The sequence below is a fragment of the Miniopterus natalensis genome, chromosome 7 (assembly GCF_054644295.1).
Source record: "Miniopterus natalensis isolate mMinNat1 chromosome 7, mMinNat1.hap1, whole genome shotgun sequence".
NCBI classification, from domain to species: Eukaryota; Metazoa; Chordata; class Mammalia; order Chiroptera; family Miniopteridae; genus Miniopterus; species Miniopterus natalensis.
Window position 1 is genome coordinate 11,473,551 of NC_142087.1, and position 142,649 is coordinate 11,616,199.

General features: G+C 48.7%; 2 protein-coding genes across 7 annotated transcripts; both read left to right on the forward strand.

Annotated features, from left to right (window-relative positions):
- The first annotated feature begins 33,617 nt into the window (after positions 1–33,617).
- On the forward strand, positions 33,618–109,249 carry DLGAP4 (DLG associated protein 4). 6 transcript variants are annotated; one of them, XM_016219342.2, is made up of 11 exons: positions 33,618–34,616; positions 37,368–37,609; positions 39,994–40,108; positions 42,857–42,907; positions 45,686–45,926; positions 86,424–86,785; positions 89,070–89,149; positions 90,053–90,465; positions 105,485–105,576; positions 106,527–106,682; positions 107,460–109,249. In XM_016219342.2, the coding sequence occupies exons 1-11, from the start codon at positions 33,618–33,620 to the stop codon at positions 107,676–107,678; spliced, it is 2,970 nt and encodes a 989-aa protein (XP_016074828.1). In that variant the 3' UTR covers positions 107,679–109,249. The 6 variants fall into 6 exon arrangements, with proteins under 6 accessions (XP_016074828.1, XP_016074827.1, XP_016074829.1 ...); XM_016219341.2 differs by lacking the exon at positions 89,070–89,149 and adding an exon at positions 89,404–89,492; XM_016219343.2 differs by lacking the exons at positions 42,857–42,907; positions 89,070–89,149 and adding an exon at positions 89,404–89,492.
- An 11,747-nt stretch (positions 109,250–120,996) lies between these two features.
- On the forward strand, positions 120,997–129,795 carry LOC107542106 (prolactin-releasing peptide receptor-like). The gene is made up of 2 exons (XM_087818554.1): positions 120,997–122,076; positions 129,763–129,795. The coding sequence occupies exons 1-2, from the start codon at positions 120,997–120,999 to the stop codon at positions 129,793–129,795; spliced, it is 1,113 nt and encodes a 370-aa protein (XP_087674680.1).
- The last annotated feature ends 12,854 nt before the right edge of the window (positions 129,796–142,649 follow it).

Sequence of the window (142,649 nt, forward strand, 5' to 3'; positions counted from 1 at the left end):
CTTGGCCTGGAGAGTGGGTTTCCCAATCTAGTACCCCCAGAAAGCCTCCCTGAGGTACCTCAATCACTGGGGGAGAAACAAGAAAGCAGGTCTTTGAAATGAAAAACTGCCAATGGAAACAGAAATGGAAGTAGCCCACTCTGGGCCTTACAGATAGCAGAGCAGGTAACTTGATGGGAAACAGAGGCTTTCAGTGCCATCCCAGCATGGAAGGAGGGGGTTTTGACACTGACCTTGGCGTTGGGCTGTTGGGTGCTCACATGGAGCTGCCAGGTCCCTGGTGTCTCTGAGGGCAGGGGTGTTGTCCATGGTGCTGAAGAGAGGGCTTGGCCTCATCCCAGCCTCCAGGGATGCTATCCATGGTTCTGTTTTCAGAGTTCTCATGAATCATTTCCAGGACCCTGGGTTTTGGAGGACCAGCTGGGAGGTCAGAGGGTATGGCCCTGGCATTGAGCAAATCCAAGCAATATCCAAGATAGGATTTGGGCCCATGTTATTTTCTACCAGCCACCCTTTTAAGAACCGGTTATGCATTATGCTGTTTATTTCTTAGCATCTACCTACAGGCAGGGTACTCACATCCTATTTTAGATGTGAACAAAATGAAGCTTCGCAAATTTAAGTGATCTGGGCACTCTGTTCTCTCTAGCCTCAGCTCCCTCAGTCATAACAGGAAGGTTGTTGATAACATTATACAAACTAATGGGTGAGGTTGGGATTTGTAAACATATGCTCTTAGAATCTCCTGGGGTTTCCCAGAGGTGGGAGACTTGAGCCAGATCTGAAGGGGGGTGCGGCTCAGGGGTTGTAGGGAAAAGAAGGGACTGTTTCTTTACTGAGCACCTGCTATGAGTGCACTTGGCATATCTGGTCAGTCTCCCCCAACGAGTAGAGTGGGAGGAGTAACTGGCCCCATGTTACAGATGTGGAAGGAGAGAGGAGAGACTTCCCAAGGTTACTTAGCTAGAAAGTGATGGAGTTGAGAAAAGCCTTAAGGACTAGAAACTATAGACTTAAACATCAGGCTGGAAAGGATCCTGGGTGTCATATGGTCCAGCCCAGAGATGGGGTGTGACGTGCTGGGGGCATAGAGTTGGCAGCAGGACACAGACTGAATTTGGCTGTCTTTAGCTGTCTTTCTCCCAGGACTGTGGCACCACCGCTCTCCCCTCACCACTGTCCTAGGCTCCAGAGAGGTGAGAATTAGTGTTCTGTCACACACAGGGACTTGGTGTTAAAGTGTCCCAAAATTCAAGTGCTGGATCTGCCATCTGGGAGCTGCATGGCCTCAGATAAATCACTTGCCCTCTCTGGGCCTATTCTGATGTCTAGCAGAAAGGCACTGTCATCGCTGCCATGCAGGGCAGCTTCGACCATCAGAAGAGACTGTGAGTGGGAAAGAGCTGGCAGGTTAGTTATTATTAGAAATAAGACTCAGAGAAGGGAGGGAAGAACCCCAAGGTAGCACAGCAAGTATCAGAAGATACGCACAGAGAAGGGCCTAGAAATGCCACCCTGAGCCATTTCCCAGCGGGACTGGCCATCAGACTGGGGCAGCACCTGGCAGCCCAGCTGACAGACACTCTTTCAGGCAGGCAGACACCAGCTCCAGAGCCAAGTGTCCCTGTGGGGATCAGTGTCCAGGCCAGCTCTGGCTGTTCCTCCACCAGCTACCCTAATAGCTCTAAGCTTAATATGACCCACAGGACTGCTGTCACACCCAATTAGGCTGTCCTGGGCCACCCTCTCTCCAGGGCCCTGTTGTGACCATCCTGAGGCCTGGACGTGATCGTGGCTACTCCCCTTGGCAGCTGTTTGGCTTTGGGGAGGAGGTGGCCACCTGCTCTTATGATCACCTATGGCCTTAGAGAGCTGACTCCCTAGCCCAACCCAGGAGGCCTTAGCTCTTGGGCTCAGAGACTTGGCTGCACCCTCCCCACACCCTATCCTGGCTTCAAGGCCTGGCAGTAAGGCCAAGTGAAGAAGGAAAGGAGTGGAAAATGGCAGGTGATGGAGAAGAATGGGGGAAAGGAAGGCAGGGAACCTAGCACCACCAGCCACCCTCCTCCGCTGAGGCTGCTGTCAGCCACAGCACCCACCCCTCCCACGTGCACTTTTCAATACAAGCCCACCTTATGCACTCTCCTGTGGAGTTCTCAGCAGCCTGTGGGGCCAGGAGGACACAGGATCATCTCCGTGTTACAGGCCCCAAGAGACAAGTGGCACTGGGTCTGAGGTGAGGGCTTAGTCTGGGGCCAGGGTCATTCTGGGGCTGGAATCAGTGCAGTGCTTTTCACGGCGAGGAGACACAGTCAACGCAGAGCACTGGTCAACAGAGCAAACATGTCTAAAGGGAGAGAAGGAAGGGAGGGAGGGAGGGAGGGAGAAGGGAAATGCTGAAAGGTCTTCCAGATAGAGGGAACTTTCACAAACCCAAGCTCAGGGGTGTCATTTGAACAATTTTCTTCCAAGAGTTATAAAATAAGAAATTAACTTCCTTGGCATTTTGTTTTTTTCACTGATCATATTTTTGACATCTGTCCAAGCACAGCGTAGCCATCGCTCGTTCATTTCTCCTGCTGAGCTGCCGTATCCCACTGTATCTTGACGCCACATTTTGTCCGTCCTTCTGCTGGTGGACATTTTTGCTTTTCCATTTCTTTTTCGTAAGCAGTGTTGCCATGAACGTCCTCACGGACGAGCGTTAGTGTTTCTCTGGGAGCAGGGTTTTCTGTTTTAATAAATGCTGCCGGATTGCCTTCCAAGGCAGTTACACCACTTTGCACGCCTGTTAGCCATGTATCCAAGTTCCCATTTCCTCAGCGCCTCGCCATCAGTTGATTCATCCCTCTTTAATTCTGCCTATCTGCTGAGCGAAAACATCTCATTTTCATTAGCATCACCTGACTGTTAGAGAGGCTGAGCTTTATTATATATCTAGTGGTCATCTGAAGTCCCTCTTCTGCAAAATGCCCATTCACATACTTTGCCCAGTTTTTTATGGGCCCCTTATATTTTTCTTATTAATTTGTTAAAGGTGTTTATGCACGTGGAGAGCAGTCCTCTTATGTTTGCTTTCTCCCGGCCTGTTGCTTGCCTTTTGACTTTGTGCCCTTTTCATGCGGAAGTTTAAATTGCGGGCGTAGCGTAGCATCATTTCCACGTTGTTTGCTTTCGCTTTGCAACTTGTTTAAGGCCTTCCCCACCCAGGTCATAAAAATACACTGTATTGCCTCATAATAATTTCAAAGTCTTGTTTTCCTTTTATGTTTCACATTTAGGTCTTTAATCCATCTGGAATTTCATCTTTGCATGTGGTTTGAAGTAGGGAACTAATTTAATTTTGTATGGATGGCCTGTTGTCCCAGCAGCATTAATGGAAGACTATCCTTTTCGCTCTGATCTGAAACACCGTCTCTGTTTTATGTGTAAGAGCCCATGTATTTATGGATCAGTTTCTGGAAACTCTGTTCTGTCTCATTGATCTCTTTGTCTATTCCAGTTCTACACTAATTACTGTATCTCATTGTTTTTCAACAGAAACATATTGGCATTAAGGGTAGGACAGTTCTGCCCTGGCCTGGCCCGTCGGCTCATTATAGATTCTTTAGTATCCCTGATCCAATGCTTGTACTCAGTGCCAGTAGAGCAATGCCCCCCCCCCCCAAGTCGTTGTTACAACCGGAAAGGCCCCATCATTTCTGAAGTCGCTCTAGGAGGGCAGTCCTGCCTGCTGTTGGGAACTACCACAAACAGCTGTCTAATGTGACTTAATATCTGATAGAGCAAGCCCTTCCCCTGCTGCTCAAGTTTCCTTTTCATGATCTCTTTCCATTCTGCTTTGTTGCCAGGAATGGAATCCATAGCCTGATGCTTTGTCAGGCACCTCTGGAGCTGGGACTCCCACCAACCAGGGCAGCCCATTCCTTTGGGGGGAGAGGAGCTCTGATTGTTAGAAATTACTGTCTTAAACTGAGCTGAAGTTGGTCCCCTGTGATGCACTTCCTCCCCAGGGACCCAGAACACAAGTCCCTCCTCCTTGACCCATCCTTCATTGACCTCAGAGAGCACACATTTCCCTTCCTCCTCAAATCTTTTCTCCAGACTCCCAAACTCAGTAACTTCAGTTTCCTCCAGTGTTCCTCAAGAACTTGGCTTCAGTGGCAGGCAGCATGGTGTGTTGGAGTTTGAGTGGGACACACTGGGTTAAAATTCCTGCTCTCCTAGTTGTTAGCTGTGTGACTCTAGGAAACATTCATTAAATGGAGATAACAGTCCCTCCACCTCACAGGGTCAAGGAAAGATGTAAATGATTAGAAGCATGACAAGTCCTGGATATGGTGGGATTGCTCAAGAAGTAATATCTGTTGACACTGTCCCTATGATTATTACTTCTCTGTGACTCTCGTGGTAGTCACTGTCCCACGCCAACCCATCTGGAGAGCTGAGAGAAGCACCGGGTGGGCTCTGGCCAAGGCAAAGACCACCATTGCCTCCTTTGTCTAAGAAACTGAGATGGCAGCATTTGCTGCTGGGTGACTGTGGGGCTGACAGAGAGGAGCCAAGGCTGAATTTATTGATCTGTTGGGAGGGTGCAGCAACCGTCAGCTAGGATGGGGAGACTGTGGGAAGAGCAGGTTTGAGGGGTCAGGAGTACAGGTTTGGCCATGCCAGATTCAAGATGCCTGTTCAACGTCCAAGTGGAGATGTTGAGTGGACAGTTGGATACATGAATCCAAATTTCAGAGGAGGGATCCAGGCTATGGATGGAAATGTGGGAGCCATCGGAGCTTCCCAGATCTTTTTCTTTGCACTTGCAAAGATGATGGTGTATTTTGTGTGCTTTTCTCATAAATAGAACCCTACTCTAGTTGATCTGAAGCCTGCCTTTTTCACATAGCCTGCCTTTTTCACATTTCCTATGGAGGTTTTTTCCCCAGGTCAAGACATAGAGATGGACCTCATTCTTTTTGTGGCTGCATAATATTCCACAGCGTGGATGGATGGATGGATGGATGGGAAATTATGTCCCCAGTTTGTGACTGTTGGACACTGGTAGTTTCTTGTCATCCCTCTCACTCATTGCACTGTGAGCAACATTGCAGAGGTCTCCTTGGGGTGGGGGAGGGGAAAGTAAGAAAGCACAGTAGTTAGAAAGGCAGGTTTGGGAGTCAGAGGCTCAAGTCTCAGCTCTAGCTCTGTCTCACCATGTGTCTGGGCAAGTTACTTCCATTCTCTAAGCCTCTGCTTTCCCATCCACAACACAGGCCCACCTCTCCCATATAGAAGTGGTGGAGGTTATAGGAGATAATGAATGCCAAGTCACGGGCTTAGCTGAGACTGTCACAGGCCAAGCACTCGCTTTTTGTGAACTCCAGTAATGATCACACACAGCTCTGGGTCTCAGCTGGGAAGATTTCCCCGTTCATGTCCTTCTTCCCTTCCTTCCTCACTTCTGTATTCCCTTTTGTAAGTAAGAAAAAGAAACACAAGATTAGGAGAAGAGAAAATAAAGACAGAAATGAGATCGTTCAAGTTACACTTTGCTAAAGGTAGGCTATAAATTTGCCTCAGAGCTCCTTAGACAAGAAAAGGGGGGAAATACAAGAGGTAGCATGACCCACCATGACCTTGAAAGGAAAGAATGCAATTAATTGTTCAGTTGTGTGCAGAGTGACCATGTCTTCAGTGCCGTTTATATACTAAGTACAGGATTGGTGGGGGCTGCTACAACTCTAGTTGCCAAAGGATTTGAGGTTCAGGAGGGCTGTGACTGTGGGACCCTAGAGGCCAGGATACCAAGGAGTGGGGGGCAGGGGGGTGCTGAGCTCTTGGCCTTCCAGTCTGGCGGGGGAGACAGCCAGGACCACACCCACCCTTCTGCACAGCAGAGTGGGCTCCAGGTTGAAATGAGGACTCAGAATGTGCAAACTGGACCACGTGGCAGTGAATTTCAGCTGGGGGAAGGCTTCATGGAGGAGGTGGTATTTGCCTTGAGCCTTGAAGGCCAAGTAAGACTTGACCACTGGAAATAAAGTTTTAAGTCATGAGATCCCTACCAGGGAAGGAGCATCTGTTCAAGGCCTCTCACAGATAAAGGGAACTTAGAGATTTGAGTTAAACTGCCCTCCCCATGGTGGGAAAACTAGGCCCAGAGAAGGCAGGGATTAACTTGAAGTCACATAGAGAGGTAGGGACATAACAGGCCTCAAATCCAAGTTTCCTGCCTCCCTGACCAAGGCTAGTTCACCGCCACACAACACCCCCACACAACACCCCCACTCGCCATGGCTCCTGCTCTGGGTTCTGACTTGCCTCCTGCAGGGTCATTACCCACCCACTATCTGCCATGTGGTACCCGTGTATTTAACTCCCACATTGTGCCTTACGGAGGCCCAAAATAGCAGCCCTGGGAAGCAGGGGTCATGCCTCCTCTGCCCTTCCCTCTGGCTCAACTGAACATCCTTGGTCACAGCTCCTTCCCCAAGACAGAGCAGAGTCCTGGACCCTGGGCCTCTGTGTCTCTGCAAGAGAGCTGGCTTGTCCCTAAGTAAGACTCAGATATAAAAGGTGAAGTGCCCACCTGAGGAGTCTTAGATGCACACCGAGCCCCAACTTTGATCCCAGTCTAAATCCTCACCCTGGCCTCAGACTGATTCTGACCTTGATCCAAGACTGAATCATGACCCTTTCTCTAGGCTAATCCCTGACCCTGGCCCCAGACTGAGCTCTGATCTGGGCCAAGATGGTTGGCAGTAGGGGACATGGATAGTTGGGGTCAGCCCTTCCCCCATTACTGCTAGAAACTCAGCTGAGGACCCCCCCCCCCCAAATTAAAGATCAGTGGTTCCTGACTCAGATTGTGCCCTGAGGATTCTGCTCAAACAGCTGCCCCCCCACCCTCCCTGGCTTTGGCCTCAGTGGTCTGGAGACCAGTAGCTGTGGGTAATAGACAAGTCATTTAGTCCTGCCCTCTCTGACCCTGAACTCTGCATCCCCAAATGGGCTGCCAGCGCAGCTGAAACCCTCCCTCCCCTCCTCATTTGCCTCCTAGCTAATTCCCCGAACCATGTGATCCTTGGTGAGGGCTGAGATATTTATAAAATCTGTGTCCTTCATGATAAAGCCAGCCCCAGGGACCAGGGCCAGAGCAGCTCTATTCATACTCTAAAGCCCCAGAAACTTCAAACCACATCCACTTCAGAGAGCCCTCATCGCAGTCCACCTGTCGCCAATTGAAGTCACAGCTTCTGCATTTCAGAGCTGCCCCCTCTCTTGCGCCCTGCCAGCCTTGGAACATTATTCCCAGCAGACGCCAAGCCTGGCTGAGTGGAAGGGAGCGGGCTCCGGCTCTGGAGGCAGGCGGCAACTTGGCTTCCCGACTGGGTGCCTTCGGTGAGTCACTACCCATCTCTAAGTGCTAATCTCTTTGTCTTGCAAATGGAACAGTGGCCCCTAAATCCATGGGCTAGGAAGTGGGATTCAGTGAGGTACAAAGTGCTCAGTTTAGGGCTGAGCAGAGAGGAGTAGCAGAGAGGAGCTGCTACACCATCCCCACCCCAACCAGTGCTTTGGGAGCAAGTGGGCAGGACCTGCTATCACTTTCCTGCAGCCTGTCACAGTGCCTGCAAATGCACCCTTTGGGTTGTCTAGAATCTCAGTTAAAATACAGATCACCATGGAAGGGGAGGCAGCTTAAGGCTGCCCTTTCAAGAAGCTGCAAAGGCTTCTGGGAACATCCTGACTTCACACGGGGGCCTCAGGGCCTGCCTGGGTGACAGAAAGCGAGTGGCTTGGGGTCATGCCCTTGAGCAGCCCCCTGTACCAACACCACCTTCACCAGTAGGTCAGAGACCTCAGAGATCTTGCAGGCCATCCCTTCCCCTCCTCACATTCCGCTAGCACTCCTCTGGCCTCTGCTTGCAGTCAAGGTCACCTTCTCAGGCAGCTCCTTGTTCCTTTGGGATTTTTCTTAGATTGTGCCAAATTCTTTTTCCTTGTAATTTCTGCCCTTTTGTCCAGATGTTTCCTCTGAGTCATTTGCTCTTGAGCTCATCCCTGTGCACTGGGCTCTGAAGACCCAGAGGAGGAAAGCCCGAGATGGTCTATGCTATCTAGGAGTTCACGACCCAGTTTTAGAGTCAGAGGGACCTGGGTTCCAATCCTGTTTGTGAGTTGCTACATGATTTGGGGCAGGTTACTTAACCTGTGTCCTGTGTCCTTATGTGTAACATGGGTTCCATGCAGAGGATATGAGGTAATGTAGGTGAGGAGACTGGAACAGGGCCTGACGTGTGGTTGGAACCTGATCAGTGATTGGGTGGGAGGATGCAGCCTGAGGGCAGGATGGCCTAGGCTGGAGTGGACGCCTGCCCAGGGAGGGGGAGGCAGCCTGCGCTGGGCAGGGGCATGCCTCTGAGCAGGTGGCGTAAAGCCAGGATGTGATCACCCAGGCAGACAGAGAGGGGAAGGCTCTCCTGGCAGTGGAACTGCTGAGTAGAGGTCTGAAGGCTTGACGCCCACACAGGCTGTCATGGTGGCAGAAGCCTGGGTTAGAGTGTCAGTTTGGGCTGCAGCCTGCGGTCACCATGGAGGTAGTGAGGGGCTAGGAGGCATGGACCGGTGGCATGGATTGAAGGGGCTGGATGGGTATGACCCTCCTAACAGGAGATTGTGGCCAGGTCCAGGGCTGAGGCAGCAGGGAGGAAAATCTCCAGAGATGGAACTGCTAGGCCTGGCCAGTGGGCTAGAGGGGAAGGGGGGCTGTTGGAACAAGGAAGGGGAGCAGGGGGACCTCATTATCTAGCTCAGGTGCTAGGGGCTGCCACTAGGATGGGGACACAGAAGGAACAAGTCTGCCAGATGAGATCCCGAATTCAGTTCAGAAGTGTTGAGTCTCAGATGCCTGGTTGACATGCAGGGGACAGCAGCCAGGTTACAATGGATCCTCAGCATCACTGGTCGTTCATTTGTTCATTCACTCATTTACTTATGCATTCATTCACTTAAAATAGTTATTTTTTAGTATGTTTTTATTTATTTTAGAGAGAGGAAGGGAGAAGGGGAGAGAGAGAGAGAGAAACATTGATGAGAAACATCATTGGCTGCCTCTTGCGCGCCCCTACTGGGGATTGACCCTACAACCCAGGCATGTACCCCGACCAGGAATTGAACCAGTGACCTCTTGGTGCACAGGACAGTGCTCAACCAATGAGCCACACCAGCCAGGGCTAAAATACATTTATTAAAGTAACTTCTATACTTCAAGCACTGTATTAGGTGCCATGATATTGCAATGGAAGGATCTAGCCCCAGCTTTCACGAGGTTCTCAGTCTACTTGAAGAGACAGATGGTAAGCAAAATAGATGAACAAATACTCTGAAGAAAATAAACCTGGGTGACATGGGGGTTGGGGAGAAGCATCAGTCTAGATGGAGACCTCTCCGAGGCGATGACATTTGGTTGAGTCCTGAATGAGGAGAGGGAGCAGCCGCCTGAGGGTCTGGGCCAGAGCATTCCTGGTGGAGGAAACAGGACTGCAGAGTCCCTGAGGCAGGAAAGAGCTCCCCATGTCCTAGGAGGGGAAGGGAGGCCAGGCAGGCTGAGGGCTGCGAATGGGGGACAGGGATGGTGAGGAAGGAATGTGTGGCCTCCTGAGGAGTTGGTTTTGGTCAAGAACTCAGGGGTGAGGTTGGGGGCAGGGGACTGGAGAGCTGGAACTCATCAAGGCAGAATGGGTGATTAAAATCTAAGATGGTCGAGGTGCACTAGGAAGAGGAGGCTGAATGAGGAATTCTGGCCTGGCCAAGAGCCCGAGGAGGCCTGCAAGTATCCCTTGGCCTTGTGGGATCAGAGACCTGAGTTAGAGCCCTGAGTCCTCCATTCATTCACTGTGTGGTCTGGGCAGGTCTCCCCTTCACTGAACTTCATTTGTTAAATAATAACATTGATACCTGATCCCCAGAGGGTAAAAATGGCAGAGAAAAGGGCTGCTAAATAGTGATGGGCACAGGCTGCATGTTTGGGAGACACCATGGTGATCTGGAAGTCCAGCTCCTCTTAGTGAGCTGGGAAGGGCAGGGCTGGCCTGGATTTCTGGACTTGTCCCTCCCTCCCCCAGGTCTCCTGGAGGGCATTGCAGAGAGAGCCCAGCTTGGCGCAACTGGTGGGGCAAGTCTGGGTGGGCTGGCTGCTGGAGCACCGACCAGGCTAGAGCTTGTCCCAGCCTAGGCCTGGAGACAGATGAAACCCCAAGACCTTAAAGGAGCTGGCGAGCAAACTGAGAAACAGAGGCAGAAGATTGCATGTGAAAGAGAAGGAAAGGGAGGGAGGCTCCATTCATCCAGTAGCTACTATGTGCCTGCATCCTTTGTGGCACATTACACTTGTCTTGGAATTAGGCAAGGATTGTTCAGATGGGGAATCAAGGCTCAGAGAGGGATATGACCTGCTGAAAGTCACACAGTGAAAGAGTGCATTCCAACCCTAGTCTGTATCTTAGCCAGCCCTGCAGCAGCTGTGGAGGGAGCTCAAGGACTCATCTCCTCACCAGCCCACAGTCTCGCCCTGCGCCCTACTATACCCACAGGCAAGGCTGACTTTGGTGGCACACTTCCACCCCCCCATGCCACACTGGACTTCTCTCTGTTTCCCCAAACCTGTGAATCTTTTTCCTCCCTCAGGGCCTTTGTACTTGCTGTTCCCTGCCTCTCCCTCTCCCTCTCCCTCTCCCTCTCCCTCTCCCTCTCCCTCTCCCTCTCCCTCTCCCTCTCCCTCTCCCTCTCCCTCTCCCTCTCCCTCTCCCTCTCCCTCTCCCTCTCCCTCTCCCTCTCCCTCTCCCTCTCCCTCTCCCTCTCCCTCTCCCTCTCCCTCTCCCTCTCCCTCTCCCTCTCCCTCTCCCTCTCCCTCCCCCCACCCCCACACATATCTCATCCTGTCACTTCCTACTCATCCTTCAGACCTCAGATCAAATCATACTTTCTCTAGAAAGCCTTTTCTGACTTTCTCTCCTTAAATGCTCTCCTTGACCCACCTGCCCCATCTCCTGAGCTCTGGTTACTGCTGTCATTTTCATTTATCTGTGTGGTTATGTGTCTATGATCTCTCTCCCTTGAGAAACTGATGGGTTGTCCCTAAGGGCAGGGACCATGGGCCTAACCCAGAATAGGGCCACAAGAAATACTGGTTGGATGGGTGATTGGGGTGCTGCACTGTTCCTCTTGCCCTGTGGGGCTTTGAGGCTGTAGGGGGTACAGAGGAACCCTGGCCCTGCTTGTCCTCCTGGACACCTGTTCCCCTCTCTACAGACTCCATGGTCCCCATCCCCTCCAGGGTGTGACATCCATTATTAAGCGGCTTCTGAGATGAGCCAGAATTGCGTGGGCTCTGTGGTGCGTGAGTGTGCACGTGGCCCTGGATGCACGCACATGTGCACACGGGCCTCCGTGAGTAATTCCAGTGGTGCTTCCAAACACTGTCTCCATGGAGAGGCCACCCCCACCACCCCAGCTCCAGGTGGCTTGCCTCTGCCACCCTTCCCATCTCCCCTCCTGGCTTCTCCGTGACCCAGATTCGACCTGCCTCACCCTCCACATCCATGGGGCTCTAGCTTCTGAAAGCTCAGGGGTCAGGGGCCTCTCCCCAGACACGCATCTCATTCACGATCAGCCCCAGGTTCCAGCAACACTTGTTGAGGCACGTGGAAAGAGAGTGGGTGATGGTGTGCGACTGTCTGGATTAGAACCCAGCTCTTCCACCCTGGTTGTGCGGCCTGAGGATAATGATGGCCCATTTGGAAGACCCGGTCTTTACCGTGGCCCATAGGGCCCTGCATGATCTGTGCCTCCTCTTACACACTCTCCCTTGCTCCCTATGCTCCTGCCACATAGCCCCCTTGCACTAAGACCTCACCCAAAACACACACACTCATACACCCAAACACACACACTCACACACATTGACCCACTCACACATACTCTGAAACTCTGACACACTGACACACACAGTTACACTCCCACACACCAGCTGCACCCCCACTTTTGCATCTGCCATCCCTCTACCTAGAATATTCTTTCCCCAAGTGTTTCCAGTGCTCACCCCTCACTTCTGTCCAAATACTGCTCTTTCAGAAAGCCTTTTCCTCACCACCCGTCATACCCATTGTTCTTCACCTGCTCTAATTTGCTTCCAAGAAGGTTCTGTTACCTGACATTACATTATATGCATTGCTCTGTTGTCTGTCTCTCCCTGTAGAACGTGAGCTCTTTGAGGGCAGGAACCTGGTCTGTGCTGCTATATCCCAGAGCCTGGATTGCCTGCCACACAGTAGGTGCTTAATAAATATATGTTATATGAACGAATGAGTGAACCTAAAGCCCTTAGTCCAGAGCCCAGCCTCTGTGACAGTATTGCCACCGTTCCTAACCCCAGAGCATGGTAGGCGCTTGGTTAATGTTAGTTGGTCTGAGCTGGCACTTCCCCATATCTTATCACTTGTGACCCTTAGTCGGTTCCATGAGGTAGGCACAAATATTATTATTCACACTTTCCAGATGAGGGTATGAGGCTTCACAAGGTCCCTGGGGTCCCTGAGGCTGGCTAGGCTGTTGGGGTTGGAGCCCAGTCCCAGCCCCCAGGGCCAGTGCTGCTGCAAGCTCCTAGGTCACCACCTGCAAACACGGCAATCTTGGGATTCCCATTTAAATAGTATTATGGCAGTGGGCACTGCAGCCCTTTGAGGAAGATGGCAGCTCCATGCCGAGGAGAAAGGCCAAGCCATGGGGGCTAGAGCCCCAAGTTCTAGTCCCACGTAGACCTCCTCCTTGTGGGATGACCTCAGGCCAGCATATGCCCCTCAGCATGCCAGGAGTGCAATCAGTGAGGTCACTCAGCCAGCTTGAGACCTCTTCCAGGTCCAGTGTTCCTGAGTCTAAGAGAAGGACCAGATAGCATGGGGCCAAGGGCCTCCCAGCCCTAACCCCTCACCCAGCACACACGTGCTTGCATGTGTGTATGTGCACACCCCTCCCTCCCCCAAGACCCCCTGAGGGATGGGGAGGAGGAAGTTTGACCTCCTTCTGGTGTAATTCCAGGGGCCCATTGAAGACGTTGCACCCAAAGGCAACCTTAATCAGCCTCAGTTTCTTTATCTGTAAAACAGAGACCCTAACAAGCCCTACCCACTGTTCCAGGGCTAATGCATTCAAATGTCTTAGAGGGGGGAGGATCGCCTTTGTGAGCTGTGACAATTCACCATCAATGGCACCCCTGTAATAGGAAGCTGACCTGTGCTCCCGGGAGGAGTTGCTGGAAAGAAAAATCCTGAGGCTATGAAAGAGCAGGGAATAACCATATTTAGTCCCATATTATAGGCAAGTAAACTGAGGTTTGAATTTGGGACATGATTTTTCTAAAGTTGTATGGAGTAAGTTATGAAAATATCAGTGAGGAGGAGGGTACAGGGAAGGGTGGGTTCCCTTGACAGACACACCTGACCTCACACTTTTCCCTGAGGCTGCCCTACCCTCCCTCACCTTGGGGCTCAAGGTCAGTGCACAGGCAGTTGCCCAAGAGCTTGTTGGAAGATGTAGCTCCTGGGGTCTCATCCCATTTAGACTCAGGTGGGCCCAGGTGATCTGATGCAGGGGATCTGGGAACCCAACTTGAGAAACACTGACACAGAAAATGGAACAGAAAGAAACCAGAACTGTTCTTTCCACAACATGAATTCAAGTGACACTTACTACACTCCTCCAGCACCCAGCCCTGGGCCAGCCTGTTCTAGGGACCCAGAGGTGCCCTCAGCACTCCTTCGTCTACCTTCTTTGGATTTGTTCTGATGTTATTTTTCTAACTTCTTGAGTTGGATACTTATCATATTTTTGTCTTTTCTAATATAGGCAATTAAGGCTATCCATGTTTCTCTGGGTACTGCTTTAGCTGCATCCCACAAATTTTGATATATTCTGTTTCCATTATCATTCAGTTCTAAATATTTTCTCACTTTCCTTTTGTTTTCTTCTTCAACCCATGAGTTATTTAGAAGTATGCATTTTTAAATTTTCAAACATATGGATGATTTTAAGTTATCTTTTGTTACTGCTTTGTGGTTTTATTTGGTATTTGTTAAGACTTGCTTTATAGCCAAAAACATGGCCAGTTTTTGTTAATGTTGCATATGTGTTTGAAAAGAACATGTATTTTCTAATTATTGGGGTCAGGATTTTCTATATGTTCTTAATGTTCAGTGTCAATTCTGGTGTGTAGAAAGAAGAACTCAGGGCTATAGGAGCCAAGAGGAGACTTCTGACCCAGCTTGTGTGTCTTAGTGAAGGCCTCCTAGAGGAGGTGCTACTTAAAGATGTGTTAGCCTAATAGGCAAGACAGGAAGAACATTCCACTCAGAAGGAACAGCATGGGCAAAGGCATGGAGGTAAGGAGTAACTTGCAGAAAAAAGAAAACACTGGTAGAATTTGCTAGGAATCCAGGGGAGATAAGATGAATCTGGTTAAGATGGCAGGGTCAGGGAGTAACGTTTATTGGAGGACATACAGATCCTAGGATGGTAGGATGAGTCCAGTGTCAACTAACATAGCCTTGCAGAAGGGCATGTCAGGTGGCAGGAACTGTGAGAGTAATAATACAAATTCCAGCTAACATCTGTTGAGCTCTTACTACCTGTCTGGCACTGTGCTAAATGTTCTATATGGATTGACTTATTTAATCCCCTCAACATGAGGTCAATATCATTATCATCTCCAACTTACAGACGAGACAATGGAAAACAGAGAGGTAAGTAACTTATCCCAGGTCACACAGCTCCTGTGGAGACAGGATTCGAGGTCAGCCAGCTGCAGCCTGACTCTAGCTCCTACTGTGTTAGCCACTACATTGCTGTTTCCTAGGTATGATAGGGGTTGCTGGGGAATGACATGTGGCCCACTGTGACTTGGCTTGGATTACTTGAGACAGAATGGGGCTGAAAAGATGAGGGTTTTATACTCAAGAGGACCAGGTTCCATTGCTAACTGCTTCCCAGCCTGGGGTTCCTTATCTATAAAATGGGCCCTGTATCCCCTGCCCTGCCTGCCTCACAGTGTTTTACAATCTCTGAAGTACTCTGCACATGTATGTCATTGGGCTAACCCAGGGAGAGCTGAGAACATCAGGCTGGGGGAGCAGAGCTGCCTTCTCTCAGCGGTGGTGATCCATGCATGGGTGGTCCCTGAGTTGGGGAAGGGCAGTGAATCCTGTGCCTGAAGCTGCATAAAACTTCACAGATCTTTCTTCAGCTCTGTCAGTTTCAATAAATATTTGTGAGAGTTGAGTCAGGTTCAATGCTGAGCCAAGTTTCAGCTCATGAGCAAATTCCAGTACATTTCATAGTGAGAACCTGACCTGTCGGTTAGCCATGTCTGCCCAGGTGCAGGAAACAGCAGTGGTGGCAAGTTCTATATCTACCATTCAGGCTCTAGTCTGGAGGCTTTCAAAGGGATAGCACTGTCCTCCCTCCCCGGAACCAGTTTTTGTTACCACAGTAATTGGGCAGGGGGCACTACTAGCATTTACAGGGCAGAGAACTAGTAATGCTCGGGCCAGCCCCTCACAATGAAGAATGGTCCTACCTGCCTCCCACATGACTTTCCAATGTCCTGCCAGCCATTCCAGCAGGCCAAAAAAATAATAATAAATCTGCTTCAAATTCCCTGAGCCTGTCCCCTCACTGCATTTCATATACATGCATGAATTATTTTTGTGCAGTTGTAACATACCCAGGAAGGTAACTTTCAGGTACACCAAGGGAAGGACATGCTTTGCCTGTTCAGAATTTTACCAAGAGTTGGTCTCCATTTTAGAAAAATCACACCCCCTCCAGCTGGTGGTACTTGTGGTATTTGAGTAGCTGATTCAACAGCACATCTTTCTCTGTCCGCATTCACTGTCACCAGTTCTGCATGTAGGTGCCAGCATCTGATTCCTTTGTTATGCCTTCCAGTGGAGCTGGGCTCCAGCACTTACACTATATTATAAATTACATTCCTCTCATTTCTCTTTCATGTTTCAGTTAGGGCATTGTATTGTTTTAAATTATGTGTGTAGGTAGGTAATGTCACCTATGGATTTCATTTCAGGATAATAAAGGGGGGCATTACCAAATATTTGCTATGAAAATGGGATATGGGGTCTGACGGCTTTGGGTGGACTTGAGAACTACTACTGTTGCCCCATTCCTCCCTTTCAGACTGGAAAATTGCGAAAACCGAGGTCCAGGGAGGGAAGAGGCTTGCTTTTGTTCACATGGCAAGTGGGAGGCAGAACTTGAAGCTTGTACTTTAGGAAGATTTGTCTCCCTTTGGAAGTGGGAGGGACATGGAGGCAGAGGACCAATGAAGGGCCTGGGGCAGGCAGTGGGGGTGAGGGGAGGGGTTGGCTGTAGCCCTGGGGATGAGAAAGTACAGAGTTGAGATGGTTTGGATGCCCCGCTGGCACTGGAGGGGGGGCTGGGGGCAATGTTCTTTCTGGCTGGGAATCTCAGAAGAAGTCAGGCCACCCCACAGAGAGAGGAGACAGATCTCCTGCCACCCACCCTCAGAGCAACCAGAAACCCAAACTAGGCCTACCCAATTGGGCAGCCATAGGCCACACCAGCTCCTCCCCCACAATCCTGGGTGGCAGAGGCTTCAGCTCCCTGGGAAAATGATGTGTCTGTTCCGAGAAACCAAATATCTTACAATGAATCCAATTAGATTTCATAGGCACATGAAAACACAATCCATCTCAAATGTCCTCTGCAAACCTCCAGCCACAGATAAATATTTTATTCCATTCCAAGCAGTCCCAGGCAGAATATCAAGCAGCATACAGCCGTCTTCCGTCTCCCGGGTGGGTCCAGACAGTCCTGGCTGAGGAGGAGTTTAGTAGAAAGACAGAGCCCTGAATCTGTGCCGCGTGCTGCTGCTTTAGGCCTCGTTTGATCTCAGGCAGGTGTCTCTTCCTTCCTGAGAATTGCGTGGCCTACGTACACTTGCAAATGGTTTCCAACAGCCTCTGTTCTGTCCCCTCCCCTCCCTGCACAACCCCATGGTGCAGAGCAAGGTGCTGGGCAAGCTGGAAACTCATGTTCATTCATCTGACAAATAGTCACTTAGTAGCTGCTGTGGCCAGCATTGGGGTTGGTGTAGGGGACACAGCTGTGAACAAGGCAGGCCAGTCTCCACCCTTGAAGAGGAAGGGATAGAAATAAGCATTTAAACAAAGGCTGCTTTTGATAGAGATGAGATTTACAAAGGACATAGTCCGATTGCAATACTGGAGAAAAACAGGGAGCACCTACTGTAGACTTGAAGGGTCAGGGAAGGCCTTTCAGAGGAGGTGACACTTGTAGCAAGATCTGAACCAGGGGAAGTATTCCAAACAGAGGGCTCGGCAGGTGCAAAGGCTCTGAGGTGGGAAAGTGCTTGGTGGGTTTGAGGATCAGGAAAAGCAGCGTGGCTGGAGCTGAGTGCATGAGGTGGAGAGAGGTGTGAGAGAGCTGGGGACAGTGGCAGCCCTGAGTAGGAGGCTGGGTTCATGCTGCATGTTTGTTCAACAGATGAATTGTGAAACTGTTCACAGGTGCAGATGAGCCGGGCTGGGAAGACCTGCGTCAGTGGGAGGGGCACTGAGTCAATGCGTTTGGGTCCAGGTTTTCTGCTGTATGTAGCTCTGCTGATGAGTACAGGTGGGCAGAAAGGAACTGCCCCTTATCTAGGATATCTCTTGACCTGGGCAGAGTTATTTGGGGCTCCAATCTCAGCTCCACCACTTACCAGATGGGCAAGTCACTTCACCTCTCTGGGCTCAGTTTTCTCACCTGCAACTTGTTAGATGGGCACAAGTGCCTTGTGGATCATATGTGCCCAGTAAAGACAGTAGAGAACACAACTCAGAGTTACTGGCACTCCAGGGATAAGAGGCTGGGATTCTATCCACCAGTTCCCCATCCATCACGTGCATTTCCTCACTGTGCTTCCATGGGATAAGAGCTACTTCTGGGGACATCAGCTTCCCGATATTCCCTGATGGCTCTGTGCATGGGTGAACCTGCTCCTATAGGCAGTCACAGGTGTTTGCAGGAGGCAGCCTTTGGCAGGCAGAGGTGAATGCCCAAGAGATATGGGTGGAGCTTCGAGGGCATCTACTACGCGCTTCATCCTCCTGATGTGTTTGGGAGAAGGGGGCCAATGCTGGGAAACCCAGCCCTGTGTGCTGCCTGCATGACCCAGGCTCACGTTTCTGCGGCCATGCAGTACTGAGGCTGTGTCCAGGCACCCCAGGCCAGACCGTGCCTGCGCAGAAGCCTTCAAGACTCCCAGGAGCCTGCATTTTATTATTTTTTAATAAATGTTTGGAGTAGATAATATATTAGCATGGACCTAAAAACTAAATGCAATGTGGTATCCTGGATGGGATCTTGAAACAGAAAAAGGACATTAGTGAATTGGTGCTCTCTGAACACAATTTGGAGCTTAGTTAATAGTAATGTGTGAATGTTAATTCTTAGTTTTGACAAATGTCTTATTGTTATGTAAAATGTTAACATTAGGGAAAACTGGGTGAAGGTCAGACCAGAGCTCTGTACTATCTTTACAACCAGGAACAATCTAAAATTTTTCTAAAATAAAGGCTTTCTTTTAAATTCTAAAAAAATGTAGTAAAAGTCCCCCTTCTACCTTTTCTTCCATCCACCCTGTTTCTAGTTTGGGGGGGGACCCATCCACAGATAAGCAAGTATGAGTACTGTTCTTTTGCCCCCCTTTTTAGACAATTAGTACCATTCTGTAGCAGATGCTGGGGGTGCCCTCCCCCCTCCCACTTCATCTCACTGTCTGGGGCATGCCCACTCCTTCCTGCGGAAACACCCACAGCTCTCTAGCTGAGGACTTTTTTCAGCCTCTGTGGGGAGCGTGGCAGTCCTGGGGAGTCACTGCCCCCAGGGCAGCACTCAGCCAGCTTGGTGCAGAGCTCCCCAGGGGGACTGAGCTCCGTTCCCGCAGCTCAGGAATGTGTCCTCCATTGCCTTTCCTTGTTTCCTCACTGTGCTTCCTGGAGTCACCTCCCAAACAGACTCAAATCCTTGGCCAGGGTCTGCTTCAGAGGGACCCAATCTAACGCAGATGCCATAGCCCTGTTGTGGCCCTTGCTGTTCTCACTTAGCAGTGTATTTTGGAGGGCTTTTCACATTAGACTCAGAGCTGTCTTATGCTTATTACAGCTGTATAGTATTCCACAGTGCGTGGGATCATAATTTGTTTATCCATCTCCTAATGGACATTTGGGTGGTTTTCAGGCTTTTGCTAATACAGTGTTTCCAGAAGAACCCTGTGCGTAAGGAATGGAATTCCTGGTGCCAGTGGCCTTTGGGGCCCTGCTCTGTTTTCATGGTGGATGGCTTACAGTTTAAATCTAGAGTCCCTAGGGGGTTCTCAAGGCCCTCCCTGATCTAACCACAAGCATCTACCTCCCCCACCCCTCAGAATTCTTCCCTCACAAGGACATCTTGCTGTTTCCAGCACTGCCTTCGTCTCTCACCTCTGACCATGATTTTCCTATGCTTTCCCCTTTATGAAAGGCTCTTCCCCACACCATTATCTGTTGAAATCTTACTTGTCCTCAGAGAGCTGGCTGAAATGCCACCTCCTCCAGGGAGCCTTCCCTAGTGAGTATGAATCCCTCCTTTTGCTGGGGTGCACACTCTGGCTTTGACACTTCCTGGAATTTATTTTTATGTGTCGTCTGATTGCTGTGTATATTTCTGCCTCCTGCACTTGGCCACCTGCTCTCGAAGGGCTGGAACCCTCTGAGTCACAGAGCAGGCCCCATTAATGTTGGAGAAATTGAATTAAATGTGCTGGCAATTGCTGCATCCTGACCATTTTGTTCTATCGTTTGCCAACACACCCTTCCAGGATGGTCCCTCAGCGGAGGCCAGAATGAAACAGGCCGAGGTAGGTGACCTCTGGGGCCTGCCTGCCCCACAGTCAGAGCTCTGAGGCCAGAGAGCGGGGCAGTGCGTCCCCTGGACGACCTTCCTGTAACATTCCTCTCCCAGCCCCCATGAGCACAACAATGAATAGTGCTTTGAAATGTCAGGGGAGGGGGGCTTACTGAGTTCCCCCCAGACCCTGCTGGAAGGGGACAGGGAGATGAACCCTGCCCCTGCCCCTTTCCCAGCCCTATAGTCATCCTGGTGGTGACCAGGGAGCCATCTCTGGGGTTGATAGGAGCCTACTCTGCAGCTGTGGCCAGCTGTCCCCCGCCATCACTCCAGGGCAGTTTCTTTGGCTTTTGTTCATCAGCAAAAAAATTAATTCTGTAGATCAACACCTCTGCCAAGCTGCTGACTGTCCAGCCTGAGCAACGGGGTGCTGGGGCTCAGCAAGTGCAGAGTCAGGAGACCTGAGCCCCTTGCAGCTTCCACCTGCTGTGTGACCTTGGGCGAGTCCCGGTCCCTGCCTGAGCCCAGTCAGCAAAGCGTAGCATGAGAGGGTTGGCAAAAGGTACGACAGGTTCAATACTGAACGATGTCCCACAGCTCATAGGCTTTAGAGAGGTTTCTATGGAGACTACAGAGGGTGGAGACCCCATTGCTGTTCCCCTCCAGTTTCACGTGAGCATCATGGGCAGCAACCACATGCAGTGATCAAGTTCTAGGCCAGCACTGCCCCACAGAGCTGTTTGCTGATGTAAACAGCCTGTATTGCACTGTGCATCTGGTAGCCACTACCAAATGTGGCCATGGAGCACTGGAAATACGGATGGTGCAACTGAGACACTGAATTTTTATTTTTATTTAATTCTATTTAAGTTTGATTGAATGTCTAGAGCAAGCCTAGACATTCAGTTGGGCTCTGGTGACATGAGGAGGGGTGAGAACCATTCGGAGTGCCTACAGCCCAGGACACACTCAGCCCTTGTTGGTTGAAGACCTCCAGATAGCACTGGCCTTGAAGCCCAGAGGCCTGGGTTCAAATCTCAGCTGCCACCACCATACTGTGTGACCCAGGCCAAACCCCATTCCCTCATCTGAACTTCTAAGTGGCTAAGAAGGGACTATCTGCCTGCGGGCAGGTCCTGTTGGTGAGGATAGCAATAGCAAACACGTGTAGAACTGTGTTCCAGGTTCTGGGCCAAGCCATCTATATTGTTTATCTCTCCCAACAACACTCGAGAACACTGGATTCAGGGAGGTCTAGGAACTGGCTCCAGGTGATGCAGCACCAGCATTCAAACTTGAGAAGGCTGGTTCCAGAGCCCATATTCTCAGCCTCCGTGCTGCACTACCTGCAGGGGCAGGGCTGTGTCCACCCTCCCTGGGTTACCGCAGGGAGTGGCTGGAGCAGGGCAACCAGGCCTGGAGTGTCAAGTAGTGGCCCTAAGGTGAGGCCTGGGAGTAGAGGGGTAGGGGGAAGTTGTGGTCATCACCCTCTCATCCTCCCAACTCAGACTTTTCTTAGGTGAGAACTGAGGGCATCCTGGCTTGGGAATCTGCAGCTCAGATCAGACCTCATTAACTCAATCTCAGCCACAGACCCCTCTTCCTCTGCCCTGTGTCCCCATGTTCCTTCTAGCATGGGGTGAGCATTGAATTCCTCATCTCAATCGTGACACTTTTCAGAATGAAACAGGCAGTATCTATCAGGGACTCCAGAACAACAGGTAGAACCCGGGCAAACCAGGGTGTGTGTCACCCTCCTTATGCATGAACACTTACAAATGACATCTCTGTGCAGGGTCCTGTTCCTGGTACAGAGGGACACTCAGGGCTGTCTGTGATTCCTTTGGGTAGTAGCTCCCATCACGGGGAACCCAGAAGAGGCCTTACCCCCATTTGCAAGGTCATGGAAGACTTCTTGGAAGAGGGGGTATCTTCTGAACTTCAAGAATATTAAGCCAGGAAAGAGGCTTGGGACAGTGTTTTCACGAAGCTTCTAGGGAACAGAAACACCATTCCAGCCGGTCTGGGACCCAGACATGGAGAAGAAACAAGAAAGGGGTCTGGAACAGCCCAACAACCAACTCTCTTCCCTCTCATCGGGCAGCTTTAACCCTCTCCAGTCCCTCTTCCTCTGAGGCTCCATCTGTCTGACTACCTCATTCATTTAACAACTGCCCTTATTGTGCACCTACTATGTGATCACTCTTTACTTAGTACGAGGGACACAGTGGAAAATGAAACAGGCATGGTCCCCCCAACTGTTAGAGCCCACAGAGTATGGAGAGACAGATATTAATCAAGTACACAAGGAACCAAGGAGGTAACTAGAGAACCTGATAAGTGTTTTGAAGGAAATAAAAAAGGGGGTCGAGCCCTGGCCAGTGTGGACCAGTGGTTGGAGCATTGGCCTGTGCACTGAACGCTTATGGGTTTGATTCCTGGTCAAGGGCACATACCTGGGTTGCAGGTTCGATCCCTGGTTGCAGGAGGCAACCAATCCACGTGTCTCTTTCACATCAATGCTTCTTTCTCTCTCCCCCCCCCCCCCCCACTCTCTAAAGTATCTGCAGGTGAAGATCTAAACAAAGGGGTGGTGGTGAGAGAGAGCATTGTGGGGTGGAGAAACCATCTTATACACAGGAGTCTGAGGAGGTGACGTTTGAGTACAGACTGGAACTGACAGAAGCAGCAGATATGTGAAGAGTTGAAAGGAAGAACATTCAGGTAGAGAGAACAGCATGTATAAAGGCCCGGTGGCAGGAAAGAGTTGGGGGTGGCTGGAGAAATAATGAATGAGGAGGCTGGCATTTTGCCTGAGGACAAGGGAAGACCTTGAAGGGGCTTAGACACCTGGGAAAGAGATTCTCTTCAGGATTTTTAAGGGAGGCCTCTGTAGTACCTGTGTTCTGAGGTTCCAGGTCTGTGTTTTCTTCTATCTTTTTCGTGTCTGCAACACAAAGATGAGCTCTGAGCAGGGGGTGGGGCGTGTGGCCTCTGAAGCCTCAGCTGAGGCCAGGCAGGCTTAAATTCAGCATGGTCTCAGAGAGTCCTGGTAAGCAGCCCTGTCCCCACCGAGTCCCTCAGCCTCAAATCTGCATCCCTAGCCCAGAGGAGCTGCAGCACCCACATTCTGGGCCCTGTGTTTGAGTTCACTGTCAGGATGGACGACACAGGAATTGGGCTCCAAGTGGAGGAGGGGGCCTGAGGTGGGACAGTGCTGGCCACATGACCCAAGCAGCTGATACAGGGTATCTACTCGAGCCATTGCCTGCTATCTTGTTGACCAAACAACCAGCTGATTGAATTGTCATGCTTTTCAAACAGTTGCTATGGACACAGACTTAGGCTGGAAACAGTTTGGACCTTGAATCCGTCAGGATAACGGAGCTGTCATAGATGAAAAGGATCCTGGAACCTCAGCCTGCAGGGCAAGGCTATGGAATATGTGCTTAGGAGTCAGATTGATTCACACCAGACTCCACCCCCTGCCGGCTGTGGGGCCGAGAGCAGGTGACCTTAACCATCTGAACTGCTTTTTGTCCTTTAACATGGGCGCATTCGTTACCTGTTTCTGCATGAAAATTATACCAGCTCCTTAAAACGATAAACATATATTATCTCACATAGTTTCTGAGAGTCAGGACCCCAGGAGCAGCTTCTGTGGGCGGCAATAGCCTAGTGTCTCTCTTGAGGTTGCAGTTAAGTTGTCAGGAAGGGCTGGAGCCATCTGACGTCCTAACTGGGGCTGGAGGATCTGCCTCCAAGGTGCTGGCAAGTTAGTGCTGGCTGTCAGCAGGTGGCTTCAGTTTCTCTCCATGTGGTCCTCTCCTTCGGGCTTCTTGAGTGTCCTCACAACATGGCAGCTGACTGCCTCCGGGGCTGGTGAGCCAAGAGCGGGAGGCAGAAGGTGCAGTGTCTGCTCTGACCTACCTCAGAAGTCACACTCGGTCATTTCCACAATATCCTACTCACTAATAGTCAACCTTGCTTGTGTTGGAGACGGGGGCTGTTCATAAGAACACGAATACCAGGAGCCAGGAGGGGGGATCCCCAGGGTGCATGTTGGTGACTGCCACGGTGCACTAATCATCCCCACCATGAAGAGCTGCAGTCAGGATTAAATGAGCTCACAGATAGGAAGCCCCTAGTCTAAAGTATGTGCTCAATGAAGGATCACTGTGATTAGCTTGAGCTGAAAACTTACCACCTGGTAACTGCCTCACTTCCTGCATCATTTCCTGGCACCCCCAAGACCTGCCACTCTTTCATTTAGCAAAAGCCTATGAACTTCTACCATGTCCAGGCCTGTGCTGGGTGCTAGTGACAGAGCAGTGACATAGACAGACCATGTTCCTGCTGTTCCAGGCCCCACTGGACATAAATCTAGGTGGTAGAGCAGAGAGGGCTGGCAGGTGAAGGGGCTGCTTTGGTCAGTCTCTCTGCAGAGGGAACCTGTGCACCAAGACCTATATGAAGTGAAGGAGCAGTTAGTGTGGTGGGGCAGGGGAGGGGGACCGACCTCTTCAGGCAGACCTATCAGTAAGAGCAAAGCCCCAAGATGGGAGTTAACGATCCTTGTCCAAGAACAGAATGGAAGCCCAAGGGAGCAGGGGCAGGAAATGAGGTCTGGAAAGCAAGAAGTAAGGGATAAGAGGACTGATTTTTAATCTGAGAGCCATGGAATCTTGTCATCTGGGCGAGAGCCTATGGGGACCTGGCCTTGGCAGGGCTGTGGTGAGAAGTGGTAAAGTTCCGGGATATGTTGAAGGTAGAATTGTTTTTGAAGCATTTGTTGTTGAATGAGGGGAAGGGGGGAAGGCGGTGAGAGAAAGAGGAGCCAAGGATGATTCCAAGGTTTCTGACCTGAGCAAACAGGAGGGTGATGTTGTTGTGAGCGGAATTGGGGCAGACTATGGGAGGAACAGGTCAGGGTGGGTAGGAGATCAGGCATTTGATTTTGGACCTGTCAGACATCCAGGGCAAGATGTCAAGGAGGCAGTTAGAGATATGAGTCTGGTGTTTTAGAGAGATCGAGCGGAAGATGTAAATTTAGGAGCTGTCAGATATAGGTGGTGGTTAAGCCACGAGTTTGGATGAGATCAGCCGGAAAGAGTGTAGAGAGAAGCAGAGCACACAGTTCCTTTAGCGTTTAGAGGTCAGGGGAGGAGATGCCAGCAAGAGATGGAGCAGGTGTGGCAAGAGATGTGGGAGGAAAATAGGACAGGTACCCAGAGAGGAGGTCACAGTGTAACACAGCCTGGCTCTCTCTACCTCTACCCCTTCCCCTACCCAGGCAGCACCAAGACCCTGGAGGCCCCATAGCCCGTCCTCTCCCTCCACACTTCATCCCTTCAGGCAGTGTCTTCCATGGACCTCTGTGAACATCCCAGAGTGTTTGGCCATCTACCCACACTGTTTCCAGCCATTCATCACTCAACTCACCTCCCACACCCCACTCTAGTTGTTTGTCTTTCTCTTAACAACAGCACTCAGCATTAAATAGGACTATCCTCTCCCTTCATTTAGACTCTCTATCTCCGTTAATGCAACCTTAGACAAAACCAGCCTTTCTAGTGGCACCAAATACAGAAGGTATGAGTAGGAAATCATAAGGCATCTGGGCCAGTCAAAGGGAGGGGCTGTGAAGAAGACAAATGGGATTGGTGATGCCTGAAGAAGGGTTTGGGGTTCTATCAGCAAGGGTCTTGACTGTTACACCAAGGAGTTTGGACTAAGGAGGAAAGATGATCCACAGAAGGTTCTAAATTAGGGAAATGACACAATCAGGTGAGTTTTGGTTCTGAAAGAGCCATGTTGGGTTCTGTTCCTGGCCTTGTCCCTGACTGGCTCTCCCATGCTCACAGGCCAACTCCGGCTCCAGGATGAGCTGGGATAGGACAAGGAGGCCCCACTCTGCGCAGATGAGGTGGCAGCTGCAGACACAGGGGCACCATGGAGCAGCGAGGACTCCCAGGGAGGCAGCAGCTCTGCTGGTTTCTCCACGTTTCCATGAGAGCAATGAGGCTTATATTAATGAGAGGTAATTATGGGCACCAGGATGGGCCTAAGTATAGCTCAGAGTCAAAGGGAGCCGAGGCAGCCAGCTGCTTTTCCTGCAAGGCCAAGGCCTGCCTATTTTAAGACCTCCCCAAGGTAAGGTCCCTGCCTCCCCTGGGTGTTGGGTGGCTGAGGGTCTGACACCCAGGGCTTCAAGAACCCTGACCAAGAAAGCTCAGAGGGAATCAGTGTGATGGGATGCCCAGACCACCCTCACTCAAACCCCCTACTGCTTAAAGATAGACACTTAGGCCCAGAAAGAGGGACCAGTCTGAGGTCGGTCACAGCAAGTAAAGAGCAGAGTCAGGATCTTAATCCAGGTCCAGCGGCATGCACTTTCCACTATGCTCTGCAGTATCCCTATGTTGGAAGTCTTGGCCTGCCCCAAAGAAGCATTGTGAGGCGAGAAGTGGAGTATAACTGATGTTTATTTATCAAGCACCTAAGTGCCAGTGACTTTCTATAGGAATCACAACTCATCCTTATCACAACCTCAAAAAGGAAAAGTCATCATCCCCATGTTATAGAAGAGGAAACTGAGGCTTAGGAGGAGTAATTACATCACCAAATATCCCGCAATAAATAGGGAAAGAAGTAGAACTGAGCTATGTCCTCTTTAAGGGTCAGGAAACGCTCTGAGGTTTGCATGGGAAGTCTCTTGGGAACATTTGTGACAGGTGAGGGTTGCAGGATTGGGCAGAGGGAGGAGTTGAAGGGAGATGCAGTTACAACGAGGGCCTCAGCTAACCCCATGGGGAGCTCTGGAGCTGCAATGGCCTCTTAGGGTTGTTCTGAATTAGGCAAGACAGCCAGCCTTGGTGCCCACACATCAACCAGATACTGAACTCAGGCTGCCCCTGGGGAAGGAGTGTTACTTTGGTGAGGCATCTCCCTTTGGCTGAGAGCAAGTCCTAGCTGGTACTCAGCTCTGCACCATCAGCAGCCAGTGCTCTTGGCAACTGCAGATGTGAGTGCCTCAGTCCCGAAGGGGAGATCCAGGCAGCAGCTTGGATCATCCACTCCCTGCCCATCTCCAGATCCTTTCTCATTCCTCTGCCCCTTGCTTACTAGGAGGTTATGGAAACATGGACTCATGTTCTTTGTGGAGCTGACAGGCCAGGGGATACTAGGGGGAAGGGAGACCATCAGTGCTAATGAGGAAGGAAAAGGTGAGTAGCTGCTCCAGACAAGTTGAAAAACACCACCTATTAAAAGCCTGTAGGGACAAAATTGGAGAAAATACTTGCAAATCATATATCTGATAAGGGTTTCATATATAGAATGTATAAAGAATGCCTAAAACAACACCAGAAATGACAAATCACCCAATTAAAAGTGAGCAAAGGACTGAATATACATTTCTCCAAAGAAGGTATACAAATGGCCAATAAGCCCATGAAAAGATTTTAAACATCATTAGTTATCAGAGAAATGCAAACCAAAACCACAGTGACGTACCAGTCCATACCTACTAGGATGGGTATATTTTAAAAAGAGAAGAACAAGTGTTGGTGAGGGTGTGGAGAAATTGCAACCCCACACATTGCTGGTGAGATATAAAGTGGTGCAGCCACTGTGGGAAACAGTTTGGCAGCTCCTCAAAAAATTAAACACAGAATTACCATAGGACTCAGCAATTCTGCCCCTAGGTATATACCCAAAAGAATTAAAAGCAGGGACTCACATAGATGCGTGTATGCCATTGCTCATTGTAGCATTGTTCATAACAGCCGGAAGGTGGAAATGACCCAAATGCCCATCAGTAGATGAACAGACAAACAAAATGTGGCGTGTACGTACAATGGAATATTATTCAACCATAAAAAAGAATGAGGTTCTGATATGTGCTACAATATGGATGAACCTTGAACACATTATGCTTAATGAAATAAGCCAGGTAGAAAAGGACAAGTGTTCCTGGCTGGGTAGCTCAGTTGGTTAGAGCATCATTCTAATACGCCGAGGTTGTGAATTCAATTCCCGGTCAAGGCACGTACAAGAAGCAACCAATGATGCATAAGTAAGTGGAACAACAAATCGATGCTTCTGTCTCTCTCCCTTCCTCTCTCTCTAAATTAAATTAATTTTAAAAGAAAATTTATTTAAAAAACACACACAAAAAGGCAAGTGGTGTATAATTCCACTTACGTGGAATCTAGAATAGGCAAATTAATAGAGACAGGAAGCAGATTAGAAATTACCAGGGACTTGGGGAGGGGAGAGAATTAGAAGTTATTGCTTAATGGTTATGGAGTTTCTCTTTGGGCTGATGAACAAATTTTGAACGTTGGTAATAGTGGCAGTTGCATGTCATTGTGAATGTAGCTAAAGCCACTGAACTAGACACTTACAAATGGCTAAAGTGGCAACTTTTGTGTTATATATTTTACCACAATAAAAATAAGACCCTTGGGAAATAGGTAAATCCATAGCAACAGAGAGCAGATTGGTGGTTGCTAGGGGCTGGAAGGAGGAGGGAACAGGGAATAACTGCTTACTGGGCATAGCGTTTTCTTTTGGGGTTAAGAAAATGTTTTAGAACTATATAGAGGTAGTGGTTATGCAGCATTGTGAGTGTACTAAATGTCACTGAACTGTACACTTTAAAATGGTTACTATGTTATATGAATTTCACCTCAATTCTTTTTTAAGGGAGGGAAAACCTGTGGGGAAATGAAATCTATGAGATGCAGCCAAATGAGTACTCGGAGAAATGTTTTGCCTTTCCAATAATACATTTATTAGATATAAGAAAGTCAGACAATAAGTGAATTAAGTTTCCAGCTCAAAAAGGTGAGCAAGGTATTAAAGAAAAGAGAATATCCTGGACCCCAGTTGTCTAGGTGAGGTGTGGGAGCCACAGAGGCAGAGCATACAGAGAGGGGATGCCATTGGGAAACAACCAAGGCAGAATCACTGTGACTCAGGGACTGTCATAGTTGGGGTTCCCCAGAAGCATACCCAAGATAAGGATTCAAGTGCAAGTACTTTGTTTGGGAGTAGGCAGCACAGTGTGGGAGGGGGACATATGAAAGGGAAGGGGAGGCAGCTAGTGAAAGGAGCGTTATCAGCCCTGGCTGGTTGGCTCAGTTGGTTGGAGCACCCTCCTGTACACCAAAAGGTTGCGAGTTTGATTCCCAGTGGGGGTGTGCACAGGAGGCAACGAATCAATGTTTCTCTCTCTCTTCCTTCCTCTCTCTCTAAAAATCAATTAAAACAATAACCTTAGGGAGGGTTAAAAAAGAAAACAAAAGAAAGGAGCATTATCAAGCAAGTGACCATTGTAAGCAACTGGAGCTCAGTCCCTCTGGGCAGCTCCAGGAGTCAGTGTAGAGCCCATCCCTCAGCTGTCCCCCTGAGGGGTGGAGGAGCTGGGGCTTTTATACACCAAGTCCCCAAAAGTCACTGGTTGAGAGCTAGAGCCAGGTGGGAGATTGTTAATTCTCCGGCAGTTCCTGCAGGCCATGGCCACCTGTGAGCAGGCTTCAGCTGCCAGAGGGAGCCCCCCCAGTTCCCCATTGGGATGCAGATGCTGACATTTGGAACTCAGCCTGTTGGGCACCACAGTGATGAGACCACAGGAGATATGGGTGGGCCACCCACAGCCACTGCTGTAGTGACCAACGGGACATGAGGCCAGTATCATTGGGTTCTTGCTGAAAGACACAGCAACCCAATTTAGACTGAAGCAGAACGTCTCTTAACTCTCGTATCTGAGACATCAGGCAAGATCTTGACAAAGGATTCCAAGCTGAGGCTCTACCAAGCAGAGCAGCCCTAACAGAAAGGAGGGCACCTGTTTTCCAAAAGTTCAGCCGTAATCCCAGGGCCAATTCTTATTGGCTAGCAAGGATCCTGTTTCCATCTCTGAGCCAATCAGTACTCAGGAATGCAGGGCTCTGATTGGCCAGACCTAGGTCATGTGTCCATCCCTGGGATTCTGGGATAAGACAGGCTCCACCTAAACCACAGGAACTGAGGCTGTGGTGGAATCATTTTCCAGGCACAGCAGGGGCTGTTACTAGGAGAAGGACATGGAAGGTCAGGAGAGACAAATTCAAGGAGATGCCCAGGTGTCTGGCTTGAGACCCCACTGGGTGACATTGAAGCATTTTACTGTTTGGAGGATACTGTGAGCCTGCCCAAAGCCCTGAGATGCACCAGCATTTAAGGTGGGCTAGAAGGATAGATACACAGGCCTCCAGAAGCTGGAGGAAGAGACTTTTAACAATGAGGGCCCAGTCACAGGAAGGAGAGCAGTTGGGAGGTCACTGTGGTCATTAAAGTATCTAGCAGGTCTCTGGGGGTCTCCTTGAGGGTGGCAGCCCCCACTCTCCCTCCTGTAATCCTCCAAGGCAGGTACCTGTGTAATTCCTTCCCCCACAAGCCAGGCGAGGGGCCTCACCAGTCAAGACCACCTGGACCGGGGCAGGGTTTGTCCCCTGGGGAATAGCTTGTGCCAGCACATCACAGTTCACTGAGCACTTTCCCACACTTTCCACCACCTCCTCCTGGACCCATTTGGCAGACTCACAGACCGAGGCTGGGGGAGGCAGCCATGGGCCCAGGCTCACACTCACACAGTCCTCCTAGAGCAACCTTGGATTCCTGGGGTCAAGAATACCTGTCAGATTGAAGTCAGTTCTCCCTGGGAGGGCTGGAGAAGGTGCCCTGGGTGGGATAACTGAGTAGAATGTACTACTGGGTCAGAGCCTGTAGCTGTCTTCTGCTCCTGGTAACCAGCCCTCTCTACCCAGGACATTTCTAGGGAGTCAGGCCCCTGTCAAGTGAGTGGGACTGTATTTGCAAACCATGTTGTATTTGCAGTATCACTGTCTTTACTTGAGTGGAATCAAGGATGTATTGCTTTCCACACGATTCACCAGCAGAAGTGCCAAGAAGCTTGCCCCTGAGCCCAGGGGACTCGAGGAGGCCAAGAAAAGGCTTGGGAGCAGGAGGTTATGGGGCAGTTTTGCATTTTCCTGAAATTGTCTTCAAAAAGATGTTTTCCCAGAGGGAGATGCTGCTGGCTGATGTGGAGGGGGATCTTTCACTGCCCAGAACACTGATGGGGTGGCTGAAGTCTGAGTTACCTATTTCACCTTGACTACAACTCCCTCTCCCAGCCTCAGTTTCCCCATCTGTAAAATGGAGATAATGGTCCCCCACCTCATGTAGCTGTTGTGAGGATATGGTGTAATGAAGATAAAGATATAAGTTAGCAGACTTCTTCAGGCTGAGGATAAATGCTCTGACAAGTCTCCTGGTGGAAGCAAAAATGCTTCCAAGGGAGCTGCTCAGCCACAAGGACTGTCATTAAAGTGCTCTGGTCTCCAGGAGTGGAGTTCATCAGACTCCTAGAGGCACAGAGAGTCTCTGGCAGAGAAGGGGAAGAATCCAATACATGTGAACTCTACAGAATCTCAGGGGAAGGCCTAGGGCACTGTTGGTCATGAAATTGGCTGGATCCACGGAAATAATTCCAGATCCTTGAGAATCTGGGGACCAGCCAGCTTGGGGTGACAGTTGCAAAGCAGCTACGTGGAGGAATAGGAACAGTGTGGGCCCCCCAGTCCTGCCTCAGCCACTAGACCTACTGTATGATCTTAGGGAAGTTCTTTTCCTCTGAGGACCTCAGGTTCCCCATCTATAAAATGGGGGTTTTACCTAGGCCAGTATTTTCATGCAGTGTTCTTTGGGGTCTTGGATTTGCCTTCAAAGCTGCTTGAGAAGTGGGAAGGGGTCTGGGACACCCAAACGCATGCTTGATGTGTTAGTTTCCTATTGCTGCTGTAACAAATTACCACAAACTTAGTGGCTTAAAAGAACACAGAATTATTATTTTACAGTTTGAGAAGTCAGAAATCCAAAATGAGTCACAGGGCTGCATTCCTTCTGGAGGCTCTAGGGAAGAATCTGACTCTACCTCTTCCAAGTTCTAAAGGCTGCCTGCATTCCTGCATCACTTTGACCTCTGCTTTCGTGATCCCATCTCCTTCTCTGACTCCAACCTTCCTGCCTCCCTCATATGGACCCATGTGATCAGGTTGTACCCTTCCAGATAATCCAGGATAATCTCCCCATCTCAAGATCCTTAATCCTACCTGCAAAGTCCCTTTTAACATGTAAAGTAACATAATCACAGGTTCCAGGGATTAGAACATGGGCACCTTTGGGAGACATTATCCTGCCTACTACACTTGACTTCAGCCAGAGCCTGTCCACCCTGACATGGCCCAGGCCTTCCAAGAACTCTTCCCTCACTGCCCTTGCCATCACTTGCTCTGTTCCAGCCACACCAATCCTTAGCATGCCAGGCACACAGACCATATTAAACCTTGGGACTCTAAGCAGGGCCAGTGGGGTCTAAGGTTTAGAAACCTCGCTGACCTCCCCTCTGCTCCATGGTAGAGATGGGAAGACTGAGACCCAGAAAGAAAAGGGACTTTCCTAAGTGTGAGACTGATATTTCCAGATGGTTCTGGCTGGAAGACCCAGCTAGTCCAACTGCCCCCACTTTACAGATGGAGAAACTGAGGTACAGTGGTTCTATTTAAATGCCATTCTCTCCTGAGGCCTTGCCCTCTCCACCCAGTCCTGAAACATGTGCTCCTGTATCGACTCTGAGAACTCTATTCCAGGCTGGCTGTCATTGATTCATCTCAGTTGGAAATGATGGGCGATTGGGCTTACTGGCCTCTCTGATGTCTGCAGCTCCCAGTGTCTTAGCCTACAGGTTACACTTGGTAGACTCTTGTTGAGGGTAGAGCTAGTTTTTACAGAGAGTTCACATTTGACTTAAGGATTCCTCTGCTAAAATAAAGATTTGGGCAGTACTGCCCTCAGACCCCAGTAAGGGGTCCTCTGCCCTGGGCCCTACTCTTTTGACCATGTTCTTCCCCAGGAAGCAAAGAGTGTCCAGGGACCAAGTGGACGTACCCCACCAGTCGTCTACATTCCCCAATTAGACCGTACTCTGGATACGAGGGACCCTGGAATTCCCTGTCCAAAATGATCCCATGCTGGCTTCCAGGGTAAGCATGGGATCTTCCCATGGGTGGCCTGCATTGCCAGTGAGACCATCCCTAGGCCTGAAGGGTAGCTGTTTTGGGAGCATGTGGAGTGAGCTTGGGGTGTGGCTCCTTATGGCAAAGGACAGAGTCAGAGATGGGAGTAAAAAGGAGGGCAGTGGCCTCCCCCACCACATTCCCCCATGGAATTCACAGGAGACCAAGAAGTCTGAGTTTGAATCTTATGAAGCTATATTTGTCAAAGGAGGAGAGTAGAACATATTTTGTTTAACAGTTTGCTAGCCTGAGTTATAACTTTTATTCATATACGTGGCATGTGGGCCTCCACTTGTACTCTTGTCCTCTGCCCCACAATATTAAGGGCAGGCCAGGACTCTTCAGAAATTCTCTGACGCTGACATCTGTGGAGGTCTGGCTGACCTTCCCAGCACCCTGTCTCCTCCAAACCTAGCTGACCCCTTTCTGTCTTCTCTTCCCAGGATAGCTGCTGCCCGGGAGAGGCGACCCGGGCACCCTGCTAGGGTGACGGCCCCTGCCCCAAGGGCCGAGATCATGAAAGGCCTCGGTGACAGCCGCCCCCGCCACCTCTCCGACAGCCTGGACCCACCACACGAACCCCTGTTTGCAGGGCCTGACCGCAACCCCTACCTGCTGTCGCCCACAGAGGCCTTTGCCCGCGAGCCTCGCTTCCCTGCGCAGAATGCTCTGCCAGGGGATAGTCTCTTCCCACTCAACAATCAGCTGCCACCACCGAGCAGCACCTTCCCCCGCATCCACTATAACTCCCACTTCGAGGTGCCAGAGGAGAGCCCCTTCCCCAGCCATGCCCAGGCCACCAAGATCAACCGCCTGCCTGCCAATCTCCTCGACCAGTTTGAGAAGCAGCTGCCCATCCACCGTGATGGCTTCAGCACTCTCCAGTTCCCCCGTGGTGAGGCCAAGGCCCGTGGTGAGAGTCCTGGTCGCATCCGTCACCTGGTCCACTCAGTCCAGAGGCTCTTCTTCACTAAGGCACCCTCACTGGAGGGCACAGCAGGCAAGATCGGTGTCAATGGCAGCAAGAAAGGTGGCTTGGAGGACGGCAAGGGCCGGAGGGCCAAGAGCAAGGAGCGGGCCAAGGCTGGGGAACCCAAACGGCGCAGCCGCTCCAACATCTCAGGCTGGTGGAGCTCCGATGACAACTTGGACGGTGAGGGTGGTGCCTTCCGTAGCAGTGGGCCAGCCTCAGGGCTGATGACGCTAGGCCGCCAGGCAGAACGCAGCCAGCCACGTTACTTTATGCACGCCTACAACACCATCAGTGGGCACATGCTCAAAGCCGCCAAGAACAATACTGCTGAGCTGACTACTCCACCACCCCCGCCTGTACCCCCAGCCTCCTGCCCCAGCCTTGGGGTGGGCACTGACACCAACTATGTCAAGCGGGGCTCCTGGTCCACTCTGACCCTCAGCCACGCCCATGAGGTCTGCCAGAAGACCTCAGCCACCTTGGATAAGAGCCTGCTAAAGTCCAAATCCTGCCACCAGGGTCTAGCCTACCACTACCTGCAGGTGGGTCCCTTCCAGGGTCTGGGGTGTGTGTGGGGGGGGGTGGGGGTGAGGGGTATGAGGAAGGTACAGCTGTGAGGCCCAACTGTATCACAGACTCACTTGGAAAGTTGCTTCCCTCAGGCCTCTGTACTAGCCTAGGAAATGGGTGACTGGTGGTACCTGCTCATGAGGGGATTCCTTCCACTGGTCATGCTCTCAGCAGACATTGATTAGGACCCTTCTGAGATCAGCCATGAGTAGAAACTAGAACATGTCCCTGCCCTGTAGAAGACAAAATCTGGAAGCTGTGCCATCTACCCACCTCATAGGACCAATTGCATGGAATTCTAATTGTGGGCCTCCTCCCTTCTGCTCCCAACAGAGTAGGAGCTCCTTGAGGACAGGGACTGTACCTGGTACAGTTGTGTATGCCCAAGGCCCAAGACAGGGTTTGGCATAGAGGAAGTGCTCAGGAAATGTGAGAGGAGAGAGGGGTAGATGAACAGATAGACACTTAAATGAACAGAGCTAGAAATAAATAAGACATAGCCCCGATTATCAGGATGCTGGGAGCAAAATACACATGAACAGACAGTCATGTCAGTGTGAGCAGAATGTTCTGGAGATAAGCATGGAGGACTACAGGACTGCAGAGGCCCTAACCCAGTTTGGGGCACTAGTTTTATTCTTTTAATTGTGAATGTTTATTGAGGCACTAATTATGCATGAATGCCACACTCAAGGAAAGTGGCAGAACTGTTGCTACACATCTCCCAGGTTTCTCAAGGGCAGGGAGAGTGGCAAAGCCCAAGATGTGGGTGGAAGTTACAGGAAACAGATTTTAGTACATGTCATGATGGAAGGGGCTGCTTCTGTGGGTAGTGAGCTGGCATACCTGGGGAGGGTATGCCAGTGCAGGCCTGGCCAGCTTTTGGAAACACATAAAATGTGTTTTCAACCAGATGAATATCAAAGTCTGATAAAGCCCCAAGTTCCTGTCATTCTGTATAAAATTCTAAAGACAGTGAGACTAAGAGGGAAGAGGCTATTTTTTTTTTTTAATAGGGAGAAAATGAAATCTAGGCAGTACTTTATATATTTAAGGCTCTTATGGCTCTCAATCCACTTCCTAGTTTAGAAATATAAGTAAGAGTGTTGTGTGACCTGGTTTCCCCTCAAAATGGTATGGTTGGTCTGATCATGTGAAAATGCTTCAGAACCACCATGAAAGGGTGGCCCTGCAGGCCCCAAGGTTGTGCTGCCTGCTTGCAAGAAGGGAGGGAAGTGGGTAGGGGACTCAGGTAGCAACAGATCTTGAACAGAGATATACAAGGCCACCTTCCCAAAGGACAGATAGAGGTAGGGAGGCTGGACGAGCAGATGGTTTGGTGGATAAAATGTACAGGCTCTCATGACTGGCTGGGTAGTCAGCTGGGGAAGGGGGTTTGGGAAGGCTGAGGGGAGCCCTAGGGTGGGAGTCCCAGACAGGAACCCTCCCTCAGCTGGAAATTGGCCGCTGGCAATGTGGGCACTGAGAAAAATGTGGTATCTGTGCAGCCATGGTGATGTGGGAGTGTACATTTGTGCACCTGGTAAAAAATGGATATGTTGTTGTACACTGAGAAACGTGTGCACCTGGGCATCCATGGTGAAGTATAGACCTAGTGAGGGTATGTGTTGAGGTGGGGACATGGTGAGCTAGGCACATGTTGAGATGTGTCCACTGTGCAGTGGTGGTTAGTGAGTATGCTCTGTGTTCATGTTGTGTACACATTGAAGGGTGTACACATGATATAGAGGCTTCTGGGATGCATCCTTGGTGAGATGGGTGTGTATGGGAAAGTATGGTTGCTTTCAGATATGTACACATGCAAGGTCTGTTTACTGTGTGCTGGGGCTGAGATGCATGTAAGTGCTGAGATGTGCACCCTCATTCATTGTGAGGTGAACATCTGCTGTGTGTACATGAGTGTGTTAGATGAACAAGGAGTGTAGGCTGGGTGCAGCCCTGGAGCAGCTGGCGGAGCCTGGTGTTGGAAGGACGGTGGGGTTTCCGTGTTGGTTCCTGCCACTGTAACCACTGAGGACTAGGGCTGCCCTCACAGCTGTGATCTTACTTGCCTTTATCACAATCCCCTTCCACAGGTGGGATCCCTGAGGTTCAGATGGGAAAACGGAGCCTCTTTCTAGCTTATTGAGTGGCTGCTCCACCTTGAAAGCCAGCTCTTCTGTACCTCAGTTTACTGACCTGTGGGATGTGGGATTGTGATTGGCTTGGAGGACCCTATGCCCATACTGATGTGTCAGGGTCCTCTGACCTGCCCTTCTCTCCTATCCTAGGGCCAGGCTCTTGGTGTCAGGTCTGGGGGCCTCCCACAGGCCTGCTGTTCTTATCTGTGCAGTGGGATTATAAGCCATCCTCTGAGATAGCAGGGGGAGTGATGGGAACACAGTGGCTACTCAGAAAGGGAGCTACAGTGGGGGCCTTTGTGATCACACAGCCTGGGATCCATGGAGAAATCTGAGGTCGAAGATGGCCAGGGACTTGCTTAAGGCCCATAGTGAAGCTGTGGCAGAGTCGGCTCCGGAACCCAGCTCTCCTTCCCAGCCCGGGGCTCTGCCTGGCTGCTGGGTGGCTTCGATGGCAGTACCCAGCACCCAAGGCTGGACCCTCCGCGGTGGGAGCGAGAGAGCTCTGACTCCGGCGGCGAGCCCGGGGCTGAGCGCCGGCGGTTCTCCAGACCTGTTCTGAGGCCTTTCCTCCCACCCCAGGTGCCCGGCGGCGGCGGCGAGTGGAGCACCGCGCTGCTGTCCCCGCGCGACGCCGACACCGCGGCGGAGGGCCACATCCCGTGCCGACGCATGCGCAGCGGCAGCTACATCAAGGCCATGGGCGACGAGGACAGCGATGAGTCTGGCGGCAGCCCCAAGCCCTCGCCCAAGACTGCGGCGCGGCGCCAGAGCTACCTGAGGGCCACGCAGCAGTCGCTGGGAGAGCAGAGCAACCCCCGCAGGTGACCGCGCAGCCCCTCCCCCTAGAGTCCCGCCCCGGCGAGCCCGCCCCCGAAGCCCCGCCCCTAGGAATGCCTCTGGGAGGCCCAGGCTCGGCCCCGCCCACCAGAAGCCCTGGCCACCATTGAGTTCTTCTCCCTAAGGGAACCTCTTCCTTAAGTGAGCCCCATCCCTGTGGGAGCCCCGCCCACAGGTTAACCCCGCTCCGCTGGAGCTCCGCCCCTTCAGGTGAGCCCCTCCCCCCTTCCCGGAGCTCTGGGGTGGGGAAGCCTCTTCCCTCTGTACCTGCCCCGCTCACAGGCAAGCCTTACCCCCCAGGTGAGCCCCTCACAGCTGTGCCACATCCCTGGGGACCTTTCCTTCCTCCCTTTGGGCTGACCCCAGAGAGCCCAGCCCTACAGACGACTCTGCCTCAGATCCCAGTGAACCCGAGCCCACAGCGAGCTGCGCCACCTAGGTGAACCCCCGGTCACGTTAGCCCCCTCCTGAGGTTCTCGTCCTTAGGGTGGACTTTGCACTTCGGTGAGTTGACTTTGGAGAGCCCCTCCATTTGGTGAACCATCTCATAAGCCCCCCACAGTTAAGTTCTGGCCACAGGTGAGCCTCTCTAGAGCGACTGGCCCAGGTAAACCCTGCCCATAGGAGTCACATCCCCAGGTGAGTTCACTCTCACAGGAGACCTGCCCCAGGGACTGCTGTACTTCTGGTTAGGAGAACTGATCCCACCACTTATGCCAGCACTGCCCAGGAAAGGTCAGAGGCCCCTCTGTCCATTCCCCTGTAGTTGATCCCTGAGCTCCAAGACTAGGAAGGAGAGAGGTAGACAGCCTTCTCAGAAGTCAAAGGGAGGTAGACAGCCTTCACCGCTCCCATCACCCTTGCCTGGAATTCCACTATTTGAGCCTTACCCTGTTCCTTTAAGACTGGGAAGAGTTAGTGAAAGTATGAACAAATGAAACACATGCACACAGAAAGCAGCAATTAAAATGTTAGAGAGGCGAGGCTCTCACATGCAGACGTCACCCTGGGGACTGGAACAGAAAGGAATGAGGGACAAGAACAGAACAGGTGAAACTTGGTATAGGGGATTCAAAGTCCACTGAGAAAGAAAAACAAAAGCAAGTCAGAAACACACAAAAGAAAGACTCAGAAGAGTTAAAGCGAACAAGCTTAGTCGTAGTTCTCCAACTGCTGGGGGCATGAACCAAGGCTTCCTGGCAGAGGTAGTTTGGGAGGACTGAGACAGAGGAAAGAGAGCAGGTCAGGTGACAGCAGGACCACGGCAGGGAGGGAAGAAGGCAGGAGTTTCACTGGCTGGGACAGAAGGCAAGGAGTGGCCTGAAGGGGGGAATTCAGGACACCACCGGCCAGTCACAGGTCAGTCCCTCTCTGAGCCTCAGTTTCCCCATCTTTAAGTGAGGGGGCTGAGCTAGATGATCCGTAAGACCCCTTTTAGGCCTGAGATCCTATAATTCTATGAATGACCAGTGGACATTGAAGTTGGAGAGGTGGTCAGGACTGGGCAGAGGCCTTGAATAAGGGAATCAGTACTAATGGTAGTAGTAATAGTAACGGGCACTGTCCATTAGCACTTGCTGTTCTCTGGGGTCTATTACCCCAGTGCACTTTAATCTGCATCACTGAATCCTCACCATCATAGCCCCAGCTGGAAAGTAGTGTCATTCTTAATAGGTGAGGAAGCCCTCACTTAAACAAAGGTGATGACTTGTCCAGGGTCACCCAGCAAGGAAGCTGGACTCCAGTCCAAGCCTGTCTGTATCAAGAGCCTGAGCTGTTGGCTGCTTGGACCTTATCCCCAGAGCAGTGAGGATGGGGGAGGGGGCGGGGGCAGGGGCAGGGGCAGGGGGAAGGGGCAGGTAGATGTGAGAAAGATTGAAGAGCAGGGGCCATGGAGAGAATTGGTGAGTCTTCAGGGGCTTGGTGGAGGCCACCTGGACATCGTGCCAAAACTGATGCCCTTTGGGTAGCCCTAGTCTGAGGTCAATGCTATGGGTCTTGGCTCCACCTCCTCTGTCCAGCCCCTGGAATTGCCCCAGACCTGCAGGGGAGGAACCTATAGAACTGAGCTGGTGTGGGCCACCTAGGTTTGAAATGGTCAAAAGCAAATGTGTACTGCCACCGCATGACTGCAGTGGACATGACAGGTGAGGACCTCCTGTACCCTCTAGCCTCACAAGGCCTCCAAGCTCTAGGAGTACTCCCCTTGCTCATTGCCCCAGCACCACCACCATTACCAGGGCTGGCAGTGACTTCCATTTTTCCCTCTGCCATTGTATGACCTTGGCTAGCCTTTTCCTCTCTGAGCCTCAGTTTCTCAGGCTGAACAATGGGTGGGCTAGCCCTGTCTGCTCCCCATCCCCACCAGGAGCCTGGACCGCCTGGATTCTGTGGACATGCTGCTGCCCTCCAAGTGTCCGAGCTGGGAGGAAGACTACAACCCCATCAGTGACAGCCTCAATGACTCCAGCTGCATCAGCCAGGTGAGGGTGATGGGCAGCCAGAAGGTCAGTGTGCTTGGCAGAGCCCCAGCTCCTACCCAGGAGGACAGACATCCAGGCCCAACCCCTGTAGAGTGGTCTGCATTGTGCTTCTGTTTAGTCTTTGTTCTCGAAGCTACCTGTGTGTGTGTCTCTGCCCCACTGACTGTCCTGTGGCTGGAGAGCAGTTATAGGGCATGGCATTGCCTGACCTAAGCTGTGGGTCCTGAGGGAAGGCACACACCACAGCTGTAGACCCAGGAGTCCTGAGGATAGGGAACTGGAGACCTGGGTTGGGTCCCAGTCTTGTCACCAACAACAGAACCCAGAACAAGTCACCTCCTCCCAGAGCCTCTTTTCTGATTTACAACAGGAGGGTGATAATTCCTGTTTCAAAGTGTTGTGAGGAATCAATGAGTTAATGAACATAAAGTGCTCAGCAAAAGGTAGCTACCTTTATGGCTCTTATTGTCATCTTGCTGTGTGACCTCACACAAGTTGCTTCTCCACTCTGGACTACTAATAGCAATGAGCATACTGTGCTGCACTTTTAATTCTCAGCTCCTTGAACCTTCACAGCCACCCCCAGAGGGGACATTATTATTCATATCCTCATTTCACAGATGAGGATACTGAGGCTCAGAGAGGTGAGGTCACACAGCTAGGAGGAGGCAAAGATGGGCAGAAATCCAGGGCTTTCAGACCCTGCTCTGGACCCCAGCCCCTGCAGGTACATAGTACTTTAGAGTTTGCAAAGGTGGAACTAGCCAAGACTTGAGAGCTCCCCCCATGGTGTGGATTTGGGGACAAGGCCCAGAGAGAGCAGACACCGGCCAGTAGTAGTCCAGCAAGGCAGTGAGGGCAGCCATGTGCAGACCCAGCCTTCTCTTTGGACAGGAACAGGCCCTAGGTTACACTGTGAGCAGTCCCATGGCCCAGGCTAAGGGACTCCTTAGAACCAGAAGGCTTTGGGCTCCCCCAACTCCTCTACACTCCATTATTCCTAGCCTGGCCAAGCCTTTCCTAGGCTCCCACCCTCAGCACTGTCATTCCCAGACTCCAAGGAGACTGACCTCAAGTGTGGGAAGGGGTGGAGCACCCCAGCCATGGGATCCTCTGCCACCCTCATCCAGGCCCCACCAATTCTCACCTGAACAGTTGTTCTGGTCTCCATGCCTGCCACCTCCAGTATGTTCTCAGAGAGAGCTTGTAAAAAACTTAAGTCAGGCCCTGGCCAGGTAGCTCACTTGGTTAAAATGTCATCGGCATATGCCAAGGATGTGGGTTTGATCCCCAGGGCACATTGAAGAGTCAACCAATGAATGTATCAATAAGTGGAACAACAAATCAGTGTTTCTCTCCCTCTCCACTCCTCTCTCATCTTTAATTTAAAAAAAAAAAAAAAGAAATATACAGTGAAAGACTAAAGTCAGATCATACCATGCCGCTGCTCCAAACCCTCCCATGGCTCCCACCTCACCCAAGTGAGAGTCTTTACTGGGACTCAAGAGGCCCTGCCTCCCTCTGGAACATAATCTCGACTTGCTCTGTCACACCCTGCTCCAGCCACACTGGCTTCCTCCCTGCTCCTTACACATCTGATTCCTGCCCCAGGTCGCTGCATTTGCTATTCCCTCTCCCAGGAGCACTCTTCTCTCAGATCTTTACGCAGCTGACTCTTCCCTGCATTTCAGATCTTTGTTCAAATATCACCTCCTCAGAGGGGCCTGCCCTGTCATGTAAAGGAGCCCCCAGGGCACTGTTCCCTCACCTTGCTTAATTTTCTTGGCAGCACTTATCATTATCTAGAATTACATTTGTTTGCTTATTTACTTAATGTCTGTTTTGCTCTTAAGACTGAGAGCTTCCTACAGGTGGGGCCCTTGCTGTCTTGTTCCCCACAGTGTCCCCAGTATGTGGCACAGGGCACGTAGGTGTTTGGTGAATGGACAGCTTCCCTCCCTGTCTCTCCCATCCTATCATGTTCTCTCAGCTCTCAGTCTTCCTGACTCTGTTTTTCTCTTGCCTCCTTCACATTTTTCTCTGACTCTGTAGTGTATCTCATTTCCATGTTTCTCTTTGGGTCTGTCTTGTCTTTCTCTCTTACACCCATTTCCAACCCCTGCCTGGCCCTGGCACCTGGGACACTTTTGTCCTTTGGCTACACAAAAAGGCACAAGATCAGCCAGGCTGGGGGTCCTAACAGGTCTCTCCTATTACACCCTGCCTAGCCCCAGTTCTGTCCTAGCTCAGGGTCCTCTGAACCCCCAAACCTTCACCCCCAGAAGGTTGAGTGACCTAAGCTGCATATGTGGCCCCAAAGTGAGAGATGTGCCAACTCTAGCTGTGTCTCTGCGGCCTTGAATGCTGCCAGAAGGAGCCCTCCTCCCACCAGGCATTGGACTGTGCAGGCCCTGACCAAGGAAGAGAAGGCTCTGGGTTCTGTCCCTAGTCTATAGATCCTGGGGGCTGCCTGCCCAGGTAAGAGACAGCAGACAGGGCATCCTGGGGCCAGACCAAGAGAAAGACATGTAAACAGCAGATTACAAGTCCTCAGCAGTGCCCAGCCCCAGAAGTCGTGAACCTCCCATCCCTGGAGAAAGCCAAGTGAGACCTCCTAGCATCTGGGCCTCAGCCAGTCTGAGGAGGAGGTTGGACCAGCCAGCCACAAGTTATTTTGCAGCCTAGCCTGAACAACCAACCCCAGCCTCAGCCTTGGTCTTCCCATAACCCTCCCCTCTCTTTCTGCAGATTTTTGGACAGGCCTCCTTGATCCCCCAGTTGTTTGGCCATGAACAGCAGGTCAGTATGTTTGCCATTCTTTCCTATCTCAATCTCAGAATCCAGGGCTGGGTTTTAGGCCTGGCATCTGAGTGGTCCAGCTCCCAGCCTGGGCAGGTATGGGCAGAGCCAGCGCCAGGAAAACCACCTCCAATGAAGGTGGAGTCTAGGCTCATGTTGATGCCCTGACCTTCCACTCCCTGGCCCTATTGCTTCACTTCTCTATACCTCAGTGTCCTCTTCCCAAAAATAGGAAAGAATGAGTGAGGTTCTACGAATGGGGTAAGAAATAACCCCAGGATAAGGGAAAGCATTCCCTGGGAGTCTTCTGGCTCCCTCCCTCCTCACCTCCCCCAAAGCTGGGGAAAAACCTGGGCAGACTTTTATTTGGACAGGCTAGGGGCTGGTGGTATTGGCCTCCAGATCCCAGCCCCCAAGTCCCCTGACTTCTCCTTTTGGGGCCTTTAAATATGTTGGAGTGTAGGGGCTTTCCAAATGCAGATACCTCTCAATTTTACAAAAGTCGATGGAGGTGGGTCCAGTTCTGGCACTGTCTGGCTGCCCCCCTCTTATGCACACTCATCCTGCCCCTGGAATGGCCTTCTTCTCTCTCCCAGGTTCCAGCTCTAAGACCAGAAAGTAGAGCAGGAAAGGTGCTCTGAGCTCAACCCCTCATGTGGCCAGGAGTATGCAGGGACTTGTCTAAGGCCACATGTCCTACAGGGGCAAAACTAACTAGGACTGGCCCCACATTTCCTGATGCCAGATGTGAATGCCTTATGTGCCTCCCACTTCCATGTCACAGTGCCTCTTGAACACGTTATTCCTTCTGGCCTTTGGGGAGTCCACAGTGGGCTAGACAACCCCCAGGGAAGTTCCCTGCACACAGTGTGTCCTCAGTGATACACACGCCACCAGAGCTTGTGAGCATCTTAACCAACATTTACAAATCTTTGCACTCACCCAACAGAGCTGCCTATAATGCTAGGTACAGGTTAGCAGATGCTTACTCTCCCAGACACTATTCTAAATTTGTCATATGAATTATCTCACTTAATCTTGACAACAATCCTATAAAATTGGGTCACTTGATCTTAGCAAAAAGGCTGAGAAGTGATACTAGCCCCCATTGTATAGATGGGAAAGCTGAGGCACAGAGCAGTTAAATGACTTGCCCACATTCACTGTGAGGAAATGATGAACCAAGGATTGAAACCCTGGCAGTCTAGTTCCACATCTGTGCCGTTACTGTGTCATCCCAAAGCAAGACCTCATTGCCCTTGGCAGCCTCAAGGGCCTGTCAGTGTACTTCAGGTGGAAGATAAACACCTATCTCTTTAATATCCCCTCCAAGTGCATTTTGAATATGCCGCACTGTCTTTTACTTTATCAGCACTGTCTGATAGAACTTTTTGCAATGACAGAAATGTTCTGTAATCTATGCTGTCCAATAAAGGTAGCATAAGCAAGTGAAATGTGAGTAAGGAAATGAATTTTTTATTCAATTTTAATTAATTTATACCTAAATAGCCACATGGTTAGTTACTACTATATTGGACAGCACAGATTTAGACCTTTCCAAACATATGCTCCAAATTGGGTGATGTTATTTGACTTGATGCACTGTCAGACAAGTACACAGGCATTTCATTTCATTTAGGTGAAGAAACACTCACCCAGAGGATAGTGATAGCCTGAGGTCACACAGCCTGGTCCAGAGCAGAGCTGGCCCAGGCCCAGCTCCATCTTTTCTTCTATATGGTGCTCAGTCAACCTCTGCCCATGTAGGCCCCAGGCCTCCCCCAGGACCTCCACCCAGTGTCCCTTTTTGGCCAGCTGACTCCTCAGCTTATATTCTGTGACTCTCAGTTACCAACATGGCCCAAAACATGTGTCAGACAGACCCTTCCAGAACCCTTGGAGAGTATATGTATGGCGAGGCCCCTCTATGCTCACACCTCCAGCTGCAGATTGGTAGGATCTTCATTGGTCATCTCTGGAGGAACACTTAGAAGCCATCTGGATGAGACTGAATTAGATGTGAGATGGCAAGTAGCAACCATGCTGTTATTCTCCATACTGCCCATGGCAGGCATCACTAATCAATCCTCACTGCACTGCCCTCATCCAGCCTTATGCTCTCTCACCACACCATTGCATCAGCTTCCTTTCTGGCCTCTACCTCCATTCTAGACGCCTCCCCAGTCTACACTCTGTATACCAGGGCTAGATTAATCTTCCTTGAATATACATTTGGAGTGTTTGATTCTGCCACTTACTGGGTACCCCTGCTAAGTGTCTTCCCCTCACTGCATGTGGTGTGAATTATCTCATTTAATCTTGGCAATAATCCTGTAAAATTCGGTCTATAGCTCCTATTTTATAGATGGTAGATATCTATAAATTGTAAGATAGTAAATATCTAGCACACCTATTGGAGCCCCCCATTCCAACATTCCAGGCGGACATTACTAATTGATTATAGCCTTTTCCCCCTACTAAATTCATATGTGACCTCAAAATCCATCAGTGTGGACACACAGATATAATCTAGTTAATATCCTAGAAACTGTCCTTAATAGTTTCTTCTCCATTGTAGAGATGAGAAGTGAGGCCCAGAGAGGTGAGAGGGGCTGTATATTTCCAAGGGCTCCCTCCGCTCATTCCATTCTGAGTGAGATGGGAGGGGTAGGGAAAGGTGGGCTGAACTGACAGCCCTGCAGCTGAGCCGACCACGAAGCTGCCCGTCCCTCTAGGATGGACAGAGCTGGCCCCTGACGCCTGCCTTTGCCTGGACAGGTGCGGGAGGCGGATCTGAGCGACCAGTATGAGGCGGCCTGCGAGTCAGCCTGCAGCGAAGCAGAGTCGGCAGCGGCCGAGGCGCTTGACTTGCCGCTGCCGAGCTACTTCCGCTCCCGCAGCCACAGCTACCTGCGCGCCATCCAGGCGGGCTGCTCGCAGGAAGAGGACAGTGTCTCCCTGCAGTCCCTTTCCCCACCGCCCAGCACCAGTAGCCTCAGCAACAGTCGCACGCTTCCGAGTGAGTACCGCGTTTAGGGGAGGGGTTTGGTTTTGTTTCGGGGAGGGGCAGCCGGCGGAAAATGATGGGGGAGAGATTCGTGGTGGGCTGGCCAGGATTGGAGAGACGGTTAGAGGCAAAAGCAGGAGGCCTTGGGGCTGAACTACCCACCAGTTGGCGAACGGGTGCTCAGATGGGGGTCACAGAGGCAGATTCCAGCACTGGTGACCGGCGGGAGGGTTGGAGAAGGCTCTAGCTTGTGGGATAGTGCTTGGTTGCCCCTGGCTGCCCAGACCCTGGCGCAGAGCAGCCACCTACTGGTGAGCTGGGCTCACTGCTGCTCTACCTACCTGTTTGGATTAATTCAGTAGGCAAACCTGTGGGGAGGGCAAGAACCTCCAGGGAAGGCAGAGCCTTCTGGAAGAGAATGGCATCTGCATTGGGCCTTCTCAAAATGAGTGAGTTTGCAGATTTCTTTCATAGTCACACTGAGGGACAAACTACCCTTTCTATACTTGTTCTAAATGCTCTGAAGGTAACCCATAGAGGATCAGCCAAAAAAAGAGAACCTGTGTCACAGAGCAAGCCATAAAAATAAACAAAATCAGACCAAGAGAAATCTTAGCACAATGTCTGCTTTAGTAGAGAGAGAGCGCGCTCTTTGAGCTTACTCTGGCTAGCTGGTTCTCCTCCCGGAGCCTCAGTTTCCCCATCTATAAATAAATTGGGTCATAAGCCAGACCCCAGGGGGCTCTTGAGGAGATGAAATTACGACTGAGTGTAGGAAGTGTTTATCAGGGCCTTGCACACAGTAGGAACTGACAAGTGGTAGCTGTTACCACTGATTTCAGACTTGACTCTGAGCTTCCTAACAATTCAACAGTTAGGGTTGAATTGTTGTCAAAAGGTAGACAGCTGTTTCAAGTACTCAATTGGTATTTGATGTTCATAAATGAACCTGAATCCTGTGGATAGTCTATACACAGGAAACCAGCTTGTTGACTGAGTGAACTGGTCTTTGCAGGGGGCAGAGTAAGAATCCACTTTATTCCCCTATTACCTTGGTGATATACGGGCAGATCCTTGAGCTTTTCTAGTCACTTTTAGACCTTAAGGAACAGTCTCATTTTCAGGTATGAGTTTAGTCTGCTCTCATTTCAAACTTCAGTCTTGTCTATCTCAGCACCTCATACACCTGTAGCTGGGCATGGTGGTGTCTTCTCTGTTCCTTGTTGTCCAGTGGCTGTTTCTGTTCCCTCCATAGGAAGGGGAGGTGGCTAGTGCAGATGTTGTCTGGCATTGGGACTTTCTGTATGACAGATGCCACATGCTGCCTCTTTCTTCTAGATGGTGCTTTTGAAGTTTCTCCTATCCTGCAGGGCCCACATGGTGCCTTCTTTCTCAGCATGAGCAATCTCCCTCTGGCCCACTGCTTCTTATCCCTCCTCAGCTTCTGCATCCAGTGGTCCCCTCTTCCCCACTCAGCCTCTTTTTGGGAGGGGCCCTAACCTTGACAGGTAGCCATCTTGGGCAGAATTCTCTGAAGACAAACTCCAGCCATACTTTCTTCCTTGGCTCCCGCATGTCTCACATGAAATGAGGCCTTGGCCTTGCGGCACTATGAAAGGATGGGTCGGTCTGCTACAGCCTTCCTTCTAGACCTGCTGTCACACACAGGTAGCCCTGGCAGCCTCTCCATTTTAGAGGTCTCTAAGCAGGTATTGAGGCCCAGGTTCTATGGCCTCCAAATCCAGGGGATCCCTGTCAGGCTCTTCCAGGTAGTCCTCTATAGTCCCATAGGAGCCATGGGTAAAGGATTAAATTTCCCACATCATCAGGCCCATGAGAAGTTCTGTAAGTTCAAACTGGGCCTGGGGGGACATATAGCACCCCAACAATTTTCTTCAAATAAACTTTCACTCACTAATCTCCCCCAACCCCAATCACTCATTAATAACCTGAAGATGGATGATGGGCTACATGTCCCAGAACTGTTTGGGTTCCTGCATTGGTTAGCTATTACTAGAGTAGTACTACATAACAAAACCACAAAATCAGTGTGATATAACAGTTAACATTTATTGCTTGCTCCCAAGTTTGTGAATCAGCTGGGACAGCTCTGCTTCTTGGGCCGAAGGGTCCTCCCAGGATCAGTGGCCTACCCAGGGCATGTTCTCATGGTGATGGTGGAAACACCAGAGAGCAAGCCTAACTTCACAAGCACATTTCAAGACCCCTGTTTGCATAATATCTGCTAAAATCCTGTTAGCTAAAGTAAGTCATATGACGGAGCTCAAAGACAAGGGCTAGAGAAGTACCCTCCCACTTTTGTGTCAGAAACTGTATTTATATAGCAAAAGGTTTAGATTCAGGGAGGAGTGAAGAATCAGGGTCAGTGATTCAATCTACTACAGTCCACTCTCCTTTGGCCATATTGACTTAGAAAATAGTCTTATCCTCAAGACCCCCCCTCACAAAGTTTCATCGGATAATAACATCAAGATCTCATGACCTCTGTCAGGTCTGGATGGGACTCCTCTTGATCGAGTGACCTAAAATCTAAGGAGAAACTTGTCCACCTCCCAACTCCCCACGCAGTTTCTGTATCCAGTGGTCCTCTCAGCATACATTGGTGAAATAGGGACAAGATAACTGCAATTCACACTCCTGTTCAGAAAGAGGGAAAAGAAATTCAGGGACTTACTTATCCATGGCAGTTCTGAAGTCCTTCTGGGCAGATGTTAGATGAATACTCTAGAATAGGAAATTTCTCTTGATTAGCCCAAGAGAAATTTACCACCTGGGGTTGACTCAACAATCCATTGTTCTCCAAAGCTCTTGGCTCTGCTCTCTGAAAGCTCTTCCTTTTCTATTTACCTTTTTGGCCACTTCTGAAGAGAACATTGAAGAACGTGCCCTTTGGGCAGCTGAACAACTTCCTTAGTCTACTTTCTCCCTGAAGAGAGTTAGGGAACCAGATGTCTTTTTACATCTTGAATGGTCTCAGTCCCTTCTGCCTGAGCTGATCATAGTTTTGGCCATGCACCTACCTCAGACACTTTATGGGTTTTCTATGTATTTGATTCCACTTAACTCCATATGCCAAAACCCACAGTTATTTTTGAGTCATGCCAGTCTCTCTAGATTCAATTATGACTACTTTGGGTACATCAGGCTTCCGTGGGGGCCAAGCCCTTTAAACTTTTTGGAAGCCCTTTTAAGCAGCTGAGAGCATCTACTAGATAGTACCTTATTATTTTAGAGTATTAATAAAAGATGTTACAATGACACCTTGATTTGATCTAGTCACATGCTGTATCTTAACTGGCCATCACCTTGGTTTGATCTTTGTCCTTTGTCCTTGGTTTGATTTGTATCTTAATTTGAGAATGATTTACTAGCAGGAGAGGCTGGAGTTGACAGATTCCTTTTCCAACTCAACAAGTTCTGGGTCTTCTGTATCCCCTCTAAACACTCTCTACCCTATGACACTCCCTATTTCTTTTATGAATTTTCTTTCTTATAAGTCTTTGTCCAATGCACCCGAAGGAGCTGGCTTTTGCTTTCAACATTTTGCCTGGAAACTCTCTTGCCCAAATCCATGCACTCTCTTCAAGTTATTATAGAGTGGCAGTTTTACCAAGTGTTTCATCTCTACGTGATATGGGTTACCTTTTTTCAAGCCTACTGTAACATTTTACCTACTGTTCGCCACTTGGTCCCAGAGCCAATGCTACATATTTTTGTTGCTAACACACCCCACTCCTGGTACCCGTTTCTGTATCTGTCAGCTATTATCACAATAATGCTGTGTAACGAACAAGCACATTATTTCAGTGGCACACAATAATACATATTTGTTCTCATTCAAGAGTGTCCTACCTCCTCCTCCTGGAACCAAAGGGTGCTCCTGGAATCACTACCCTAGCCAGAGCATGATCTTCTCATGTTGGCGGCAGAAGTATAAAAGGGCAAACCCCACTTTGCAAGCACATCTCAAGTCTCTTTCACATCTGCTCATATTTGGTTCGTAAAAGTAACTCATATGAGTCCAAGGCCAAGGTCCAGGGAACTACACTCCAGCTTTTGTGGGAGAAGCTGCAGTTATATAGCAAAGGGCATGAATTCAGGAAAGGATTGGGAATCGAGGGCAAAATTTTAATCAGTCACAGCCCACCCCCTCAGCACAGCCTGCATGGATGATTCAGCATCTGTGGAGCTTCAATTATTCTTAATTAGGGCCTTAGCCTAAACCAAAACACTCAAGAAAGTATCATGTAGCAACATCTTACACCCACCTAGACAGGTGTGCACATATGCACCTATTTACAGACATATATAAAGTTTTGCATCCTTAGACCAATGTATGATATGAAAACATACATAAAAACACATGCAGTGATATTCTCATATGTAAACATAATCTCTACATATCTCTACATACACTGGCACACACACACACTCACCTATATGTGTGTCTCCAAGGCTCATGCCACCTCACTTATAAGGACATCATGCCCCTAGCAGATTTGAGCCACCAAAAATTTCACTGCCATGTTTCCCTGGTCAGTCCTCCCTCCTGGTCTCCACAGTGGCTCCTCTCTCCTCCACCCTCCAATCTCCTCATGCTCATTAAAACTCATCTACTTCATAGGGAAAACCAAAGCCACTGACTTCAGATCTGTGCCCAGAGTTGCAGCTGCTTCATACAGTACCTTTGTGTGCTGGGTTAGGAAAGGGTGCCCACCACCAGACACTTAACTGCCATCTCTTGAAAAATTATCATGATGTACAATTTTTGTTAGAATAAGATTCTTTACTTCCATCTTCCAGACATTTATCATAGTAAGTATATAATTCAATTATGTCTTTATTGTGAATTGCATGCCCCCTTATATGTGGCATCCTTAATCAGTGTAAAACTTGCACAGTCCTGCCCATAATCACCTCTCTCCATATAAAAACACACAGGCACACAGGCACATCCTCATTCAGCCACTGTCTTCCTTCAGGGGTCACACTGCTCAGAAGGCTGCCCCCTTTCCTTAGCATCTGTCTCCAAGGAGTGAGCAGCCTGGGCACCACCACCACCACCACTTAGGGCTGTCTGAGTCCCTAGTTGCTGAAGGGCATGAAAGCTCTTTGTCACTTTCCCGTGGGCACGTATGAAGGCAGGCAGGTAGATGAGGGGCGGAGTGGTGGTGATGGTGGTGGTATTGAGACAGTGAGAGCCGGGGAGAGGTGGACCCCTTGGGAGAGGCCATGGGCAGAGCATGGAGTGCCCACTCACCCACCCACCCACTCAGAGCAGGCCAGCTTCCCAGCTGCCAATGCCACTGCCACCCCCTCTTTCCCTCCCCCTTTCCGACCCAGATTCCACATTCCAAAAATAGCTCTGGCAGGTGACTGGCAGGCTGGGTCAGCTCCAGCTGGGATAGCTGGGGAAGCAGCAGCTTGGCTGCATATACATGCCCCTCCCCAGGCAAAGAACCTACCTGGCAGAAGCCACAGGGGTGCCATCACCCCTCTGCCTTATCCTGCCTCCTCTCCGCCCCCCCTCGCCTCTGAGAAAGAAGAACAAAGAAAACCCTCCCACTCCTCCCCTTCTCACCAGCCCACCTCCCCTCATGGCTCCTTCTCCTCTCCTCCCTCCCTTTCTGCAGCCCTTTTTTCTGGCTCCCTCCCGTCCCCCTCCCCACCTCCCTCCCCACCGTCTCAGATCCGTTTCTCCCTGCACCCTCTCTCCCTTTCTTCCCTCACAGTTTCTGGTCCTCCTCTTTCCCCAGCCTCCCTTTGTGTGTCTCCCACTCCCGCTGAATCACAAGGGAGGCTGTGACATCACCCCAAACGTGGTGGTGGTAGGCTGCTGGGTGGTGCCCCCTGCTCCTGCCAACTGCATTCTCTGCCCCTGCACATGTGTACACTTGTGTACACACACACAGGTATACACACTAGGGGTCACTTACTGGCAGCGCTTGAGGCTCTAGGCTGAGCTGGGAAACACCCTTGCTCAGGGGCTGTGAGTTCTAGTTTTAGCTCTGCTGTGTCACTCTGGGCGGGCCCAGCCCCTCCCTTTGCCTCAGATTCTCTGTCTATGCTGTGGAGCCTGGGCTTGGGGATCCTTGAATACCTCCTGTCCCAGTCACAGAATGTTCTTTCCCCCCTTCTTTGTCCCTCTCCCCTCCTCTGGAACTCTCCCAGTTTCTTCTCTGATTCACTCCCCCTCCATAGACACAGGAAGGGAGGCTAGCAAAATTCCAGGAAGCAGTTAACCCTCCAGTCAGCCTTGTCTTCCAGTCCTCCGCCAGATCCACCCTCCACAGCCTCATTATACCACAGGCTCCTGTCCAACTGGACACTCCACCTACCAGAGTGTCAGGGTTAAGAGGAACCTCAAAGACCATCATGTCCAGAAATGCAAATAGACTTCAACTCGTGTCATCTCTGATCCCTGGATATCAGGACTGAGATTTAGTTAAGCAGAGAATTGTGCCACCATCAATTAGTGATGTTTGCCGTGACCAGGATAGTTGCTCATATCTTACATTCCTGATTGAACTGAGTTAACCTCTCACACACACACATGCACATACACATTTACTGATATTTTACAAAGAAACTGCAGCCTAGAAAAGCTAAATGTCAAGACAAGGTCACCCAGTTAGTAGATCAAGCAGCTGTTTTCCACTTGAGTCTGCCTGACTAGAGTTTGCCATTATCCCATGTGTTGGGGAGCCGCCCAAGGTCCTGGTAAAAAGGTACAGTATGGTCACAGAGTTTCAGGGAGAATTATCTGGCAACATGGGCAGAATGGATTAGAGGCTGGTACAGTGGTCCAGGCAAGGACAGTGAGAGTAATGGAAAGATCCAGGAGGCCTTCCTAGAGTGCACAGTGAGGAGTTACAATCCCCTACTGCTGAAATAGGCACTCTCCACAGAGGGCACTAGGCAGAAGGCATCTTCCTTCCTGGCTCCACCAGTCCTTGGACATGATGGTCCTGGTTGAGTGACTACTGTATGCTCAGTGCATGGATCATTACTCTTCTAACTCCCATTTTTAGGCAGACCCATTGAGCCTTCTGGCAGAAGTAGTGATTGAATTTGAGGACTGGTGGGCAGGCCAGGAACCCCAGGATTGAGATTCTTGAACAAGACAGAGGCATTCCTTACACTTTCAGGGGTAGAAAAATCACCTCAAAGGAGGAGAGATTAAAGTACCCCGTGGTGTTGTAGTTAAGGACATGACCCTTGCAATCAGAACAGCCCTTTCATTGAATAGGTATTAATTGATCACCTGCAATAGGCCAAGCCGTGCTCCAGGCACCGGACACATCAATAAACAAAACAGAAACTCCTGCCTTCGTGGAGAGTACGTGAGGTGTGTGTGTGTGGGTGTGTGTGTGTGGGGGGGGGGTAAGACAATAGGCATAAATAGCACAAATAAGGATATGGTTTACTGGAAAGTGGCACAGGGCAAGGGGACCTGGGAGTGCTGGCAGGGTGAGAGGAGGAATATTGCAGCATAAATGGGGTAGCCAGGGTAGAACTCATTGAGAAATATGTTTGAGCAAAGACTTGAAGGAAGTGAGGGAAGCAGTTTGCCAGGCAGGGGGAGGAGTGGTACAAAGGCGCTGAGGTAGGAGGGTGCCTGGTGTGTTGGAAGAGAAGCAGGAGTGGGTATGGCTGGGGCAGAGCAAGATACAGTCAGGTCAGTGTGTAGGGGCTTCCTGAATTTTTCCAAGTAAATCAATTTAAACACTAAGTGAAGAGTACACGTGCAGCATAGGATGAAGTAAGCTAATGTTTTCAAAGTCTTAAGGCTGTGCCTGGCCCAATAGCCCTCTGTTGCTTTTGTTATTAATATGCCTTTAAGCAAAAATTGGGACAGTGGTGTCCAAAACACTGTATCATCTTCAGTATAATTCTTTTTTCTTTTTTTAAAAAATATATCTTTATTGATTTCTGAGAGAGGAAAGGAGAGGGAGAGAGAGAGATAGAAACATCAATGATGAGATAGTCATTGATCGAGCCCGCAACCCGGGCATGTGCCCTGACCGGGAATCGAACCCCGATTGCCTGGATCCTAGGTCGATGCTCAACCACTGAGCCACGCCCGGCCGGGCTCTTTTCTCCCTTTTTTTAATTTATTTTTTACCATAAAAGCTGTATTTTGTTTACATAATTCCTTATGAAGTAGATTTTATACACTTGAAGCTGAAAATTGAAACTGCTTTTCCCACAAAATAACTGACAAATTATCATATTCTTAGTTATTTCATGATATAGTAATATTACATCATTTTCAGAAAATTAAATGGCAATTTAATTATTAGTACTTATAAATCAATAAATTTATGAAAAATCTTATTACAAGCAAAACACCAGTGAAAGTGAAACTCGAATGAACCATGCCGGAGAATATGAAACATTCTTTTCAGTAGGTTTACTTTATATTCATGCTACAGCTGACCCAACATGGTCATCACCGTCAAACAGATCCTTCAGCAACCAAAAATTTTATCTTATTTGATTTTTTTTCTAAAACAAAAAAGCAGTCTATGAAATATGAAATAAATAAGAATAGTCTGGAAGGCTTACAGGGGTCCAATTTCAGTACAATGGCACTTTCCCATTCCTCTCTTTATTTCATAAAGCAATTCATTTATCCACCCGGGAAGAATTTGTTTTCTTGATATCAACTTGGGTCAGAATCAATATCCCATTTGTGAATTTTCCAACCTGTCCATTCCATCACTCAACAAAATACTGGGCGCTGATTTCTTTTGTTTGGATTTCCTGCCCTTTCCTCTTCCTTTTCCTGAAGATATCTGTGTCCTGGGCCATTCTCTTTTCTTCTTCCTTTGCTGCTTTTTTTTCTTTGATCTGCTCCTGCAAAACCTTGTAATTTACAGAATTCTTTCTTGGAGGCTGAGTACTCAGCATAAGGGCTCACGCCTGTTTCAGGACTCTTTCTTTCCTTTCCTTTTCCATAACTCATGATCCCAAACCATTGCACCTCCAACCAAGCCTTTTCTAAGTTAAATTCTTGTATATCCACATCTTTCTTAAGTATACTAGTTGTTTTAGAGAGAGAGGAAGGGAGAGGGGTAGAGAGAGAAACGGCGGAGAGACACATCATGGACAGGCTGCGTCCTGTGTGTCACCTACTGGGGAATGAACCTGCAACGGGCCTACGGACCGGGAACTGAACCAGCCGCCGGTGACCTCTTGGTTCCTGGGTGGAGGCCCAACCTGCTGAGCCACACAGTGGGGGCGGCGGGGGCAAGGATACTAGTTTCGGAGCTCGTGTTCTCTTCCCCCAGCTTCTGCCTTCTGCTGTGGAATCCCACCGCTGCGCGTGCTGCGTGGCTCTGGGAGAGAGGGAGCCGCCGGAGCTCGCGGGCTGGTCCTGCAGCGGCTGCGGCGGGGGCCGCAGGGGGCGCTGCAGCTCTCCCCCGAGGCCCGGAAGCGGCTCAAGGCGCCGCCTCTGGCCTCTTACCAGAGAGCCAGGTCGGGGAACTGGTTCTACCCCCAGGCCGCTGGAGTCCCCACTTCGCTCTCTTATTTTCCCTTTTCTTTCTGATCCTTCTCTGCTCTGCTTCGCCTCCTGTAGTGGTTCTGGAGCGCCCCGTCCAGAGCCGTGTGAGAAGTGGAGAGCGAGGAGGACCCCAGACCCTGCTCCCGCGCCACCGTGGGGTCCGACTCCTCGGGACAGCCCGGAGCCCGCCGGAATGCCCTTCTTTCTCTAGTTTACATCTGGAAAAGGGGTGCGCAGAGCAGGGAAGGGAAGGGGCTTGCCTAGGTCACCCAGCAAGGCAGGTTGGGAAGCAAGGGCTGGGTCTGTGCCTGCGGCCAGGAGAGAGGAGGCTGCAAGGAAACAACTCTGCACCAGGACTGCGAGGAGGGGGGACTTGCCGGGGCGAAGCGGGGAACTGGCAGGGCCATGAGGCTGGAAGAGGGCGGTTTATGGATTTAGGCAGCACCTAATGAGCTTGCCCCCAGGGCACCGCGGGTGCGCAGATTTTATTATGTCAAGGAGGAAACTAAGGCTTAGGGAGGTCGAATGGGTACCCAAGGTCACACAGCCCTCCAGAGGCTGAGCCGGGATTCGAACCCAATCTGGAGGACTCGGGATGAGGACAGCAAAAGGAAGATGGAGCAGCGGGGCCAACGATGAGCACTTAGGACATAGAGTCAAAAGTACTTTTAGTCTCATTGACCCTACAGGGGTGAAAAGACCACCTCCAGCTGCTTGCCCTGGGCCTCAGTTTCCCCAGTAGCGGAGAGGGAGTCAACTGGGGCGAGCTCTCCCCGCCCGCCTCACTCACTGAGCATGCGTCGCGTTCCAGCTGGAACCGGTTCGGCCGGGGGGCCTGAGGGGCGGAGCCCCGTGCTCAGACGTGCGCGTGCCGACGTGGGCGCGCTCCCTCACGGTCGATCGACTCTGGCAAGATTGAGCGCCCCGCGCTTGCGCACCAGTCTAGCCGCGGGCGCGCCAGGCCGAGTGCCCAGCCGGCTGCGCGCGCGCGGCTGACGCGGAGGGCGGGGAGAGGCGGGGCCGACGCGGGGCTTTAACCCGGAGGCCCCGCCCCTCAGTCGTACAAAACCGGAGCCTCGGGCCGGGCCGCGTGAGGGAGGAGGGTGAGTGCCCGCTGCTGGCCGCCGCCGTCGCGAGCCGGTCCGTCACTCCGTCCGTCTGTCTGGTCCACGTCGTCGCCGCCGCCTCCTCAGCCCGGACGCCCGGGGCCCGCCCGGAGCCGCCCGGAGCAGCCGCGGCCCCGCGAGGAGACTGGCGCCGCCCCCGCCCGGTCCTACCCCGCCCTCCTCCCTGTCTGTCCGTCAGTCCGCCCGCCTGCCCGCTCGCTCGCGCTTCCGTCCTTCTGTCCGGCCGCCAGACCTCGGCCCATCTCCCCGCTCTGCCTGCTTTGTCTCTCCCCGGCTCGCTGTCTCTTTGTCTCTGCCCTCGCGCTGCCTCACAGCCCCTCCCTCGCTCCCCATACTCCGGTCCCCCTCTACGCGCTCCTCTCATCCCTTAGACCCTCCCTTCCTGAGCGCCCCCATTTTTCAGGACTGCCCTCAGAGCGCCCCCACATCTTTGGGGTCTTTTCCTTTAGAACACCCTCCACATCCCCAGGAATCCCCTGTGGGCTTCCCGCACATCCTTTGGGGGCCCTCCCTTCCATCTGCACCCCAGACCCCTGGGGTCTTGCCTCCGCTTAGTCCTCATTTCCTCAGGATTTTTCCTCTTTTGGTGTCCCTCCTATACGCTGAGATCTCCTAGATCCCTTCGGGTCTCTCTCCTTGGGACCCCACAAAGCTCCCCAGTTCCCTGACTTCAGCACCTCTCCCTGCCTTCCCTTGGTTTGTCCTCTGTCGCTGTCTCTCCTTGTTCTCTTTCAGGCCTCCGCTCCCCCCCCCCATTTCTCTGGGTGGGGATCCCCTGCTTTGCTCTCCCTCCCTTTCTCTGCCCCCACATCTCTCTCCTTGGTCTCACCACTCAGTGTCTCTTGTGCTGAAGGCCCCTTTTGAACCTGCTCCATTGCCCAGGGCTCTTGGCCCCCTTGCTTTCTCTGCCTCAGCCCCCTGTCTCCCCTTCTCTCTGCTCCTCTGTCACTCCCTCTCCCCTTTTCTGTCTTTGCCGGTCTCTGGGTCTCTGACCCCCCATCCGGCCCTCATGGCTTTGTGTCTGGAGCTCTTGAAGCAATGTGAGTGGTGGGGTGTCTGGGTTGTGCCGGAGTCTGTCCGCAGGCTGGCCGCGGCTGAGGCTCCATGGGGTTGGCGCTGGGGCGAGGGCTGGCACTAGGGCAGGAGGCAGCGGGCCTCCCAACAAAGGGGACAAGGAGGGAGGGGCCAGGCCAGCTGATGGAGCTGGGAGTGGGTGGCCTTCCTGCTCTGAGGCTTCTGCTTTAGTTGCTTGAGTGTGTGGAGGGTGTCATGGGCTGGGTGTTTCTGCCCACTTGGCCCTGCATGGCCTGGCACTTTGTGATTGCTTGTGGGAAGGCCTGGGCTATTTTGGAGCCGGCAGGATGTGATATCACTTGGGCGTTTATTTAGACCCGGCTGGGGGTGGGGACTGCGTTCTTACCAACTTGAGTAATGAAATTTTGCAGGGGATGCGGCCTCCTAGGCAGCTGGGCCATGGGGTTTGATGCCAGTACTTTGCAGGCCACCAGACTGGGCAGGTGAACAAGGGTTTGTGCTGCCTTAGCCTGGCTGAGACTCTCAATGAGGATGAGGAAAGAGAGGAGGAGTTCTTCATCTGACCACCCTTGAGTATTGGGTTTGGTGGTCTAAGACCTTTGGGGCCCTGGTTCTGCCAGCTTCAAACTGTGTGATCTTGAGTCAGACCCTCAACCTCTCTAAGCCTCAGTTCCCCCATCTGTTTAAAGAGAATAATTGTGTCAGCCTCACAAGGTTGTCTTGATGACCAAATGAAACATCTGTAGACATGCTTTGTGAACTGTCACCCTCTATTTAAACTGAGTTCCACAGAGGGAAAGCAGCTTGCCTGGGGTACACAGCTAGTTTATGGGCATAGCTGGGTCAGGGATCAGGGCCCAGGAATCCCCATCCAGAGTTCTTTACCCTCCACTCCATTACTACCTGATTATTCAGGAATTTACCTGCCCCTATGGTCAGGCAGGAAGTAGGCCATCCCTTATTTATGCCCTGATCTTGGTTGCTCTGTCAGTTTGTAAAGATAGGCAGGTGTGCCCTGCTGGATGTCTGTGCTGGAAGACGGTTGGATTTTCCATGTTACATCCCATTGTTGTTTCAGGGTGGTCCCTGCTTGGCCACTGGCTTTTGGGAATAGTTACCGTGTAGTTGTAAGCCCTGGCTGCTTTTCCTGCTTCCCTGTAGAGTGGTGAAACAAAGTCCGCAGTCAAGAGGCTCCACAGACAGCTGGGGTCTGCTGTCAGAGAGCCTAGGATGTCCCAGAACTTTGGAGGAGGAGATGAGCTATTGTAGCCCCCTTATCTTATAAAGGAGGCCCAGAAAGACCAGGGACCCACAGATGGTCAAGCCAGGGCTCCTGGGTACTGTTCCATGGCATTGCCTCTGAGGTGGTCACTGTCAGGCTGATGTCACCGCCCCACTGGTATATGACAATTTCTTACACCCATTGACGCTTTACTGTAGGCCTATTCTTGGCACATTACACAGACTACTTGCAGTGGGAAGGAGAAGGGACTTGGTTCCTGGTCTAGAAGTGAGGGTTCAGGATTCGGGTCCCCACATCTCACCCATTCTCAGGGATGCCACTTTCCCCTGGGCTTCAGCTTCCTTATCTGTAAAATGGGAATAATAATATTTCTTGTCCTAAGACTGGTTCTGAAGTTATGAAATCCCTAAAGAAATTCTGTGAGGCAGAATGCCAAGGTTCTATTTGTGGCTCTGATGCTGTGTGACTTCAAACAGGAGTCCTCTATGTATTTTTCTTTCTGAAAAATGAGGGAGTTAGTGCTTCCAGCTCTGACATTTGAGGATTCTAAGGTAACTCAAAGGTCACCTACTTGTACCTACATCTTATCTTACCTGTTAAAAGTGTGCTTGATCACAGAATAAGAGGGAGAATGGACTGAATGCTGTCAGCTATGTGCTGATGATGTGCTGTGGGGTTTTGTAGGGGAGAGGTTCTGTTTGGGGAAAGGGATCAGAAAGGAGTTCAGGAGAAGGCAGTACTTGAGCTGGGCCTCTATACCAGGCATTTCTGCCTTTTAAACACGCATATCTCAGAGATATTTTGGGTTCAATTCCAGACCACCGCAATAAAGCGAGTTATCATCTTTTTGCTGGTGGAGGGTCTTGCCTTCAATTTGTAAAAACACAACCTCTGTGAAGTGCAATAAAATGAGGTATGCCTGTGTGGATTTTAGAGCCACAAACACCTGGTTTTAATCAGTCTTCATCACTCACTACCTATGTAATCTTGGTCAAGTTACTTTCTTTGAGCTTCAGTTTCCTCATCTGGAATCAAAATAATCATATTTATTATTCTGCAGGATTATGGTGGGAATTAAGTGAGATTATATATAAAAAACACCCTGTATGTAGTAGACACTTAATAAACGTGAACTTTCACCTCCCAATAATATCTGGATCACTTTTTTTTGTGGGAACAAGACAGATGCCCAACCTCTCCCCCCACTCCCTGTGGTTGGGGTTCTGGTAAAAGGAAAGTACCGTCTGGCTGTCCTAATAAATAATAGGAGTAATCCTCTAATCTCTCACTTGCTGTGTGAGGCATTGTGTAATCTGGCAGGCTCTTTTCTGACCATTGTTCCTCACAACAGTCCTAGGAGGAAGTCAGAAGCTAGGGAAGTTCTCCATTTCACAGGTGAATGAAGAATAGGGAGCCCAGAGAGAAAGAGGGACCTGCTCAGGGTCCCACAGCTTGGCTTTGTTGGGGTAGGCTAGCCAAAGACTCTTGACTTTTCTTCCCCCACAGCCCATGGCTTTGCTCCAAATTGATTGCTTCTGCCTAATAGCCTATCCCTCAGGCCACCTTCTCTCTAGGTCTGGCGTCTGTTCTGCAAGAAATGTTTCCTTGACATTTCCCCAGCCTCTGAGCTCATCTCAGATTTAAACAAGACTAACTGGAGGCTTGGTGGCGACTGAGTCACCACCACCTTCCCTGAGTTTCTATCCTGAGCAGCAACCAGACACACCCAGAGGGCCACTAAGTGAGACCTGCTGGTGCTTTCTTCCCAGAGCTCAGATGGCCTCAGGAGTGTCTCCCTGGGCTCCTACAGGAAGGATATAGTGGTAGCTCCATGTATTTTTCTTTACTCCCCAGGGATCTGGAAGCACAAGCCACATTGAGCAGTTATTATCTTGGCCTTTCCTGCTCCAAGCATTTATTTGTGCTGTACGCTCCCTCTATGGTGCTCTCCTCTTTGAGACCCGCATTGTCAAATGCCACCTCCTCTAGGAAGTCTCTGCTGCCTCTGGAGTCAGACTGTGAATTTAGTCCTGGGTCCATACTTTCTGAAAGTATGACCTTGGCAGGTCACTTTACCTCTCTGTGCCTCAGTTTCCTCATATATAAAATTTAGATTTCTCATCTTTATAAAGTTCAGGTTTCTGAGCTCCATCCCCAAAGATTCTCATTTGGCAGGCCTAGGGGCAGGGATCAGGCTTTTAAACCAGCCTTCTGGAAGAATCTGATGCTGAGATCCTGTGGGCTACAATTTGGGAAAAGCTGAACTGAGAGTTTCCTGTGTTTGTATCACAGCTTGTCTTGTCCCTGCTGTGTGACCTTGGATTGATCACTTTCTGTGCTTCTGTTTTCTTCCCTGTCAAATTGGCATAGAAATACCTACCTCACTGGTTGCTGAGAAGATGAGAACACATGTAGGAAAAGCCCCTCAAGAAATGGGAACCTGTCTGCTACACTGCTGTTCACTGGGTGTCAGGGACTGTGCTAAGCATTTTATGGCATTATCTTACTGCATTATTGCAGCAATCCTATGATACCCGTGTACCAATGTTATCCCCATTTTACAGATGAGGAAGCTAGCCTCTCCTCATCCATTGTTTTGGGCCCGATTTGTTGTTCCAGAAGCAAGTTACCCTTCCCCTGCTTAACCCTGGCAGCAGATACTGTCAGACCTGGCCAGGGTGAAGTCTATGGAATTGAACACTTGGGCAGGAATGCAATCCATTTGTCAGCAGGAATTTAATGAGGTTGATGAGGTATGCAGTGTGAGTTCCTCTCAGGTTCTAGGTTTCCCTAGGCTGCCTCTTTTCCTTCTACCTGTGTTAGAATTAGCTGCTTCTTCACCTACCTGTTCCTGGGAACCAAGGCTACTTTAGAGACAAAATCCATATTCTGGAGCTGAAAGATTATTGTTTCTTGCTCACAATAAGGAAGGAAAGAGGTGGCAGATAAGGACGTGCCTAGGATCCCAGAGCAAGCCGATGCCAAAGCCAGTCAAGAGCCATAGCCCTCCCTCCCCACCCAGGTCTCCCTCATTTTTGTAAATCACTGGCCCCATGGAAAATGAGCACTGAGGTCTGGTTTGGCTAGTGAACAGTTTCCTCACAGGACAAGAGCAAGAGAAGTGATCCCAGCCCTGGCTGGTGTGGCTCAGTTGGTTGAGCATTGTCCCATGTACTGAGAGGGTCACCTGTTGGATTCCTTGTCAAGGCACATGTCCAGGTTGTGGGCTCCATCCCCAGTAGGAGGTATGCAGGAGGTAGTCAATTGATGTTTCTCTTATTGATATTTCTGTCTCCCCCTCTCATGTCTCTAAAATCAATAAAAACATGTTTTTTAAAAAGAGAGAGAAGTGATCCCAAATTGTCAGAGCTACACTCAGCTCAGTCTGGAGCTGAATTGGGTTTGGAAAACCTTTTCTAATTAGGGGCCTGCCTTCCCAGCCCTGGGCCAGGCTCTCTGGGGTTGGGAAAGAACAGACAGGCCCTCTGCCCCTGGGAACTTATGGTCTGACAAGAGAGACAAGGCTACAATTATGAGAGACTGTGTGACAGTCTATAATTAAACGTCTGCTGAGGAAAAGCATTGTCTGAGAAGGAAGAAGTATGAGCCAGAGGAAACAAGAATCCTCTTGAAAGGGGCTAGATTCAAAGAGACAGAGGGTTGGGCTGACATTCCAGGGAATAGTTTGTACAAAGAGGTACAGGGGCTGGAAGGTAAACATGTATTTAGGGAAACAGTGACTAGACTAGTTTTGCTGATGCATCAGGGCCCTGGATAAAAAATCTGGGAGGGACCAGGAGGTTGTAGGCAATGTTGAGCATCAGCTGAAAAGCAGAGGCTTTGGGGAGCCATGGAATGTTTTAGAGCAGGGGTAGTATAATTGGACGATTTTTTTCAAGATGAATCAGGCTGAAATTGTAGTGAAGCTTTGCAGGCATCCAGATGACAGAAGAGGGCGAGGTTCGGGTGGAGCCCCGGGTGGAGCCCTTGGGAGTGGGAAGCGCCAGTTGGGATAGCAGAGGATGTTGTGCTTTCTGAGGAGAGCTCAACTGGGGGCCTGATGAGCCAGAGAAAAGATATTGGATGTTGCCACTTTGGTACAGGAAATAACAGTCTAAGCACATTGCTTGTACACCTGCTCTATGCCAGGCTCTGTGCCAGGGCCTCCACGGATGTTCTCATGAAATCCTTACAACAAGCCTGAGGCAGGTGGACTTAAACTACCTCCGTTTTACAGATAAGGAAAATGTGGCTCAGAGCCAAGGTTGACTGCAAACCCTGGCTCTTCCCACAGTTCAGCTCTGCTTCTTGGAAAGGAAACTCCTACTCTTAGGGTCCCAGGAATCTAAGCCTTCTTACCCCTTGACTTGGGAGCACACAAATATTCCCCTAAAACCCACAAACCCTGCTTTCTGGAGATCTGGAAGGTTGGGGCTGGGTGCCAGCTTAGAATTTCTTCAAGGTGGGAGAGTCAGGGAAGTGAAGGGCCTTCACATCAGCAATTTTACTCACCAGTTGTGAGCAACCTCCATAGTTGGGCCTCATATATGTCTGGTCCAACAGTGGGCAAGTCCATGACAGGACTCATTGGGATTCTTAGCTATCCCCAACCAGAGAGAGTGTTTCCTGGCCCAGCCAGAGGAATCAGTCACCGACAAAGGCAGGAAAGGACTAGGCCCAAGATGCCCCTCAGGACAGGAGAGTCAGGTGATAGAGTCCAGTTCCCATTTCCTAGGCTGCAGCCAGGGATACCCATTGGGCAGAGGGAAAGGGAAGGGGACTGGTACTTACTGGGTGGCTACCATGGGAGACAGCAGTGGCTGGTCCATTGTGCAGCTAGAACACTGAAGACTTGGCCAGTCATTTTCTGTGTGCCCCGAGCTGGGCCTTGATCTCAGGCAGTGAGGCAAAGCAACCATATAGTAGGCATAGCCTCCATGCTCACCTCACCCCACTCCTCCCTTGCCTCCAGAAAGCACCCCCAGATTCATATGCCAGTCTACTTTGGCAAATACTCTCTGAGCCCAGCTATGTGCAGGTATGATTGTAACTGCACCGATGTTTTTCATACCAAAATCTGGACAAAGGTTTTGAAGAGGGATTTTGTATTCTTTTGGAACAGACAGCATGAGAAATATCATTCAGACATTGTTAACAGTGGACGAGAGCAACCTGTGCCATCCCTTTAATTTGATTAATGCTTTACTATTTGCCAAATGCTTTCTTATAAACTCGATCATTCTTCCGTATATTCATTCTTTTTATTTTGTTTTCAGAACATTGATTGGGGATCCTTAATATTTGTTTAGCTTATTTGCAGAGCACTTTTATCCACCTTATCTCAGTAGATCCTTATACAACCCTGGGAAATCATTACTATTCTTATCATCCTCATTTTCCAGAGTGACTTGACCAAGGTCACTCTGGGATTCGCTGGCTGAACTGCTCATTTATTCAACAAATATTTAAGTGCCTGCTGTGTACTAGGCAGTTACCTGGCCCTGGGGATACAGTGGCAAGCAGAGCTGTTTTAGAGACTTAATTTCTGACCTCCCAGAGTACATAGTATCACCAAGGTCTAGCCAGGATCCACCCCAGTGCTCCTGAGCTCTCCACCCTCGGCTTCTCCCACTGCAGACCCCTGTACTTTGGGCCCATGGCTTAGATCTAGACTGTTGTAACCTGTGAGCCCTCAGCCTAGAGCATCATGGTAAAGCAAGCCAAAGCAGCAGGTCTCTGCAAACTGAACTTCAAAAGTGACAAAAGAGGTCTCCAGTAATGACTTAATTATTAACAAGAAGGTGAGGAAGGACATCTCAGCAAAACACCATCTGCTCTTTCTCCCCCAGGGGAAGTTGCCCAAGGGTTTCTGTACCTAAGATCCTGGCCTGAATTTTCTGCAGCCTCCAAATATTTGATTACAGTGTGCACAGGTGTGGAGCCCTGTGACCATGTGCTGAGCTAGGGACCCTCCCTGCCTACTTTAATATTAAATGAGTTGAAATAAAGGCAGATCCTAGGATATCAGGTCTACAGAGGACTTTGGTCCAGCCCCCTCACTTCCCAAGAGTGGGAACCAAGCATAGGAGTGGAAGGGACTTGCTAGTATCACACACTGAGGGACATTCCTTCCCCTTCATCCATTTTACCAGCCTGACTCTATCTTTCCCTAGTCCTTCAAGTAGAAACCTCCTCCTCTCAGCTGTACGTGTTCCACATTCAAAGCCCTCTTCAAATCCTTCCTATGCCTTAAGGTCAAGTTTTTCCTGAATTTTCCCTGACATTTTCTTCCACGCCCTACAGTGTCCAGGCTGCCCCTATCTACTCTCAGAGGCTGACTGCCTGTTCTACGTGGTTGGGCCAGCAGCCTTTGAGGAGAGTTCAAAATCCAGGGTCCTGGGCTCTGACCCTAGAGAGTCTGATGCCTAAGACCTAGAGGGAGGCTTCTCTGGGTGCATTTTGCTGGAGTTATTTTTGTGTGTAAAAGTTATATTTTTATTGAAAAAGTAATGCATGTATGGAGTTAAACATTTCAGACTTTGTAGGAAAAAAGTACCCAGTGAAAAATTAGTGTCTCTCCCACCTAGGCTCCTAGATAACTGCTATGAACAGTCTTGATGTTTCTTTCCAGAAATACTCTGCCAATGCAGACAGCTATGTTAGTAACACCCCTTTTTATTACACAATTGGTGGTGTATACTCTGCCTACTCTTCTCTATCTTGTCTTCAGACAGGTCTGTCTCTGCTGTAGGTAATTCCCTGCGGACACACACAGGTCCATAGCCTCCTTTCCCATGACCATGTGACAGTCCATCAGCGGATGGACCACTAGTTTTTTCAGTCCTTTACTCAGGTTCATTTAGGTTGTTCCTAGTCTTGCTGCTATGAGCAGTGCTGCAGCGTGCACCCTTCCCCACATGTCCACCTGTGCACTCATAGTTGTGGGAGCTGTTCCTGAAAGTGGAATTGCTGTTTGTAGGAGTCTGTGCACCTCAAATTTTGTTAGAGATTTTCAGATTGCCTTCTTTTGCATTCTGAAAATGTATATATTTAAAAGTCCCTTGCCTCCACCGCTGGATTCAAATGCATTTCCTCGGTTATGAATCACTATTCTCACCTGGCCAGTGCGGCTTAATGGTTGAGCATCAACCTGAGATCCAGGAGATTGCGGTTTGATTCCCAGTCAGGGCACGTGCCTGGGTTGTGGGCTCAATCCCCAGTAGGGGGTGTGCAGGAGGAAGGCTGATCAGTGACTCTCATCGATGTTTCTCTCTCTCCCTCTCCCTTCTTCTCTTTCTGAAGTCAATAAAAATATGTATGTGTTTTTAAAAATCACTATTCTCACCTAGCCCAGAGAGAGAAAGGGAGTTGGCTGGTGTCACTCAGCAGTCCTCAGCCACTGAAGTGTCTTCAGAGTAAGGTGCAGATGGGAAGAAGTGAAGAATGAAGGGAAGAAATGGACTGAAGGGGTGGCAGGAGTGGAGCCAGGATTGGGGGAAGGGGACTCTGTTCTAGGTACCTTGGGACCTGTTTGTGATTTGGCCTCAGGGAGAGGTATCCCCTCTCATGCTGAATCCTCCTTCCTGAAGCTCTCTAGTTTGTGCTGCACCTGCTTGGCAACGGCTGGGCTGGTGAGCTCTTTCATACAGCAAATATTTACTGAGCTTTTGAATCCCAGGGCTGGCTTGGCCATGGTATCTCTACCCTTCTCTGAGCCTCAGTCTTCCTCATCTGAAAGTTGGGGACGTTTATCCCTACTTTTCTCATGTCACCAGGCTAGGAAGACTTGGTAAACCAGCCAGTGGGAAAACACCATAAACAGATTACAGTGGTCTTAACTAAACATTGTTCCAGACACCCTGGGGTTAGGAGAGCCTCAAGTTTGGACAGTCTTGGGTGGGCTGCTGTCAGTCTTAGCAGATAGCTTGGTCAGCCCTCAGGCTGGAATTTTCAGGCAGCTGTTTGTGGGTCTCCTGTTGCTGTGCCAAGAGAGTCAGGCTGGTGCCTTGGGGCTCTGCCTCAGGTTGCTGGGACTCCTGATCTGTTTACGATAGAAGATGTTCAGATAACAAGTGAGTCAGGGAGGGTCTCCACACTGCAGCAAGAGTTTTGCCGCCTCCAAACCACCAGGAAGACCTTTGGGGTCCCCCACGGGTCATTTCTGCAGCTCCTTTTCAGTCCTCAGTGGTGGCAGGAATGAGGAAGGGGAAGTTCTATCATTTTTCAAGTTTAAAATGACATTTAAAATCACCAGCCTAGTTTTTTCCTCTCGTTTTATCATTGGGGAAACTGAGGCCTGGAGTTGAGGGCCTGCTCCCAAATTTCCCAGTGAATCATCAGCCTTATTGGGATTAGAAGCCAGGTGTTCAGCCCTCCGGGGCCTTAACTCTCAGCATCTTTCCCATATCGTCCCAGTCTTTAGTTTCACTTTGGGGTTAAAAACCAAAGTGAAAGAAAAAGGCAAAGCAGGAAGCAGCTGCTTCAGAGCCAGCCCAGGCTGGGGCGGGCGCTGGGAGACCCAGGCCCAACTGGCCTCACTAGTAGGGGGCAAGCCTCTTCCCTGTCTGTGGCTCCCACCCTCATTCTGGAGTCCTGGATGGGATGGGAGCTGGGTGGGGCCCCAAGGGAGAGGCGCCAGGCTGCAGCCAGGCAGTGGCATTCTGGCCTGGCCCACTGCTGTCTGGGAGACAGCCAGTCCAACGGGTTCCTGGTAAAGTCAGCTTCACTGGGGTGTGGCCTCAGGTGGGGAGCTACTGCCTTTTAAACTCCGGTCCTTCCGGGGCAGAGCTGAGCTGGAGCTGGGCCTGTGTTGGTCTGGGAAAGAAATCCTGGCCTTCTGAATTCAGCTTACACAGGACAGTTCCACTCTCTCTGAAGGTAAGATCTGGTGCCCTGGCTCCACCATGAAGACTTTAAAACTTTCAGTCACTGTAGGTACTTACCTCTACCCCTGGTGGTTTCTTCTTAAGGACCCAGATGGCTTGAAAGCCTTTTTGCCCTGTTCTAGTCCCAGTCTTGGAGGGGACAGGGGATGGGAGAGCAGGAGTCATGGCTTCCTGCTGTGTTGATAGTTGCCCTCAGACAATACCCTTCCAACCCTGGGCCTCCACTCCCCGTTGTTTCTTGACAGAAGGGAGTTCCTTCTAGCTCTGCTATTCAGTGGAATCGATTTTGGTCCCTTGGAAGCTAGTGAGAGAGTTTTAGTTGGCTTGTGTATTTCAAAGATTAGCTGTTATCTAACAAGCTGGATTTTAAGTTCCTGTTTCTCTGTGTTTTTTCTAAGGAAATTCTCAGACTTGCCAAAGCAGATATGGTATCAGTGTTGCTGCTTCAACAAGTATGATTTTTGTATATTTCTTTTCTCCTCTCCACAATCACAAGGTCCCCAAGCACAGAGCCAATTAGGCTCAAGTCCACTCTCTGAGGGCACACACTGAGCACACAGTAGGTGATCTGGAAGTTGTTGTTGAATGACTATTAATGATCCACATCTGGCTTTGTTGTTCCCTGGGAATGTAGAAAGCTGGCATTTATTTATAAAGCCCAAGTGTCTACAGCTGAGCCAGCACAGCAAGGAGAAGCCCAGGCCCCAAAGGTCGTGCAGACCCGTAGTTAAGAGCATAGCTCTAGAGTCATACTGCTCAGGTTCAGATCCTGAGCTGCTACCTTGAGCTGTGAGATCTTGGGCAAGTTGCTTAACCTCTCTGGGCTTCAGTTTCTTCACCTGCAAAGTAGACAATAATGTTACCTGACATTAGTCTCAGCATGAAGACAAGAGAGAGAATGTGTGTGAAGCATTGAGCACAGTGCCAGCTGCTATTATTGATATCCAAGAGAGAGAAAAGACTTGAAATAACAAGAATATTCATGTCCCATGCCTGGAAAGTTTAAGGTGGGCTGGGTGGGGTATCTGGAGGGGAGTTGGTCATTTGATGGCTGTTTTCTGAGTTTGGGGCTCTGATGGAAAGTATGGAATGAATCTAGGTAGGTTTTAGAGAGGAGGTAACCTTCAGGACCTCAAAATCTGGGTAGTCTCCAAGTGGATGGAGATTTTGAGGGGCAGACACTTTGGGTAGGGGAAAGGAAAATGCCCAGGGTGGGGGAGGGATGACAGAAGCTATCTGTCCAGAGGCTAGGAGAGCTGAGATCAAGCTATAGAGGCCTACCCAGGGCCATCAGAGTCAGCCAGGCACTCAGAGCTGGGGTTTGTCTCTGCAGGATCATCACTCCATAGGCCAGTTTCCTACTGGGGGCCTTGAATAGGAGCCCATTATTGAGTGTGTTGTGAATAGATTTGATAGTTTAGGCCTCTCCTGGAACTTTGTTGTCTTCTCAAGCTTCCCACACAGTATGATATGGCTGTTGCCCTGCTCAGGGGTGTGGTAACAGGAGGTTCCTATCTGCCTGCCTGCAGTGCAGGCCAGGGTAGGGTAGGAGGAGTGGGGCTTGTCTGACAGCACCTATAAAGGCAGGGCCACTGCTACTGCTGCCCCAGCATGTTCCTCAAAGGGGCAGGGGAAGCAGTGTGTGGGAACAGTCCGGGGAAGAAGATTGGGTTCATCCCAGTCGGCTCCTCCCTCCTTCCCACCCCACCTCCACTTCTTCCAAACAATCAGCCATTCATGTGCTCAGAGTGCCAAGTGCTGAGCCAGGGAGAGAGCAGGGAACAAGATAGACTTGGTTTCTTTCCTCATGGAGCTTCCATCCAGCTTTGAGTCCCCATCCAAACAGGTAACAAGATACTGTCAAATTGAGATAAGAGTCCTGAAGAAAACAAATAGGTGCTGAGAGGGGCCTATTCAGAAAGGATAGGGAAGGCATCTCAGGGAAGGTGAGGCAGAGGGCGAGAAGGAGGCATTCGAGGGGCAGCCTGGTAACAGGATTCTGGATCCTGTGGGGGAAAGTGGTATATTGAAGGAATGAAGAGAGGTACTGATACTTCTGGAGCAGTCTGCAAGGTCAGGCAGGACCTAGTTAGGTCTGAGGCAAACAGCTTTGCTCACCCTGTAGGAGCCAGAGGTGTCACTGAATTAAGAGGTGTGATAATGGAAGTACTACGGGTGATTTTGTTTTAAAATTAACACCAGAACTTCCAAATACTTCATACTGGTTTTCATACTGATCATAAGTCATCAAGAAAAGGCTTCTTCAGCACTCCCAATTTATTGTTAACTTCCTTTCACATATTACCTCATGGTTCACAAAGCCCTGTTGCTTCTGGTGCTGAGGGAGGTAGGTTGCAGTTTTATCGTTGCTGTTCTTAGAGATAATGTAACAGAGGTGAAGTGACTTGTCCAAAGTCAGACAACTTAATGGAGTCGAAGTCCTAGTTCACTGTTTTTTTCTATTCTGCAACACTGCCTCTGTTTAAGGAAGCCAAAGGAGAAGTTTCTATTTCTTTTTAGCAAGGCTGCCATTACAAAATGTTTACAGTTAAAAAGTATTGGTATAAAATGATATAATAGTAGTTGCATTAGGGCAATGGGATTAAAATGACTTTTTTCTATTTTCTATAATATTATACAATATATTATAATTAATTCTTTTCTTAAGTTTTAGCTTTTTTTTTTTTTTTTATCTCCACACAATCTCCCATCTAGTGTCTTTTCTGTGTTCTGTGATACTAACACATTCATCAGTGCCCTTGCAGAACCCCAATCTTTTTTATTTTCAGTTTGAATTCTTTCTTTTTCTTTTATTTCTGTACACAAATATAGTTAACTCGAATCAAATTTTTAAAAATTAACGCCTAAAGTAGTTTTAAGTATTTTATTTTGTGACCCTTGGGTTTGGGGTGAAAAAAATCAAAGCAGCATGGAAGCTGGTGCTCATTTGTAGGCAACTCTTCAGTGGACTCCTCCGCCCATTTTTTTAAATTGTGGTACAGGGCACATAACAGAATTTTACCATTTTAACTTTTTCAGTGTATAGTTCAGTGGCATTAAGTACACTTACATAGTTTTACAACCATCACCACTATCCATCTCCAGAACTCTTTTCATCTTGCAAAACTGAAACCCTGTACTCATTAAACAACTCTCCATTTTTCTCTCCCCTGCCCCTGGCAACCGCTGTTCTACTTTCTGTCTTTATACACTTGAGTACTCTAGGTATCTCATTCACTAGCCCATTTTAAGGAGGTATATTAGAAAGGGGGAGAAGGTGATATTTCTGAATAATTAACTCTTTCAGTGGTGATAAATTTTTCAAGTTTATGTACACTGCAAATCTACGCTTTATGTGACAGATTCCCACAGAGTTGTTAAAAGACATCTCCTGGGAAGGCTTTCTCCATAGAGACAGTCTTGGTTCCAAAGCCCAGGGTGGCTTTGGAGGGTGGTTGCATGGAGCCTGGCCACAGCCCCCTGTGGAGGTGGAGTAATGGAATGGGGAGGACTGTAGATTTAATCATAGGACCCAGGCATAATTCCTCAGTTAGCAGCTTACTTGCTGTGGGATTTGGGCCAAGTCGATTTCTCTCAACCTCAGCTTCCTCCTCTCAGAAATGGGACAATAAGTACTTCCTATCATGTGTACATCCCAAAATCAATGAGACAGATAATGGACTTCCCTTTATAGCCTTGAGAATCCTAGCAGTGTTCAAATGCAGTTAAATGCAAGGAAAATGGGGCTCCTGGTCCCCATTTTACAGAAGCAGCAGAGACTTAGAAGTAAAGTGACTTGCCCAAGGTCATTCAGCACTTAAGTGACAAAACTGGCTGAAACCCAGCCTCTCTCTCACAGTATAGGTTGCAGCTATGTAGGGTTTCTTGTTGGTCAGTTTTTCTAAGGACAAGCAGACTATGAAACAGATGGTTGCTTTCCCATCTTACTGGATTTAAAACATTGCCCAAGAAGCTCTGATGCTAGTGGGCCTGCACGAGAAGATGAGGGGTAAAGGTTCTAGTGTGGAATCAAGGACAGTTATTCTGCATTACAGGCGTAGAATCCTGAAACATTTCTCTGGTGATCATCTTGCACTTGGCAGTTACTTCCAATATTAGCCTCATGGCAGACAGTACCAATCATAACTCTCTCTCTCTGAGTCTGGACATACCTTCAGTACCCTTCTTAACATAGACGGACATGACCAATCAACCAGAAGTAGCACACCCAGTGGAACCTGTGCCATCTCCAACCTAGTACAGTCCCCAGCTTTTTCAGATGGATGGCTGTCCTGGGAGGGGGAGGGACTGTTTGAGGGGTAAGTGATGTCACAGGTCTCTTTGTGAGAGAGGAAAAGAGTTGGGCAGGACAGCCCAAAGCCTAGGGAGGTGATCAGTATGCTTGCAAAAACATCAGGACAGAGCAGCCCCCAGAGAGGTAGGTATAAGTTATCAAGGTAAAGCCCGCTTTCTTCAGGTGCTCTTTGGGATGCTGGCTTGGGCTTGAGGTCTTGGTGAAAGTGCGCTCTAGCCAGATTCCTCCAACAGAAAGGAGAGACCAGACTTTTCTCTCACACTGGCTTCTAAGCTTTGTAGGAATGTGTGTGTCAGTCTTACTTGTCAGTAAGCTTGTATTTTTGTTTCTTGTGAGACTGTATATTATGAAGGTTGGATTTTGGAGATTGAAACCTATAGAGGTTGCTCTCACTTAGCAAATAGAACATGTTTTGCTCTGTGATTCTGAGCAAATCCCTCAGCCTTTCTGAGACTCCGTTTCCTCAGCAGCACAAGGGGAGATGGTGAAAACATCTTGTGGGGATCAAATATCAGATGTAGGTATAAGTACCTTGGACAGTGATTGGTCTACTGCCACCAATTCTTAAAAAGACAATAAACATAGGTAGCTATGACTGTTAGCTACTAATATGTTTATTGATTTTTTTTTTAGAGAGAGGGAAGGAGGGGGGTGGAGAGAGAGAGAGAGGCAGACAGACATCGATGTGAGAGAGAAACACAGATCGGTTGCCTCTCGTATGTGCCGTGACCAGGAATTGAACCTACAACCTTTTGGTGTACGGTACAATGCTCTAACCAATTGAGCCACCCAGCCAGGGCTCAGTCAATTCTTAAAGTGTGCCTAACATTGTGCCATTGTGGGGGCAGGGTTCTGTGGAGAGGGTGGGGAGGTTGGTGACCTTCCCTTGAGTAGGTGTTCTTTCAAAGAGATCGTCCCAAACATCACCATTTTGTATTTTCAGAGGTGGCTGGGAGAAAAATCGAGTAGGGAGAAGTAGGGGGTGTGAGGGAGAAGCTGTAGTCACGACTTGTCCCAGCACCTCTGTTTTATGCTTGCCAAGTCACTTCTTACAGGCTTCTCTACTTGCTGCATCCTTAGGGTATTCCAGTGGGAAGGTCCTGCAGGACTGTATTTCTTTTGGGGCAAAGTCAGAGATAGGGTTCTATCTCATGTCAGCAGGCATTTGCCTGGGTACTTCTTCTGGGCCAGGATGGGGCCTCAGGGATGGAAACCATGTGGTCCCTTTCTTCGTGGGCTCAGAACTAAAAGGAGAGGCCTATAAGACAGTGTGGTGGCAAGAGTCTGTGGCATATCTAAACATGGGGTATTGACCCAGTGAGGAAAACCAAGGCAGGGGATGGGGACAGTCAGGGAAAGCATTTTGGAGAGAGTAATGCTGGACCTGAGACCTAAAGGAGGAGGCAGAATTAGGGAGGTGTTAAAGACAGGGAGCAGCCAGTGCAAAAGGCCTGGAAGCTGAGAGCATAGTGTATTGGCATGAAGAGGGTGGTGGAGAAAAGTTAGAGGGGTGCTTGTCAAGACAGGCATGCCAGTAGTCAACACCCTAAAATACTAGAATTGTGCCCTGCCAGGCGTGGCTCAGTGGTTGAGCATCGACCTGGGATCCAGGCGATCAGGGTTCGATTCCCGGTCGGGGAACATGCCCGGGTTGCGGGCTCAATCAGTGACTCTCTCATCGTTGGCGTTTCTATCTCTCTCTCTCCTTTCCTCTCTCTGAGATCAATAAAGAGATATATATATGTATATATGTATATTTGTATATATATATATATATAAAAAATACTAGAATTGTTATGCAAGAGTGGCATGGAGGGTATGGAGAGCTGAGTCCTCAGGCCAGGCACTGAACATTCTTTATCCAGCCCCATGGAGGGGTATGATCCCTCACTTCTCCCCCAGCCAGGAACTGGGGGTTCCTGGTCTGTAGAGTCCTAACTTTAGGGCTTAGGCAGCTGCTCTGTGGGCCCCTTGATAAGGAGATATGTGGGCCTTTCAAGTGATTGTAATCACATTTCCTTACCTGTCAAGGCCTTTCCCACCAGTGTACTCAAGAGACTCACAATAGTCCTAGGGCAGTGGATAGGGCAAGCCAGTATTGTTCACATTTTATAGATGAGAGAAATTGAGGCCCAGGGAACCTAAGTCATAGAATGAGTGAATGTAGGAACCAGTGCTCATGCTTAGGGACTCCTGCTAACCTATAGACCATGCCTATAGCATCAGGTATTGGGGCAAAGCAGGTATCAGCTGAACACACTCTCAGGATGGGTTTATCATCTCAGGTGGGGGTTCCACGCTGCCAGACTTCCCAAAGGAAGGTGTTTTAAGCCCTTACTGCCTTTCCAAGGCCCTAGTGTTAGGCCTCACATCATTTCCTGGGTAGCTAGGCTATATGAACAATTTTCTCTGTCTTTTCTGCTTGTTGATAACAATTCCCTGGAGGCAAAAAAAGTTTGAACTATGAATGTCACATACACAGAAATGATGTCTGATGTTACATCCAGAACTGAGTGTGAAGTAGGAGGGCAAAGAAAGAGCAAACATTTTGGGCCTGGAAGAAATCTTAAGGTCACACCCATGGATGTTTGTTTAAGTCTGTCTCCAGCATCCATCGTGCCTGTGTCTAGCCTCACCTCCTAGGCAGCTCTGCGTCTTAGAAAGTGCCTTCTAATAATAAAGTAAAATCTGATTCCCCTTAACAACTTCTACTTTCCTGTCCCCCCTCTGGCTGTAGTGTGGTGACCTGGACTATGTGTATATGTGATCATCTTCTGGGTATTTGAGGACAGTAGCCATGCCTTTCTGAAGTGCCTCTCTCTTCCAGACCACTACTCCAGTCTCTCCAAGCCCACCCTTATGTTAAACTAGGTGTGACTCACAGTGCATGTGCCACATACCATTTGTGCCAAATCTGTAACAGACATCACTAGTCAGTCACAGCTCTCTTGTTCAGTCAGTCCCAGGCTTTCTCATGTAATGCTGCTCCGTGTGGCTACACCCAGTCAGAAGAGGACAATCCCCGCATGGATTGTCCTCTTCTCATCAGACTCCAGTTTGGCAATGTCCCTTGTTTGGAGTCACCAATAGTACTCACATTATCCAGAGTTTAGTGGAGGTTGCCCCTCCCTGGTCCTGCACCTTTTTTGTTAGTGCAGCCTCAGACCATGTGTCTGTGTTTGGCAGCAGTCTCTAAGACATTTTTCCACACATGCTACTTTCTTTTGTAATTGTATTACTTGGGGTCCCAAACCCAGGATCTTAATATAAGCTCTGAGGACAAAGCCTTGTCCCTTCCTATGTATCTGTCCCCAGCCCTGGCACCAAGGCAGTCAACATTGCCTGTGTTGACCTGAACTGAACTCATGATTTTCCCCCATCAATTCTGTACTGTTCATTTCATCCCATCTCTGCCCAGGGTTCTTGGCTCCTGATTCTGTCACCCAATATGCCACCTGTCACTCTAGACACAGTAAATGAGCCTCTTAACACCATCTTTCTATTCTGGGATAGGCTTGGTCATTCAGAATGATGAAAGAAGCCAGCAATCAAGGTGTTCAGGATCTGGCAGTGTCTGGCTTTGAACACTGGACACAGGGGCCTGTGACAGCGTGTAGAAAGCCAGGCTTTTGTGACCTATCACCAGGGTTTTACATTTGCCCTCCAGAAGTAAGGGTGGTTTTTTGAGGCTCTTGTAAGTAGTACTTCCTAGGCTGGGCTTCTAGAACCATAGGGCTTTTGAAAGGCAGCAACAAGGTCCACATGTTAGAACCAATATTTTAAAAGCCAGATAGTATTTTAAAAGCCAAATCTTGCATTCTCCCCATCCCACTACCCCACCAAGTCACATGGGCTCTACATGTCAAGTTTTTGCACTGGACTGGAGCCATAGCAGCCAGTAACTCTGTTTGTCTTCTCCAATTCATCAGCACCCACTACTAGTGGTTATAGCTTTAATGTACAAGAAAATCTTGATTCAATAACTGCAGCTTGGAAGCTGGCATCTCTTAAGCTTGGACCCCCAGGGGTGGTGGAAATAAGGAGTCCTGGGGGGTAGGACAGGGGCCCTTGAGCAGAGCTGCTGGCAGAGCCAACTCTGCAGATGGGTATCTAAGGATAAATAAGACGATGTTTGTTGCAGATTCCAACACAGAATGGGTGAGGGGGTAGATGTTGCCTGACAGGTTTTAGTAGTAGTTGTTTTTGAGAAACTGCATGATATTTGGGGACTGCGGGTCAGGGGCTAGAGGAGGCAGGGCTCTTAGGTGGATGCCTTTTTGAACTCTGAAGTCAGGCTGGGGAACCTGAAGGCATCTTTCCTCATTGGGCAAGGGGGGGTAGGGAACACACCCACACTCAGCCCCAGGCAAGGGTTCCTGCTCTGCCACCTGATCCTCAGGGAGTACATTTGCCTTTCTGATCTTCAGTTTTCTTGTTTGTACTTACTATGAGACTGTCAAATTAGTCTAGTAATTCTCAAAATATCATGTAGAAATTCTGTATGGATTTAACAAGGAAAATGGAGCTGCTCCCAGGGACCTGGAGTAGGTGGGAATAAAAAAGCCTTCCCCGGCCCTTTGAGGGCTCCCAGAACCTGGTTTGAGAATCACTGGAATTTGCAATCTCCTAGGACCATCTTTCTAGCCCTGGAATTTGGAAGCTCCGCATACTCGTTCCAATCTCAGTGTCCATCATCCAACTGTGTGACCTGGGACAAGTGGCCTCACCTCTCTGAGCTTTACTTAGAGGTTGTAGTGAGACTTAGACAAACTGGGGAAGTCCTAGGTGACTGGGAAACCCATGTCAGGGGTTTTGGTGTTTTTGGTGAGAGGGTATCTGGGACCACACATCTGAGGAAGGGCAGTGGGCAGCAGGGGTCACAGGAAGGACAGGGCACCTTTCTCTTCCACGTGCTGAGGTTCTGGTCCAGGGGGCACCAGGCCTCTGCCCCCATGGCCAGCAGAGACAGAGGCTTCCATCATTGTTTACTCAGAGGATATCGTCAAACCCAGGGATACCATAACGCACTCGGAGGATATTGTCAAACCCAGGAATAGGGGCCCATGTAGCCCTAACTAGAGAACTGGCCTAGCCAAGATCTCTCAACCAGGCCCTGCTAGGTGGCACCTAACTCTAGCCCTGGGCAGTGTGGTGAAGCAGTATCTAACAGCGCTGGCTCTGAATCAGAAAGGCTGAGCTCAGATCCTTGCTTGTTACCTTATGCTAGTCATTTCTCTTTGAAGTGGAAGTAATAAGCCTGGTGAAGAGTTGGTAAGCTGATACAATTAAAGCACTTACTACATGGTCAATTCATGCCTAACCTTCAGTCAGGGGTGATGTTTTGCAGCTTATGACGTCTCTTGATGAGCATTTTCCCCATCCTCTGAGAACCACCTGACCAGAACTGTGGGGTCCATCTGGAGGGCATTGCTTAACCCCTTCCTATAGCCCCTCTGGCTTGAACATGTCAGGACAAAGACCTCTTACACCCTTGACCCCAACAGGGGTGTGAACAATGCTTCTAAGGAGCAGCTGTCTCTGGAGGGGCAGAGAACATTGCCCTGGCAACCAAGCAGATCCCTCTTCATCAGCTGCTCCAGGCCCATGGTGAGGGGTGGCCATTTGTGCTCCCGATGGGGTTCTCGTCACCTGTGTCCTGGTTCCAAGAGCCTCAAACCAGACCTGGCCTGCCAACCAGAAGGGGCTTTCTCTGCTTTCACCCAACTGGATTTAAACACCACCAGAAGGGCCTCCTGGCTGCCTCAATTTCAAGATTCCCAAGGGTCTCCTGCCTTTCCAAGGAGGAGGCTCTTATGGACAGGGTTCCTGGGAGCAGGGGGAGAGGGGCTGGAGCTTCAGAAGGAGCAAGGAAGTCTGAGGGCAGCTGCTCCAGCAGTCACAAATTGTGTGCCACAGGCTGTAGTGGCTGGCGAGCATGTACCTGCACAGTATTTTTTAAAACTTTGAATTAACTAACTGCATTTTAAAATTCAGAGGTGATGGTTGTTTTTTTTAGACCAAATTTCTGGCTTTTTGCATACATTTGGCAGCTCTAACAATGCTGGGCCCACATCTCCACATGGCAGCTTTGGGCGAGAAGAGGTTAGATGCCCGGTTTCCTATAGATATGTGAACTGTGACCTCCATTCAAGGCCAGCCCACTTAGTTTACAGCTGGGGAAACTAAGGCTCAGAAAGGATCAGGCCCTGTTTCAGGTAGTCAGGTACACAGCCCCCCATGGCCAGTCCTGAGTTTAGAACCTTGCACCATGGCCTCACAAAGCAGAGCTTTTGTATACCGCCACTCATCTACAAAACATCAGTGATAATTATCTCCCCTCCTAGGCCTGTGTCTGCAATAAAGTAGCACCTGGTCCAAGACTCAGTAATGATGCTTTTAAATCTGTGCATATGATATGCCTTGCCTAGAAAATGTTGCTGGAAGCACTGCTTACTTTCTCTTTCAGAAATGGTTATTTTTCTAACAGTTTCTTATGCTTGGTGCTGGAGGTTTGTTGAGCTCTCATTCTCACTGTCTCACTGCCCATCTTTAAGTAGAGTTGCTCAAGGCTCTGCCTCCCACCAGATTGTGTGTGTGTCTCTATCTGTGTGTATGTTGGAGGGCTGACCTCAAGGCAGTTCAAAGTCCTAGCCCTGGGCATTAGATACCAAATTAAGAGTCTTCTAGAAGTAAATCATTCAGTTTCCCTGAGTCTCATTTTACCCAGCTGTCAAATAGGGATTTGTTCATTCATTCAGTAAATACTGAGCCCAGCCATGTATTGGGCCAGGTGCTGGGAAGGCATGCTAATTTTATGAGATAGTTAAGGTCTCCAAGGTGGGGACCTGTATTAAGATGCTCAGGATCCCTGTCTAGTAGGGGAGAGAGACAAAAGACAAGTGAACCAAATTGATCCATGCTTGAATAAAACAAAGGGCTCTCAGAGAAAGAATAACAGTTTTAGATAGCGTGGTCAGAGAGCCCCTCATTTGAGAACATGACACCTGAGCTGAGACCTGAAATCAGGATAAGGTGTAAGCATGCAAATATGGGGGTGGGTATCATTTCAAACAGGGAATAACAGGTACGAAGGCCCTGAGGTAGGCTCATATTTGGAGTGTTTGAGGAATAGCAAGAGGCTGGTGAAACTGGAATGGAATGAGCAAGGGGAAAGTACAGGAACTGAAGCTGGAGAAGGAGGGCAAGGGCCAGTTCCTATTGTAGAGTGAGATGGGCAATGTAGATTCTCTTCTTCATGGAGCGGGGAGCCTTTGAAAAGCTTTAGAAAGGAGAGGAAGGAATCCAATTTGTATTTTAAAAAATTCCTCAGACTTCTGTTTGGAGAGTGAGTGTGGGTGGGTTGGGCCACAGACAAAGCAAGGAGTCCAAGGGGTAGAAAGTAGAAGCCTAGACCAGGCTGGTAGGAATGAGAGAAGCAGGTCTCTGTAGGATGTGCTTGGGGCAGGGGGAAGAGGGAGATGAGAATTCCCAGACTTCTGGAGTATGTAACTGGAGTACATGGCGTCCCCTGTTGGAGAGCAAGGCCGTTGTGGGGGAGAAGAGGATTCAGATTCATGCTGGACACACTCAGCTGGAGATGGCCTTGGCACTTCACACAGAGGTGCCTAGTGCACTGGGCTATTGAGATAGGAGGTGATACACCCTCCCAGCTATCGGGTCTACATGCTGTAAAATCCTCTTGACTGTGGGCTAGTTTAGGGGGACTTTATGAGGGATTCTGTGTGTAGAAGGAAGATTTCTCTGTTTCCATTGCCCAGATGGCTCCAGTAAGCCACGGGCTCCATCTCAAAGGAGGCAGCCCTCTCTGAAGCCTCCTTGCTTCTGTCCCTGTCTTCTCTCCACCAGCTAAATTATCTAAATTCCACTTTGCCAAGCTGTGCCCTGCTCAGATGTCTTCCTGTATGTTGGGCTGTCCTGCCCTGCTCACAGAGGATTCCCTCACCTGAAAGCCCTGCCTTTCCTTGCCACACAGTGTCTTTGGTCCATCCTTCTAGACCCAGTCAACCTTAATGTCTTCTAGAAAGGCTGCCCTAGACTGTCCCCCAGCGGGTAATTATTCTTTGCTTCATCCAGAAACCATGCTAACAAGAGTTATAGGGACCCACCCCATGATTACAAAGCTTCATAATCATATCTATCATCTCCTTGGCTCCTACTCACAGCACATTGGGTATCTCACCCCATTTTCTGAGTGAAACATTAATGTCTCCAAGGCTGCTGCCTCTACATCACCCTCACTGAGTTAATGCAATGGATGGGGCATAAGGTAGTGGTCAGCCTTCAGGCAGCCTGGGTTCAAGCCCCAGCCCCAACACTGTCCAGGCTGGGAGGTGAGCCACGGTGAGTCACTCCACCTCTCCAAACCTCATCTGTATAGTGGGGCAGTGACAGACCTACTCACGTACCCATTTGGAGGATTCACTTGACTAAAGTATAGTCAATTTTCATTAATCACGGTAGTTAATATTCATAAAATCTCAGAAACACTGAGTTAGCAAATACTGAACCATTGCTCCTAGGGGAAATGTAGGGATCCTGCAAGCCTTCGTTGATTTTCACTAACCAGTCAACACATAACCTTGTTTTATGTGTGTTGCTGTTTAAAGACACCTTATTTAACGTGTTGTTGGTCTATTAACATTAAACTCATCCAACAGCACTATAACTCATGCCTGAACAAAGCTTATCTAACATGTATTTTTTCCATAAGGCACATCACAGCCTTCTTCCACCTAGGAACACTAGACAGCACTTCAGTGCTGCACTTAGGGGCCATTTTAAACAGAGAAATCACCAACAAAAAGCAAAAAAATGTGACAAATACAGCATTACAGAGACCAGGAAAAGAATACTTGCTTATAGTGTGAGAGCTGAAGCAAGAAGGCAGACCATCACCTTGTTCAGCCTCACCTGGGAACCAGTACATTGGGTGACTCAAATTTTCCGGCTTTGCACATGTCTGTGAGTGATTGTGAAAGCCCTGTGAATATTGATTTTTAGGTTACAAATAAATTTTAGCAAGTAGGTGAATTCACAAAGAATTGCGGATAACAAGGATGGACTGTGCATGAAGTGCTTGCCCAGTCAGTGCTCAGTAGAGGCCCACTGTCAGCATTGGAACTGGCACCAACAAGAGTGCGTCCTGGCTTTCAGATAGGGCTCTGAGGATAGGCCGGGGCTCCCTGAGCTTTGTGGCTTTGTCTTCCCTAGCATGCTGCCTTTCTGACGGGCTCCTATGGACTTTAGAGCTTGAGGCAGGTACAGATTCTGGAGGCCCTGAATGCCCCCTGAAGGGTTTGTTCCAAGTTTACTAGGTGTGTTGTGGCACCATTGAAAGATCTCAAACAAAACAGTGACTTCATCACTCAGACAGCAGCTGGGAGGGGTTGGAGGAGAGACAGGAATGGCAGGACAGGAGGTCGGGGGACCAGGGGGCAGCCGTGTTGGTAGGGTAGGGAACAGTGGCTCTCTAGATCAGTGGAAGAGGGGAAGGATGAGAGATGTAGTGAGGGAACACCTGACTGGAGAATGCCGGAGGATCCCAGGAGAACGTTGAGACAAGAGGTGCTGCCAGCCTGTCTTGCTTGAGTTTGAAATTAAAGTTTGATAACTTTAAGCTGACTCTTAAGGCACAGCAAGGGAGGTAACTTCCAAACTGACAGTGGGAAAGTGAGGGTCACATGGGCTGACAACAGGAAAGTGGCTCTGAGAGGGCAGTCTGTCCCTGATCTTGACCTAGCTATTTGAATTCTTTCCCAGCTTCCCCTGCTGTGGGGGAAGAAGCAGAGAGAAAGAGGGAGGAATTTGAAGCTGGGTGGGTGGGAGACTTGAGTTCTGTTTGTACCATACACGAATGGGTTGCTCGATTTAGCTGTGTGGTTTGACAGGTGAGAGAGGGAATGGTATCTTATAGGTCCTCAGCCCCTCCTCTGACAAGCCTATTCCTAAGCTTGACAGAGGCAGAAAAGAGAGTTTAGGGGGTTCTGGCTCTGAGTCCAGCTCTGTCCCTTCATGTGGGGCCTTGAATGGGCCCTACTGCCTCTTTTGTAAAGTCTGCTGCCATGGCACCTACACTGTCTGTAGTCCCCTGAATCCATTCCTATTCTAGGCATCTTCTTCAGTCCCCCTGCTCAGCTCAGGCCCCTGGGAGCCTGCAAGCACAAGGGCTATGCTGGGCCTAAGGACCAAGTCCATCTTGGCCTCCAAGGCACTTACAGGGGGCTAGCTTCCTGGAGTTGCTGTGTCCTCCAAATCTCTCAGGAGATGAAGTCATAGCCACTCTTCTGAACATCTGAAAACAAAGTGCAGAAACAAATTCATTCTGACCTAATAGAGTTTGCTGGATAAAATCTTGGGGCAAAAGGCAGAAATGAGACAAAGGGAGCTTCTACTTTAGAAGAAACAAAGACATGTGCGATGTGGGACAGGGAGTCTGGGTTAGATGTCTGGGGCCAGGACAGGCTGCATGGAGGAGGCGTCGCACAACTGGCTTCTGTCTGAGCCTTGGCATGAGGGACTGGCATGGCCAAGATGAGGGCAGGGAAGCATGTGGCTCCTTGGGTGGGTGGATGGGTGGTTTTAGTGTGCACATGCTGCTGTGCTTCACTCAAGATCTTTGAAAATATGCACAAGGACCAGCTGAAGGAGATAGTCACATTGGAGGGATGCTCACCTCTAGGCTTCCAAGGCAAATCTGAAAGTCTTCCAGGGTCAGTGGACAAAGAGTTGGCCCCATATGCCACGGGGTTAATTGTGGCACACAGAATGTCTCCCTAGGGCGTGGAGGGCCACAGTAGCATGCTGGATGTGTAGGCTGGCCAAGTCCAACATCTTGGGTCTCTGGGGCACTTACTTCCCTCTAAAGTTTAATTGGCAAATAATGGTTGCGTACTCTCTGGGCTGGGCACTGGGCCATCGACACACATGGACACAATCTTAGTTGGAATCATGGCCACAGACCTGAATGCTCCAGCTGATCCACAGAGAAAGGAGAGCGGCAGACTCTGCCTAGGTCAGAAAGAATGGGGGGGTGAAGAGACTGGCTGGAGGATGAGAATCAGGGAGGGCACGAAATGGGATTCTGGCAGAAACAAGTGCATGTGCAAAGGCTTGGGTGCATGAAGAGTGAGGTGTGTTTGGGAAAGTGCATTTGGGTCTCTGACACTGCAAGAACATGCTGGGTAGCGGGAGGGCAGAAGATGAAACTTCACAGCTGGGTTAGTGGGACCAAGTCAAAAGGATTCCAAATTTGGGATGGGGCTAGAACCTTGGATACTAAAGTGTTGGAAGCCTGGCTAAATAATTGTGATGGGGGCGGGGGACCAGGTACAGGATTTGTATCAATGATGAGGTTCATTTTATCATTCATTGAATATTTACTTAGAGCTTTCTGTGCTTGAAGTATTACCCTAGTCCTGAGATACGACCTGCTGTGCCAAGACAGACAGAGTTCCTCCAACTGCCCCAGGCCTCTAACCATCAAGTAAATCCCTAAAAGAACTAAGACAAATGTGATAGGTGCTCTGATGGAGATCCTGAGTGATATGAGAGTAGAGGGCAGTCAGAGGAGGCCTCTTTGAGGATGTGGCATTTGCAACATGCAGTGAGAAAAGCTGTCCAGGCAGAAAGAACAACATGTATAAAGTTCACAGGAAGTGTGATGGGTATGGGAAACAGTGGCTGGAGTGCGATGTTGGAAGGTGCTGGGTAGGTGACTAGCATGTGTTAACTAGCATTTCACACATGTAAAATGAGAGGTGTCCTATGCAGTCAAGTCCCATCCCCCTGCTGGGGGCACTGTGCTCAGAGTTGAGGGATGCCTGCTACCTGGGAGCCCATGAGGCTCCAAAATCCTCTCTGTTAGTCACACTGCTTATCTGCTGGGACCTGTGCCCCAGGAGACAGAGAATCCAAGATAAGTTCACTTGTCCTCTTATCACAGTTGGCCATCTGGCCTGGCCTCTTGCTAGTTTATTTTCCATCTGAGTGGCTGCCTCAGCCAGGGCTCAGAGCCTCCGAGAATAATCAGCAGGACTCTAGGCCTAGACAACCCTGAGAGTGAGTTTGGAACGTTAGTCCTCAGTTCAGACCCCAGACTGTGGGCAAACCCATTGTCTCCTGGGGTGGGGGTGTTGCTTCTTTCACACAGATCTTTCACACACAGACTCCTTCAGGCCAGTGTCAGCCCCACCCCACAGAGACACTGCCTTAGCCAGGCGTAGAGCCCAGGTGGATATTCCCCGTATAAACATTTTTGAACAGATTAGAGCTTCCCTTTTCTGAGCTAGGGTAGAAAATGTCAGTGAGGCCCTGTATCCTTGAGGATATTTAGGCCAAACAGATCAATTCCTAAAATCCCCAATGAATCCTGGCTTCAGTGGGCTGCTCTAAATGTCCAGCTCTTGGGAAACTGCCCCTCAGCTAGCCAGAGAACCAGCCCATCCTCTCTACCAGTGGCTGGGGAGTGGTAAAATTTTGACTCCCACCCCTGTACCAGAAACCAGTAGGAGCCATGCCAGCCCTGGGCCTGTCTGAGCCTTAACCCCTATGATACAGCCTGTATAATCACTGAGTATAGTCTTTTGCAGTTTTATCACATGTGTAAGTTCATGTATACACAGTCAGGATACAACAGTTCTATCAATTAGCACACATAAGGATTCCCCTTGTTACCTTATAACCACACTCACATCCCTCCCTTCCTCCCCATCACCTTCCCCTCTGCCTCCCACCAACCACCATTTTGTTCCCCATCTCTATAATTGATTTCAAGAATGTTTTTTTAAAAATAGAATCATACAGTACATAACTTTCTGAGATTGTTTTTTCACTCAGTATCATTCACTTGTTGCTTATATCAGTAGTTCATTTCTTTTTATTGCTGAGTAGATTCCATAGTCTGGATGTACCACAGTTTGTTAACTGTTGTTCATCCACTGAAGAACATCTAGGTTGTTTCCAGTTTTTGGTGATTACAAACAAAGCTGCCATCAACATTTATGTTTTTGTGAACATTTTACCATTTCTATGGAATAAATGCCCGAGAGTAAATTGCTGGGTTGTATGGTAATTGCATGTTTAGTTTTTAACAGAAACTGCCAAACTGTTTTCCACGGTCATTATATCATTTTGCATTTCCATCAGCAGTATACGTTATTCAGTTTTTCTATATCGTCACCAGCATTTGGTGTTGTCACCATTTTTTATTTTAGCCATTCTGTTAGGTTTGTTTAGTGATAACTCATAGTGATAAATGGATAGATTCTGTGCCTTGTCCATAGCCCCTGTGGCACCTGGCCGCATTTTGTGGGTTTCCATTGAGCCATCAACCTCTCCATAATTGGTAGCCCCTTGAAGGCAGGGCATACCCTCACTCATCTGGCTCCTGCTCCCAGCCTTGGCCCAGACTCAGGGAGAGGCTTGTTCCAGTCCTCCCTGGGAAAAGGGCAGTTGGAGTTAAGATGCAGAGAAAAACCACTGGATCTAACCCAGCCCCTTACAGCAAGTAGCTACTTCTGTTTGAAAAGCACCTTCCATTTTGGACAAAAAGTTCAGCATTAAGAAGCCAGCTGTAGGCTTTTGGTGTTCTGTGCCCCTGCTGTGAGCCAACCCTAGGACACACTGGGAATGGAGTTCAGAGATTACCTCAGTTTCCACCCATGTCAGGTCCCAGTTCCCTGAGTCTTCGTGGAGGACGGGGAGTCAGACCTGATGTGATGGAGTCTTAAGGGAGGCAGACTGGTGTATGGGGTTTTCACATAACGAGAAGAGGTGGGGTGGGAATGACAAGATGGGGGAAAGGTTAGCTGGGCCCTGAGGGATATGTTGGTCCTTGATTAGACATAGAGGAGGCATCTAAGTAGAGGGAACAGGGGTAGAAGGAAGGTAGAATGGAAGGAAAGGAGCAGTAGCGGGGAGCAGTAGGTCTCTCAGTGAGCCTGAGGAAAAGCAAGGTCAACCATTCCTTAGCTGTCCTGACCTCCACTGTGCTGTCACTGCCTCCCCTGTCATAAGTTAGGCTTTCACAACCTGTGGCACCATGAACTTCAACTCCTAGCCTATGCCCCAGCTGGATAATACCTTTGTGACTATGAGATGGAGAATGTCTTTGGTTCATGTTGGCTTCCCCTACTAGATTTGGCCTTGGCCTAGTATGAGGGTGGCCAGGGCCTGTGTCTGTCTGTCTTGGTCATTGCTGTGTCTGACCCTCATTCTCCTGCTCCAGAAATCCTTGCTGAGGCAACCACTGAGGCCAGAGCTAGGGCCAGGTCAGGTAGGGCTTCAGACTTGAAAGGGCCTTAGGAGAGTTGGGTTGACCTTACCTTCTTGCCTACCCTCCTCTCACCCATCTGCAGGTTCATCATGCCTAGTGGCGTATAAGAAGACCCCACCACCGGTCCCTCCACGTACCACGTCAAAGCCGTTCATCTCAGTCACGGTCCAGAGCAGTACTGAGTCTGCCCAGGATACCTACCTGGACAGCCAGGACCACAAGAGTGAGGTGACAAGCCAGTCGGGCCTGAGCAACTCGTCAGACAGCCTGGACAGCAGTACCCGACCACCCAGTGTGACACGAGGCGGAGTCACCCCAGCCTCTGAGGCTCTAGAACCACCCCCAAAACATGCAGCTCTGAAGAGTGAACAAGGGACACTCACCAGCTCCGAATCCCACCCTGAGGCCATCCCCAAAAGGAAACTGTCATCTATAGGAATACAAGTAGGGGCCCCTTTTGCACTCTATGTCCTCGGCCCGCTCTGTGCACCTGTCTGGGTGTAATTACATCTGGTGGAGGCCCACTAGGTCTCCTGGGTGAAAGTGATTTATCTGTATATTTTGGGGGATCTAGTGCCAAGTGGCCATACCAAATTCCACCCCTAGCCACGCCTTCCTTGAGTTTGTCCCCACATGCTGTGAAGTCTGCAACCGTGAGTACCTGTCCTTGTTCCTCCGATGGGTTGCCCCAATGAATGTAGTTACACTCAGCCAGCCATCTCCTGTCCACTGTTTGTCCACTGTCTGTCTGTCCACTCCACCTTTTGCCCTGCCAGCCTACGCTTGGGAGGCGGGACTGGCCTAACAGTTCTCTAATCCAAGGTCAGCTCGAGTGCAGAGCCTGCAGCCCCGCTTCGCAGTGGGAGCAGTGTGGAGCATAGACGCGGATGGGCCAGGGGCCCAGGACTCAGGGCCCTTGAGCTATCAGGGTTGCTCAAGGGGAACTTTGCCCAGAGCCTTCTCGGGCCTTGGGGACAGGTAGGTGGCTCAAGGCACCAGGCCCATGTCAGATTAAAAAGTGTGATGCAGTTCCAGATGCCTCCCTCCATGGGAAAGGATCCAGGGATATAGCTCCTCAGGACCAAGTGTCCAGAACCAGCAGACCCTCCTGGAAACCCAACTCACTGTGCACCTATGGCCATGACATACAGCAGGGCAGGGTGCACCAGCTTCCCCTCCACTGTTTCACTGCACCTCCTGCTTGCACCCAGAATCAGTAATCTGTTTTCTGTTAGCAGAGCTGGGGAAAGCTGGGCCCTCCCTTGCAGTTTTCAAGAGTTGCTCTAAATCCAGATTGGGAGGATTCTCCTTGCCCTGGCTAGACCTCCAGACTAAAGTGGAGCACACTCTGCAGAGAAGGAAGGCAGCTATAGTGGGCTAAGAGCTTGGAGAGGTGGAACCCCACCACCACCCGCAACACCAGGAGGCATTGAAAGAGATCAAGGTGGTGTGCATTGTGGCTTAGGGTTGGAAGAGTCTCCATTTTCCCAGCTGCCCTTGAGCAGTTGGACATGGCCAAATAGATGACAATGCACTAGAATGTCAAAGGAACATGGGACACAAAGGGGGCTGAATGGACCAAACAAGGCTCACCGGCCAATTTCTTGCACTTGCCTAAAATTTTCTCCCCCAAGAGGCAGCTCTGGACTTCAGTTTCTCCACACACATAAGGAGAGAGTTCTCCAGAAGATACTCTTGTTTTCTGGGCTCCTTCATGAGGGATCCAGCCTCTGCCCTGTACCATGCTCCAGGAGGAATTCCTAGGAACACAGAAAGTAGCCTAGTCTCTGATTCTTGGTCCTGACCACCCAGGGTCTTTGTTTGGGCAGCCCCAGCCTCTCCTGGCCAAACCAGATGCTCTTATCTGTCTGGAAGGTCTGAAGGATAGTTAGGCTCATCATTGATTCCTTTTACCCAGTTCACATAGGAATAGGGCCTTCAGTTCTTGGGCCCATCCTGGGCTTCCCCTTCCCCAGATTCACTTCTACCCCATTCCATGCTCTTGTCCAGTGATGCTGCATTTCCTGAGCTGGCTTTTTCAGAAGGAGAAATGTGGCTGCATCTCCATGGTGAGGAGGAGCCTGGTGCTCAGTCCCCTGCCCCGGAAAGCCTCCCTGGTCCCTGCTTCTTCCATAAAGCCAAGAGACTGGAGAGTCTTCAATTTCCAGGGATAGCCTGACAATCATTGTCCCACCCCTCTGTGCCTCAAGCCCTAGGTCAGATGTGGGTTCTCCTTCATTCATGACAATGATGGAAGGGCTGGCCTGGCTCCTCTATGGCCACACACCTTTGTCCCAGAAAAGAAAGGCAGGCCCAGGGCATCATTGTTGCCGTGTTTTTTTCTACTTCACAGGAATATAGAGAAAGAGTGCTAGTTGGAACTTGGTCCTGGCCCTGGTCCTTCCTAATGCTCCCCAGACCCACCAGTGCCTCAGCAGGCCCCTCAGCCAAGTGTGACCGAGGCCCAGGGATGGCATCTCATAGCGTCCAGGGACTTTGCCAGCTTTTGCATTGGTGGCAATTTTCAAACCCAAAGCTGCTGTCCAAGGTTTGCCCCAATACAGGTACCTCCAGTCTGTCCTTCAGCCGCAGGCAGGGTTGGGGGACTGACCGTTGTTGCCTCAAGACAGCCCATCTTTGACTACACCAGATAACGGCTGTGGCTTTGTGTGTGTGTGTTTTCTTTCTCTTTCGTCGTCCTTTTTTCTTCTCCCTGACGCGTGTAAAGGAGAGGACTAGAAGGAACGGTTCCCACCTCTCGGAGGACAACGGACCCAAAGCGATCGATGTGATGGCACCCTCCTCAGAGTAGGGAAAGCCAGTCATCTCCACCCCATCCCACCTCCCACCCACCTGCCCACCCGCCTCCGCGCGAATGAGCAGTGCCCGGCTTAACCTGGTCCAGCCTTGGGCCCGCGTGCAGTGTCCGCATGCCTCGTGTTCGTCTGTCCACACGTCTGTTTGCGTCATCCCACTAATGTGAATTTCAGCAGCAAGTGTGGTGTTTGTTTTTTATTTTTGTCTTTGTCTCCGTGCCGTTGCTGTCATTGTCCTTCAATAAGGTTGACTGCATTCAGCCAGTGCCAAAAGAGGAGCCCAGTCTCGCTACCAAATTCCAGTCCATCGGGGTTCAGGTAGAGGACGACTGGCGGTAAGTCGTATGGAGGTGGTGGCTGCTTCTCCCCTCTCCTCTTCCTCCCTCTGTTCTCACCTCCCTTGTGCCTTCTCCTCCTGCTGTCCCTAACCCACTTCTCCTTGCTGAATTACTAATAACCAAACTGGGTTTGAGGTGTGGGCTGTGGCCCAGGCATGGGAGGCTGGGCAAGCAGGTGGGCGGGCAAATGAGCAGTTGCTCTGTGAGATGAATCAGCCCACAGGGGGCCAAGGCTGGGCTGAGACATGAGCTACCCTGATGTTGGTGGTCTTCCTGGCCCCACTGCAGTAAACAGGCAACCTTATGACCTTGTCCGTGTGTGTGTGTGTGTGTGCGCGCGCGCGTGCACGCGCGCGCGCGTGTCGGTGTGGGTGGGGCCAGGGCTGAGCAGAGAATGAGACGGGGGCTGTGGGACCCGCTTCAGGCGCATGGTGAGCAGATGATGCATCCGTTTCTCTGTCTCCCTTGTGTCCGGGTTGGAGTGGCCTCTGATCTCTGGCCCTCTTGGTGACTTCTACCTCTTGCTGTCCCCACCCCACTCCACCCCCCACCCACAGAAGCAGTGCCCCCTCTCACAGCATGTCCTCCCGACGGGACACTGACTCAGATACCCAGGATGCCAATGACTCGAGCTGTAAGTCATCTGAGAGGAGCCTTCCAGACTGTACCCCACATCCCAACTCCATCAGCATCGATGCTGGGCCTCGGCAGGCCCCCAAGATTGCCCAGATCAAGCGCAACCTCTCCTATGGAGACAACAGCGACCCTGCCCTAGAGGCATCGTCACTGCCCCCACCTGACCCCTGGCTTGAGACCTCCTCCAGCTCCCCGTCAGAGCCAGCACAGCCAGGGGCCTGCCGCCGAGATGGCTACTGGTTCTTGAAGCTTCTGCAGGCAGAAACAGAGCGGCTGGAAGGCTGGTGCTGCCAGATGGACAAGGAGACCAAAGAGAACAACCTCTCTGAAGAAGGTAGGTGCCACAAGGACAACTGCTGGGGCGAGGGGAGAAGGGGTACACAGCTAGTTTCTCTAGCTTCTGACCAGATGGCCTTGGAGCCTCTGAGTGAGGAGGGTCTCTCAGATTCTCTTCTTGGACCAGCTCTGAATTCATCTCTTATTTTCATTTCTTCTCCCATCTATCCATCCACTAGCCAAACCTTTTTCCAGAAGGATTTATGGTCATAGCTGCCAGTTGAGTAGGCTGTGGGGTCAGCACACCTGGGTGTGAATCCTAGCTCTTCCCTTACTAGTGAAGTGACCTTGTTCAGGTTACTCTGAGCCTCAGTTCCCTTATGTTATGTGGAGCTGATCCTACCCTCTTAACTGCATAAGCATGTTGTGAGGATTGAATGTGGCAGTGCACGTAAAGGACCCAACAAAGTGCTGTTGTACCATAATTATGCCTTAAGCAGCTCTGTATTGAACACCTGTTGTGTGCCAAGCACAAGAGATCTGTGGGCCTCAACAGGGTGTGAGGAACTATGAATGGGTGAGACAGAAGTCATCTACTTTTCCACCAATGTTTCTATCTATACCATGCCTATTTTTAAAAAACTTCCCCTGAGAAAGTTGAAGAAAGCTGGGAATATGTAGGGAGCCTACATTCACAGATGGTTGATATGTAAGAGAATAGTGGTTTGGAGCAAGCTCCTGTGGAAAGCTCCAGGCCACAGTCCCAGGAGCCACACCCTTTGTTGGCCTGGTTCAGCCAAAGCTCCAGTCCTCAGCTAGCCCCCTTCCACAGAATGTCCAGGAAGGACAGGTCTCCAGAGTATTCAGAGGGCCAGAACCAGCATTGCACTGCCCCCTGATGGGGTGGGGCCTGAAGAAGCACCCTCTGATGATTCAGAGAGTGCTTCAGAGTTACTGTTCTCACTGTCCTCTAGGCCAGTTCACATCTTTGATGTCACACCCACTGTGTGTGTGCAGGGAACTGTTGTGAGGTATATACCTAATAACTTTTTACAATAATAGTATTTTAAAAACTAGAATGGAGGCAAGGATCAGTGAGAGCACTAAAAGCCTTCTAATCATCCATCCAGCCCATCGCCCTACCTTCTTAGCCTTCTCCTCTGTCGGCCTCATCAGCTGCATATTCTGTATTTATATTTACCTTCATATTTCTTTTTTAAATATGATTACCTTTTATTTATTTCATCTCTAAAATTCATCTCATTATATATTGATTTCCTGCTATGATAGATGAGTATTTAGCTCTGTCATCTCCACCTCCTGTTTCCCACTCTCCATATATATTACATCAGTTTCGGGTTAAATAGCAACCAATATTTCTGTTTACTGTGAACATGTAAATATTGTTCACCGCAGAGCCTAATAATATATTATGGTTTCTTTTTTTTTTCTTATACATTTTGTTTTTCCTAGAATGGTTGCCCCATCTTTCTTATATAATTTATATTCTAAGCTCTTATTTGTAATTTTTTCACATGCTCCACCAGATCTGTCAACTCTCCAGATGTGCAAACTTGATTTCCTATTTTTCGTGCTGCCCTCTTCTGTCCTCTGCTCTGATCTGGCCAGGTTGCTTTCTGGGCTTGCTGCCTAACTGCTATCCAGTGACTTCCCTTTTCGTCCCTGAGACTGCCCTTGGCCACTTTCCCATGATGGACACCCTGCTTTTTGGACCACATGGTCTTTTGCTTTCTTAACTTCAGTTTCTCATTTTACTAGAGTGCACCTTCAACTGGAGGTAAATTTTTGGAAACTGCCATGTCTTTAATTTAGACCTCACACAGTTTGCTGGGTGTAGAGTTGAAAGTAATAAATATAAATTATATGTAAATGTATTATATATATAATTTATGTATATAAAGTAAAAAAATAGTTTTCCCTCAGAATCTTAAAGGCTGTAATGTTAGCTTTCATTTCTTGTACTGAGAAGTTTGATACCATTCCAATTCTCAGTCCTTTGTATTTTTTAATCTTTGGAAGCTATTAGGATCTTCACTTTACTTCTCTTGTGAGATTTCTCAATGATGTGCCATGGAATGGGTCTTTGTCCACTTATTGTGCCAGTAACGAAAAGACCATTTCTTTGTGGAGACTTGGGTCTTCTGTTCTGAGAAAAGTTTTGCATTAATTTTTTTAAATAATTTCCTCTCTTCCATTTGTTTTGTTTTCTCTCTGTAAAATTCCAGTCAGATGTTGGCCCTGCTGGATTGATCTTCAGTCTCTGATCTTTTTCTCCTCACATCTATCTTTTTGCTGTCTCTTTCTCTTTCTTTTTTTTTCACGCTATAATGACTTGATATTCACATGCCATAAAATTCACTTTTAAAATGTATAATTCAGTGGCAGTTTGTACACTCACAGTGTTGTGCAACCATCACTGCTATCTAGTTTCAGAACATTTTCATCGTTCCAAAAAGAAAACGCATAACTATTAGTGGTTATTCTTCACTCCCTCTTCCCCTTCCTCCCAGCTCTTAGCAACCACTAATTCTGTCTCTGGATTTGCCTGTTCTGGACATTTATATAAATTGAATTACACAATACATGGTAATTGTGTCTGGCTTCTTTTGCTTTGCATGATGTTTTTAAGGTACACCCATGTTGAAGCATATATCAGTACTTCATTCCTTATTGCTGAGTAATATTCCATTTTATTGATATACTACATTTTATTTACAAGCCATCTGTTGATGAACATTGAGTTATTTCTATTTTGGGGCTACTATGAATAATGCTGCTCTATGAACATTTGTGTACAAGTTTTGTATAGGTATATATTCATTTCTTTTGGATATATACCTGGGAGTGGAAGTGCTGGATCATTTGGTAACTATATTTAACTTGAGGAACCTGCCAAACTGTTATCTACAGTGGCTATACCATTTAACATTCCCACCAGTGGTATATGAGGGTTCTAATTTCTCCACATCCTAACCAACTCTTAACAGTTTCTGGTCTTTTTGATTATAGCCATCGAAGCAGATCTGAAGTAGTATCTCATTGCGGTTTTGATTTGCATTTCCCTGATGGCTAATAATGTTGATCATCTTTGCATAATTAGAGAAATCTATTGAGGTTAGATTTTCTTGACTTTATCTCCAAACTCTGTCCATCAAATGTTCACTACGGCCATCTATATAAGAGTTCTTTCTTATTCTGTTCCTTTGTCCTAACATTTTGTCCTTGTTTTATGGATAAAGTATCTATCTATCTATCTATCTATCTATCTATCTATCTATCTACCTACCTACCTACCTACCTACCTACCTACCTACCTATCTGTCATGTATCATCATCTATCTGAGACTTACATATATATTTTTAACTTTTCACTTGACCTTGTGTTGTCTCTTTCCTTCAGGCTTCTTTTTTCTTTTTGTCTTTTGGGTTAGAGGCTTTCCTAGAGTGCCCAGTGATTTTGGTGGTTTATTCATGCTTGAAAGTAGAGAACTAACTCAGGAGTAAGAAGGGAGGAAGCAGGAAAGTGCTGCTTTTGTTGTAAGCCTTGTGGTTGCACTTGTTTTTTAATTTTATGATTTAAGTTAAAATAAAACTTAATTTTAGAGTTTCCAAAAGCTAACTACCCATCACCAATATTTATTTCCAAAACTTTTTCATCACCCAAACAGAAATCATGAACTCATTAAGCAGTAACTTCCCCCTCCCCCTTCCATGTAGCTCCTTATAACCTCTAATCTTTCTGTCTCTATGAATTTGCCTACTCTAGATTCTAGATATTTCATATAGGTGGGATGTCCTTTTGCGTTTGGCATGTCTTCAAGGTTCATCCATGTTGTAGCATATATCAGAATTTTATTCCTTTTTATGGCTGAATATTTCCATTATATGTAAATATCACATTTTGTTTGTCCATTCATCTGTCAATGGACACTTGCGTTATTTCCACCTTTTGGTTACTGTGAATAATGCTGGCATACAAGTATCTGTTTCAATCCCTGTTTTCAGTTCTTTAGGGTGTATACCTAGGAATGGAATTGCTGGGTCATATGGTAATCTATGTCTAGCTTTTTTTGAGGATCCCCTAAACTGTTTTTCACAGTGGTTGCACCATTTTCCATCCCACCAGAAATGCTCAAGGGTTCCATTTCTTCACATCCTTGCTAAGGTGACTAAATAAAACACTTGTTATTTTCCATCTTTTAAAAAAATTATACCCATCATAGTAGGTATTAAGCTGTATCTCATTGTTGTTTTGATTTGTGTTTCCCTAATGACAGATGTTGAATATTGTTTCATGCACTTACTGGTCATTTGGATATCTTCTTTGGAGAAATATCAAATCCTTTGTCCATTTTTTAATTGGGTTGTCTTTTTGTTATTGAGTTGTAAGAGTTCTTTATATATTCTGGATCATAGGCTCTTATCAGATATAGGACTTGGAAATATTTTCTCCCATTCTGTAGGTTGTCTTTTCACTTTCTTGATAGTATCCTTTGATACACAAAAGTTTTTAATTTTGAAGTCCAATTTTTCTATTTTTCTTCTATTGCTGTGCTTTTTAAGTTGTGAACATACATTAAAAATTAGGATAAAAAGATTGATATGGAAGCAACTCAAGTGCTCTCAATAAATTAGTGGATAAAAAGTTGTGAGAGATATATACACACATACACACATACACTCACAGTGGAATATTAATCGGCCATAAAAGAGAATGAAATCTTACCATTTGTGACAGCGTGGATGGACCTAGAGGGTATTATACTAAGTGAAATAAGGCAGTCAGAGAAAGACAAATACCATATGATTTCACTTATATGTGGAATCTAAAGAATAAAACAAAATGGAAACAGATTCATAGGTACAGGGAACAAACTAATGGTTGCCAGATGGAAAGGGGGTTGTTGGGATACTGGATGAAAAAGGTGAAAGGATTAAGAAGTACAAATTGGGCCCGGCCGGGCGTGGCTCAGCGGTTGAGCATTGACCTAGGATCCAGGAGATGGCAGTTTGATTCCTGGTCAGGGCACATGCCTGGATTGCAGGCTCGATCCTCAGTTGGGGGCTTGCAGGAGGCAGCCAATCAATGACGACTCTCTCATCATTGATATTTCTCTCTCTCTCTCCCTCTCCCTTCCTCTCTCTGAAATCAATAAAGTTTTTTTTTTAAAAAAGTACAGATTGGTAGTTACAAAATCATCATGGTACTGTAAAGTACAGCATAGGGAATATAGTTAATAGTATTGTGGGAGGGAGGATACATCTATAATATTTTCAACAATAAAGATAATTTTTTTTTAAATGGGGGACTAATTCATACCTATGAGTGGCTTAAGAACAACCATGAAATGCCAAGAACTACGAAAATAATTTAGAAGTTAAAAAAGAAAAGTACCTTACAAGTGGGAGGCTGATGGGGAGATAACCCCATAGCAGATAAAGAGCCCCATAAATCATCCCTGATCCAATAGCTGCCTGGGTTTTATGGGCCCTGGGGTCTAGGCCACTGTCCTGAATATCATCTAGAATTTATAGACTCTTGTCACTGTCCTTCCCAACTCTTCTATTTAGCCACCTTAGAAGCAAGCCTGGTGTTAACAGAGCCTTCACTGCCCTTCCAGGAAAATGCAGCCCCTTCTGTATTCAGTCCCTTCCTGGTGGGAGAAGGGCAGCTGGAAAAATCTATATATATTGTAATAACTATGTATGGTGCCAAGTAGCTACCTGAAATATTAAAGGGGTCGCTTTGTAAAGTATATGATTTTCCAACCACTATGCTATACACCTGAAACTAATACAAAATAATATTGAATGTAAACTGTAATTGAAAATTTTTAAGAGTTCTCTATATATTCTGAATATTAATTTCTCATCAGATACATGATTTGCAAACATTTCCTCCCATTCTGTGAGTTGCCTTTTTCTTTGTGGATAGTGTCTTTTGATGCACAAGATTTTAAAATTTTCATGAAGTCTAATTTGTCTATTTTTTCTTTGTTACCTGTGCCTTTGTTGTCCTATCCAAGAAATCATTGCCAAATCCAGTGTCATGAATCCTTTGACCTATATTTTCTCCTAAGACTTTTATTGTTTTAGGTCTTATATTTAGGTCCTTGATCCATTTTTGAGTTAATTTTTGCATATGGTGTTAGATAAGGAACCAACTTCATTCTTTTGCATGTGGAATCATGTTTCCCCTGCACCATTTGTTGAAAAGGCCTGTCCTTTTTCCATTTAAATGGTCTTGACACCTTCCTCAAAAATCTCTCCCTCTCCTTTTCCCTCCCTCCCTCCCTCTGACTCTAAAATCAATAAGAACATATCCTCAGGAAAGGACTAAAAACGACTAATCTAAATTAGCACCTTTACCACCTCACAGATGATGCAAGGACCTTAGAACACTTTTATTCCCCTCCTGACCTGTGTACTATTGCTGTAAAGTATTTTAGTTCTATATATATTCTAACTGCTACAGATACTCTTTTTGTTTTATATAGTCAATATTACAATCAATATTTACTTAGCTTTACCCACATATTTACCCTTTCTGTTACTCTTCACCCCTTTATTTCTTGCTTCTACTCAGGATCACTTTCTTTCTGACTAAAGAACTCCCTTTAGTATTTATTTTAATGCAGTATTTATCTTAAAATGTCTATTTTTCCTTTTTTTTTTTGAATTGTTTTTTTTTAATTTTATTATTGTTTAAAATATTACAGATGTCCCTTTTTCTCCCCAATGACCCGTTCCACCCCGTTCCTTCCCCCTCCCCAGTCCCTCTCCCCACCATTGTCCATGTCCTTGGGTTGTGTATATATGCATATAAATTCTTTGGTTACTCTCTCCCCCTCCACCCACCCGCCCTCCTCCATCCTTCTGACATTTGTCAGTCTCATCTATGCTTCCATGTCATTGAATCTATTCTGTTCATCAGTTTATTAAGTTCTTTAGATTCCACGTATAAGCGAGATCATGTGATATTTGCCTTTCGCTGCCTGGCTTATTTCACTTAGCATAATATTCTCCAGGTCCATCCATACTGTCCCAAAGGGTACGAGATTCTTCTTCTTTACAGCTGCGTAGTATTCCATGGTGTAAATGTCCCACAGCTTTTTTATTCACTCATCTACTGATGGGCACTTGGTTGAATTGTATTTTTGCTAAATATGAAATTCTAAGTTAGCATTGAGCTTTTTTCAACACCTTATAAATGTTCTTGACTACGTTCTGGTTTCCAGTCTTTCTGTTGAAAAGTCAGCTGTCAGTCTTCCTGCTGCTCCTTCGAAGAATAATTTGTTTTTCTCTTTTGTCTGCTTTTAAGATTTTCTCATGTTGAGTTTTATCAGTTTTACTGTGATACCTACTTTGTGTTTTCTTTGTGTTTTTCCCCTCATGGTGTTCACAGAGTTTCTTCAATCTTTGGCTTTAATAACTTCCATCAGTTTCAGAAAAGTCTTGATCCTTATTTCTTCAAATTTCTGTTCCATTTTACTTTTCTCCTTGTGAACTTCAGTTACACATGTTAGACTGCTGTAACAGGTTTCTTCCTTCTCTTTTCTGTATTTCCCTTCCTTTATTTTCCTCTTCTGAGCCTCAGTCTGGGTATTTCCTTTTGGATTATTATATAGTTCGGCTGTGACTAATGTAGTAAACCCATCTATTGTGGTCTTAATTTCAGTTGCTGTATTTTTTTAGTTCTAAAATTCCATTTTATTCTTCCTGATACATTCTGAAATTCTTCACCTTGTCATGTATTTTCTTGACCATATTCAGAGTTGTTTTACAGCCTTGTCTAGTTACTCTAGTATCTATAGCCCCTGCAGGTTTTTTTCTTTTTTCTATTTTTTCTTTTTTGGTGTGCAGTCATTTTGGTCCTGTCTCCTCATATGCTTGGTAATTTTTATTTAATACTAGAAACTGTATATGAAAACTACAAAGATAACTTGTGGCTCAGGATGGTTTTCTATTCTTCAAGAAAGGATGTACTTTTGATTCTTGCAGGCAATTAGAGGGGGTCCAGACCAACTCAATCCAATATGGGATTGAACTGATTCAGAGCTGGTTTTTCATGATAGCTAGTCTATTTCTAGTTTGCCCTTACTCTGGTGCACACCTCTCAGAAAAATCCCAGTTTATAGCCTGTGGTATTTTCCAAACCTTTCTTCCTTGGAAGACCCTGAGATCCAATTTTTATCTCTCTCACACCGTAAGACTGATGGAGGCTTTGCTCAGCTTAAAGTACTTTCCTTAAGTCTCCTGTCTGCCTTAGTCACTCTGAATTCCAATTTTGGTTTCCCTATCCCCATGAACCGCCACAAGCGCTGCTCAGCCTTTTAACTACCACTTTCTTCTTGGCTTCTTAGCCTCTCAGCCTGTGCTGCTTATAAGCTGGGAGACACCTTAGGTTAAAAGCAGTATAGAATATCAGACTCACCTGAATATTATTTTACTTCTTACTGGGATCTTAGTCTCTCAAATTCTGGTTGCTTTAATAATGTTTTTAATGCCTTGAAAGAGATTTCTTTTTGTTTGGGGTCTTTCATGAGGGGGTTTTTTTATTTAAAAATTTTTTTTACTTGTTCTTGGTGAGAGGGTTCAGTTTGTCTGATACTAACTGGTTTTTCACAGCCAAAATCAGAAGTCATTAGGATTTTTTTAATAAACCCAGCTGAATTATGATATGTTATCATTTCAGTACACTGTTGGACTTGATTTGTTAATATCGGATTTAATAATTTTGCCTTTGTTCATGAGAAATTGGCTGTGAAATTTTCCTTTCTCATCCTGTTTTAGTATCACGGTTATCTGGCTTCATAAAATGAGTTTGGGATGTTTCCTCTATTTATTTTCTCTTTTGTATAAGAACAAAATTATCTTTTACTTCATTGTTTTGTAGAACTCTCTTTTTAAAAAATATATCTTTATTGATTTCAGAGAGAGGAAAGGAGAGGGAGAGAGAGAGATAGAAACATCAATGATGAAAGAGTCATTGATCGGCTGCCTCCTACACGTCCCTGACTGGGGATTAAGCCTGCAACCCGGGCATGTGCCCTGACTGGGAATCGAACACTCATCGCCTGGATCCTAGGTCGACGCTCAGCCGCTGAGCCACACCCGGCTGGGCAGAACTCTTTTTTTTTAAATAACTTTTCCAGTATTATTATTATCATATGGTCATTTTTTCATTCTTAATCTTTTTTTTAAATGTCTTTATTGATTTCAGAGAGAGGAAGGGAGAGGAGGGGAGAGAGAGATAGAAACATCAATGATGAGAGACTATCTCTGATTGGCTGCCTTCTGCACGCCCCCAACTGGGGATAGAGTCCATTCTTTTGTGCCCTGACCCGGAATCGAACTGGGTGGGATCTCCTGAATCCTAGATCGATGCTCAACTGCTGAGCCACGTCCAGCTGGACATTCTTAATCTTTTTTATTTGTACCTGCCTCCTTTTGATCTTGGTCTATCTGGCAGGGTTTCTTAATTTTGTTAATCCTCTGTTATATGTTGGTTTATTACATTATTAATAAAGTAATAAACAGCCCTCTCTTTGGGTTAATTGTATTGTTCTTTCACTAATGTCTTAAACTGGATAGTTAGCTCATTTGTTTTTCAGCCTGGCCTTTTTAAAAATACGAGTTTTGAAGCCTGTAGATTTCCCTTTAAATACTACTTTGCCTTATGTAACAAATAGGATATATAATATTTCCAATTTCCACTGTGATTTCTTCGACCAGTGGGTTCTTTAGATGTATATGTTTTTGTTTGTTTTTAAATGTATGAGAGTTTATTAGTTATGTTCCCATTTCTGATTTCTAACCTAATTATATTAATTTCAAAAATCATGATCTATATCATGCCCAGTTCTTTAAATTTGTTGAGATATATTGTATGGTCTAGAATGTGATCAATATTAGTGAATGTTCTATAAGTGTGTAGAAAGAAAGTACATTTTATAGTTAGTGGGTATAGGGTTCTATGTTATGTCTTTTAGATCAAGTTTGTTTGTAAGTAAATCAAATATTCTCTGACCTTACTGATTTATTTGGTCTGGTTTACCTGTTAGCTACTCAGAAAGGTATGTTAAGGTCTTCCACTATGATGGTGGATTTGTCAGTTTCTCCTTATAACCTGTCACTTTTTGCTTTACACATTTGAGACAATGTTATTAAATGCTTATGAGTTAAAAATCGTTTTAATTTTCCTGGTGAATTGAACCTTTTATCAATATTTGGTGACACTTTTTATTTCTATGTTTTGGCTTAGAGTCCATTCTTACATCAGCATAACTATATCAGCATTTTTTAAAGCATTTATCTGGTATACCTTTTTCCATTTCCGTATGTATAACATTGGAAATTTAGTTCATTTGTAAAGATTGTAATTACTAATATATTTGGATTAATTTCTACCATTTTATTTTGTACTTTTTCTCTTCTGCTCTTTTTTTGAAATCTTTTTTTAACTGTCAAAATTATATATAACATAAGATTGATATGTTAACCATTTTTAAACATACAGTGGCATTAATTATGTTAGCAATGTATTGCACCCATCACCACTATATAATTCCCAAACTCATAAGCCCAAACAGAAACTCTGTACCTATTTAGCAATTACTCATTCTTATCCCTTACCCACAGCCCCTAGGAACTTCTAATATATTTTCTATTTCTATGCATTTGCCTTTTCTAGATATTTCATGTAGGTGGAATCATACAATATATGGCCTTTCGTGTCTAGCTTCTTTCACTTAGCATCATGTTTTCAGAGTTCATTCATGTTGTGGCATTTATCAGAACTTCATTCCTTTTTATGGCTGATATTCCATTGAATTATGTATGTACCATATTTTGTTTATCCATTAATCTATTGATGGGCACTTGGGTTATTTCCGCCTTTGACTATTATGAATATTGACATATAAGTATCTTTAAGTTTCTCTATACCAAGTGTGGAATTGCTGAGTAATATGGTAATTCTATGTTTATCTTTCTGAGGAACCACCAAACTGGTTTCCACAGCAGCTGCACCATTTTATATTCCTACCAGCAAAGCACAAGGTTCGAGTTTGCAAACATCTTTGTCAACACTTGTTGTTTTCTGGGAGGTTTTTGGTTGTTGTTTTGTTCTTATAATAGCCATCCTAATGGGTGTGAAGTGATATCTTATTGTAGTTTTGATTTTCAGTTTCCTAATGACAGTTGAACAAGCTTACTGACCATTTGCATATCTTTGGAGAAATATCCATTCAAGTTCTTGCTCCTTTTTTAATTGGTTTGGGCTTTTTTGTTGAGTTATAGGAGTTCTTTATGTAGTCTGGATATGAAACCCTTATCAGATATATGATTTGCATATAATTTTACAGTACTGTGGGTTATGTTTACACTTCCTTCATAATTTATATTTTTTTAATTTTCTTTTTCTAAATCCTCATCCGAGGATATGTTTATTGATATTAGAGAGAGAGGAAGGGGCCACCTGGTATGAGCTACAAAGTGATCTGCAGATGGTTGTCTCTTGTCCTGAGCTTAGAGATGCCTGGGAGAGGCTGCGAACCAAGGACGGCTGCCACTAGTTCTGGGCCTCAGGCCGCTTAGCAAGAGGTACAGGGCATGCCGAGGCCGGATGCTGCTTGTTTGGTGTTTGTGAACCTTTGAGAAATTTTAGAAAAGTCTGCAGCATGAGCCAAGACAGGTCGTTTGTATGGAAAAGCCACTAGAAGCGGCTTGGGTAGGTCCATAAGTAGGGTAGGTTGGGTCTCAGGGAACCACCAGGGCAGGGGTGCTAGGCTGAGGGACACTCAGATACCAGCTTGTGCCTGCAGGGGGTAGACTCTACAAAGGAACAGTGGCTTCTGCCGGCACTTCTAACTGAGAGAAAGCTGCCCCTCCAGCCCTTGCCCTGAAGCCATACTATTCAGTTCCTCTCCATATGTCCCTGGCAACTTTCTAGCTGCTGCCCCAGTGCTGGAGCTCAGAGCCAGTGAGTCTGTCAGCAAGGAGGTCTGTATGCAGGCCCTTTTAAGAGGAACTGCCTGGGACTCCAGGAACCCTTTGTCTTACTCAGCCACAATTGCCACTGGTTTTCACAGTCAGAAGTCATGGGGACTTCTCTTCCCAGCTATGGAACCCTGGACCAGTGTGGGGCTGGGACTCCTCACTTCTCAGGGGGGACCTCTGCAGCTGAGATATTCCTCCCAATTTTTTTTTTAAAAAATATATCTTTATTGATTTCAGAGAAAGGAAAGGAGAGGGAAAGAGAGAGATAGAAACATCAATGATGAGAGAGTCATTGATCAGCTAGCCTGCAACCCGGGCATGTGCCCTGACCGGGAATTGAACCCTGATTGCCTGGATCCTTGGTCGACACTCAACCGCTGAGCCACTCCCGGCTGGGCCCTCCCAATTTTTAACCTCCACATGCGGGTGTGGGGCCCATTCAGCATCTCTGCCCCTCCTACCAGACTCGCTGTGGCTTCAAGTAGTTCTAAATGATGGTTGTTCTATAGTTTAGTTGTAATTTTGAAGTGGTCATGGGAGGAGGCAAGTACAGCGTTTCCTACTCTGCCTCTTGAACGGAAGCCTCCACACTCATTCTTGAATAATAGTTTCTCTGGGTATAGCATTCTAAGTTAATACATTTCTTTCAGTACCATATTCAATTTTCATCCATTGTTGTAGTCAAGAAGTTTGCTGTTTAATTAATTCCTATGGCAGTTATCTTTCCTCTCCCTTTGGCTGCTTTTTAAAAGTTTGTCTTCCCCAGCCGGGCTTGGCTCAGCAGTTGTGCATCGACCTAGGATCCAGGAGATTGTGGTTCAATTCCTGGTCAGGGCACATGCCAGGGTTGCAGGCTCCATCCCCAGTCCGGGGCGGCAGGAGGCAGCCAATCAATGACTCTCTCATCATTGATGTTTCTATCTCTCCCTCTCCCTTCCTCTCTGAAATCAATGAAGATATATTTTTAAATAAATAAATAAAAGTTTGTCTTTGGTTTTACTGTAAATAAGTGTAGATTTGCTTGGGATTCATTTGACTTCCTGACTCTGAGGCCTGGTGTCAGCCATTTCTGGAAAATTCTAAATCATAATCTCTTTGAATATTTTTCTTCCATTCTCTCTATTCTCTTCTTTTAGAATGTTGATAGAGTCTCCCTCTCTCTTCTATGCCTCTTTATCACTTTCTTTTTGATAGCTTTTTTTAAATACATTTAACAACTTTATTTCTTAAAAAATAAGGTACCCAAGTGCAGTTTTATGGTTAGGAATTCTCAGGGGAGACTTTTCTGTTTATTCCCATTCTACTTTAGACCAAGCCTGGCATGGGTTCCTACTACCTACAGCAGGGGTGGTGGGGGTACTCATTTTATTCCTAGCAGCTTAGCTAGCTACTCACTTAAAAAGATGTTTTGTTGATCAAGCAGTTTAAGTGTTTTGCGTTTCTATTTACCTTGGCCTTCCTAGTTTTCAGCAGGGTTTATTCATGTGCTGCTTTAGCCCTTGTTTCTGAGATGACCTGATTTTTTCTTGCTTGTACTTAGCTCAAGTTTTATCTCCTTCCATTGTCTTGCATCTGTTTCGAGCACTTCCATTTGGGCTTTGAACTACTGTTTTCCTGTATTCACAGCTAAATGTCACACTTTTCATCTGTTCCCTGGCAACAATTTTCTGGTGAATGTTCATTTGTCATTTGTTGTTCCTGTAATACCTCTGTTTACCTCTAGTGTTGGTTCCTTTTCAATTACTAATTTCCTAGTGAGCTCTTGTCATTAGATCATAGATCGTTGATCATTGTGGGAGGGGCCAGGACTGTGCCCCTTGTCTTCTTCCCAGGCACTAGAGGGCTGCTTACTAAGCAAAGCCCCTCCCCCACCCTTTGTGCTCAACCGGTTCAGGAAAGCCCTGCTACAGTCCACACCCCCTTTTCTTTCAAATAAGAGATTATTGCCTCTCTCCTCTAGGTGTGCTACTTTGGAGAACTCAAAACTGTCACCTTTTCTGAGACCTTCAACCCCAAGACCCGCTGTGTGGTTATCACTGCCCTTCACATGGCAGCCACCCTCACACAGTGCTCCAGGTTCTGTCAGAGACAATTTGCATTTCCATTTCTTGTTTACTCTGTTTTACTTTTCAGGGATTTCTGAGGGGAATGGGAGGTAATATTGCTTTATGCCACCACTTTAAAACTGAAGTCACCCTGAAAGATCAACTGATATTCCTGGTTAAATGCTGCATGGCTAACTCTTCTGTTGGAGTCTGTTTGCTTATATCTCATTTAAGACTTTTACATTTATGTTCATAATAAAAGTGATCTATTCTTGGGATGTCCTGTCTGCTGTCAGGGCTCCTGAAATTAGTTGTGTCATTTTCTACCATTATTTACTCTTTGGAAGATTATCTGTTCCTTGAAAGTGTAAAACTTCACAGGCCTGGCTCCTTTTTCTGGGAAGATGTTTAACTTCCGCTTCACTTTTTAAAAACAATTGTTGATCTAATCAAATTTTCTATTTCTTCTTGAGTCTGTCATAGTAATTTACATTTTTCTGGAAAAAGTTTCCATTTAAACTCTTTTCAAATTTATTGCCATAAAATGTCCTTAGAAACTAGGGGATGGGAGTTCAATTTATATTTTATATCCTTACCCGAGGATATTTTTTCCATTGCTTTTCAGGGAGAGTGGAAGGGGGAGAGAGAGAGAGAGAGAGGAGAGACATAGAGAGACACATCGATTGGTTGCCTCCCACATGCGCCCCGACTGGGGCCAGGGATCGTGCCTGCAACTGAGGTATGTGACCTTGGCCAGAATCGAACCCAGGACCCTTTAGTCCTTGGGCCAAGGCTCTAACTACTGAACCAAACCAGCCAGGCTTGTTTGCATTTTTCACAATGAGAATGGATTAATATATAAAATGAAGACCAACTGCCATCATCAAATAATGACTTACCGGTATCCTAAGGTGGGGTGAGGAGCTGGAAGCCATGACCCTGACTGACCCTGTCTTCCACCCAACAAACCTGTGCTCTGCTCAGTTCACTATTCTACCTTCTCTTTCTCAGTCTTAGGAAAAGTCCTCAGTGCTGTGGGCAGTGCCCAGCTACTGATGTCCCAGAAATTCCAGCAGTTCCGGGGCCTCTGTGAGCAAAACTTGGTGAGTGTGAGTGATTCTTCCTCCACGACAGGGCTTCTAGCCTTTGGCTGCCTGCCAGATCGCCCAGCTGGATTAGCCTCTCTATGCCTCTGTGACCTCCTCCTAGCATTAGAAAAGTGATGACAATGTGTGTCAGTACCTAGCACGAGAAAGGGACCAGGAATGGTCCTTTCAGATCGCTAATACCTTTTGAAATAGAAAAATGATGTAAAAATAGCCAATGAAAGTTAAAGATGAGTAAACACCGATTTATTTATATAATACACATTCTATATCTAAGAAGTCAATCAAGGTAAGAAATTTAAAAATACCACCACTAGGCTTGATAAGTTTCCCTCTCCCTCACCCCTTCCTGCTGGGAGCATGGAAGCCTCACTCCCACTAGCCAGGGGGGCTGTACTCCTAGGGTGGGGAACAGTGGCAGAGTGTTTATCTCTGGGACCTGTAGGGGTTTGGCTTGGGCAGTCATGATGAGGAACATGTTGACAGAGAACAAAGTGATGGGAGGGAAACCCCATGAGATTCTGTAATCATACCCACATGGGAGAGATCCTGACTTCTCCTCACCTCACTAGGAGACCATGGCCAGGAACTTCTGTTTCCTCCCTATAAAATGAGAGCAGTTGGCCTGGCATGCATTAGGGGCATGAGGCCTTCCTTACTGCAGCCCTACAGTGGTAGCAAAGGCCTCAGTCCTCCCCATGTATGTGCAGGGCCTACTCTTGTGATGGGACTATCTCTTTCTCCCAAAGATCTCCACCATCAGGGTTCGCAGTGACCAGGTTTAGCTTCATGTGCTCATGCAGATACTAACCCTAAGAATAGAGGAGCAAGACTAGGCCAGGGCCTAAGGGACCCTGACCATGGCCGGCAGGATCAGGAGACCATGGCTGGGGTGCAGGATGAGCCTCTCTGCCTTGCTGCCCCACTGATTCCGCTCTGCCCCGCAGAACCCTGACGCCAACCCACGTCCAACAGCCCAGGACCTGGCAGGTTTCTGGGACCTGCTACAGCTGTCCATAGAGGACATCAGCATGAAGTTTGATGAACTCTACCATCTCAAGGCCAACAGCTGGCAGCTGGTGGAGACGCCCGAGAAGAGGAAGGTGAGCATGGAGCAGTGCGGAGGGGAAGTCCAGGGACAAATTCCTGGTCGGCAATAACGCTGCCCACATCGGTCAGTGCTGCTTGGCTCCCTTCTCCGTGTGTCGTCTTTGAGCTGGGGGCTCACGTCCATCTGTGCGCGGGGTCCATGCTCAGCACTTATCCAGCACGCTGCTCGCTCTGTGTAGTTGAGGCGGCCCCCTGAAGCATGCCATCCTGCCCTGCATGTTCAGAAAATGGGGCTCCTGGGAAACATGCCCACAGCCTTGAGCACTAGTGTAGATATGGCTGTTTGAACTCTAGAGGCAGAAAAGGGGTCCTTCTCCTCGGGCCATACAGGAGTATACGGGGGCAGCTTCTTCCCTGAGGCCCATATTTCCTTCTGTAAAAGAACAGCACCCACTGACCCCTATGGTGATTGGTTACTGGACTATGGGCCTTGCAGCCTTGAATTTAAATCCCATCTCTGTCTTTGTGACTCAGGTTCATTCCTGAATCTCAAGCCCCCAATAGTTCAAAGCAGAGGTGGAAACAGGTCACCTGTCTGTCCCTTCCTGCTGGAACATTCTAGGATTCTTAGCTTGCTTTTTGCTCCTATGCGTGTGCTATTCCCACTATCATCGCTTCTCGTGGCTTCCTGATTCCAAATGTGTGCTGCTTGTGCCCAATGCGGGAGGCTGGGGTAGAGACTACAGCTGCCAGCATATAGGGGTGGTAGAGCCACACCAAAGGTGGCACCTTTATTTTATTTCTCTTCCCTCCTCACTGTCTCACTAAAGGAAGAAAAGAAACCACCCCCTCCAGTCCCAAAGAAGCCAGCCAAATCCAAGCCAGCGGTGAGCCGCGACAAGGCCTCAGACGCTGGGGACAAGCAGCGTCAGGAGGCCCGCAAGAGACTCCTGGCGGCCAAGCGGGCAGCTTCCGTGAGGCAGAACTCAGCCACAGAGAGTGCGGACAGCATCGAGATTTATGTCCCCGAGGCCCAGACCCGGCTCTGAGACCAGGAAGCAGGAAGCAAACAATTTTAAGTCATTTTTAAAAACCACACAAACTAAATGCAAATGGAACGGAAATTTTCTCAACCTTTAATATGGTTGTTCTATCTAGAGACCCTGAGCCAACTTTCAAATTGACGCATTCAAGGGCTCACAATTTGGCTTTTTTGGGTCCCTCCCAGCTTTAGGTTTATGAAGACTTCACACACAAAAAAGTCAACAAAACCACAAAACTATAAAACTTTTTTTTTCCTCTTGCTGGCCATGGTGGACTAGATAGATGAACTTCGGCAACTCCCCAGCCCAGCCTCCAGACTGCAGTCTTTATACTTGTTCTATCTAATGAGAACTTAAACTAGCGTGTTTACAAGACAAGGACAGTCCAAGGGCAGCCTTGGGCACCTGCCATGTCCTTCCTTCTTTTCCCAGCTACCCCTGCTCTGACCTCGGAGTTTTCATCCTTACGTTTCTCTTTTCCCTTCAGAGCTCACACAGGGGTCACTACCCCGGCTGGCAGCTTTCTAGTTCTCAGACCTTTTTGTGGCGGAGAGCCGAGAGGACAGAGAGATGGACATGCGTTCCCTCCCCCGCTAAGTGCTCACACACAGTCACACACGTGCACACACACAGATGTAGGTTCCTCCCAGCAGAAGCAGCGCTCACCCTGTTATCTGCCAGGGTCGGGCTGGTGATGTGCCTCCCTGAGAAGATGAGGCGGGTTTAAGTCTTTGGGGGGAAATGAGATAAAAGCTACAGTATCACACTCCAGGCTCCCACCTTTTTCGTCTCTCCAGCCCTTCTTTCAGCAAAACGTGTGACTCAGAGTGACTCACAAGGGTCACTCAAGAGAGGGACCCCCCCATTTGTCTGTCCCTGGCCGAGCCTGTGTACAGTACCCGAAGGGCTGGCAGCTGTGTCTGTAGTATGTGTACATATGCACATAGACCTTAGAGTGTATATTTAACAAACGCCCATCTGCTCACCCATGCCCACTAGTGCCACCGCTGGCTCTTGGGGCACCTGGCAGGAGGCAGGTGTGTGAATAGCATATATTTTTACATGTACTATATCTAGGTGTGTGTACAAGTGTGTGTAAAAATATATACCTTGTGTGTAAGCAGCCCTTTTTTTTTTTTTGGCCTCCCACCTTCCTAGCCTCTGAGTTTTCTGTTCTATTTTTTTACCCCAACCACCTTTCTCTCTCCCCCTGCCCCCTAGCTCCTCTCCCAGGGTGTCATGAGCCCTGAGCTGCAGTGGCCCAGGCCTGCAAGCGGGGTGGGGAGGGCAGGGGGAGGGGGAGGCTCAGCCTGCAGCAAGCTCAGTGCACAAAGGCTGCTCTCTACTTGGTGTAGACTACAGCACCAGAGACATCCTTATGTCTGGTACTTGCTGCAGGGGCCCCAGGTGAACCGAGGGCCTGCTCTGGGGCCCCATTCCAGCTTGGCCACCGTCTGTGACCTTGGGCAAGTCACTTGACCTCTGTGTGCCTCAACTTCCTCCTCTGTAAAATGGGGACAGTCCCTGCCCCTCCCTACCTCACAGGCATGTTGTGAGAATAAATGAGGTAACGTGTACCAAGGGCTCATGGTGTTACTGTTGTGGGTGGGCCAGGCTGGGAGAAGGCAGGGGGAGTGGGCTCCCCAGGAGACTAAGCCAGACCCCCTTCCAAAGGGCAGCACCATAGAGATAGGCAGACTTTCCACAGGCCATGATTCCAGATCTGTCACTCACCAGCTCCATGATCCTGGGCAAGAAAACTAAGTTCTCGGTTTCCTTACCTGGAAAATGTGTACAGCATCTTACTGGCTTCCTCTGAGAAATAATGCATAATAGCTGCTGTATGGGAGCCAAGGTGGGCTGCCCTCACAACACACACCCCCGTTTCCACAGACCCAACTCTGCACATGCCTCGGCTGGGGTACTGGGTCCTTCCTCTACTCTGACAGCATGGTGTCCTGTGGAAGCTGTGCCGCACTACTGAATCTGGCCCAGGCAGGGGCGTTCTGGTCAGCCTGAAGGACAGAGGGCATTAACCAGCTTTGCACATGGGGATTCTATGCAGAAGGAACAGTAGGTTCCAATGCCCTGTGGTAAGAACATGCCTTTTAGAAAGTCCTTGGGCCAGGCTAGGCTGCAGACACCTGGTCTCCCAGTGTCTCAGGCCCAAGGGAAACACAGAACCACTTTCCCAGGAGCTCTGTTCAGGCTGCCACCCCCTCCCCAGTGGGGCCTCTCAGAGCTCACCCCAATCCTGTGGGCCAGACTCCCTGTGCTTGGGCAGCATGCTCTCATCTCTGGAGCCCCTTAGTGGCTCTGAGCAGTGACCATGGGTGGCACTGATGGACTTCTGGGACGAGCCTTCCTGGGCCTACACCTGTCCTGAGATCTTGCGGGGGGTGACTTAACAGGTAAGTGAAGAGGTTTCTGGTTGCCTTGGGCACAGCCAGACAGAGGTGCGAGTGAATGCAGGAGACAGCCAGGCTGGATTTAAGGGCCACCCTCTGGCTAGCAGTGCAGGCCTGTGAGACTGAGGTGGACTGTTATCCCTTCCAAGCCTGAGTGTTTCTGCTGCAACGGGAGGGGCCATGAAGGTTTGGTCAGGGTCTCAGGGAAGGACCCTAAACTCCCTGTATCTGCACAGCAGGGAGGGAAAGCGTGTGATGTATGGAATCTGGGCCCTCTCCACCTGGCACAGTGTGAGGAAGCCCCTGCCCTGAGTTGAAAGAAGAGTATAATGAACACCACACCATGTCCTTCACCCAGAATCACCAGTTGTCAGCATTTTGCGGGATTTGCATTATCCCTCTTAGGTACACAGTTTTCTCAGAGCCGTTTGAGTGTACCCTGCACACACCACGCTCCACCCACGCAACTCCTAAGAATAAGGACATCCCACTGCAAGACCACAATTCCACTATCACCCTCTAATTAAACAAGTGATTCCTGAGCACCCCTACCCAGGAGCACACCCCAGGCCCTGCATGAACACCAGCTAGAGCACAGCTGCACACCCTGCACCTGTTAGGTCCTCTATGGCTTTCCCTTTGTATCCATCCAGGGCCCCATTAAGGACCAGTTGCTGCTTTCAGTTATCATGTCTCCTTAGTCTCATTGAATCAAAAGCAAGTTCCCCACTTTTTGGTTTGTTTTTCGTGACACATTTTTTAGGTGTCCAAGCATCTTGTCGAATGTTGCATAATTTGGATTTAGGTTTTCCGACAACTAGATTCAGACTGAACAATTTGAATAAGAATAGGACTTAGATGATGTCCCATCTCCTATACTCTGTTCTGTCAGGGAGGCACTTGTCACCTCAGGGAAAGGCTGACAGCAGCCTCTCAGAGGAGCTGGGAATGAGTCCTTGGCTTTTGTGTTTCCAAACCCAGTCCTTGAGGGAAGGGAAAGGGCCAGGACAGAGAGAAAGGAAGCACCCTCCTGAGAGCCACAGAGTGCTGGGAGTAAGCAGAGGGAGCAGGAGACTGAGCACTGCCCCTGGGTCCCTGAGGACACCCACAGGGCTGTGGGATGGGCAGCAGGAAGGCCCAGGTTCCCTTTCTTGACCCCCTGCTCCCCTAGGGTTGTGGTCCCCAAGCCTTGCAGAGTCCCCATGGATTATAGACCTAATTTTTTTTTTAATATGTCTTTATTGATTTCAGAGAGAGGAAGGGAGAGGGAAAGAAACATCAATAATGAGAGTCATTCATCAGCTGCCTCCTGTACGCCCCCACTGGGGATGGAGCCCACAACCCCGGCATATACCCTGAGCAGGAATCAAACCACCATCTCCTGGATCCTAGGTCGATGTTCAACCACTAAGCCACACCCAGCCGGGTGGTATAAATCTTCATTGGATAAGGCAATGGTTTCTCTATATGATACCAAAAGCATAAGAAGCCAAAGAAAAACTTCATCAAAGTTAAAAACTTCTTCTTGAAACTATCAAGAAAATGAAACAACCACAGAATGGGAGAAAATACTTGCAAATCATATATCTGGAAAAGGTGTAATAGCTAGAATATACAAAGTACCTTTGCAAGCCAACAACAAAAAATAAATTTTAAAATGGGCAAAACATCTGAATTACCATTTCTTCAAAGAAAAATAAATGTAAAGTAAGCACGTCAAAAGATGCTTAACAATAGTTATTAGGGAAATACCTATCAAAACAACAAAGAGAAAACACTTCACACCCATTAGGCTATTAAAAAATTAAGAAGAAAAAATAAGTGTTAGCAAGAATGTGGAGAAACTGGAAGCTTTGTGCACTGTTGGTGGGACTGTAAAATGGTAGAGTTTGGGCTAGGGTTAGGATTAGGGTAGGGTTAGGGGTAGGATTAGACCTAGGGTTAGGGTTAGGGTTAGTGTTAAGATTAGTGTTACAGTTAAGGTTAGGATTGCACCTAGGGTTAGGGTTATGTTTAGGGTTAGGGTTTGAGTTAGTGTTAGCGATAGGTTAGGTTTAGACAAAGACTTAGGATTAGTGTTAATATTAGGGTTACGATTAGGGTTAGGGTTGTGGTTAGGTTTAGTGTTAGGGTTAGGATTAGACTAGAGTTAGGGTTAGGGTTAGGTTTACGGTCAGGAGTAGTCCAAGGGTTAGGGTTAGGGTTAGGGTTCTGGTTACTGTTAGAGTTACAGTTACGACTAAGGTTAGGGTTAGGATTAGACCTAGGGTTAGTGTTAGGCTTTGGGTTAGGTTTAGTATTCGACCTAAGATTAGAGTTAGGGTTACGATTAGGGTTAGAGTTACGATTAGCGTTATGGTTACGGTTAAACTTATGTTTAGGGTCAGGGTTAGGTTAGGGTTAGGGTTGGGGTTAGGATTAGGCCTAGGAATAGGATTAGTTTTACGGTTAAGGACAGGGTAAGGATTAGGGTTAGAATTAGGAGGTTAGGGTTAGGATTTGGGTTAGGATTAGGTCTAGGATTAGGGTGAGGGTTAGGGTTAGGATTTGGGTTGGGGTTAACCCTAGGGTTAGGGTTAGGGTTAGGGTTAGACCTAGGGTTAGTGTTATGTTCAGGGCTAGGGTTAGAGAGATGGTTAGGGTTAGGATTAGACCTAGGATTAGGGTTATGTTGAGGGCTAGGGTTAGAGAGATTATTAGGGTTAGGATTAGACCTAGGGTTAGGGTTATGTTGAAGGCTAGGGTTAGAGAGATGGGTAGGGTTAGGATTAGACCTAGGGTTAGGGTTATGTGGAGGGCTAGGTTTAGAGAGATGGTTAGGGTTAGGATTAGACCTAGGGTTAAGGTTATATGGCAGGCTAGGGTTGGAGAGATGGTTAGGGGAAGGATTAGACCTAGGGTTAGGGTTATGTTGAGGACTAGGGTTAGAGAGATGGTTAGGGTTAGGGTTAGGTTGAGGATTAAGGTTAGAGAGATGGTTAGGGTTAGGATTAGACGTAGGGTTAGGGTTATGTTGAGGGCTAGGGTTAGAGAGATGGTTAGGGTTAGGATTAGACCTAGGTTTTGGGTTATGTGGAGGGCTAGGTTTAGAGATATGCTTAGGGTTAGGATTAGACCTAGGGTTAGTGTTATATGGAGGGCTAGGATTAGAGAGATGGTTAGGGTAAGGATTAGACCTAGGGTTAGGGTTATGTTGAGGGCTAGGGTCAGAGATATGGTTAAGGTTAGGATTAGAACTAGGGTTAGGGTTATGTTGAGGGCTAGGGTTAGAGAGATGGTTAGGGTTAGGATTAGACCTAGGGTTAGGGTTATGTTGATGGCTAGGGTTAGAGAGATTGTTAGGGTTAGGATGAGACCTAGGGTTAGGGTTATGTTGAGGGATAGGGTTAGAGAGATGGTTAGGGTTAGGATTAGACCTAGTGTTAGGGTTACGTTGAAGGCTGGGGTTAGAGAGATGGTTAGGGTTAGGATTAGACCTGGGGTTAGTGTTATATGGAGGGCTAGGATTAGAAAGATGGTTAGGGTAAGGATTAGACCTAGGGTTAGGGTTATGTTGAGGGCTAGGATTTGAGAGATGGTTAGGGTTAGATTAGACCTAGGGTTAAGGTTATATGGAGGGCTAGGGTTGGAGAGATGGTTAGGGTAAGGATTAGACCTAGGGTTAGGGTTATGTTGAGGGCTAGGGTTAGAGAGATGGTTAGGGTTAAGATTAGACCTAGGGTTAGGGTTATGTGAAGGGCTAGGTTTAGAGAGATACTTAGGGTTAGAATTAAACCTAGGGTTAGTGTTATGTGGAGGGCTCTGGTTGGAGAGATGGTTAGGGTAAGGATTAGACCTAGAGTTAGGATTATGTTGAGGGCTAGGATTAGAGAGATGGTTAGGGTTAGGATTAGACCTAGGGTGCAGTAACTTACTCATCACGTCTTAATAACTAAGTAATAAAGGCTGTGTCCTTCCTCTCTGGTCCCCCGACTGGCTCTTTCGGACTAGTGAAGAACAGCATGGTGCTCCCGGGGTTGTAGCCCTTAGGCCACATGAAGGAAAACCCAGTTGGGGGGCCCTGGCTTCCAGTCCCAACATCCATGAAGAATGCTGCTTGGTTCAAGAGCACTGTTCCCCCCACACTCAGCTGACCATCATAAGCACTCACGCCGATGTAATGAGCTCTTACAATTCATTCAGCAAAGAGAGTCCCCTGCAGTGTGAATTGGGTCACATCTTGTGACTGAGAAATTTCTCTTTGCTGAATGGACCCCTGAGAAATCCTCCCCAAAGAGGCATATAGGAACGCGTTTATTTTATTTTTATTTTTCTGAATTTGAATCCTGAGTTTTTACAAAATAGATGACTATTGAGCAGCAATAGAATGTTATGGTCACTGGAAACATCACCACTGATAATATATATGCTTCACTCTTAATCCAAATACTGGAATAGCATATGGATCTTTTGCTACAGATTTATTGAGATATAATTGACATATTGTATAATTGTGAGGTGTTGATTTGATACACTTGTATATTGCAAAATGATTCCCACCATAGCACCTCCATCATACCACATAACTACCATTTATTTTGTGGTGAGAACATTTCAGATCCACACTCTTAAGCAACTTTCAAGTATATAATACAGTATTATTAACCATGATCACCATGCTGTCCATTAGATCCCTAGAATTTGTCATCTTAGGGCTGGAAGTTTATAGTCTTTGACCTATATCTGGAACATCTGTATTTTGGTAAAGCCTGTTATAGCAAAAAGTTGCAAACAACCTAAATGTCCATCAATACTACTTTTCCGTGGCTTCAGGCATATATATGTTAACACACAGGGAAAGGACAAGTGTAACCTCTGAGAGAGGGACTGAGATGGAGGGTGGAGGTCAAAGGGAGCTTTAGGCTCATCTGTTTCATGTCTATAAAACATGAGAATGTGTTCATGTGCTATTTATGTCACTAAAAATAACTTGAAAAAGACAGAATATAGAAAAAGCACTGAGCTCCTACAGTACAACTGTCTTCCCATATTTATCATGTAAGGGGAGGGGATGGGCTGAGACCCAGTGTGGCTCCTCTGGTGGCAAGCCAGGCTGGGTTTGGTGGCTGCATCTCAGTCACGGTGGGACCGTAGGGAGCCAGGGTTCCATAGATTCACTGCCTAGTGGCAGACTGTAGGACACAGTACTCACACTTGAGTACGCATCAGAACAACCCACAGTGCCTGTGATATTTTCATTTCCCCAGCTCTCGCTTTCAGCAGTGCTGATTTAATAGGTCTGTCTTGTGGTCCATCAATCTGTAGTTTTTTAAAATAAGCACCAGAACTGATGCTGACATAGGTGGCCTTTGAGCCACAGTGGACGAGAGGCATACAATCCATGTTATTCGCCCTCTGCAGAGACACTGCTCTCGGTGTCCTCAAGGATGAATGCTGGGCTGTGTCCCTGGTGACAAAGGCCCACTAGCTAAGAAAAAACACAGGGAGATCACACCTTCCTAGACATCTGAACTGTCAAACTGCCGTCCCTGGATGTCGTGCATGTACACACACGTGTAAATCACTGGAAAAACACAAGGACCATTCCAGTTTTGCATTTTGTTAAAAACTAAACAGGAAGAGTCCCTAGCTCACAAGACAGTAGCACCAGAATGATGTGTCTAGAGAATAACTCAGAGGGGGGACATAGAGAGACGTGGTTTGGGTCCGTCTCTGTGTTTGGTCAGGAGGCAACCAGAATGAGGGGCTTCTACAAGGTCCAGTTTTCTATCTAGATGTGACCACAAAGAGCCCTTACTGCTGAATGCCCTAATGCAAACACAAGATGATTGTAACCATCCATAAAAGCCATTTCCAGTTGATTATGAAACAGGATTGGAATCAAAAATAGGAAAGCAAATTGCCTGCCTTTGGAAAGGAATGTTATAGAAATGGCTTTCGAGTGTTTTGTTTTGTTTTGTTTTATTTATTTACTTACTTATTTATTTAATCATTTATTTATTTATTTATATTTTCTACTCCTGATAGACTAAGCTGAGATATGCCATCCCTGCTGCTCATGTCTGAGTATCGACAAGAATCCAATCAAAAGTTAAAAAATAGAATGTGCTAAGATCTTGAATTGAGTCGATTGGTCAAGCCTTGTGTCTCTTAGTGCTTTTTTTGGGGGGTACAGAATGTGACCTGGCTGGGTCCTGAAGAGGAATACGGTGAGACCCAGGGATGTATGCAATGAGGCTGCCTGTGGCAAGAGGCCCTAGATAGGCCAAGGTCAGGGACTAAAGCTGCCCTAGAGTTTTGGGGGTGGGGGGGAAGCAACTCAGCCAGCCTGGGTCTCCCCTCAGCCCTGGATAATCCTATCAAAACAGGCCGCACTGTCAGCATCACTCATGGACCACTTGGGATATTATTAAAGACATGCATTTCAAAATTAAACCACAGAAAGGAGGAGAAGGGAGCTGTGCCATGCAACAAGCTTGCCTAGTTACTCCACCCCAGGACCTGACAGGGATGCAGGAGTCACCGCGAGCCCTCCCCTGGGAAAAGCAGGGCTGGGGAAAGAGGGAGGTGGGTTCCTCACACAAAGCCGCAGCCTGTAGAACATTCTGATAATTAGAGCACTCACTTTTCATTCATTTCCTGCCACCTGAACACTCATAGAGATTCATAATGGCTCTAAATTGTTGTGTATGTTTTACATAAGCATAGGAAGGAGTCACATTTAAACAACATGTGCAACGTTGATACAGTTGAGTAAAAAATGTTATGAATGCTTTAACGACTCTTGTGAATTAAAATAAATATTCTCTATAAGGGTAAACACAATTCTGATTTGCTAAGGCAATTAGTAAATTTCCCAGTGGTCGTTAATGCCCCCTTTCACAGCAGGTGGTGGCAGTAGCATTTTCCATGGGCCTACGTCACAGTGATCCACATGGGCTTCCTTCTTACTCGCTGAAGTGCACATTTCCAGCCAATAATGTTTAGTTGTTGTTTTCTGTCCTTGATTTTTTACACAATATCTCACCCGGGGCGTTGCATGACTGGTAAACGGTAATAAAACGAAGGAGAGCATTTAGACCGAAAAACGGTGAACTCTCCTCACCACAGACAATCTTCTGGAGGAATGTTCAAGTGGAAGGGTTTAGGGAATTGCCCCCCTGAAACCCTCTTGACAAGAGACAGTGACATAAGACAGGACAAAGGAGCATCCAAGAGTAGTCGCCATTACTAGGTGCCACTATGTGCAGTTCAGTCACATATGGGATCTTCTCAACATCCTCCAGAGGTGGATATTTTTATGAATTTCTTATATTCTCCAAAACAGGGGTTCTTGCAGAATAAAATGCCCAAGGCCCACATTGAGTGATGGCGGAGCCCTTACACAAGCTCAAGAGCTGTATCTGTTCCTTACTTGGGCTTTGGGCTTTGGGCCCAGTGATCGCCTCTATTTGGTAGTCAGCTTGGGCTTATCTTAGGGTTTTCTTAAACATCATCTTTTCCCATTTGCCCTGCTGCTCTTTTAGGAAGCGATGAGTAGACAACCTGGTAAATGCAGGGTTTTTGGAAATACAATTCTGGGGTTCAGATGTCTGAAGAGAGCTGACTGTGAAGGCTGGTAGCGCTTTCAAGCAGAGGACTTTGTGAACTTTTAAAAAATATATGTTTTTATTGATTTCAGAGAGAGGACGGGAGAGGGAGAGAGATAGAAACATCGATGAGAGAGAGTCATTGACCAGCTGACTCCTGCACGCCCCCTGCTGGGGATCGGAACCCGAAACCCAGGCATGTGCCCTGACCGGGAATTGAACTGTGACCTCCTGGGTCACAGGTTGATGCTCAACCGCTGAGCCATGCTGGCCAGGCAACTTTGTGAACTTTAAGAGTGCTGAATTGGTGTAAGGCACTGGTTCTCAGCCAGGGGTGATTTGGTCCCCCACTCTCACCCTCAGGGGGATACTTGGCAATTTTTAGAAACATTTTTGGTTGTCACAATTGGGTATGTGCACTCCTGGCATCTAGAGGGTAGAGGCCAGGGATGCTGCTAAACATTCTACAATGCACGGGACTTCCCCACATGACAGAATTACCCTGCCCCCCATGTCACTAGTGTGGAGGGTGAGAAACCCTGGTATGAGGGGCTGCTACATTTCTTATATATTTGGAAGTTTTTTTTCAGGGCTTTAGTTAAATTGATTATAACTTGGAGAGCGTGGGTTTAGAATGGATACAGGTGCATAAAATTGATTGCTTTTGTTCCAGTGTTGACTTTTCCTCCTCTATGAGTGAATCATTTGAATTTGGAGGGTGAAATAATTTTACTTCTATCAGCCCTAACAGAGATATCTGCATCCAGAAGACAAAGGACAAGGGCTTGCTGGAGAGGGGCGAGGGAGCTCCACCCTCTGGAAAAAGGCAGTAAGATGTGAGGGGGTGAGATAGCTTCAGAGGAGTGTCGAGTAAGAAACATCTAAACCTGTAGAGAATTTTTATGGGTTTATCTGAGCCAAACTGATGACAATAGGTAGGAAGCAAAATCTCAAAAGATTGAGAAAATGCTCCAGAGGACAATAGCTAGGAAGCAAAAACTCAAAGGATTGAGAAAATGCTCCAGAGAATGGCAGTTTATTTTATACATTACAATCAAAGGAGGAGACATAAGAGGGTTACATGAAGTCCACTGGTGGTATATTAGGGACCAGGGAGAAAGCAAAGCTGGGAAATCTCTAGGGTTGGATAAAGAGTAGAATGGAGAGACACGTGCTTCTTTTACATTGGTGGGTGTGGGACAGTTAACAATGAACACTTACAGCACTTAGAGGTGGTATTCAGGGGCCAAGATAACAATGAGGGGTTTTGTGGTCAAGCCCTCTGGTGTGGTCTGGGCCCTCAGGGGTCTGGAAAAAGAGGTTACTCTCATATTTTAAAGGTATGTTATCTTTGATGCAAAAGACAGTTGAAGAAGGGCTAATTTAAGGTAATGATTCATCTTTGTAAAGGAAGCTACCGACCTGGGATGTGAGTACCCGCCATAATCCACTTTCAGTTAGGAATTTTCCTGTGCAGACCACGCTATGCAATTACTTTCAGTCTCTGAGTTTGTAGGGTTTGCCTTGCAGGCCTGTGCTGAGTTGTCAGGTTTAGTAGTCTCTGAGTTTGTAGGGTTTGCCTTGCAGGCCTGTGCTGAGTTGTCAGGTTAGTATGGGGCCCTTTTTTTGCCCACAGAAGGGAGGTTATAAAAGCCCCTCCCCTCCCCTCCCCTCCCCTCCCCTCCCCTCCCCTCCCCTCCCCTCCCCTCCCCTCCCCTCCCCTCCCCTCCCCTCCCCTCCCCTCCCCTCCCCTCCCCTCCCCTCCCCTCCCCTCCCCTCCCCTCCCCCGGTGGTCCAGGCTAATTTGCATTTCAAGGACGACTTAATACAACTAAAATTTTATGTAACTTTTAAGCTTCTCAAATGTTTGCTACTTCTGTTTTCCAAGTGGAAATCCTGCAATTACTAGTATAGACATATTTCACTCCTAAAATGAGGTGAGGAGGCCTGGGGGGTGTTCGTATAAGGGGGAGAGGGTAGGGTCCTGGCCCAGGAACTTAGATTCTGTCCTGGGAGAGCCACGCAGATGAGGGACAGGGCATGGGGGCTGAGAAAGAGCGAAAAGGGTGATTGGGGAGTAGTGGGGGCCGGGTATTAAGTGTGTCTGTGCAGTATAACTGGCATGAGGGCTGTATTTTCTGATCTAGAGAGGCAACAGAGTCACCACCCTCCAACGCCCAGAGACCCCTGCTCACTGGCCTCCACTCCACCCTGCTGCACTTGGAGACGCAGCCGCAGCCCCAGGAACCAGGCTGGTCCCTTTTCCGAATGCTTCGGACCCAGAGAGGGGTCGGAACTCCCCTCCGCAGCACCCGGGCTCCCAAAAGCCGGGCCCACGGGAGCTGTCTGCGGTGCTGAACCCTGTGTTGGGCTGGGCGGGAACCGCAGCCTGGGGGAAGCGCTCGGGGGTCCAGGGGAGGGCGAGGGCCCGCAGGTCTGCGGGGAGCTCAGGGCTCTCCATTTTAAATCCCTGCAGGAGCCCCCACGCTACTTTCTACACCCCAGCCTGGACTCTACGCAGGATCCAGCGCTTAAGGACGGGCCCCTCGCTCTCCCCCACACCCCGTGGTGCATCTCAGTCCCCACCCCACTCCTCTCTAGCCCCTTCCCTCTGAAACTGCACCAGGTCGTCCCGAGAGACCTGGCGCTTCTTGCCCCATGCTCCCCTCGTCCGCCCCACCCTCTCCGGAGCGGAACTCCCCTAGGGCGCAGCAAGCTCCTGCAGTCGCGTCTCTGTCGCCCAGGTTTGTCCACCCCTCCTTTCTTTGCCGTTTCCATCCTTCTGTCACTCGCCCTTCTCTCCAGTTGTCTAAGCACGGAGTCTGGTGGTGTGCGCTCCGCCGCCATTTTCCATACAAGGGTGCGCTGGAGTGGGGGCGGGGCAGGGGGAGGCGCTCCCGGCCCCCCTCAAAAGCTGCGAGCCCACTGGCAACTCCTGCATCTGTTCAGCTCCCGCGGAAAAGCGAGAAGCCGGCACCGCAGTCGCGGGCGGAGGAACTCCAGAGGACAGATTGCACCTCTCCCTCCCTCGATAGCTTTCCCGTTCGCCAAGTCGCACTCACCAGGTAGGACCGTGCCCCTGGGTCTAGCCTGCGCCCACTGAGAGAGCTCTAAATGGATTAGAAGGCGTTTAAATAACCTGTGCGTGCATAACCACGCGCCGATTTATTTTTGCAGAGGTGGGATGGCAGCACTTTAAATTGTTATTTATCTTGGCCAGTTACTCCAAAGGGAGTATTTGGATAATTGGGGAGGGAGCGGTTGGGTAGGAGGGGGTAGATAGAAAATGAGAATTGACCGACTTTGATTCTCTTTGGACAGGTAGCCATGGCTTCCCTGCCGACTCAGGAGCCCCTGGTCCCTGACTTATTTTCTGAACTTCCCCCGGTGGCTTCAACTCCAGCGAACCAGAGCGCAGAAGCCTTGGTGGGCAATGGGTCGGTGGCTAGCCCGGGAGCTCAGGGCGTCACTCCGTTCCAGAGCCTGCAGCTGGTGCATCAACTGAAGGGGCTGATCGTGCTGCTCTACAGCATCGTGGTGATTGTGGGGCTGGTGGGCAACTGCCTGCTGGTGCTGGTGATCGCGCGCGTGCGCCGGCTGCACAACGTAACCAACTTTCTCATCGGCAACCTGGCCTTGTCCGACGTGCTCATGCGCACGGCCTGCGTGCCGCTCACGCTGGCCTACGCCTTCGAGCCGTGCGGCTGGGTGTTCGGCCGGGGCCTGTGCCACCTGGTCTTCTTCCTGCAGCCCGTCACCGTCTATGTGTCGGTGTTCACGCTCACCACCATAGCAGTGGAACGCTACGTCGTGCTGGTGCACCCGCTCCGCCGGCGCGTCTCGCTGCACTCCAGCGCCTACGCGGTGCTGGCCATCTGGGCGCTGTCCGCGGTGCTGGCGCTGCCGGCCGCCCTGCACACCTACCAGGTCGAGCTCAAGCCGCACCCCGTGCGCCTCTGCGAGGACTTCTGGGGGCCCCAGGAGCGCCAGGGCCAGCTATATGCTTGGGGGCTGCTGCTCGTGACCTACCTGCTCCCCCTGCTGGTCATCCTCCTGTCTTATGTCCGAGTATCGGTGAAGCTACGAAACCGCGTGGTGCCGGGCAGCGGGACCCAGAGCCAGGCTGACTGGGACCGCGCGCGCCGCAGCCGCACCTTCAGCCTCCTGGTGGTGGTCGTGATGGTGTTCGCCATCTGCTGGCTGCCGCTGCACGTCTTCAACCTACTGCGGGACCTCGACCCAAGCGCCATCGACCCCTACGCCTTCGGGTTGGTGCAGCTGCTCTGCCACTGGCTCGCCATGAACTCGGTCTGCTACAACCCATTCATCTACGTCTGGCTGCACGACAGCTTCCGCAAGGAGTTGCCAAAGCTCTTGCTCGCCTGGCCCCGCAGGATCGCGCGGCAAGCCAGAGCATGACACTCATTGTGCTCATCTGATGCCTCTGCACCTAGGCCTGCCTCATCTGATGCCCGTCCACCCCCCCTCCCTGGTCTCCGAGGGTGCCCGCGAGGCTGGACTGGGGAACCTGTTCCCAGAACCAGAGCTAAGCCAACACGGGCAGAACACGCAGCCCGGCCCTCTTCCTCAGCCGCCCTGCCTTGTCCTTGAGTCTTTGTAAAACGTTACATGGCCTTTGCTGCTAGTGCTTTGCTTGGAGGAGGCCAAGGAGGGGGAAGGAGATTTACTATTTTCTATTTGTGCTTTAAAGGTCAAGCAAAGCTCTTTCTCTGGTTTTCAAACAGTGTTTCTGAACCGTGGCCGCCTTCCTTGCTTTTCCTTCTGTTTGCCACTGGGTGAGACGAGAAGGGGCAATGAGGTAGGACGTAAAGCCTGTCGGTTTGCCTTTTTAAAAGTTTGCAACTCGGATATAATACCTGATATCGCTTAGCTGACTGGAACCCGTTTGTTTCTAGAATTCCGGGGAAGCGTGTATTACCAATCGACATCTAGGATGTTAGCGTTTCCTGAATAAGGCCTTGATACATCAAAGGGGGTTTTCATTTTAAATCCACTTGCATCTATAGTGCAAAAGACTTACAAGTCACCTTCAAGAAGGTCTTGCTATTGTTTTTCCTCTCCTTACCCCCAATTTTATTTGAAAATGATGAGATCAATTAGTCAATGAAGAGATTAAATGGGAATAAAGTGGAAAAGGTACCAGTCACTTAAGGGGACATACAGCTGTGCATAGGACAGACGTCCTACCTGTGGGTATGTTTGTGTGTACGCACCCAGTGTTTGCCACAAGGTGGGCGCTCAGGTATTTGCTTTTCTGAAACTGGGTGTAATCTGTGAGCTACAGCGTTCTCCTGCATCGTCTAATTGCTCGGTCGCAGCAGACCCACGGCGGTGGTCTTACAACTGCTCGCCACCTGCTCTGTAGCGACACACCTGGGACACGATCAACTCCGAACACAAGGACCGGGAGAAGCTTACTTAAGGTCAAAAGAGAAAAATAAACTGTCACTCTCCAGGATGCACAGAACACGTAATTCCAATCCCATGGTTAAGGGAACAGGTGAAGACTGTTGGGCTGTGATACCATGCTGATAATTCTCGCCGTAACCTCCTGAGAGTTCTGTAAATGAGGACAAGTGCCCAGGGACAGGGGTTTCCACATTGATGTTGCAACAGTGACTGGGCAGTGAGAGCAGGAGTCTTAGGCAATGGTACCTGATATGCAGCTGTCAGATCAGCCCTGTGGCATCCCAGGGACCGGCTCCTGCGCTTCCAGCAGCGCCATTACCGGGAGGCTCAAGGCCACACACCCCCATGTTTCCTTAGAGCATTCTTGGGGTATGTGTGGAGAGTGGGGGCGATGGGGAAAGGATGGGATTCGTTGGGGAGAAATATGATTGATTGTGGTCTCTTTGTTGCCAGGTTAAATTCACTGCTTCTTAGCTCTGGTTGCTCCTAGAATCACCTGGGGAGCTTTCAGATAACATCACTGACTAGGCCCTGTCCTCAGAGAGTCCAGTCGATTTGAGATGGGCCTGGGCATAAGGGCTTTTCAAAGCATTTTAGTTGGTTTTAATATACGTTCAAGATTCAACTTTATAATTTTTAAAATTGGCTTTAGAGAGAGAGGAAGGGAGAGGGAGAGAGAAACATCAATGTGTGAAAGAAACATCGACCAGTTGCCTCCTGTACATGCCCCTACTGGGGCTCTAACCTGCAGTCTGGGTACGTGCCCTGACGGGGGTTGAACCTGTGACCCTTTGGTGGACAGGATGACCCTCCAACCGACTGAGCCACATTGGCCAGGGTAAGAAGTATCCTCTTTTTAATTAGTCTCAGAAACATCTGAGTGAAGCTTTCATTGTACCTGTCACAGGTGTTAAGAATTTGAAGTTGAATTCTGACAGTGAGTTACTTGGGGAAAACTCTTTTAAGCCTTCAGACAGTACCTGATGAATCACATAGAGACAACTCGTTGTAATCAGGAATATATAGGTATGCTTTCAACAATTTCCTTACATGTCTTCTATGTGTAAGGCACTGCGTGAGTCCAGTCAGATCAATTGCATTATAAAGTTATACACTACGAATTATTCCAAATCCAAAAATTGAAGTGTTCCCTGATTAGCTTGATGTAAGTAAGTCTATATCAACTGTGAGAAGAAGGTATCCCAATAATTACTAGAAAAGCTGCCACCTGTTTCTATCATGCTTACAACTTAACACTTTTAATATTTATATGGATTTTATGGAGAGCCTAAAGAGGTTGGAGAATTATGCTGTTTATAAACATTTTTACAAACTAAGCAAATTGGCAAATGAATAGCAACTAATTAGTTCTTACCTTATCTGAAATCTCTTTGGGACTAGTTTGGCTATAAAACTAACTTTAGCACTGGCCGGTGTGGCTCGGTTGGGTGAGTGCTGTCCCATGCACCGAGAGGTCGCCGGTTTGATTCTCAGTCAGGGCACATGCCCCGGTTGCAGGTTCGATCCCAAGTAGGCTGCAGGCAGAAGGCAGCCGATGGATGTTTCTCTCTCATTGATGTTTCTCTCTCTCTCTCCCTTTCCCTCCCTCTCCCTCTAAAACACATAAAAATATATATTTTAAAAACTCGTTCTAAACAATTTAAAAACATATATTTTTAAAATGTTATGAAAAAACTAACTTTAAAAAAATCTGTCAGAAGTGAGTCCTAGAGAAATCCACACGGGGTTGAAAGTAGAAAATTTTATTTAATATAATCCACTTTAGGTAATACCAAGCATCCAATCCTCTCCTGCAAGGAGTCATACAGGCCATAGAGCTGGGAACTGAGCCAGTCTGGCACTTGGCAGCAGCCCTCTCCGAGGCTGACGGGAGGTTCTGTAATCCGCTTTGCAAGCATTGTCACCAGGTCTCACTTTTGGCAGTCAATCAATAGATTAATCTCACTAAATCGGCTGGGGAGTGTTTCAATATGTGTTGGCAACAGTTACCTGGAATTAGCAACTGTGAGAGATGCTAAGGTAACAGTATTCCTATTGATGTAACCTTCCTGAATGTTGTTCTTGTGGATTTTCAGCCTGCTCTTCTACAGGGGGTGCTGAGTTCCGGGTTTATCTTCTCAGGTGGGCTAGTTAACCACCTCTGTCCTGTGGCTTGCATTCCTGAACATCAAGCAGTCTTGCAAAGGCAAGTCACAGAACTGACGTCAAGGGGGCCCAGGCAAAGATCTGGGAGTGAGCCCAGGGTCCATTCCCCACAGACGAGAGGTCAGGAGCACCTGTTCCTCAAGGCAGTGCCTCCATTGATTTTCCTTCATGCGTTGATGCCTTTGCTATGTGTATAAGATGCATGTGCGGCTGACTCACTTTGTGAAGCTCTTCAAGCTGGGGCTTGTACTGTGGTAGACATATTTTGGGTGCTCAGTAAATATTAAATCAGTAGTAGAGTCCCCAGTTGTGGGATTAATAAACCAAGCCAGTTACACACACAGCATAACTACACAACCTCAGATGGCCATGGTTAAAGCAAGGATAAATCATGCCCAGAAAAACACGCTACTCAGTCTGGATTTGTCAATTCCAGCAATTCCAGGAATGAACTGTTATTTGGGGTCTTCTGTGAGCCTCTGGACCCAACCCCAGGAAGGACAGCATTTCAGTACATGGCGCCAAGCTCTGTCTGTTCTCTCCAAGACTGAATGTGCCTAAATCCACAGGTTCATCAGAGACAGTGTAGAGAATTTCAGGATTAACTTCTTTTGTATCTTTTTTTAAAACCTCACCTGAGGATATTTTTTTCCATTGACTTTTAGAGAGTGGAAGGAAGGAAGAGAGAGAGAAGAGAGAGAAACATCAATTGCTTGCCTTCAGTACGAGCCTGAACTGGGGCTGGGGAGTGAACCTGCAGCTGAGGTACGTGTCCTTGAGCAGGAACGGAACGGCGACCTTTCAGTCGGAGCCCCGACCAGTACTCTAACCGCTGAGCCAAACCGGCCAGGGCCAGGATTAATTTCTATACCATCATGAATCTGGATCATTATTTAAATGTTAGCATTTACTCACACTCTTCCACACATAATTTGTGAAATTTAAAGAACATTCAACACTTGGGCCTTTAAACAAAATTTGATCAGATTCCAAATCATTCATGACAGAGTCACAAACAGGGTTTTCTGGTACATCCAAAATAAAAGTTTAAAATGGATTTGGGTACACCTTCCCAGGGATCCATATATTTTGCTAAGATAAGCTAGTCTGCAGATGTTGGAAACGCAAAATATTTATTTGGATGGATGAGCGTTGCCATCTTGATTTGTTAAAAGACCATACACCCCCCACCGGACTTCGTAAGTAGAAAGCCTTATTTTGAACTGCGCGTGCACACTTCCAACAGGTTTTAAATGGTTCTCCTCTGCTTTCCAAATCGATTTCTCATTTCCCACTCTTTATATCTCTATTCTGCCTTTTTTTCCTGCTACTTTCCCATATTATCTATGAAATACGTCCGTTCTGAATCTACCTCCACCCCAGTGAAGGGGAGCGGGTGGGATTCAAACATCCATCTTCCGGTGGGTCCTTCTACGGTGAGTCACGTTGGAGAGCCACCCTGGCTAATTCCGTTGCAGAGGGAGGACTGCACCCAACAAGTGGAGGGCTGCTGTCGCTGCACTTCCTGTCCACTGTGGGCCCTTGGAGCTCACACAACTGAACGTTTCACAGATGACTCCAAGCAGAGGTGAGTAACAAGAGTTTGCTCAGAATCTCTGCAGGGCTCTTTATGCGACAAATCTCCTCGAGAGCTTGCAAGAGGGGCCTAACAAGGAGAGGTCAAGTGTGTTTCATTGTGATGCCTGGGGTTGAAGCCCATACACCTAAGCCAGAATAAGCACTTAACAGTCTTTTTTTATTTTTTAATTTTAATATGTTTTTATTGATTTCAGAGAGAGGGAGGGAGGGAGGGAGGGAGGGAGGGAGAGAGGGAGACACAGAGACAGAGACAGAGACACAGAGAGAGGGAGAGAAACATCAGTGATGAGAGAGTCACTGATCTGATGCTTCCTGCATGCCCCACACTGGGGATTCCACAACCCAGACATGTGCCCCGACTGGGAATTGAACCACGATCTTCTGGTTCATAGGTCGACGCTCAACTGCTGAGCCCCGAGGGCCGGGTGACAGAGTCTTTTAGGCATCCCCTGCTGCCATCCCTCAGCTCTCAAAAACCCTCTCCGTCACTTGCTGGTGACTCAAGCCTGCCCCCCCACACACACCCACCCCTGAATTCATCTCCTCCTTCTGGAACGGCATCTAATGATGAATGGAAAGCTACACTCTTTCTCACCACACACGATTAGTTATTGCCAAGTAATATAATAATAAAAAAAATCCTTTGAGCTAGAAAAATTAAGTAAAAACTGCTGTGGGTTAGAAGTCAGGCGCTGGGCTCCTTCTCTAGCCCAGGACAGCACAGTTGCCCTTGGTCATGTACTACAAGGCTCGCCCAGGCACCTGGGTAGGAGGCACAGGGCTGCAGCATAACCTGCCCCAGGGCGGTCAGATGGGTGGCCTGGCCATGCTGGGTGTGCAGCAGGCAGGTTCCTGTGAGGAGCCAGTCCTTCTGGGGCCCTGCCCTTGCAGAGCAAACGTGGGGTCACACTGACCTCCTGCTTCTTACAAGACTCAACGCAGGCGCAGGTGGGAAATGAGAGCTCTTGTAAGCGCCTTCAAAGGCCATAACTGTTTCTTTAGAACACGCCCTTATTTATTCCCATTTGCTTCCTGCGCCAGGCTTCTCCAGCAAACCCCCTTTCCTTTCTGTGACATAATAACAGAACTCATAACACATCAACATTACTTCCTGGGAGACGGATGTCTACTTAGGCTTAAAATGACACTAATAACAAGCACTCTTGAAGTGCAGCCGAGCCAAAGCCTGGCTGGATGCACGTCCTGTGGCCTGACGGAGCCACCAGGGAATGGGCTGGGTCAGCGGCATGCAGGTGCCTGTGGTCTCACGTCGCGGCAAAGGAGGCGTTTGGCTTGAGTGGAGGAAGAGGATCGGGAACCGGGAGTTTTGGTGGGGCCTGCGTGCTGCATCAGCGCGTCTAGTGCCACCACTAGTGCCTCGGCCCCCTGCAAGGGCGAGCGGGGCTCCGGGGACTGGCTGAGTGTCCAGAGCTGGGCCGCTGGGGTCATTCTTCCTGCCGCAGAGCAAAGGGTGTTTCGCAGCACGCTGGTGGGTGGTTGGCAGGCCTGTGGCCCCTGGGGTGTGCAAGCCACTGCTCGTCGTGGGCTGTGCTCTCCACGTCTTGGAGGCAGTCACCAGCAACCAACTTCCTTTTGGTCAGCAGCAGCAGACGGACCCTGCGCAAAGTGGCCAGCTCCTGGCCTTCCAGGACCCTCTCCTGTGCCCAGCAGCGTGCCGCTGACCTTGGTCTATGCCCCTGAGCCGCAGCGCTTAGTGTACAGCGCCTTCCTCTGCTACCCCGGGGTCCTCCCGCAGCCCTTGCCCAGCAACCTTTCCCTGTGTGTGTGTGTGTGTGTGTGTGTGTGTGTGTGTGTGGCTGTTTCGGCTTCCTGTCCTCCTCGTGGATCTCCACGAGTTCATGGCTATTCCCCAGCTGAGCTGCGCACTGGCGGCGCCCCTGGCACCTCTGTAGCAGATCTCACTGTGGCCGAGAGCGCCAGACCCACACTAAGGCTACGCCGTGGTCGCCTCTGCTGGAGTCTTGCAAGCTCGGGCCCCTGTCTGAGGACGGCAGGACCCCGCAACCGTGCGCTCCTGGCGGAGCGCTGGCGCACAAGTCCCTGCTCCTTCCGTGGCTTCTCCGGGCGGCCTGCAATCTGTTGCCCCCACCCCCACCCCTAGAATGTCTTTCACCTGCTCCAGAGACTGGGTGGGCCAGAGCCTCATCTCCCACATTTTTCAGTGTCCTGCAACTGCTCTGTCCCTGGGGCCACCCGCACCTGTGTCACCCATGATGCTCTCCACTTCTTGCCCAATTCCGGGTCTCGCCGCACACCCCGTCCCCTGCCCTTCTCCCTCACTCTTACTGCTCGAATCCAAGTGAGTCTAGAGGCTGTGCCCTGAATCTCGGCCCCGCCCTTGCTCTTTCACAGGCCCCGGGCCCTGGGCACTGTGGCACGCCCGGCGTTATTGAGGGTGGTGCAGGGGTCGCTGCCGTACCGGGGCATGATGCAAGGGAGCTCTGGGGTGGAGGGGTGCTGCAGTCCAGGGGCCGGATGCAAGGGGGCGCTGCAGTACCGGTCCCTGGCGCCAGGGGGCGCTAGTGAGCAGCCGAGCTGCAGTACCGGTCCCCGGCGCCAGGGGGCGCTAGTGAGCAGCCGAGCTGCAGTACCGGTACCGGCCGCCAGGGGGCGCTAGTGAGCAGTCGAGCTGCAGTACCGGTCCCTGGTGCCAGGGGGCGCTGGTGAGCAGGGGGAGCTGCAGTACCGGTACCGGCCGCCAGGGGGCGCTAGTGAGCAGCCGAGCTGCAGTACCGGTCCCCGGCGCCAGGGGGCGCTGGTGAGCAGGGGGAGTTGCAGTACCGGACCCCGGCGCCAGGGGGCGCTGCTGAGCACACAAGTTTTTGCGAACAGCTGGGCAATCTCTTGCTCGCCTGGTCCCGCAGGATCCCGCTGCAGCACCAGAGCATGACACTCAGCATCCTCATCTGATGCCTCTGCACCTAGGCCTGCCTCATCTGATGCCCGTCCACCCCCCCTCCCTGGTCTCCGAGGGTGCCCGCGAGGCTGGACTGGGGAACCTGTTCCCAGAACCAGAGCTAAGCCAACACGGGCAGAACACGCAGCCCGGCCCTCTTCCTCAGCCGCCCTGCCTTGTCCTTGAGTCTTTGTAAAACGTTACATGGCCTTTGCTGCTAGTGCTTTGCTTGGAGGAGGCCAAGGAGGGGGAAGGAGATTTACTATTTTCTATTTGTGCTTTAAAGGTCAAGCAAAGCTCTTTCTCTGGTTTTCAAACAGTGTTTCTGAACCGTGGCCGCCTTCCTTGCTTTTCCTTCTGTTTGCCACTGGGTGAGACGAGAAGGGGCAATGAGGTAGGACGTAAAGCCTGTCGGTTTGCCTTTTTAAAAGTTTGCAACTCGGATATAATACCTGATATCGCTTAGCTGACTGGAACCCGTTTGTTTCTAGAATTCCGGGGAAGCGTGTATTACCAATCGACATCTAGGATGTTAGCGTTTCCTGAATAAGGCCTTGATACATCAAAGGGGGTTTTCATTTTAAATCCACTTGCATCTATAGTGCAAAAGACTTACAAGTCACCTTCAAGAAGGTCTTGCTATTGTTTTTCCTCTCCTTACCCCCAATTTTATTTGAAAATGATGAGATCAATTAGTCAATGAAGAGATTAAATGGGAATAAAGTGGAAAAGGTACCAGTCACTTAAGGGGACATACAGCTGTGCATAGGACAGACGTCCTACCTGTGGGTATGTTTGTGTGTACGCACCCAGTGTTTGCCACAAGGTGGGCGCTCAGGTATTTGCTTTTCTGAAACTGGGTGTAATCTGTGAGCTACAGCGTTCTCCTGCATCGTCTAATTGCTCGGTCGCAGCAGACCCACGGCGGTGGTCTTACAACTGCTCGCCACCTGCTCTGTAGCGACACACCTGGGACACGATCAACTCCGAACACAAGGACCGGGAGAAGCTTACTTAAGGTCAAAAGAGAAAAATAAACTGTCACTCTCCAGGATGCACAGAACACGTAATTCCAATCCCATGGTGAAGGGAACAGGTGATACCATGCTGATAATTCTCGCCGTAACCTCCTGAGAGTTCTGTAAATGAGGACAAGTGCCCAGGGACAGGGGTTTCCACATTGATGTTGCAACAGTGACTGGGCAGTGAGAGCAGGAGTCTTAGGCAATGGTACCTGATATGCAGCTGTCAGATCAGCCCTGTGGCATCCCAGGGACCGGCTCCTGCGCTTCCAGCAGCGCCATTACCGGGAGGCTCAAGGCCACACACCCCCATGTTTCCTTAGAGCATTCTTGGGGTATGTGTGGAGAGTGGGGGCGATGGGGAAAGGATGGGATTCGTTGGGGAGAAATATGATTGATTGTGGTCTCTTTGTTGCCAGGTTAAATTCACTGCTTCTTAGCTCTGGTTGCTCCTAGAATCACCTGGGGAGCTTTCAGATAACATCACTGACTAGGCCCTGTCCTCAGAGAGTCCAGTCGATTTGAGATGGGCCTGGGCATAAGGGCTTTTCAAAGCATTTTAGTTGGTTTTAATATACGTTCAAGATTCAACTTTATAATTTTTAAAATTGGCTTTAGAGAGAGAGGAAGGGAGAGGGAGAGAGAAACATCAATGTGTGAAAGAAACATCGACCAGTTGCCTCCTGTACATGCCCCTACTGGGGCTCTAACCTGCAGTCTGGGTACGTGCCCTGACGGGGGTTGAACCTGTGACCCTTTGGTGGACAGGATGACCCTCCAACCGACTGAGCCACATTGGCCAGGGTAAGAAGTATCCTCTTTTTAATTAGTCTCAGAAACATCTGAGTGAAGCTTTCATTGTACCTGTCACAGGTGTTAAGAATTTGAAGTTGAATTCTGACAGTGAGTTACTTGGGGAAAACTCTTTTAAGCCTTCAGACAGTACCTGATGAATCACATAGAGACAACTCGTTGTAATCAGGAATATATAGGTATGCTTTCAACAATTTCCTTACATGTCTTCTATGTGTAAGGCACTGCGTGAGTCCAGTCAGATCAATTGCATTATAAAGTTATACACTACGAATTATTCCAAATCCAAAAATTGAAGTGTTCCCTGATTAGCTTGATGTAAGTAAGTCTATATCAACTGTGAGAAGAAGGTATCCCAATAATTACTAGAAAAGCTGCCACCTGTTTCTATCATGCTTACAACTTAACACTTTTAATATTTATATGGATTTTATGGAGAGCCTAAAGAGGTTGGAGAATTATGCTGTTTATAAACATTTTTACAAACTAAGCAAATTGGCAAATGAATAGCAACTAATTAGTTCTTACCTTATCTGAAATCTCTTTGGGACTAGTTTGGCTATAAAACTAACTTTAGCACTGGCCGGTGTGGCTCGGTTGGGTGAGTGCTGTCCCATGCACCGAGAGGTCGCCGGTTTGATTCTCAGTCAGGGCACATGCCCCGGTTGCAGGTTCGATCCCAAGTAGGCTGCAGGCAGAAGGCAGCCGATGGATGTTTCTCTCTCATTGATGTTTCTCTCTCTCTCTCCCTTTCCCTCCCTCTCCCTCTAAAACACATAAAAATATATATTTTAAAAACTCGTTCTAAACAATTTAAAAACATATATTTTTAAAATGTTATGAAAAAACTAACTTTAAAAAAATCTGTCAGAAGTGAGTCCTAGAGAAATCCACACAGGGTTGAAAGTAGAAAATTTTATTTAATATAATCCACTTTAGGTAATACCAAGCATCCAATCCTCTCCTGCAAGGAGTCATACAGGCCATAGAGCTGGGAACTGAGCCAGTCTGGCACTTGGCAGCAGCCCTCTCCGAGGCTGACGGGAGGTTCTGTAATCCGCTTTGCAAGCATTGTCACCAGGTCTCACTTTTGGCAGTCAATCAATAGATTAATCTCACTAAATCGGCTGGGGAGTGTTTCAATATGTGTTGGCAACAGTTACCTGGAATTAGCAACTGTGAGAGATGCTAAGGTAACAGTATTCCTATTGATGTAACCTTCCTGAATGTTGTTCTTGTGGATTTTCAGCCTGCTCTTCTACAGGGGGTGCTGAGTTCCGGGTTTATCTTCTCAGGTGGGCTAGTTAACCACCTCTGTCCTGTGGCTTGCATTCCTGAACATCAAGCAGTCTTGCAAAGGCAAGTCACAGAACTGACGTCAAGGGGGCCCAGGCAAAGATCTGGGAGTGAGCCCAGGGTCCATTCCCCACAGACGAGAGGTCAGGAGCACCTGTTCCTCAAGGCAGTGCCTCCATTGATTTTCCTTCATGCGTTGATGCCTTTGCTATGTGTATAAGATGCATGTGCGGCTGACTCACTTTGTGAAGCTCTTCAAGCTGGGGCTTGTACTGTGGTAGACATATTTTGGGTGCTCAGTAAATATTAAATCAGTAGTAGAGTCCCCAGTTGTGGGATTAATAAACCAAGCCAGTTACACACACAGCATAACTACACAACCTCAGATGGCCATGGTTAAAGCAAGGATAAATCATGCCCAGAAAAACACGCTACTCAGTCTGGATTTGTCAATTCCAGCAATTCCAGGAATGAACTGTTATTTGGGGTCTTCTGTGAGCCTCTGGACCCAACCCCAGGAAGGACAGCATTTCAGTACATGGCGCCAAGCTCTGTCTGTTCTCTCCAAGACTGAATGTGCCTAAATCCACAGGTTCATCAGAGACAGTGTAGAGAATTTCAGGATTAACTTCTTTTGTATCTTTTTTTAAAACCTCACCTGAGGATATTTTTTTCCATTGACTTTTAGAGAGTGGAAGGAAGGAAGAGAGAGAGAAGAGAGAGAAACATCAATTGCTTGCCTTCAGTACGAGCCTGAACTGGGGCTGGGGAGTGAACCTGCAGCTGAGGTACGTGTCCTTGAGCAGGAACGGAACGGCGACCTTTCAGTCGGAGCCCCGACCAGTACTCTAACCGCTGAGCCAAACCGGCCAGGGCCAGGATTAATTTCTATACCATCATGAATCTGGATCATTATTTAAATGTTAGCATTTACTCACACTCTTCCACACATAATTTGTGAAATTTAAAGAACATTCAACACTTGGGCCTTTAAACAAAATTTGATCAGATTCCAAATCATTCATGACAGAGTCACAAACAGGGTTTTCTGGTACATCCAAAATAAAAGTTTAAAATGGATTTGGGTACACCTTCCCAGGGATCCATATATTTTGCTAAGATAAGCTAGTCTGCAGATGTTGGAAACGCAAAATATTTATTTGGATGGATGAGCGTTGCCATCTTGATTTGTTAAAAGACCATACACCCCCCACCGGACTTCGTAAGTAGAAAGCCTTATTTTGAACTGCGCGTGCACACTTCCAACAGGTTTTAAATGGTTCTCCTCTGCTTTCCAAATCGATTTCTCATTTCCCACTCTTTATATCTCTATTCTGCCTTTTTTTCCTGCTACTTTCCCATATTATCTATGAAATACGTCCGTTCTGAATCTACCTCCACCCCAGTGAAGGGGAGCGGGTGGGATTCAAACATCCATCTTCCGGTGGGTCCTTCTACGGTGAGTCACGTTGGAGAGCCACCCTGGCTAATTCCGTTGCAGAGGGAGGACTGCACCCAACAAGTGGAGGGCTGCTGTCGCTGCACTTCCTGTCCACTGTGGGCCCTTGGAGCTCACACAACTGAACGTTTCACAGATGACTCCAAGCAGAGGTGAGTAACAAGAGTTTGCTCAGAATCTCTGCAGGGCTCTTTATGCGACAAATCTCCTCGAGAGCTTGCAAGAGGGGCCTAACAAGGAGAGGTCAAGTGTGTTTCATTGTGATGCCTGGGGTTGAAGCCCATACACCTAAGCCAGAATAAGCACTTAACAGTCTTTTTTTATTTTTTAATTTTAATATGTTTTTATTGATTTCAGAGAGAGGGAGGGAGGGAGGGAGGGAGGGAGGGAGGGAGGGAGGGAGGGAGACACAGAGACAGAGACAGAGACACAGAGAGAGGGAGAGAAACATCAGTGATGAGAGAGTCACTGATCTGATGCTTCCTGCATGCCCCACACTGGGGATTCCACAACCCAGACATGTGCCCCGACTGGGAATTGAACCACGATCTTCTGGTTCATAGGTCGACGCTCAACTGCTGAGCCCCGAGGGCCGGGTGACAGAGTCTTTTAGGCATCCCCTGCTGCCATCCCTCAGCTCTCAAAAACCCTCTCCGTCACTTGCTGGTGACTCAAGCCTGCCCCCCCACACACACCCACCCCTGAATTCATCTCCTCCTTCTGGAACGGCATCTAATGATGAATGGAAAGCTACACTCTTTCTCACCACACACGATTAGTTATTGCCAAGTAATATAATAATAAAAAAAATCCTTTGAGCTAGAAAAATTAAGTAAAAACTGCTGTGGGTTAGAAGTCAGGCGCTGGGCTCCTTCTCTAGCCCAGGACAGCACAGTTGCCCTTGGTCATGTACTACAAGGCTCGCCCAGGCACCTGGGTAGGAGGCACAGGGCTGCAGCATAACCTGCCCCAGGGCGGTCAGATGGGTGGCCTGGCCATGCTGGGTGTGCAGCAGGCAGGTTCCTGTGAGGAGCCAGTCCTTCTGGGGCCCTGCCCTTGCAGAGCAAACGTGGGGTCACACTGACCTCCTGCTTCTTACAAGACTCAACGCAGGCGCAGGTGGGAAATGAGAGCTCTTGTAAGCGCCTTCAAAGGCCATAACTGTTTCTTTAGAACACGCCCTTATTTATTCCCATTTGCTTCCTGCGCCAGGCTTCTCCAGCAAACCCCCTTTCCTTTCTGTGACATAATAACAGAACTCATAACACATCAACATTACTTCCTGGGAGACGGATGTCTACTTAGGCTTAAAATGACACTAATAACAAGCACTCTTGAAGTGCAGCCGAGCCAAAGCCTGGCTGGATGCACGTCCTGTGGCCTGACGGAGCCACCAGGGAATGGGCTGGGTCAGCGGCATGCAGGTGCCTGTGGTCTCACGTCGCGGCAAAGGAGGCGTTTGGCTTGAGTGGAGGAAGAGGATCGGGAACCGGGAGTTTTGGTGGGGCCTGCGTGCTGCATCAGCGCGTCTAGTGCCACCACTAGTGCCTCGGCCCCCTGCAAGGGCGAGCGGGCTCCGGGGACTGGCTGAGTGTCCAGAGCTGGGCCGCTGGGGTCATTCTTCCTGCCGCAGAGCAAAGGGTGTTTCGCAGCACGCTGGTGGGTGGTTGGCAGGCCTGTGGCCCCTGGGGTGTGCAAGCCACTGCTCCTCGTGGGCTGTGCTCTCCACGTCTTGGAGGCAGTCACCAGCAACCAACTTCCTTTTGGTCAGCAGCAGCAGACGGACCCTGCGCAAAGTGGCCAGCTCCTGGCCTTCCAGGACCCTCTCCTGTGCCCAGCAGCGTGCCGCTGACCTTGGTCTATGCCCCTGAGCCGCAGCGCTTAGTGTACAGCGCCTTCCTCTGCTACCCCGGGGTCCTCCCGCAGCCCTTGCCCAGCAACCTTTCCCTGTGTGTGTGTATGTGTGTGTGTGTGTGTGTGTGTGGCTGTTTCGGCTTCCTGTCCTCCTCGTGGATCTCCACGAGTTCATGGCTATTCCCCAGCTGAGCTGCGCACTGGCGGCGCCCCTGGCACCTCTGTAGCAGATCTCACTGTGGCCGAGAGCGCCAGACCCACACTAAGGCTACGCCGTGGTCGCCTCTGCTGGAGTCTTGCAAGCTCGGGCCCCTGTCTGAGGACGGCAGGACCCCGCAACCGTGCGCTCCTGGCGGAGCGCTGGCGCACAAGTCCCTGCTCCTTCCGTGGCTTCTCCGGGCGGCCTGCAATCTGTTGCCCCCACCCCCACCCCTAGAATGTCTTTCACCTGCTCCAGAGACTGGGTGGGCCAGAGCCTCATCTCCCACATTTTTCAGTGTCCTGCAACTGCTCTGTCCCTGGGGCCACCCGCACCTGTGTCACCCATGATGCTCTCCACTTCTTGCCCAATTCCGGGTCTCGCCGCACACCCCGTCCCCTGCCCTTCTCCCTCACTCTTACTGCTCGAATCCAAGTGAGTCTAGAGGCTGTGCCCTGAATCTCGGCCCCGCCCTTGCTCTTTCACAGGCCCCGGGCCCTGGGCACTGTGGCACGCCCGGCGTTATTGAGGGTGGTGCAGGGGTCGCTGCCGTACCGGGGCATGATGCAAGGGAGCTCTGGGGTGGAGGGGTGCTGCAGTCCAGGGGCCGGATGCAAGGAGGCGCTGCAGTACTGGTCCCTGGCGCCAGGGGGCGCTAGTGAGCAGCCGAGCTGCAGTAACGGTCCCTGGCGCCAGGGGGCGCTAGTGAGCAGCCGAGCTGCAGTACCGGTACCGGCCGCCAGGGGGCGCTAGTGAGCAGCCGAGCTGCAGTACCGGTCCCTGGCACCACGGGGCGCTGGTGAGCAGCCGAGCTGCAGTACCGGTACCGGCCGCCAGGGGGCGCTAGTGAGCAGCCGAGCTGCAGTACCGGTCCCTGGCGCCAGGGGCGCTAGTGAGCAGCCGAGCTGCAGTACCGGTACCGGCCGCCAGGGGGCGCTAGTGAGCGGTCGAGCTGCAGTACCGGTCCCTGGCGCCAGGGGGCGCTGGTGAGCAGGGGGAGCTGCAGTACCGGTACCGGCCGCCAGGGGGCGCTAGTGAGCAGCCGAGCTGCAGTACCGGTCCCCGGCGCCAGGGGGCGCTGGTGAGCAGGGGGAGTTGCAGTACCGGACCCCGGCGCCAGGGGGCGCTGCTGAGCACACAAGTTTTTGCGAAGAGCTGGGCAATCTCTTGCTCGCCTGGTCCCGCAGGATCCCGCTGCAGCACCAGAGCATGACACTCAGCATCCTCATCTGATGCCTCTGCACCTAGGCCTGCCTCATCTGATGCCCGTCCACCCCCCCTCCCTGGTCTCCGAGGGTGCCCGCGAGGCTGGACTGGGGAACCTGTTCCCAGAACCAGAGCTAAGCCAACACGGGCAGAACACGCAGCCCGGCCCTCTTCCTCAGCCGCCCTGCCTTGTCCTTGAGTCTTTGTAAAACGTTACATGGCCTTTGCTGCTAGTGCTTTGCTTGGAGGAGGCCAAGGAGGGGGAAGGAGATTTACTATTTTCTATTTGTGCTTTAAAGGTCAAGCAAAGCTCTTTCTCTGGTTTTCAAACAGTGTTTCTGAACCGTGGCCGCCTTCCTTGCTTTTCCTTCTGTTTGCCACTGGGTGAGACGAGAAGGGGCAATGAGGTAGGACGTAAAGCCTGTCGGTTTGCCCTTTTAAAAGTTTGCAACTCGGATATAATACCTGATATCGCTTAGCTGACTGGAACCCGTTTGTTTCTAGAATTCCGGGGAAGCGTGTATTACCAATCGACATCTAGGATGTTAGCGTTTCCTGAATAAGGCCTTGATACATCAAAGGGGGTTTTCATTTTAAATCCACTTGCATCTATAGTGCAAAAGACTTACAAGTCACCTTCAAGAAGGTCTTGCTATTGTTTTTCCTCTCCTTACCCCCAATTTTATTTGAAAATGATGAGATCAATTAGTCAATGAAGAGATTAAATGGGAATAAAGTGGAAAAGGTACCAGTCACTTAAGGGGACATACAGCTGTGCATAGGACAGACGTCCTACCTGTGGGTATGTTTGTGTGTACGCACCCAGTGTTTGCCACAAGGTGGGCGCTCAGGTATTTGCTTTTCTGAAACTGGGTGTAATCTGTGAGCTACAGCGTTCTCCTGCATCGTCTAATTGCTCGGTCGCAGCAGACCCACGGCGGTGGTCTTACAACTGCTCGCCACCTGCTCTGTAGCGACACACCTGGGACACGATCAACTCCGAACACAAGGACCGGGAGAAGCTTACTTAAGGTCAAAAGAGAAAAATAAACTGTCACTCTCCAGGATGCACAGAACACGTAATTCCAATCCCATGGTTAAGGGAACAGGTGAAGACTGTTGGGCTGTGATACCATGCTGATAATTCTCGCCGTAACCTCCTGAGAGTTCTGTAAATGAGGACAAGTGCCCAGGGACAGGGGTTTCCACATTGATGTTGCAACAGTGACTGGGCAGTGAGAGCAGGAGTCTTAGGCAATGGTACCTGATATGCAGCTGTCAGATCAGCCCTGTGGCATCCCAGGGACCGGCTCCTGCGCTTCCAGCAGCGCCATTACCGGGAGGCTCAGGGCCACACACCCCCATGTTTCCTTAGAGCATTCTTGGGGTATGTGTGGAGAGTGGGGGCGATGGGGAAAGGATGGGATTCGTTGGGGAGAAATATGATTGATTGTGGTCTCTTTGTTGCCAGGTTAAATTCACTGCTTCTTAGCTCTGGTTGCTCCTAGAATCACCTGGGGAGCTTTCAGATAACATCACTGACTAGGCCCTGTCCTCAGAGAGTCCAGTCGATTTGAGATGGGCCTGGGCATAAGGGCTTTTCAAAGCATTTTAGTTGGTTTTAATATACGTTCAAGATTCAACTTTATAATTTTTAAAATTGGCTTTAGAGAGAGAGGAAGGGAGAGGGAGAGAGAAACATCAATGTGTGAAAGAAACATCGACCAGTTGCCTCCTGTACATGCCCCTACTGGGGCTCTAACCTGCAGTCTGGGTACGTGCCCTGACGGGGGTTGAACCTGTGACCCTTTGGTGGACAGGATGACCCTCCAACCGACTGAGCCACATTGGCCAGGGTAAGAAGTATCCTCTTTTTAATTAGTCTCAGAAACATCTGAGTGAAGCTTTCATTGTACCTGTCACAGGTGTTAAGAATTTGAAGTTGAATTCTGACAGTGAGTTACTTGGGGAAAACTCTTTTAAGCCTTCAGACAGTACCTGATGAATCACATAGAGACAACTCGTTGTAATCAGGAATATATAGGTATGCTTTCAACAATTTCCTTACATGTCTTCTATGTGTAAGGCACTGCGTGAGTCCAGTCAGATCAATTGCATTATAAAGTTATACACTACGAATTATTCCAAATCCAAAAATTGAAGTGTTCCCTGATTAGCTTGATGTAAGTAAGTCTATATCAACTGTGAGAAGAAGGTATCCCAATAATTACTAGAAAAGCTGCCACCTGTTTCTATCATGCTTACAACTTAACACTTTTAATATTTATATGGATTTTATGGAGAGCCTAAAGAGGTTGGAGAATTATGCTGTTTATAAACATTTTTACAAACTAAGCAAATTGGCAAATGAATAGCAACTAATTAGTTCTTACCTTATCTGAAATCTCTTTGGGACTAGTTTGGCTATAAAACTAACTTTAGCACTGGCCGGTGTGGCTCGGTTGGGTGAGTGCTGTCCCATGCACCGAGAGGTCGCCGGTTTGATTCTCAGTCAGGGCACATGCCCCGGTTGCAGGTTCGATCCCAAGTAGGCTGCAGGCAGAAGGCAGCCGATGGATGTTTCTCTCTCATTGATGTTTCTCTCTCTCTCTCCCTTTCCCTCCCTCTCCCTCTAAAACACATAAAAATATATATTTTAAAAACTCGTTCTAAACAATTTAAAAACATATATTTTTAAAATGTTATGAAAAAACTAACTTTAAAAAAATCTGTCAGAAGTGAGTCCTAGAGAAATCCACACAGGGTTGAAAGTAGAAAATTTTATTTAATATAATCCACTTTAGGTAATACCAAGCATCCAATCCTCTCCTGCAAGGAGTCATACAGGCCATAGAGCTGGGAACTGAGCCAGTCTGGCACTTGGCAGCAGCCCTCTCCGAGGCTGACGGGAGGTTCTGTAATCCGCTTTGCAAGCATTGTCACCAGGTCTCACTTTTGGCAGTCAATCAATAGATTAATCTCACTAAATCGGCTGGGGAGTGTTTCAATATGTGTTGGCAACAGTTACCTGGAATTAGCAACTGTGAGAGATGCTAAGGTAACAGTATTCCTATTGATGTAACCTTCCTGAATGTTGTTCTTGTGGATTTTCAGCCTGCTCTTCTACAGGGGGTGCTGAGTTCCGGGTTTATCTTCTCAGGTGGGCTAGTTAACCACCTCTGTCCTGTGGCTTGCATTCCTGAACATCAAGCAGTCTTGCAAAGGCAAGTCACAGAACTGACGTCAAGGGGGCCCAGGCAAAGATCTGGGAGTGAGCCCAGGGTCCATTCCCCACAGACGAGAGGTCAGGAGCACCTGTTCCTCAAGGCAGTGCCTCCATTGATTTTCCTTCATGCGTTGATGCCTTTGCTATGTGTATAAGATGCATGTGCGGCTGACTCACTTTGTGAAGCTCTTCAAGCTGGGGCTTGTACTGTGGTAGACATATTTTGGGTGCTCAGTAAATATTAAATCAGTAGTAGAGTCCCCAGTTGTGGGATTAATAAACCAAGCCAGTTACACACACAGCATAACTACACAACCTCAGATGGCCATGGTTAAAGCAAGGATAAATCATGCCCAGAAAAACACGCTACTCAGTCTGGATTTGTCAATTCCAGCAATTCCAGGAATGAACTGTTATTTGGGGTCTTCTGTGAGCCTCTGGACCCAACCCCAGGAAGGACAGCATTTCAGTACATGGCGCCAAGCTCTGTCTGTTCTCTCCAAGACTGAATGTGCCTAAATCCACAGGTTCATCAGAGACAGTGTAGAGAATTTCAGGATTAACTTCTTTTGTATCTTTTTTTAAAACCTCACCTGAGGATATTTTTTTCCATTGACTTTTAGAGAGTGGAAGGAAGGAAGAGAGAGAGAAGAGAGAGAAACATCAATTGCTTGCCTTCAGTACGAGCCTGAACTGGGGCTGGGGAGTGAACCTGCAGCTGAGGTACGTGTCCTTGAGCAGGAACGGAACGGCGACCTTTCAGTCGGAGCCCCGACCAGTACTCTAACCGCTGAGCCAAACCGGCCAGGGCCAGGATTAATTTCTATACCATCATGAATCTGGATCATTATTTAAATGTTAGCATTTACTCACACTCTTCCACACATAATTTGTGAAATTTAAAGAACATTCAACACTTGGGCCTTTAAACAAAATTTGATCAGATTCCAAATCATTCATGACAGAGTCACAAACAGGGTTTTCTGGTACATCCAAAATAAAAGTTTAAAATGGATTTGGGTACACCTTCCCAGGGATCCATATATTTTGCTAAGATAAGCTAGTCTGCAGATGTTGGAAACGCAAAATATTTATTTGGATGGATGAGCGTTGCCATCTTGATTTGTTAAAAGACCATACACCCCCCACCGGACTTCGTAAGTAGAAAGCCTTATTTTGAACTGCGCGTGCACACTTCCAACAGGTTTTAAATGGTTCTCCTCTGCTTTCCAAATCGATTTCTCATTTCCCACTCTTTATATCTCTATTCTGCCTTTTTTTCCTGCTACTTTCCCATATTATCTATGAAATACGTCCGTTCTGAATCTACCTCCACCCCAGTGAAGGGGAGCGGGTGGGATTCAAACATCCATCTTCCGGTGGGTCCTTCTACGGTGAGTCACGTTGGAGAGCCACCCTGGCTAATTCCGTTGCAGAGGGAGGACTGCACCCAACAAGTGGAGGGCTGCTGTCGCTGCACTTCCTGTCCACTGTGGGCCCTTGGAGCTCACACAACTGAACGTTTCACAGATGACTCCAAGCAGAGGTGAGTAACAAGAGTTTGCTCAGAATCTCTGCAGGGCTCTTTATGCGACAAATCTCCTCGAGAGCTTGCAAGAGGGGCCTAACAAGGAGAGGTCAAGTGTGTTTCATTGTGATGCCTGGGGTTGAAGCCCATACACCTAAGCCAGAATAAGCACTTAACAGTCTTTTTTTATTTTTTAATTTTAATATGTTTTTATTGATTTCAGAGAGAGGGAGGGAGGGAGGGAGGGAGGGAGGGAGGGAGGGAG

Excerpts from the sequence above, each read along its gene's own strand:
- DLGAP4 (XM_016219341.2), top strand. The coding sequence starts at position 33,618 with ATGAAAGGCCTCGGTGACAGCCGCCCCCGCCACCTCTCCGACAGCCTG. Across the intron at positions 86,786-89,403 it reads TGTCATCTATAGGAATACAA|GTTGACTGCATTCAGCCAGT; the intron begins GTAGGGGCCCCT and ends TCCTTCAATAAG. Across the intron at positions 89,493-90,052 it reads CAGGTAGAGGACGACTGGCG|AAGCAGTGCCCCCTCTCACA; the intron begins GTAAGTCGTATG and ends CCCCACCCACAG.
- LOC107542106 (XM_087818554.1), top strand. The coding sequence starts at position 120,997 with ATGGCTTCCCTGCCGACTCAGGAGCCCCTGGTCCCTGACTTATTTTCT. Across the intron at positions 122,077-129,762 it reads CCCGCAGGATCGCGCGGCAA|CACCAGAGCATGACACTCAG; the intron begins GCCAGAGCATGA and ends ATCCCGCTGCAG.